Source organism: Jaculus jaculus, chromosome 6 (assembly GCF_020740685.1).
Source record: "Jaculus jaculus isolate mJacJac1 chromosome 6, mJacJac1.mat.Y.cur, whole genome shotgun sequence".
NCBI lineage: Eukaryota > Metazoa > Chordata > Mammalia > Rodentia > Dipodidae > Jaculus > Jaculus jaculus.
Window position 1 is genome coordinate 1,739,571 of NC_059107.1, and position 121,896 is coordinate 1,861,466.

The window sequence follows — 121,896 nt, forward strand, 5'->3', positions numbered from 1 at the left end:
AGACAACAAAAGCAAACACACCTACTAAAGGCATTTCAGTTGGATTTTTCTGATTTCTAGTTCAAAAAATGTTCTTTCTTTCTTTCTTTTCTTTTCTTTTTTTTTTTTTTTTGGTTTTTTGAGGAAGGGTCTTTGCTGTAGCCCAGGCTGACCGGAATTCACTATGTGATCTCAGGCTGGTCTTGAACTCACAGTGATCCTTCTACCTCTGCCTCCCAAGTGCACCACCACACCTGGTCAAAAGCTTCTTTTGACATGAATAATTTCACTCTACAGAATGCAAGGCCTATCTAGCCATGTCACTGATTCGAACTTCAGACAAGAATAATATCAAAGAGGGCTGGGGGAGATGGCTCAGCAGTTAAAGGTGCTTACTTGAAAAGCCTTCTAACCCTGCCTTGATTCCCCAGCACCCACGTAAAACCAGATGCAAAGTGGCACATGTGTCTGCAATCCCAGCATGCCTGTGACACAGGGAGCTGCCGTCAGGGGAGTCTGCCGCCCACAGCTCAGCCCGCCTGGGCTTCCTTCACTGTCCAGCACTTCATCTGCAGCAACAAGAGACCCTGTCTCAAAGAAGGTGGTGTCCAGACATTTTGAAGTTGTCCTCTTGACCTTCAGGTGCACACCGGGGCACAAGCGTGTGTGCACACACACAAATAAATAAATAAAACTTAATTTTTTTAAAAGAATAAAATAACATATATATTGAGCATCAACTCTTGCCGGGAGTGAGAGTACTGTAGTTGAATTTCATGTTTCAAAACAGCTGGTAGATAATCTTGGCTACTTGGGGAGGCTAAGGCAGGAGAAACGCATCACCATTTTTCTAGAATATTTTTTTCTCAAGCCTATAAATGTCCTTGAGCCCATTTTTAAGCAAATGTGATTGTAAACATGGTGACTGGAGGTGACCCACAGGCTCTTGGGATCAAGAACCACATGATTGCGAGAAGGAAGACCCAAGGGACAAGATGTGCTGGGGACCTCTGCTTGCTGCAAGAGCTGAACAGTACAGAGCTAGAGCCATCTAAGAAGGGCTGTTCTATGGGTGCAACGTCTACATGGGTAGAGGCCACAGAACAAGGAACCCAAAGGTAGCAGTCACGTGTGCCCATGAGTCCATCCAGATTTGGATAGATGGAGAAACAGAGACCCAGAGAGGGATGGGACCTCCCCAAGACCACAGAGTTGGGGCTCCCAGGAGCTGGCTGGCTGGGCTGTTCCTGAGATATTCACTCATCAAATATCCAGAGGAGGCTGGAGAGATGGCTTAGCAGTTAAGGTGCATGCCTGTGAAGCCCAAGGACCCTGGTTTGATTCTTCAGGTCCCACGTAAGCCAGATGCACATGGTGGTGCATGCATCTGGAGTTTGTTTGCAGTGGCTAGAGGCCCTGGCACATCCATTCGCACTCTGTCTTTCTCTCCCTCTGTGTCTAATAAATAATAAATAAATAAATAACAAAAATCTTAAAAAAAAAATCCAGAGGGTCCGTGTGGCGCTCACAGTCATGAGGTGATCACAGAGGTGCCTGTCCTCCTGCAGTTCATGGTTACAGTAGTGGTGCAGGCTACAGATTCTAGAATTTTCAGGCAGGGTCAAAATTTGGGGAGCCCTTACTTGCAGGCAAGCGCCTTAACTGCTGAGCCATCCCTCTAGCCCTCTTGTTGAAGTTAAGTACATCCTAAGCTACAAGGCAAGGACAGATGTATAGTCCACACTGATATGCATATGTCTTAGACACTCAGTCCATATGGCACACAGATGCATGCGTGTAAACATGTGTATATACATGAATGTGTACATACACAAACATACACACACATGACCACTTTACATTCTCCCCCCAAAAGCAAGCAGCAGTCTTGCCATCACTGGAAGTGACATTCACACATTCTCCTGAAGAAACAATTCATACCTGGTATCTGACCCATGACCCAGGGCGCCCCATACCCCCCTCAGCCCTCTTTCCCAAGTCAGCGCTCTGGCCCCTCCCCCTGCTCATGGCAGCCTCCCAGGGCCCTGACTCACCCTGCCTCAGCTCGGAGCACAGGCCCTGGTTTGCACAAGTCGAAGCACAGCCTGAGCCGGGGATGGGGGGATGCTGGTGGGGCGAGGGGAGGTCATGCTCAGGTAAGGCCAGCTCAGGAGGAAGTCCAGACATGAGCTAGTCCCGAGATCAAGGGCTGTGTACTCAGAAGCTCCCTGGAGAGCCAGCAGCCCCCCCGGGCTGTAACTAGGAGCCCCTCACACTAGAGCTACTGGGCCCCACTCTGGGCTTCCTCCACCTCCCAAGTTGTCCTTAGGGGGCGAAGAATCCATGATCCCCAATGTCTGAGAACCCTACATCTCGATTTCCAGCACAATGGCTTCCAGCCAGCTTCCTTCTGCCAAGGGTCTTTCCTCCAAGGGCAGCTACACACCCCCAAGGGGGCCAAGGTGCTGCTTGCTGGGGAGGCAGGAGGACTGGGAGGAAGAGTGGACTGGCGGGGGTGCTGTGGAGGCCTCGGCCTCGGCTAACCCTCCTTCCGGGAAAGGCTCAGGAGGCCCCCGAGGTGAGTGGGCTGGAGCCAAGGCCCCTGTTGCCCCCTTGCTTTCCTGCCCGGCGGTATTTGGGTACATCCACCTGGCATCAGCCCTAGGAGCTCCGCGAGGCCACCACCTGGCTTTCTGCGATTGAAGGAGCGTGGAGCTGCATGTCAGACAAGCTGGGTTCTGGCCAAACACTCCTGGAGAGGGATGCGGGCTCCGAGGTTAGCCACCTGAGTCTCAAAACTCTGGAACTTTCCAGCTATATCCTCTGAGCTGACTCATGAGACTGGTCATCCTCTTCCCCTCGCCCTCGGGTGGAGCAGAAAAGGTTCCTCACAGTGGCTGCGGCCTAACTGGCCCGGTGGCGAGTGAACCCCCTTCCTTTCTCCCCATCCTGTAGAACAAGGGGCCACACCCTGGAGTCAGTAGGGCCTGCGGTTGGCAGATGGAAGGGCCTGCAGAGAAGGAGGCTTGAAGACAGTCACACGCGCTCCGGCTCAGAGCCTTCACGCGCTGGTCCCTTTGTCGGGACACTTGTCCTCCACTGTCACTAGCTAAGAGCCACTGCGGCTTCACACCCTGAATCAAATATCACTTCCTTAGGAAGCTCAGCTGCACCCAGTTATGGGCCCCAACTGTGTCTTGCATCTACCCCCATCTGTAATGGCACCTCTAGGTGTGTGACCATGGGAGGACACGTCCTCCTAGAGGCCTTTCTTTCAGCCCAGTCCAATGGTACTGCCCGCCTTTCCCATGCACCCCCCAAAAACGCTGCTTTTCTTTTATCTTTTCTTTCTTTTCTTCTTTTTCTTTTTTTTTTTTTTTTTGGTTTTTCGAGGTAGGGTCTCATTCTAGCTCAGGCTGACCTGGAATTCACTATGTAGTTTCAGGGTGGCCTCGAACTCATAACAATCCTCCTACCTATGCCTCCCAAGTGCTGGGATTAAAGGCGTGCGCCACCACGCCTGCCTGCATTTCTCATTGTTAAAAACCTGGTCAACTTCAACATCCAGGGACAGATGAAGTGTCGCCTTCTCCTGGAGGAACCAGAAAAATATGGGTGTCCCTGCTCTCTCTCTCTCTCTCTCTCACACACACACACACACACATGCCAGTGCCTATGATAGTGCCTGAAGGATGTAAAATTGTTAATTATCATTGTTGAATGAATGAGTGAGTGAGTGATTCCACTCTTTGAGTTGAATCTTGAGGTAACTAGGACCACGTCTTCAATGAATGAACAAGTGAATAAATGAATGAATGACTCTGTGGCAGTGTGGCCACTTACCCCAGGAATTCTGGGGTGCAGAGGATTGGTGGGGTGAGAACCCTGACTTGATGCCATTTCTGTAAAGGAACTCATGGTGTTTCCAGCAAGGGAAGGCTAAGCTGTGTCCTCTCTTGGGCAGCAAAGTAACCCTAACCCTGGCCTTCGCTGGGCCTCCCCTTCTTATCCTCCAGCCAAGCATTGTGGGTGAGTTCCCCCCAACACACACTGTCCCTGGCTCTGAGATCTTGTGACCAAAGCTAAAGTTTCCCTTTTGCTCCTCATCCCAGGACTGTGACCAAACAGGCTCCTGTCTGTGGAGCCAGGGCTTGTTCTTCCCGTGTCCTTGGCATTGCTGGGCTCTGCTGAATGTCACTGTGCCTGTGGGGTTACCTGCCCCACCAGCCTTCTATCCTCTGGGCTCCAGGCACACCCTGGGGCTGGGCCAGGACAGCTGGTGCAGCAGGTGGGGGCAGGTGGGGGCTGGCATGTCACGTGCACAGCCTGGTGATGCCTGGTTCTGTGGCCCAGGTTTTGATCCTGTAGGTTTCCCTTTGGAAGGAGTCTGATCTGGTGCGTGTTCCATCCTAGCTAGAGGCATTTAGCCTACTTAATTTATGTTAATGAATGTGAGTTTTTCTAGCCACCAAACTCAGGTGGTAACAGTTAGTTATTGATTCATTGGTTCAATTCTCTCATTAACTCACCCATATTGAATATTAAATAAGCATTCAATGCCCACACATGCCCACACACACATAAGGGCTTCAGTGGTTGACAAGCCAACATGGTCCCTGCCCTCATGACACAATGTGACAGAAGTTTTGGCACACCCAATACCATCGCCTCTTACCACCTGGGGCTGCTGAGTGTTAGAAATATGGCTCGTGGGACAAAGGACTAAATTTTAAATTTCACTTGATGTTTTTCTTTTTTTTTTTTAAAGTTTTTTGGTTCATTTTTTATTTATTTATTTGAGAGCGACAGACACAGAGAGAAAGACAGGTAGAGGGAGAGAGAGAGAATGGGCGCGCCAGGGCTTCCAGCCACTGCAAACGAACTCCAGACGCGTGCGCCCCCTTGTGCATCTGGCTAACGTGGGACCTGGGGCACCGAGCCTCAAACCGGGGTCCTTAGGCTTCACAGGCAAGCGCTTAACTGCTAAGCCATCTCTCCAGCCCGATGTTTTTCTTTTCTGAGGCAGGGATTCCCTATAGCCCTGGCTGACCTGGTGTCTCTGAGGAATGACTAAGGAAGTATTTCTCTGGCCTCTCCACATGCCCCAAACACACATGCATGCACACCACACACACGTGCAAAAGCAAACAAGTAAATAACAAAATAAAATTGAATCATGGAGAGGGTGGCATGGCTCCATAGTCAAAGTAGAACCATTGACTGGAATAGTTGGAATGGGTAAAAGTTAGGGTATTTGAATTGTATCTTACAGAACATACCGTGCTTAGGAAGGCAGGGCTCTGGTGTCCCAGGGCTTCAGTGAGGCCCAGTGGAACCTTGAGCAGGTTCATTGACCTTGCTAAGGATCAGCATGCTAGTTTAAAAATGGGGCTCACCCTGTAGAGGATCCTATCAGGATAAAACCAGAAAAGCTATGTAAGGGGCCCGGGGCATGGTCCATGTCCCTCCGGCACCAGTCATTTTGGTCACTGGATGGGTCTTCATGTCTGTTTGAAGGACCTAGAAATGGAATAAAATGAGGTGTCAGCTCCGTAGCTTGTCCCTCTGTTTCTCATTTCCCAAAAGCGAGCAAGTTTCTTTAGTGGCCAGCATCACCCACAGATGTCAGGCTATTGCCACCACAACATACGCTCCCTGCCGAGAGAGAGAAAGAAAGAGAGAGAGAGAGAGAGAGAGAGAGAGGCAGAGCTTGAAGTTATTCTGGTTGTCTGCTCCTGTGGGGTCCCAACACATCTTAGGAGTCAGCTTTCACAGGAAATTAAAATCACAATAGTGGCTAGGTGTGGTGGCACACATCTTTAATCCCAGCATTTAGGAGGATAACAGTGGGTTGGAGGCCACTCTGAGACTACATAGTGAATTCCAGGTCAGCCTGGGCTACAGTGAAACCCTACGTCAAAAAAGGGGGGGTGCTGGAGGGATGGCTTAGTAGTTAAGCACTTGCCTGTGAAGCCTACGGACCCAGATTCGAGGCTCAATTCCCCAGGACACACGTAAGCCAGATGCACAAGGTGGCATATGCATCTGGAGTTCATTTGCAGTGGCTGGAGACCCTGGTGCGCCCATTCTCTCTCTCTGCCTCTTTTTTTCTCTATCTGTCTCTCTCAAATAAATAAATAAAAATTATCAAAAAGGGATGGAGGGATGACTTAGTAGTTAAGGCATTTGCCTGCAAAGCCAAAGGACCCAGGTTCAATTCCCCAGGACCCACATTTGCCAGATGCACAAGGGAACACACGCATCTGGAGTTTGTTTGCAGTGGCTGGAGACCCGGGCACACCCATTCTCTCTCTCTCTCTCTCTCTTTCATCCTCTTTCTCTGGCAAATAAATATAAAAATAAAATATTTAAAAAAATAAAAAAATTGAAAAAAGCCCCACAACAGTGATGAGAATCACCAGCAACGATTCTGTCCTGCTGAGCATTTCTGCTTGTGGTAACTGGCACTGACAAAAATACCCAAAGCCAGTGTTGCAAAGCCATAGAGCCCTCAAGAGTCTGTGTTGAACACAGAACACTTCCTTCTCTCTGTCTCTGTCTCTCTCTCAGGGAGCTCAGGCTGGCGTTGAATTTGCAGTGTAGCTGAGGGTGACTGACATTAAATCTCTGATCTTCCTGTCCGTACCTCCTGAGCATTGGGATCTCAGGTGTTCACCACCTTGCCTGGCTTATGTGGTGATGGGGATGGAACCCAGGGCCTCACGTGTGCAGGGCAAGCACTATTCCAACTGAGCTATAGCCCAGCCTACGTCTGTGCTCTTCCCTGAACAATGGTTAAAAGTGATGGCTTAGTGCTCGCTTCAGCAGCACATATACTAAAATTGGAACGATACAGAGAAGATTAGCATGGCCTCTGAGCAAGGATGACACGCAAATTCGTGAAGCGTTCCATATTTTTAGTAAGTTAAAAAGGAGACATAAAGGGAAGAGAAAGGAAGGGAGGAGGGTACTTATAGGTTGATATTGTATATATGTAAGTACAATGATTGAGATGGGGAGGTAATATGATGGAGAATGGAATTTCAAAGGGAAAAGTGTGTGGGGGGGGAGGGAGGGAATTACCATGGGATATTTTTTATAATCACGGAAAATGCTAATAAAACTTTAAAAAAAAGAATAAAGTTAAACCTGGTCACTGTTGAAACAATATATATATTTACAGGAATGCCCCCCACCAAAAAAAGTGATGGCTTAGTGGTTAAGGGATTTGCCTGCAAAGCCTGAAGACCCAGGTTTGATTCCCCAGTACCCTTCTAAGCCAGATGCACATGGTGGCACAGGTGCCTGGAGTTTGTTTGCAGTGGCTAGAGGCCCTGATGTGCCCATTCTTTCTGTCCCATAAAAAAGTGAAAGGCTGGGCATGGTGGCGCATGCCTTCTATCCCAGCACTCAGGAGGCAAAGGTAGGAGTATCACCATGAGTTTGAGGCCACCCTGGACTCCATAGTGAGCCTGGCTAGAGTGAGACCCTACTCTGAAAAACAAACAAACAAACAACAACAACAACAAAAATGAAGATTCCGAGCCTAGCTGCAGGCATTTTGTATCCCAGCTTTGATGGTTTTGGACAAGTCTTTAGCCGCCCCCCTCTGTGAAGCGGAGACACTGTGTGGAAGATGATGGCATACAGCTCTTCGGGTGTGTTAAGTATGTTCCAGGGTGATCCCCGAGAACGATGTGGGGGGCTCCATTTTATTGTTATCTCCACCACACATATCACTTCCTTGTCAGGAGACCCAGAGAGGGAGACAGAGCCAAGTGGAGTCCTTGGGGGTAAACACAGGGCGTCGGTGCCAGCCGTCCCACCCACGGAATCTAGGTCTCCCAGGAGGCGTTGCTTCACTGCACTGCTTTCAGCACGTTCTCTCTCAGCCTTTGCACGGAGAGGGATGGGCAGTTGCCCACAGTCACCCAGTCACCCAGGGCCAGAGATAGAACCCGAAACTCGGACTCCCTGATGCCCCCTGACCTGGTTGTTTTGGCCACAGTTGGGGTCCTGAGGTGTCCCTGCTGTCTCAGGAGACGGCATGGCTGCCAGAACTCCCAGGTGGCACATCCCCCCCTTCAGTCTCAGGATAATCCTGTAATGAATTAAGTGGAGCAATTATGGAGGGTTAGAGGAGGCTGTGCTGCTTGTCAGTAACCAGCCGGCACCGGGCAAAGTCACTTGTTTTCAGCGGCCTGCTGACAGAGAGCACCTGCCACGTCTAAGTCCTCAAGCCTCTGGCCCCACCAGGCTTGGGGCTAAGCGTGAGATCCACCTGCCCCCCCCCCCCCCCCGGAGCTTCCCTTTGCTACAGCAGGGTCGTGAAGCTGCACTCTAGCGCAGCAGGGGCCCCTGCAAGCAAAATTCGCTCTGTAATTCCTTGTTCAGAGAGTAGTGAGGGGCTGGGTCTTGGGGGTAGCCCAGTGCCAGCCACATCCTTGACTGAATTGTCCCTCTCGGATCTGATCTCCTTCAGTGTTGAGCTCTTTTCTTTCTTTCTTTCTTTCTTTTAAAATATACTTTATTTATTTATTTGAGAGGGGGGAGGGAAGGAGAGAGAGAGAGAGAATGGGTGCACCAGGGTCTCTAGCCACTGCAAAGGAACGCCAGATGCATGGGTCCCCTTGTGCAACATTTGGCTTATGTGGGTCCTGGAGAATTGAACCAGGATCCTTTGGCCTTGCAGCCAAATGCCTTAACCACTAAACCCATTCTTTCCTTTTTTTTTTTTTTTTTTAAGAAACAGTTTTAAACAGGGCGAATTTTTATTTATTTATTTATTTGAGAGGGGGAGAGGCAGATAGAGAGAATGGATGTTCAGGGCCTCTAGCCACTGCAAATGAACTCCAGACGAATGTGCCACATTGTGCATCTATCTTACGTGGGTACCGGGGAATTGAATCTGGGTCCTTGGGCTTCACAGGCAAGCACCTTAACTGCTAAGCCATCTCTCCAGCTCTCCACATCTTATTTTCTCCTGTGATGAGTTTTGAGTTTCCTTGGGGTCTACCACTATCTGCATAGACATGGCTCTCTGGCTAACAGTGAGGGTGGCATTTGTAATTTTTCCAAGACTGCCTGTGCACTGTGCCCTGAGCCCTGGTGGGTGTGATAGAAAAAGCTAAGCACCGGGTTTTCTCTTCTTGTCATTCTGATGAGTCCTGGGTCCCCTGGTATTTGCTGCCACATGTAAAAAGAAGCTTCTCTAACTAAGAGGGAGAGTATATGCTGTACACTTCTTGAAGGTGGAGGACACATCTTAGTTCACAGCCTGGCTTAGCATAGTGCTGAGAACAAGAGGAGGAGTGATGAAGGATGTGGGACAGTGATGAATGGACGGATGAATGAAAGGCTCTTAATTTTCTTCCAAGTCTGGAAGTCTATAAACAGGGAGACAATTAAAAGAGGGGACAGGCATCCAGACCCGTGCCTTCTTCGGCATTTCAGCCTGAGCACCCTCACTGAAAGTTCCAGATTCACTTCCAGATGTGGAGGAACCAGAGTTTAGTGGTTCTTGTTAGCCCCTCACCCACATCTAGCCTTTCATTCAGAAGGCTCTCTGTCACAGCACAGGGAACACTGTGGAGGAAGCCATGCATATGACACCCCATTAGAGGGCCACATACAGGGCAAGTTTTCACATGACCCCAGTGGGAAAATGTGTACAGGTAACAACAGTGTGGTGGTTTGATTCAGGTGTCCCCCATAAACTTAGGTGTTCTGAATGCTAGGTTGTCAGTTGATGGAGATTTGGGAATTAACACCTCCTGGAGGCAGTGTATTGTTGGGGGTGAGCTTATGGGTGTTAGAGCCAGTGTTCAGCACACTCTCCTGTTCCTGTTGTCCACCTTATGTGGGCCAGGGGATGATGTCCACCCTCTGCTCATGTCATTGTTTCCCCTGCCGTCATGGAGCTTTCCCTTGAGCCTGTAAGCCAAAATAAACATTTTCTTTCCCCGCAAGCTGCTCTTGGTTGGGTGATTTCTACCAGCAATGTGAACTGGACTGCAACAAACAGCAACCTAGCTCCTTAAATAAGTGTTTGTCACAGGCCTTTGATCATAGCAACAAGATAAGTAGAATGAGTGAGTGCCTTCTGGGTGTAGGCGTGTGGTGTTTGTATGTGTGGTGTATTCATGCATGTGATGTAATGCACAATGGGTGATCCATGCACGTGAACATGGACAGATGTGTGTACATGTGTGCACACATGTGTGGAGGCCAGAGGGGGATCTTGAGTCTCTTCCTCTAACGTCCCTTTACCTTATTTCTTGGAGACAGAGTCACTCAGTGCACCCAGAGCTCCTTGTTTCTCCATTAGACTGGTTGCCCAGCAAGATATAGCAATCCTCCTGCCCCCTGTTCCCCTCAGGGCACAGGTTACAGGCATGGGCAGCCATGCTCAGCCGTTTACACGGGTGCTGGAGACTAACTCAGTTTACCCCATGGAGCCGTCTCCCCGTAGCAGGCCTGTGTGGACATGCAAAGATGATGCCTGGGAGCAGCCTGGGCTAGGAACAGCTGCTCTGAGAGCTGTGGGCTGGCTGCGGGCAGTTCTCAGCTTTGCTCCACAAGGAAGACCCTGCAGCTCCCAGCTTAGGCACCTGAGTGGGTCTCAGCTTGGCCTCCACCCAGGCAGGAGCCAGGAAGGTGTAGTACCAAGAGCCACTTATCTCACCATGTGTTCTAGAAGAATCCTCACCACAGCCTGCTGAAAGCCTAGGGCTTAGCTCAAAATCCCTGGGAATTTGGGCAGCTTGTGTCTAGGAGCTGCTGTGGCATTTGCTGTGGGGTTGGGTGCCTAGGGCCATGGAGAGGTCATTTGGGATCTGTCCATGCCTCTAGGCAGGAGACATCAGCTGAGCCTATGCATGCAGCAGGAGAACTACGTTCAAATCTCAACCCTACCAGAGATCACCAGTGAATGCGAATGAGAAACAATGGTCTCAAAAATGAACAGATGTGTACTGAACAATCCCAGTATGCAAAGAATGGAGCCAGTGGGCCTCTCTCTGGGGACAGCAAAGCACTCTGATTTAGGGACAGGGCAGGGACTCCAGCAACTGCTTCATCAGTAGACATCTGGGTGACTGTGGTGTTGATCCTGAAGAGGGAAGCCAAGGTGCATTTCCCTGCCAGAGGTGTTAATGCATCCTGACATCCAAGGGGCAGTGTGTTGTGGATGTTGAGGCAAAAGTGGTATGAGAGGTACTCACCTCAACTTTAGTACCAGTCTGTAGAAACTCCACTTTATTTTTAAAAATTTACTTATTAGAGAGAGAGAGAATGGGCACAGCAGAGCCTCTTGCTGCTGCAAATAAACTCAAGATTCATGCACCACTTTGAGCATCTGGCTTTATGTGGGTACTGGGGAATCGAATCTGGGGCCCGTAGACTATACAAGCAAGGCCTTTAACCACTAAGCCTTCTCCCCAGCCCCCCATTTCTTGACTGTTCGTTAGCTGATGGAGTGGGGCCTGTTGTTGTGTGATCTAGGCTGCAGGTCCTGTGCCTCAGTTCTCTATCAGCTCATTTTCTACAGCAGTTCTGAGTTTGCACTGGTTAGCTTTGCATTGCTGTGCCTGAAATGTCTGACCAAAACAACTTAAGGGAGGAAAGGTTGTGGCTCAAGCTCTCAGAAGGTTCCGGTTCACGTGGCTGAGCAGGAGTGGTGAGGTTCACAGTGGTGGAGAGTGTGGTGAGGGCTTCTCACAGCGTGGGGCCCAGGAAGCAGAGAACAGTTGCAACAAGGGCCCAGGCATAACCTTCCCCTAGTGACCTACTTCTGGCAGCTGGGCTCTCCATTCTAAAGGTTCCACAGTCTCCCAATACAGAACCACCAGCTTGGGATCAAGCACTCAAAACCTAAGTCTGTAGGGGACATTTCAGGTTCAAACGGTTATACTACCTTCTTTTATTGGGAAAAACACCTGACCAAAAGCAGCTGATGGGAGGAATTAGTTTTTGTTGTTGTTCATTTTTATTTATTTATTTGAGAGCGACAGAGAGAGAAAGAGGCAGACAGACAGATAGAGAAAATGGGCTCACCAGAGCCTCCAGCCAATACAAATGAACTCCAGATGCATGCACCCCCTTGTGCATCTGGCTAACGTGGGTCCTGGGGAATCGAGCCTCAAACCAGGTTCTTAGGCTTCACAGGCAAGTGCTTAACCACTAAGCCATCTCTCCAGCCCGCAATTTTTTTTTTAATTTTGGTTTACAGTCTCAAGGGGCAGCTTCATGATGGTAGGAGATAGCATGGCATGAGCAGAGGCTGGAAATCACCTTGCAGCAGCAGGAGAGTGAGCTGAGCTAACACTGGCAAGCTAGGGGTTTATAAACCTCAAGGTCTGCTCCCAGTGATGCCCCCTCCAGCAAGGCTCCACCTCCCAGGCTGTCAGCTACTGGGAACCAAGTGCCCAAGACACATGAGTTTGCAGGGGGACTTCTGAGTTAAACTACCTCACTAACCGTAACAGGATCTCTGCATCATCCCAGTTATGTGTGTGTGTGGCACTGAGAGGCATATTGGTCTCCACAGTCCTCTGACAGCCACTGGCCTCGTGCTATTTCAGTGATTCTCATGACTGCCTAGGGCAATAGGCTCAATTGACAGTCCCTGCTCTTCCTTAGACCCACACGATGACCAGGAAAGTAAGACTCAGAAAGCGCAAGGGCACCAGTTCAAACTTCGCCATCTGCCCTAAATCTGGTGATCCTGGACTAGGATTGTCTGTCTGTCTGCCTTTCTGAGCATCCATCCATCAACCATATATTCATCGTGTCCATCTGGCCATGTGTCAATCTATCCACATGTCCATCCACCCATGTGCCCATCCATTTACACATGTGTTCATCCTTTCAACGTGTCCACTGCCCATGCACTCATCCATCCAGACACCCATCTATCCACGTGCCCACCCATCTATATATTGCTAAAATACTTCCTTACCTGCTTATTCCTATCTAACCTCTATTTTAACTGTTTATTGACAACCTCCATCCATACAGACAATATATTGTGATCATAATCCCCTCCCACTACCCTTCCTTTTCCACTTCCCAAATTCCCCTCCATGGAATCCCTTCTTAAAAAAAAAAAAAAAACTTTAAACAGGGCTGGAGAGATGACTTAGTGGTTGAGGTACTTGCCTGCAAAACCAAAAAACCAAAGGACCCAGGTTCAATTGCCCCAGGACCCATGTAAAGCCAGATGCACAAGGGGGCACATGTGTCTGGAGTTTGTTTGCAGTGGGTAGAGGCCCTGGCATTCCCATTCTTTTTCTCTCTCTCTCCCTCTTTCTCTCTCTGTCTGTCACTCTTAAATAATAAATAAAAATAAACAACAAAAATATATTTTTTAAAGTTTTAAAATATTTTTAAATTTTATTTATTTGAGAGAGATTGAGAATGGGCATGCCAGGGACTCTAGCCACTGCAAATGAACTTCAGACACATGCATCACCTTGTGCATCTGGCTAATGTGGATCCTGGGGAACCGAGACTCGAACCAGGGTCCTTGGGCTTCACAGACAAGCACTTAACTGCTAAGCCATCTCTCCAGCCCTAAAAACTTTAAAAAATATTGTTTGTATTTATTTCCAAGAAGAGAGAGAGAGAAAGATGGAGAGAGAGGGAGCATGGGCATGCCAGGGCTTCTAGCTGCTACAAACGAACTCCAGATGCATGTGCCACTTTATGCATCTGGCTTTATGGGGGTACTGGGGAATCAAACCCAGGTTGTTAGATTTGTAGGCACACTCCTTAGCTACATCTCTCCAGCCCCAACTCCCTTCTTTCCAACAAGTCTGTTCTATTTTGATATTATTATTCTTCCCTACTATGTAGACCTTGTGTAGACAATGACAGCTACTGTGAGGTCATGAATACCGAGGCCACTTTGTGTCAGGATGATAGTATTTTAAGCAGCCCTCGCCATCCTTTCTATTCCATCTCTTCTTCTGCAATGGTCCATGAGCTTTGGAGGGTGTGATAGAGATGTCTCCCTTAATGCTGAACATCCCACTGTCACTTCTCAGCACTTTGATGAGTTTTGGTCTCCCCAGTGGTCACCACCATCTGAAAAGAGAAGATTCTCTAATCAAAAGTGAGAGGAGCATTAATACATGGACATAACATAAGTATTTAGAGGGCAGTTTGGTGGGAGAAATATATCCATTTAGTCAGACAACCATGGTGGTTTTCTCCCCTAGGGCTCATGACCTCCCCAGCGATAGGCTTTTCATTAGGTTTTCAGTACCAGGCAGAAATTCCCTCTCATGGAGCGAACCTCAAGTACAAAGGGAGAGCAGGTGGTTTCCCCCGTAACAGACACGTCACCATTTCACATTTGACCTGCTGGCCAGCCGCTAAGAACTTCTGGTTAAGAACATTGATGACTTTTCTTTCCCAACAGGCTACATAGCTCTTTCCAGCATTGTGGCAGGTAATTAACAGGGAGGAGGTTTGCCAACTCAGCTCCAGCTTGATTTCTCAGTTTTCTGCAGCCCAAGTATGTGGTATGTTAAGCAATAGCATCGTACCATTTAGTCCTGGTGGGCAACCAAGAGCCTTGGCAATGGCCTATAATGATTTTCTTTTGGGGGGGGCGGGGAACAGGGGCCTCCATGACCAACATCTCACTGGAAGGTATTCCCTCCCTGCCCCTGAATTTTTCTTGTAACAATCTATGGCTTCTGTGTACAACATCATCCACTACCACAGGGTATTTCTGCCCAGACTCTCTCATTTTAAGCATATATATTATTTAGCTAGCAAAGAAGGTTTCCATATGGCTTGTTCACAACATCTTTAATTTTTGATTAACCTTCTTCCAACCCCCTCCTCTCCTCCATGAACCTGTATTTAATATTCTGTATTTAATACCCATTGTCATAACTTGGGCTTGGTTTCTATAAAAAGCTGTCGACTCAATTTGGCCTGCATTAGTTCAGAGCCTGTCTGTCATTTGCCACATGTTCTCTCTCCTTATGTCTCCTGCTTCTTCTACCCTGATGACCCCAGCCTCCCTGGACCCTTCTCCTTCAACCTGTCTGCAGGACCCTTAGCCATGAGACCATAGTCTGTATTTGTGGTGCCCTCACCTGCCTTCTTCCCTGTTCACCTTGCTAGAAGGTGAACTTCTTGTCTTACCTATCAGTTGGTTCCCATCCTTCTGGCAAAACTCCAGAGAAACTCAACTGAAAAGGAGCAAAAGTAGGTGTGGTGGCTCACCTTCTAACCCAGAACTCAGGAGGCTGAGGTAGGATCCTTGTGAGTTCAAGACCAGAGTGGACTAAACAGTCCCTATGGGCTCAGTGAGACCCTGCCTGGTGTGGTGGGGGACAGAAGCTTGTTCTGGCTCCTGGTTTCAGAGGTTTGGTGCATGCTCAGGGGCTCCGTTGTTCTGTGGCATGTGAGGAGGCAGAATCCACTGTGTGCAGCGCATGGTGAACAGAAGCTGCTCACGCTCATGGTGGCAGGGAACAAGGAGAGACCAAGCAAGGAGAGAGGGGCCCAACTCTTCATCCAGGGGAAGAGCCCAAAGACCTAAACTCCTCCCCAGCCTCACCTCCCAATGACCTAAGCTCCTCCCCCAGCCTCACCTCCCAATGACCTAAGCTCCTCCCCCAGCCCCACCTCCCAATGACCTAAACTCCTCCCCAGCCTCACCTCCCAATGACCTAAACTCCTCCCCCAGCCTCACCTCCCAATGACCTAAACTCCTCCCCAGCCTCACCTCCCAATGACCTAAACTCCTCCCCCAGCCTCACCTCCCAATGACCTAAACTCCTCCCCCAGCCTCACCTCCCAATGACCTAAACTCCTCCCCCAGCCTCACCTCCCAATGACCTAAGCTCCTCCCCCAGCCTCACCTCCCAATGACCTAAACTCCTCCCCCAGCCTCACCTCCCAATGACCTAAACTCCTCCCCCAGCCTCACCTCCCAATGACCTAACCTCCTCCCCCAGCCTCACCTCCCAAAGGTCCCATCACCTCCCAGTAGAGCTACAGACTTTACCACAAGACCCTGGAAGCCATTTATTAAAACATATTTTATTTTTATTTATTTATTTGAGAAAGGGAAAAAGGGAAGGAGAGAGAGAGAGAGAGAGAGAGAGAGAGAGAGAGAGAGGGAGGGAGGGAGAGAGGGGGGTGCACCAGGGCTTCCAGCAACTGCAAATGAACTCCAGATGCATGCACCACTTTGTTCATCTGGCTTATGTTGGTACTGGGGAAATCCAACTGAGTTCCTTTGAATTTGCAGGCAAGCACCTTAACCACTAAGCTATCTCTCCAGCCCCTTGGAAGCCATTTTTAACCCAGACCATCACATCACAGACTCCAGGGAAATGTTTACTGGCTTTTCAAGTGGACCCTCAATCAGTGTTTGCAACCCAACGTCAGGGCCCATGTCTTTCCCAGGGATTCAGTCTCCTCAGTTTCCCACACTGCACACTGTAAGCGTTATGTCCACACTGGCTTGAATCCACCATCCTCAGGAGCTGGAAGAGATATGACAGCCTCATTCATTTAACGATCCCTGCATGGACATGCTTGCTGGCTAGAAGTTCTTAATACATGTGGAGGTTGGAGAGCAGAGTCTTCTTTCACAGCTGGGGGAAGAGAAGCCCAGAGAAGGTCAGTGTGGTGGTTTGGTTCAGGTGTCCCCCATAATCTTAGGTGTTCTGATTGCTAGGTTCCCAGCTGATCGAGATTTGGGAATTAACGCCCCCTGGAGGCAGTGTATTGTTGGGGGTGGGCTTATGGGTGTTATAGCCAGCTTCCTCTTTCCAGTATTTGGCATACTCTCTTGTTACTGTTGTCCACTTTATGTTGGCCAGGAGGTGATGTCCACCCTCTGCTCATGCCATTATTTCCCCCTGCCATCATGGAGCTTTCCCTTGAGTCTGTAAGCCAAAATAACCCCTCCCCCCCCACAAGCTGCTCTTGATCAGGTGTTTTTTGCCAGCAATGCAAACCTGACTGCAACAGTCAGGGACTCGCTAGATGTCCCATAGCTGTGGCACCGTCTTGTCAAAAGGAAAGAGGGAGCCGGGTGTGGTGCCACACGCCTTTAATTCCAGCACTCGGGAGGTTGAGGTAGGAGGATTGCTGTGAGTTCAAGGCCACCCTGAGACTACCGAGTGAATTCCAGGCCAGCCTGAGCTAGACTGAAACCCTACCTCAAAAAACAAACAAACAACAACAACAAAAAAAAAAAAAAAAAGAGGGGAGGTGGAGAGATGGATCAATGATTAAAGACATTTATTTACAAAGCCTGATGGCCTAGGTTTGATTCTCCAGCACCCACATAAAGCCAGATGCATACAAAGTGGCGCAGGTATCTGGGGTTTGTGTTTGTAGTGGCAGGAGGTCTTGGTGCGCCCAAGTGTGCACTCTCTCTCTCTCTCTCATAAATAAAAAAACAAGCAAACAAGTAGACAAATCTAAAGAGAACATCACCATGGACCCACATAATTCCCAAGTTCCTTACGCAGCCAGATGCTATGTACTTGACAGACCTCAGGAGGAGCTGTTAGGAAACTGAGTCAATCGGAGTCACCTTCCAGGTTTCATACAGCGTATGAGTCGGCCCTTCTTGCGTGGATCACATTAGGGGCACCAAAGACTGGCAAGGGAGGAGAGGGCTCTTAGGGAAGCGGGGACCCCCAGCTGGGCCCCACAGAACCTCATCCTCGATAGCTGGAATCTGAACAGTGGAGTCCATGTTTAAGGACCCAGGACACTCCAATTAGGCCAAACCCTTTGTCCCACCTGGGGAGCATTTCCTGACCCTGCCCATGCCCCGAAACCAGACCCTCCTAAGATGTCAGCAGTTAAGCAGCCTGAAGTTTCTCCAACTTGAGTGTGTCCCACAATGACCAGAGGTGCCCAAAGACAGAGCATGTGGGCAGGGAGGGGGAGTCTAGGAAAAGCTCCTAAGATACACCATAGAGCATATAGTTGTGGAATGACGTAAGAGATACTGGCATTGGGCTACAGAGACGCTCTAGCAGTTAAGACACTTGCCTGGGAAACCCAAGGACCCAAAACCCTCGTAATTCAGATAGATGCACATGGTAGTGCACGCTTCTGGAATTTGTTTGCAGTGGCTCAAGGCCCAGGCTGCCCTATCTCTCTCTCTCTCTCTTCTCAAATAAATAATAAAATATTGTTTAAAAAGAGATACTAACATCCCAGACCACACTCACCAAGCCAACCTCTTGATCCTATGTGTTCCCTACTGGTGTGTTTATGTTTGACTGTGTCTAGAAAAGTCATGCACGAAGATTATATTAGTTATCTCTGAAATGGTACTGCGGCAGCATAGAGGCCTTTAGTCTTAAGCACATGTTCTGATCTTACGAGGACACGTGCCCTGTATCATCTATACATAAAACATTTAGAATTCTCCAAGTGTTTTCATCTACTTTGGCTGTCTGGAGACCTGAGACCCTGCGTTTTGACCCAGTTTCTCTGTGCTTCTGTGGAGACGACCCGTGGACTGCATTGTGAGAAGAGCTGCTCTATCCCGACCCCTCACTGTACAGAACAGTGAGCTGAGGGTCAGAGTGGATAAGGACCTTGACTCGGACCACACCGCTGGGCAGTGAGCGGGCCTGAGCCGGGACAGCACCCCAGGGCGTTCGGCTCTAAGACGCTGTCCTCTCTTGTAGCCAGCGAGAAGAGAGGGGAACTCTCTCGCTGGAAGGAGATGGAGAGTGGAGTAGACAGAAGCCTGGATGCAATGGAGGGGCCGGGGCTCTGCCCACCACCGCATTCAACCCTGTGCTCCAGAGGAGGGGTCAGGGGACGGCAAGGGGAGGAGGACAGAGACCAAGGCGGGAGGTGACTCCTTTGCTTCCCTTGCTCCTCCCAGTTCTCAGAGTTCCTTCCTGGGATTCACCACCTTTGTGTGGTTCTTGGGTTTCCAGCTGGGGTGGTAGCTGGATGAAACTGGCACAGCCTTGTGGCCAGGTGACCTTATACCATTCCCCTCTCCCCCATTCACTCATCTTCCTCAGACACCGTGGCTCCTGGCCCTGACTTAGCATCCTCCCGGAAGTTCACTTAAAATGTCTGAAATGCACAATCCAGGCTAGGGATGCAGCTCAGCTGGCAGAGTGCCCGACTGAGCTCTATTCTCACAACCACATAAACCAGGTGGCATGCAATCCTAGCATTTGGGAGGTAGTGGCAGGAAGATTAGAAGTTAGGGCATCCTTGACTACATAGTGAGTTTGAGGCCAGCCTGAGATAAGACCCTGCTCACGAAACAAACGCACAAGTGGAATCCCAGCCTGGGGTTGTGCGTGTATGTCGAATCCACACTGTGCACGTTCTCCCTCCCACCTCGGCTACGTGCCCACCATGGACGAAAACCCCATAAACTCTCAAGGCAGAAAGCCTCTGAGCTACTGAGTCTTTTCCCCCCTGAGCCTAAGGCTGTTCTGGGAGCAAAGCTTGGAGTGCTGGGCAGTGGTGCCTGATCCCCAGGCGGCCAGCCTCTGCCCCCTCCCCTTGCCTTAGCCTGTTCTTCGTGGGGTTCCTCTTGGGGACGGCCTCGTCCTAGCCAGGCCGATGTCTGGAATGTGGCTTGAGAGAGACAGGCAGGTAGGGCTGCCTGAACTGCTTCTGGAATTCAGGGAGCAGAGAACAGCCTTCTACCCTTTGTCTTGCTGGTCTTGGGGTTCCCAGAAGGACCCAGGCATCCAAAGAAGTGATGGAGGGCTGCAGGCTCCAAAAAAGGCTAGGAAGGCCTCAACATTTTTTTTCCTTAGACTCCTGCTCCCCTCTTGTACATACTGATAGGTTGACACTCCCAAGGCCATCTCGCATCTTAAATGGGTACCAGCCACTGTTCGTTAACAACAGCCAACCACAGTGTATTAGCACTGGGCAAAGAGCCATGGGAATCCACATAGGCTGAACACCACATGGATCTGAATCCAAAGCCATCTTTTGTTTTGTTTTGCTGTTTGTTTGGTTTTGCCTCGGGCATGATGCTTGGCACAGTGTAGACTTGCCACTTTATTTAATCCTCATGACAACTCTTGCAAGATAAGAGCTGTAGTTATAGCTACATTTGACAGATAAGGAAACTGTGGCTCAGAGACAGGACCTTGTCCAAGACCACACAACTGTAAGATGGCATAGCTGGCTATGACCCAGGTCTGTCCAATTTCAAGTCTTAACTTCCCCATGGACAAAACTCACCTAGCTACAGCCTGCTTTGAATCCTGAGATCCAAACCCAGTGTGCTACCGGTGGGCCAAGAGGTCCCAAGCCACTCTTGGAGAGAGGTGTTGGGGACCAGAGCTGGTCCTGAGCGAGCAGCCAGATAGGAACCTGTGGAGGAAAGGGGATGACGGGCAAAGCAAAGACTTGTCACGGGCAGTTGTAGAGGAAGGAGCGAGACTAGAGCTGGGAGAAGTGGGCAGGTCTGATTTGCAGGATGGGCATCCAGGGTGAAGGGAAATGTGGAGCCATTAACAAAAAGGTAGAGATTTGCTAGACAGAGCGAACGTCTAGCTAGGGTGGAGCCATCTTAAACCATGCGGGCCATGGGCTGGGGAGCTGGCTCAGTGGGTAAAGTGCTTCCCACACAAGCACAGGTACCTGAGTTTGGATCCTCAGCACCCATGTAAAAACGCTGGGTATGGGGTGTGCCTGTGATCCCGGGGCTGGGGAGGCAGACATAGGCATATCTGGGGACTAGCTGCGTAGCAAAATGGTGAGCTCCAGGTTCAGTGAGAACCTGTCTTGATAAGAATGTGATGGAGGGGGCTGGAGAGATGGCTTAGCGGTTAAGCGCTTGCCTGTGAAGCCTAAGGACCCCAGTTCGAGGCTTGATTCCCCAGGACCCACATTAGCCAGATGCACAAGGGGGCACATGCATCTGGAGTTCGTTTGCAGTGGCTGGAAGCCCTGGCGTGCCCATTCTCTCTTTCTCTATCTGCCTCTTTCTCTCTCTCTGTGTCACTGTCAAATAAATAAAAAATTAAAAAAAAAGAATGTGATGGAGGGCTGAAGAGATGGCTCATTGTTTAAGACACTTGCTTTGAAGCCTAAGGACCAGGTAAGCCAGACACACAAGGTGATGCAAGTGTGCAAGGTCGCACATGTGCACAAGGTGGTGCATGTGGCTGGAGTTCAATTGCAGTGGCTGGAGGCCCTGACATGCCAATTCTCACCCTCATTCTCTCTCTCTGATAAAAATAAATAAATAAAAATAAAACTCACAGTATTGGCCTAGCATGGTGGCATGCATATCTTTAATCCCAGCACTTGGGAGGCAGAGGTAGGAGGATCACTGTGAGTTCGAGGCCACCCTGAGACTGCATAGTGAATTCCAGGTCAGCCTGAGCTAGCGTGAGACTCTACCTTGAAAAACAACATAAAGAAAGAAAAGACTGTAATGGAAAGTAACAGATGAAGACACCTGATGTTGACTTCTGGCCTCCATATGCATGCACATACATGACCATGCACCCACATACGTGTCTACTATGCATACAAGCACACACACATAGAAAAACAAAGAAAACCATGTAGGTGGTAGAGCTAGGGACGTAGCTCAGTAGGCAAGCTCTTGCACGTGCAAGACCCGGGGGTTCAATCTCCAGTACTGCAATTTTTTTAAATCAAAAATATTTATTTATTTATTAGAGAGAGAGAGAGAGAGAGAGAGAGAGAGAGAGAGAATGAGTGTACCAGGGCCACTGCAAACCAACTCCAGAAGCATGCACCACTGTGTGCATTTGGCTTACGTAGGTTGTACGGAATTGAACCTGGGTCCTTCAGCTTCGCAGGCAAGTGCCTTAACTGCTAAGCCATCTCTCCAGGGCTGAAAAAGCAAACTTAAATGCTCACATGCATACGATACATGCATAAGAATGTAGATGGCATGCCTGTGAAGCCAAACCATGTGATTTGGTTAAAGCTGAATGCAAGGGTGGTGGCTAGGGTATGGGACTTGAGAACTAGATGATGCTGAAACCCTAGCTCCATTGTTGAAGGCTGTGCTGATCTGAGAGGAGCTGCTTAGACCTCCTCAGAGCTCAGGTCCTTCCTCTGCAAAATGAGAAATGTATTAACAGCATCACATTGGAGGAGCAATTTCATGAGATGGTTCTTCCTTCTTCTTTTCCTCCTCCTCTTCCTTTCTTCCTTTCTTTCTCTCTCTCCCTTCCTTCCTTTCCCCCTCCCTTATTCCCTCCCTTCTTCCCTCTCTCCCTTCCTCCCTTTCTTCCTTCCGTTTGTTTTCTTTCTTCTTTCTCTCAAAATATTTTTATTTATGTATTTGCAAAGAAAGAGAGAGAGAGAAAGAGAGAATTGCATGCCTCAGCCACTGAAATCAAACTCCAGATGCTTGTGCCACCTAGTGGGCATGTGCAATCTTGCACTGGCCTCACCTTTGTGCGTCTGGCTTACATAGGATCTGGAGAGTCAAACATGGGTCCTTAGGCTTTGCAGGCAATCGCCTTAACTGCTATGCCATCTCTTCATCCCATCTTCCTTCCTTTTTTTTTTTTTTTTTGAGACAGGATCCCATGTATTCCAGGCTGTCCCCCAACTCAACATGTAGCTAGGATGTCTTTGAACTCGTGATGCCCCTGTACGGAGATCATAGATGTGCCATCACAACCAGTTTATTAGTTCTGGGGACAGAACCCAGGGTTTCATGAATGCTAGGCAAGAACTCTGCCAACAGCTCCATCGTCAGCCCCGGCTTCTTAGTTCTTAACAGATGATGAGAACGATTAGCTACTATTATGGCAGGTCTCCTCAATGTTGGCATTGCTAGGCAGTGGGGAGAAATGTAAGATGATGCTTGGGGTATAGTTTGTGATTATAGAAAAGGAACATAGGACCCCCCCAAGGGAGGACAGGTGTGGGTGGGGAGAACCCTTGGAGGTTCCGTTTTACTTCCCAGGCTTAGGCAGGGTGACCTGAGCCAGGCCAGGGTCGGTGCCAGCCTGGCTCCAGCAATGCTGAGCCGCAGGGCCCCACCTGCTGAAGGCCAAGGACAGGATTGGTGGCTGATGAGCTCATACCCACAGGCCTGGCCAACGAGGCCGGACGTTACTCTCAGCAGGTACTTGTCAGCAGTGCCGGCTGGGAGCGAGGATGAGCTGGTGCCCAGATGCCCATGGCCAGCAGGTCTGCTGAGTGTTTGATTACATTCCCAAGCACCGCATGCCACGCCAGGGCTGGCAGTTCCCACTCCTGCTGGGGCCCATCTGTCCACCACTGAGCTGGCCTCCCAGGCCCAGTCCCCGCAGCCCACCTGCCTTCCACCTTCTGCTTCTCCCTGTCAGCTGTGGCCAGGTGGTTTCATCCCTCCATGACTTCATCCTTCTTAAAGGTGTCATGTCCTTTTAACAGTCACGTCCTTTCTGGTCTGCGGGTGCACACCCCTGCGGGGTCTTTGTGCCATGCCACTCTCCCAGTGCCACCCTCTGCTCACTATGCCAGAGGAATCCCAGCCCTACAGGCGGCAGTTTCATTGAATGGCTTGTTTCTGTGTGACCAGTCTGTCAAACAACTTTCCCCAGGGTCCTGAATCTTCTGAGTCTACACTTCCAAGGAAGGTCCCACTCATATGTCCCCTGCCGGGGGTATAAATGCAGTTCCCTCACCTCAGTCACCAGCCATCTCAGGTATCTTGGGACTGTCTCCATTACTGAAGGTCCCACATCTTGGAAAAGTCCTCAGTCCCAAGCCAGCAGGGACAGTTGGTCAGCCAACACAGTCTATTGGTGTCACGCCGCTTCCAGCTTGTCCCGGAGTGAACCGGAGCCTATAATCTGCCCCGGAAGGAGTCAAAAGGCTTCAGGATGTTAGAAGTTTAAATAACATTGTGCTTTCAGACTTCATGGACACCCTGGAATTTGTATCAGCATTCACGTGGGGAATGTGGCCATATTATGGTAGAAGGGACAACCTGGGAGGGAAGGAAAGAGAGAGAGAGAGAGAGGGAAAGAGAGGGAACTCCCCTGGTCTACAGGGGGCAAAATGACTTTCCTGAGGCAGTTGTGTGCAGGGACAGCTCTTTTTGAGGTCCATCTTGAGAAGCCACTGTAAAGACATCAGAACATCAGCACCAGATATTGAAGGTGGGCATGTGTGGCGCCGCTTCATTGGCTAAGGGATGCAGAGCTCCAGCGAGGGGACCCAGAACCAAATGCAGCTCTGCTCAGTGCCACTGCAGGTGTGGCCCTGTACTGGGCAGCAAATACCCCTAGAACCTGTGGTTATATTGTACTGAAGCCTGGGCACCAGGATTTCTATAAGTTTTCTTGGTGGCATCAGTGTGTGGCCTTGATTGCAAATTGTTTTTAGATATCCATCCATTCCCCAAGGAACTCAAGATACATTGGGGCAGGAGTGCAAGTCAAGAAAGTGTGCACAACTCAAGGGGCCATGGAGGATGAGGGGAGGAGGCAGAGACTCAGGAAGTACTCCCCCATGTCTTAGGGGAATAGACTTAGGCAGACTGAGGCTTGAATGTTAACTTCGCCCAAACAGTGACATTGGTCAAGTAGTTAAAACGTCTGTGAGGCCAGGGGTATGGCTCAGTGGGAAGAGCACTTGCTATGTATGCATGAGGACCTAAATTTGATCTCCAGTATCCATATAAAAAGCCTGTAGAGGCTAGAGAGATGGCTTAGTGGTTAAGGCACATGCCTGTGAAGCCTAAGGACCCAGGTTCGATTCTCCAGGCCCCACATAAGCCAGATGCACATGCATCTAGAGTTTGTTTGCAGTGGCTAGGGGCCCTGGCACGCCAATTCTCACTCTCTCTCTCTCCCTCTCTCTGTAATAAATGAATAAATAAATAAATAAAATGTTTTTATAAAAGCCTGTAGCCCCCGTGCTTGGGAAGGGACAGAGACCTGCAGCTCACTGGGGCTCCCGGGTCAGCCAGTCCAACCATAACACGGTAAAACTCCAGGCTCGCTGAGAGACTGTCTCAAGGAAATCAAGTGGAAGCATGCCTGTAGTCTCATCTGGCCTCCATACACGTGCACACATGCACACACTCTCCACGTGCACACAAGTGCTTACATCTGCACAGACATGTGCACACACTCTCCACATGCACACAGGGTGCTTACATCTGCACAGACACATGCACACACTCTCCATGTGCACACAGGGTGCTTACATCTGCACAGACACATGCACACACTCTTCATGTGCATACAGGGTGCTTACATCTGTACAGACACGTGCACCATCTCTCCACGTGTGCACAGGGTGCTTACATCTGCACAGACATGTGCACACACTATCTATGTGTGCATAGGGTGCTTACATCTGCACATACACATGCATACACTATAGATATACACACACCACACACAATCTGTACTCGTACCAAAAAGAAGGACAAAAAACCTCTGGGCTTCAACCTCTTTATCTGAAACATAGAGAAGGAAATTAGCCCAGGCCAGCAGAGTATTGTTCAGAGAAACGAGATAGCCCGTGCAGCGTTGGGCATGTGTTTTCAAGATTCACTATGTGATCATTGTCACTCCTTCTGACCTGGGCGGGGGGAATTCACAGAGCAGAGTGACATGTGAGCTGTGCCAGGATGGGCACAGGTGGTTTCAGGAGAAAGAGAGGCAAGTTTAGGTGTCCATAAAGCTTTGATTCGAGGCGCAGGAAGGAATCCCATTCCCTCAGTGCCTGTGAGCCTGGAAGCTAGACCCTCGGGGGCAAGGTGCAGAGGGAACAAGGAGACAGACCAGGTCGAGGTGAGAAGTGTGACAGCAAAGCCAACAGAAGAAGGTTCTGAGGAAGATCCCCGCCCGCCTCTCTCCTCCCCCCAGCCGCCGCAGACCACCCGTGTCATCACCCAGGCTGGAGCCTAGCCAGGGTCTGGTGAGGGCAACAGGAGGACAGTTGCCACTTTGCACACAACTGGTCAAAGGACTCTTGGGGTCACCCTGCACTCTCCTTCTGGTCAATGGATAAACATATCAGACCTGGAGACTGGGCAACAGTCAGCCAAGCGGGTGACTGCCTAGGGTGGCCTGGCTGTGGTGAGCATGCCGCTAAGCCTGGGGTCCATGCAGGGCCGGCACAGTCTAGACGAGACCTCAGGGACTTCTCCTGGGGTGGAGGTGTTCCTGTGGATGAAGTGGACAGTGACACAGCACTTGATGACTGTGGTCACCCTTATACTGGGGGTCCACCCCTGAAGCTGTGGCCCAAGGTGGCGGCAGCTCCTAGATTGATCCTTACTCAGAGCAGAGTGGGGAGACAAAGCAACAACCTCACTAATCCCATATGAATAACAAGACTAGAACTTGGCCTGGAGAGATTGCTCAGAGGTTAGGGTACTTACCTGCCGAACCTAACAACCCAGGTTTGATTCCCCAGTGTCCATGTAAAGCCAGATGCACAAAGTGGCGCATGCCTCTACAGTTTGTTTGCAGTGGCTGGAGGCCCTGGAGTGCCCATTCTCTGTCTGTCCCTCTGCTTGTAAATAAATAAATAAAAATGAAATTTAGAAAACTATACCTTTGGTGGTTTGCCTTATTGTTAGGGTAAACTGTGGAATTCTTTATTTTATTTTATTTATTTGAGAGCAACACAGAGAGAGAGAACACCAGGGCCTCCAGCTAAGCCAACTCTCCAGCCCATGGAATTCTTTTTTTGTTTTGGTTTTTCAAGGTAGGGTCTCACTCTGGCCCAGTCTGATCTGGAATTCACTATATAGTCTCAGGGTGGCCTCGAACTCTCAGCAATCCTCCTACCTCTGCCTCCTGAGTGTTGGGATTAATGGCATGCGCTACCATGCTGGGCCTATGGAATTGTTTTTAAATTGAGTTTTTTAGTTAGTATATAAAATAATGGATTTCATTAGGACATTTTCATATAAAGATGTACTTTTTCTATTCACCCCACACTTCTCCTTCCTACTTGGTCTCCTTCCTACCCAAGTAAGTCTCCCGTCTGCTTTCATACCATATACATGTATACGTTCAGATGTTGCATTTGAGAGAAAGATATATTTGTTTTCTCCATTAGTTTCTCTTCTTCCTTCTTCCATTAATCTCCTTTCTCACCCTTAAGCATTTCTGCTTTCATGACACAGATGATGGATGGATGGATAGATAGATAGATAGATAGATAGATAGATAGATAGATAGATAGATAGATAGATAGACAATTTAAAATCTAGATTCTGTATGTGACAGCAAAGATGTAATCCTGGTCTTTCTGAGTCTGGTTTACCTTGTTTAACCAGATGGCCTCTAGTTGTATCTATTTTCCTGCAAATAACATGATTTCATTTCTTCCTTATGACTAAATAAAACTGCACTGTGTAGAAATAAACACTATGTCTTCTTTAGCCGTTCTTCTGGTGTTGGGCACCAAGGCTGGTTCCATACTTGGCTATCATGCAGAGAACTGCAATAAGCAGGGATGTTCAGGTATCTCTGCCGTATTCCAGCCTAGACTTGTGGGCAACCAAGTCCTAGTCCACAGGGCCAGGCCTCAGCTTCTGCCACTGCGGGGGAAGCGAGCAAACCTGTGCCTAGTGCTCCGAGCGCAGCTGGGACCCCGCTTAACAAATGAGGGCACACTTAGGCTGGGGATGCAGCTCAGTGACAGAGGGCTTGCCTAGCAAATGAGAGACTCTGAGTTCAATCTCTGGCATTGGAAAAACAAACAAACACAATGAAAACACATGAAGAAAGCTGCTGCCTGCCTGTGGCCTCCTGGCAGTTGGGGATAATGAGCTCCAAGCTCATTCTCAGCTATGTGGTAAGTTCCAGGTCAGCCTGGGCTACATGAGACCCTTTATAAAAACAGGGAGGATGGAGGGAATTACCATGGGATGTTGTTTACAATTATGGAAGTTGTCAATAAAAACAAAAAACAAGAGACCTAGCAAAGTGCAGTCATTTGTCCTGGTAGTAATACTGAGCTGGGGAAGGGTTCTTGCCCACTAGTCAGGCTCGGTACATGGCGGTAGGTGGGATTGCTGGGGAGGTGATGAGCTGGCTGTAATCCGATACCCAAGAAAGCTCCGGCTTTTGCTAAGGATGCTTCAAGACCTGGGAGACATGGGGCTGTCAGCATAGCTGAAGTGTTGTTTGCCGCTCTGTGGGTGGCAGGAACTCTTTCCCACCCCTCTGTGTCCCCAAGGTCCCTCACTGTGCCTGGAAAAGGGGAGGTGTGGCATCTCCCAAAGAGAGGCTGTAGTTCGGTCAGCAGGGTAACTCCTGCCTCACTCGGCTTCCCTTCCCTCTGAACAAGGCGCACACTGGAGTCATCTGCTGAGCCAGGATCATGGTAGCCAAGCGCTCTCACGAGCAGCTTAGGAATCTCACAGCTTCCCGCAGCAAGGACTCCTGCCACCACCTCTTTGTAGATGGAGGATGGAGTCATTTAACCTAATAACAATTGCAATCACCTCCAAGAGCAACCTCTCAGCACTCGGCTTTGTATCAACCTGTATCTCTTTTCTTTCTCCTCCTCCTCCTCCTCCTTCTTCCTTTTGAGACAGGATCTCACTTTGTAGCCAAGGCTGCCCAGTCCTCTCTCGGACTCCCAAGTGTTGGGATTACAGGCTCTACTCCTCCTCGTATCTCATTTAATCAACGTAACCACAGTGTGAGGCAGGAACTATGATTAGCCCCTTTCTTTTCTAAAAACAGCTTGTTTATTTATCTTTATGTGTGTGTCAGAGATAGAGTAAGAGGGAGAGAAAAAGGCAGATAGAGGGAGGGAGAGAGAGAATGGGCGCACCAGGGCCTCCAGCCACTGCAAACGAACTCCAGACACGTGCACCCCCTTGTGCATCTGGCTAATGTGCGTCCTGGGGAATCAAAACCTGGGTCCTTTGGCTTTGCAAACAAGCACCTTAACCACTAAGCTATCTCTCCAGCCCAGCTCCTTTTCAAAAGAAGGAAACTGAGGCTCTGGTTTCATGACTCCCTCAGGCCAGGGGGCTGACAGGTTGGGTGGTGCACGTTGGAGGCGTGTGCGAGTCTGTGCCCGTGTGGAGTGTGACTGTGGCCGTCAGTCCCTGATCTGGAGTGGCGAAAAGGAGAGGGCAGGAGAATGACCCTCAAGCCCAGCCAAGCCATCTTTTCCAGTTCCTTGGTGGTCTCAGGGTGACCTTGGGCAATGCTACCTGCCTAAGGCCTCAGTTCCTCATTCTGTGAAACCAAGAAGGCAGGTGGAGAGGGACCCACTTTCTCAGCTTTCCGCAGCCATCATCTTCCCTGACTTGGTTCCCCATGGCGAGTTCTGGGCCGCAAACCAGTTGGCTTCTGCGCTCTCTCTCCCTGCGGTGAGGCAGAGCTGGCAGGAGCCAATGATCCGCCTCAACTCTCCCACCTCCGCTCCCTCCTCCTCCGGGCCTGGACACACCTACTCCAACTTTCTCAGCAGCCTCTGGGCTGGGGCAGCGCTGAGCGCTCTCCTACTGCACCTCTGCCCCCTTCCTCCCAAGCCTTCGTTCTGCCTGTTTCGGGGGGAACAGGGCCCTCCTGGCCCAGCACCTGCTCCTCCTGAGCACCCTCCCCACCTGAAGGGCGCAGGTAAGCATTTGTGAGGGACTGGGAGGTTCTGGGCTGGGGATTGCAAAGGGAATCTGCTTTTCTTGTACCTGAACCTGGAGCAGTGTGGCTGTGCGTGGGAGCTCCTGGAAGGAGGAGAAGAAACTGGGAGCTGCTGGGACAGGATGGAGGGGTTCAGCAGAATGCTGGCGCCAGTCCCCTAAAGTGCACCCGTGGCTATGATGTGGCCAGCCTGCACCTTGGCCCTGAGCAGTGGGACCCTCAGTGGACAAGATGAAGAGACTGATCTTGAAGGGGAGGAAGGTCATATTTGCACGTGCCGGGGAGTTTGGACTTGTGTCTCTTGGGGACTCCAGTCCCCTGTTTGGGATTCTTGAACACGAGGCTACCTGGTGTGGGGCAGGGGGTAGAAGGGAGATGTCTGTCATAGTTTTAGAAGCGTGCCAGGGCAAGAGACTAGCTTCTCACGTGTCCAGGGGACGGAGGGGCCCCATGGCCAACAAAATCACCTGGTGAGGAGGAGGAGGCAGGGGTGGGGAGGGGGTTAGATAAACCGACCAGTCATGCTTCACCTGCAGTTCTTTGGAGGCACCCAACGGGACCGACCCTCAGCCTCCCCAACGGTGCAGTGGGGGTGCGCGTTGTGACTCAGGGCTGGGAAAGGCTGTGATCTGAGAGACTCTGGAGGCAGCTCTGACTCAGGGGTGGGTGTCCGGGAAAAGCTCTGGGGAAGCCGAAACTGAGGCTAGGGAGCTGGGGTGGAACACTGAGCAGAGCCACTGGGCCACGGTTCAGCCTTCCGCAGTCCCCGACTTCAGTAGTGCCTGTTTGCCCCACTGTGATGAGCCATGGGGTTTTGCTGAGGTTGCCAAGAGCTTTGGAGGCCACCTGTGCCCCAGCACGTTCTGAAGCCAATGACTGGGCTCAAGGCAGCGGAGGGAGGTGGAGACACGAACTCAGGCTGTGAGCACCTCTGGCCTTTCAGCTTCCTTTGCCAGATGAGGAGCTGAGTCTGGACTGGTTCACAGACCCTCAGTACGTGACGTCACCAATAGTCATCACTGAAGGCTTCCTGTGTTCTAGGGTCCGTGCTGAGCATGCATGCATGGTCCTTTGAGTGTCCATAGCCTGGCAGTGTGGGGTGCGAAAAGAGAATGCATTAGTCATGTTTCTGTGATTCAATGCTGTGTGGCCGAGGGCAGGATCATGCGTCTCTGGGCAGACTTCTCCACATATCAAGGCAAGGCGGTAGAGGATTACTAAGATTCCTTCTCAGTGGATCCAGCCCCATAATCCTGTTTGGTAGACATGACGGGAAGGCTTGTCGCCATTTGCAGAGGAGGTGTCTGAGGGATTAGTGTCTCGTGTCACCATAAGAGGCAGGTGTAAATCTTCCCCCAGGACTCTGGAGCACCTCCACAGCTTCTTGAAAGAAGTGGCTGAATCTGTAGTCAACTAAAACGGGGACTTCCTCTAACATAGCTCCCCATGCCTCAGTTTCCTTAGCTGTGAAATGGGGCGATCAGGAGCTAGAATGAGCTGGAATGAATCACATTGTCTGGAGCACCTGGGATTCCATGACTCCATGACTCTCGGTGATTAGTTCTTAAGGGAACCACAAGCAGAGGGATGTGGGCATTCTCTGCCCATTATGATGGGCCAGGCTCGTCCGCACCAGTGCTGTGGAGTGGGGCTAACTCACCTTGGCCTCAGGCTCTCGGTGTCAGCGGCCAGTGGAAGATGCAGAGCCTTGGAGTAAGTAGCATGTGCCAGGGACAGGGATGACCTTGGGTGGGCATGACCCCTGGAAGCTCCATGGTTCCCGGGCCTCCCAGTGCCAGCCTTGCTAGTATAAGATCTGGGCACTTTGCTGCTCTACCTCAGTGTGAACACTTAGTGGACTGGGCAGTTGGAAGGTGGCTTTGCTAAGAAAGGTATGAGCCCCAACTGACATGTTATTAGCTGTGTTCCCCAGCCTCAGCTGTTTTTTATAAAGAATTCTTTTAACCTATTTATTTGCAAGCAGAGAGAGAGATAGAAGACAGACAGATAGAATGGGCATGCCTGCAGGGTCTCCAACCCCTGCAGACGAACTCCAGATGCGTGTGCCACTTTACGTATTTGCCTTTACATAGAAGTGGGAATTCAAACATGGGTGGTTAGGCTATGCAAGCAAGCATCACAACTGTTGAGTCATCTCTCTAGCCCCTTCTTTTTTTTTAAATATTTTTATTTATTTATTTATTTACTTACTTACTTACTTATTTATTTATTTAACAGAGAAAGAGGGAGAGAGAGAGAATGGGCATGCCAGGGCCACCATCCACCGCAAATGAACTCCAGACACATGTGCCCCCTTGTGCATCTGGCTAACGTGGGTCTTTGGTTTTGCAGGTAAACACCTTAACTGCTAAGCCATCCCTCCAGCCCTTTAAAAAAAAAACCTCATATTTTATTTATTTATCTATTTGAGGGAGAGAGAGACAGAGAGAATGTGTGTGCCAGGGCCTCAAGCCACTACAAAGGAACTCCAGATGCATGCACCACCTTATGCATCTCAGCCTCAACTTTTCTAAAAGGCTGAGTCTCTTTATGCTAAAGCCAGGGATCATCATTCTTTTCTCAGAGAGTGGGTGTAAGGAGTCAATGAGATCATGCATCCAAGGCCGGGCACGTGACAGACAGAGCCTCCTTCTCCAGCAAGGGCGCCTCTCCCCTCCTGCACAGTGCCATCTCACAGCATTTGGTGTGTCCCTCCCTGCCTAAGATGAAGGTCCACCATAGCGAGGGTCCTTGTTCCCTGTGCATATCTTCCGTGTCTCTGATGACGGGATGCCAGCTGTGCGACTGTCTCGCTCGGGGCTCTGGTGCCTGTCCTCAGTAGACCCTGTTTGTGTGTGTGTGTGTGTGTGTGTGCTGAGTGAGCAAGTGACTTTCATTACATTACATGTATTATTATTGTATTACTGTTTTTACATGTGTATGTGGTATTCATGTATGTATATACGTGTGTTTGCATGTGTGTGGACATGTGTGTGTATAGGTACCTGTGCTCATGTGTATGTGCTGGCAGAGGTCTATGTTGGGGGAATACTTTGAGATAAGGTCTCTCACTGAACCTAGAGTTGATCTATTAGGCTAGACCAGCAAACCACTGAGCCCTAACAATCCTCCTATCTCTACCTCCTCAGTGCTGGGGTTCCAGGCATGCACTGCCACACTCAGCATTTCACATGGTTGTCGGGGATCTGAACTCAAGACCTCACACTCACTCTCACGCAGCAAGCATGTTGTTAAACAATCTCGCCAGCCCTCCAAGTGACTCTGCAGAGAGCAGAAGCTACGTGAGCTCCATGCTGGTTACAAATGGCAGTGGACATCAGCCCCAAGCGCACCCTAGACACCTGGGAGGGCTTTAGTGATAGCCAATCAGACAGAAGGCAACACCCAGGCTCACCCGGGGCAGCCTGGAACCAGGTAAGGCTCACCCATGGAGTTGGCACACATGAGCAGGACCACATGTTTGCTTTCCTGTCTCCATCACCCATGAGGGGGCTGTTTCTATTTAGGAGTCAGTCAGTCTTGGAGGATAGTGGATCACCCCCAAACCCCCTAAGGCATTCCGGGATGGGCAGTGAGGTTGATCCCTACCTAGACTGTAAGCTGCCCTTTAGGGGCCCTTTCCGCACACCACGCACATGCGCATTTGTGCACACAGGCACACACAGATGCTGTTCCTTGGCTCCGCAGCTCTCGTCTCTCAGTCAGCAGACATGTGTGAATGCTCTACTGGAAGCACCCTCTGGAGTCCCTGTTGAAGAACTTCCTGTCCCATTTTACAGGTGACATCATAGGTTCTGAGCAATTAGCCTCAAGTCATGTAGCCAGTTTGGGATGGGTCCTGGGTGGGTGTGCACTCAACAGCACTCCTTTAAAAAAAATTAATTCTTTTTCATTTATTTGAGAGAGAGAAAGAGAGAGAGAGGAAAGAATGGGTGTGTCAGGGTCCAGCTGCTGCAAACAAACTCCAGACACATGTGTCATCTTGTATATCTGGCTTACGTGGGTCCTGGAGAATTGAACAGGATCCTTTGGCTTTGCAGGCAAGTGCCTTAACCACTAAGCCATCTCTCCAGCCCAACAATGCTCTTTTTGTGAGCAGGAGATGTGAAGGATGAAGAGAGGAGGCTGGCTTCCTGAGCCCTGCTTGTCCCCCAGCTAGACCCTCGTACCAGCCTGTCCTCCACGTCCACACAGTCACCCTCCCTATCCTGTCCTGTCATGTTTGCTTTCCGAGTGGAACAGACAGACTCTGAAAGACCAAGGGCTTTCCTCTGACACGTAGCTTCTTTTCTCCTAAGAGCCACTTGTTCACTCGGTACTTAATGAGCCCTTGTGGCTTGTTAGGACCCCACAGAGCCCCAGCTGGTGGAGTCAGGGCCACACAGAGATGCAGGCAGTAAGATGCAGGCAGACTCGGGCTGGCGCGGAAGCAAAGACGCTATCGTACCTCGGTGGTACCTTCAGTGGGGCTTCATGGAGGTGGCTTGGGAAAGAAAAGTGGAGAGGTATCTCAGCAAGGGAGACCAGCGCATGCAGAGTCCCAGCACCATAAAAGGAAGCCCAGGTGCAGGAACCCTCAACTCGGCATCTCCAGGGACCTGCCACAGAGGTGGCACGACTGGCTCATCAGAGACCTAATGGGCCAGGCCAGGAAGCTGACATTTTTTGAGGGGGGGGGTTGCTTGTTTGTTTTGAGGTAGGGTCTCACTCTAGCTCAGACTGACCTGGGATACACTACTATGTAGTCTCAGGGTGGCCTTGAACTCACGGCGATCCTCCTACCTCTGCCTCCCAAGTGCTCCCAAGGGCTTAAAGGCACGTGTTACCATGCCCAGGTCTTCTTTGGTATTTTTGAGACAAAGTCTCAAACTTTCACTAAGGCTGGCCTGGAACTCACTATGTAGACCAGGCTGGGCTTGAACTTGCAGCAATCCTCCTGTCTCAACTTATTGAATGCTATATTATAGGCATAAGGCACAAGACTTGCCTTTTTTTCTTCTTTTTTTCTCCCAGACAGGGTCTTACTATTAGCCCAGGCTGCCTTCAAACTCCTGATCCTTCCACCTCCGTCTTCTGAGTGCTGGCATTACAGACTTGAGCCATCATCACTAGAGCACAGCCATCCTAAAAATATGTAATTTATATCCTTTTACTAATGGGAAATTATTCACATACACAAAAGTAAGCTTAACAGTATAAAAGGCCTCATCGTCTGCCTTTGGCACCTGTGTTTTCTCTATGCCTCCATCAATCTTACCCTCCCAGATTTTTGAAACAAATCCATCTAGATGATTTCATCTGCAACTCTCTCCATAGACCTCCTTAAAACATTAGGACTTTGTCCTGGAGGGATGGCTTAGCAGTTAAGGCACTTGCCTGCAAAGGTTAACAACCAGAGTTCAATTCTCCAGTACCCACGTAAAGCCTCATCCACAAAGTGGTACCTGCATGTGGAGTTTATTTGTAGTAGCTAGACGCTCTGGTATGCCCATTCCCTTTCTCTGCCTCTCTCTTCTCTCTCTCTCTATGTATGTGTGTGTGTTTGCAAATAAAGAAAGAAAAATATTTTTAAAACATCAGGACTTCATATACACAGGGCATGACTTATATGCTGCACACATAATGAAGGGGCAGGGAAGGAGCTTGGGTGCCAGTCTTGTTAGGTGTGTCTAGCTGAGACTGTAGGATGAGTTTAAGACGGGCTCAGGTTCTAAGGTTAAGATGTCTTGTCTCCCCTTGGCTGGTCCCAGGGACTGGTAGCCCACCACTGCCCATGGGTTAACTCTAAATTCATCTCTACACAGTATGAGTACAGAGAGCTCAGGCATTTCTCTACCCCTGAGCCTGCAGAGGACACACATCTCTTCCTTTGCACTCCTGACACCACCATGGCCCCTGCAAGGCCCTGGGGTGGGGGTAGGGTGGCTGGAGCACACTGGGACCCTTCTCCGTTGGGAGTAGGAACTCCAGCGGCAGATCCCCGGGCCTGGGCTCCCGCGCCCGTAGCAGCCAGTCGGGCCAAGCCGAGCAGGATCGTACATGCCTGTATGGGGTGACGCCAGTCTGTGTGCCCATGTGCCCTGCATCAGAGCTACTGTCTGCCTGTTCCGTCCTCTCCCCATGAGCCCCAAGAACATGTGAGGCCTAAAGTTCCACGGTGTTCACTCTGCGCTCCTGGGAGGCCAGCGGGAGTGGGGAGCAGGGACTGTATGTGAAGTCAGCCCGGGACCATGTCCTGAGACCAGTGCTTTTGCTTCTGTGGAGGGTCGCATACACCATGGTAAAACCACTCAGTGTAGTCAGCTCCTGCTAAGAGCTCATCAAACACTAATGACTGCAAGCAGTTAGGAACTCTTTCTTAAAAGATATTTTTATTTATCTACTTGAGGCAGAGAAAGAGCCACACAAAGAGAGAAAGAGAGAAAGTGTGTGTGTGTGTGTGTGTGTGTGTGTGTGTGTGTGTGTGTGTGTGTATGAGTGTGCCAAGGTCCCCTGCCACTATAAAAGAACTCCAGATGCATGCACCACTTTGTACATCTGGCTTTAGGTGGGTAGTGGGGAATCAGAGCTGGACCGTCAGGGTTTATAAGCAAGTGCCTTTAATCGATGAGCTATCCCCTCAGTCCTCTTTTTAAAAACTATGTGTGCATGCACATGCGTGCATGTGCTTGTGTAGGCTAGAGGGCAGTCTCAGGTTTCATCCTCAGAAATAATGCTATACGCACATTTTTAAATATATTTTTGTATTTTACTTTTATTTATTTATTTGTGATATATATATGTATACATACATACATACATACCACTATATATGTATAGAGAATGGGCACACCAGGGCCTCTAGCTACTGCAAACAAACTCCAGACACATGTACCTCCTTGTGCATCTGGCTTTATTTGAGTACTGGGAAATTGAACTTGGGTCCTTTGGTTTTGCGGGCAAGCACCTTAACCACTAAGCCATCTCTCTAGCCTGTGTCCACCTATTTTTTTAAAAAATATTTTATTTTTTTAGTTATTTGCTTATTTGACAGAGAAAGAGATAGAGGAATAGAGAGAGAGAGAGAATGGGCATGCTAGGGCCTCCAGACACTGCAGACGAACTCCAGACGTGTGTGCCCCCTTGTGCATCTGGCTAATGTGGGTCCTGGGGAATCAAACCTGGGTCCTTTGGCTTTGCAGGCAAATGCCTTAACTGCTAAGCCATCTCTCCAGCCCTTTTTGTTTTGTTTTGTTTTTGTTTTTGTTTTTGTTTTTTTCCGAAGTAGAGTCTTACTATAGCACTACTGACCTGGAATTCACTATGTAGTCTTAGGGTGGCTTCGAACTCACAGTGATTCTCCTACCTCTGCCTCCCAAGTGCTGGGATTAAAGGCATGTTTGTAACAAACAGAACGTATTTAGAATTAGTTCTGTGAAGGCATCCAGGGGACTGGAGACATGGCTCAGTCAATAACTTCACAAGCATGAGGCCCTGAATTCCATCCCCAGAAGCCACGCAAGTGCCCGGGTGGTGACGCATGCCTACAGACTGAGCCCTGGGGAAGCCAGGCTGGCAGGACCATCGGAGCTTGAGGGTTCGGTCAGTCTAGCCTCAGTGGTGGGCTGCGGGGGAGAATCCTGAGGGCAATCACCCAAGTCCATCGTGATCCACCATCTGGGTTTGGGGAGAGGGACGGAATGCTCTGGTGACGCCAAGGAATGAGTCCAGGGACGGTCTCCCCTCCCCCACTCTCATGAGGAGCCAAACCTTCTCATGGAAGGCTCGCTCTCTCTTGAGGGGACCCACGTGAAGACACCCTACCTGTCTCTCACGAGGAGAGCCTATGGTGAGCAGACCCCCTTCTCTCTCACACAGAGACTCATGCCCTAAAACGCTCACCACTTACATGTGAAAGAGGTCTCTAGGGCACAGGTGACATACTTGGCCAAAACCACACAGAGAATGGGTGACCTCCGATCCCAGGCTCCCAAGATCCAGTCAGGGATGTAGCCTCTGTGCCAGGCCATGTTGTACAGTCTATCGCCAGGAACATCCCTTAAAGCCGTTGGGAGGGTCATTTAACACGTGGTAGAGATGCCTTTGTGTGTGGAGGCCGGGGAGCTGCACGTGTGGGAGGCGTAAGGCTCCAGAACTGTTTGCAGCTCATGAACAGAGCCAGTGGTACTGTCCACATTGCTGTCTCCCTCCCATGATGGGGCAGCTCTTGACCTTCTGGAATGATCCACCCGAGTGGCTCCTGAGATCACTAACAAGACCACAGGAACAGATCTAAAGCCGTGCTCCAACACCGACAGTCTGGTGGGATCGGTTCTGAAAGCCAAGTTCACACTGGATTCAGTACTGGTGTGAAGCTTTGGGTCTGAGTCTAGACTGGGCCACCTGCTACTGTCTGATCTAAGATAAGTCTTCTGATCCCCTCTCTGGGCCTCAGCTTCCCCAACTGTAAAACCGAGGTACTCCTTGCTACAAGATATACCAGCAAGTCGCACTTTAGAACAACTTTAGACAGAAAAATGCTACATGAAGCAGGACTCCTGGGGGAAGTGGGATCACCATTGTGTCCACTGTTCTTGAGTGATGGAGGTCGGCACTGGTTTCCATCCTGGTGTTGCCTGGCATGGCCCCATGCCTCTTGGCTTTGGAGAACTATCTCCTTCCTGGTTCCTGGGGCAGGATGAATCCAAGATCCCAAAGCCATGAAGCTCCACTCGATCTGCAACGTCCTTCTACTCAAGGTTCTTTTCAAGTCTTTTTCTAGTGTTTTTAAAACTTGTGGGAGCCTGGACAAATGGCTAAGTGGTTAAGGAGAACTGAACCTGGGTCTGTAGGCTTCATAGGCAAGAGCCTTAACCACTAAGCTATCTCTCCAGCCCCGGAGAGAAGGAGAGAAAGAGAGAGAGGCAGATAGAGAGAGAATTGGGCACGTCAGGGTCCCTAGCTGCTGTGAATGAACTCCAGACACATGCGCCACCTTGTGCATCTGGCTTATATGAGTCCTGGGGAGTTGAACCTGGGTCCTTTAGCTTTGCAGGTAAACGCCTTAACTGCTCAGCCATCTCTCCAGCACATAAAATAACCTTTAGTTATTTATTTGTTTTTCAAGGTATGGTCTCACTCTAGGCCAGGCTGATCTGGAATTCACTCTGTAGTCCTAGGCTAGCCTCAAACTCACAGTGATCCTCCAACGTATGCCTCCCAAGTGCTGGGATTAAGGGCATGCACCACCACACCCAGTTATTTAAAAAAAAAAAAACAAACTTTAATGAGATATAATGTTCATTTAGTAAAGTTCACAAATTACAAATATCCAGCCACAAGAACTTTCCAGAAGCCAACCAGCACCTGGAAATTGAACTCACTGACTGCCATTTCAGAAATCCATTGTCTACCCCCATGTCCCTGAGGTTAACTTTATTCTGGTCTAATTCCCACACTCGTCTTGCCCATTTTTAATTTTATTTACCTGGCCCTAGGACAGTATGTACACGTATACACTTGGCACATGCATGTGCACACACACGTGGTTTCTTTCACTTCATGAGTGGGATTTGTCTGTACAGTTGCCTACAGCAGCAGTTCATTTTTCTTGCTGCATAGTGCTCTGTGACATAACCATACCCCCCTGACATGTGCATTTGGGTCTTGGTGGACCTTTGGGTTGTGGTTTTCTAAAATAAAATAAAATAAAAATAAACATGTTTGTTTATTTTTATTTATTCATTTGAGAGTGACAGAGAGAGAAAAAGAGAGAGAGAGAGAGAGAGAGAAAATGGGCACATCAGGGCCCCCAGCCACTACAAACAAACTCCTAACGCATGCGCCCCCTTGTGCATCTGGCTTATGTGGACCCTGGGGAATGGAGCCTCGAACTGGGGTCCTTAGGCTTCACAGGCAAGGGCTTAACCACTAAGCCATCTCTCCAGCCCCAGGTTGTGTTTAATGGTAATGAACTGTGCCGTTCTGAGCCCTCTTGTGCAGAGTCTCCAGGTGAACTCTTGCCCACACTTCTGTTGGCCCATGAGGTGTCTGGTTGGGGGCAGAAACCTTCTGATTTTCAGGTTCAGTTCTACTTATTGAAAGTGAAGGATGGTTCCCAGAATGGTTCTAACTCTCTGCCTGGATGGAGGGCGGGGGGAGATGGGCCCTGCTTCAGGCTTTGGGCCGAAAAGCAGTTTCCGTAGGTCTGAGGCACAGATGGACATGACAGGTGCAGACCATGCAGGTGAATGTCACATGTGGGAGGCAGGCCTTCTGCTCTTCCTCACCCAACTGTCCTTCTGGCTTTCCTTAGCCATGCTTTGTGCCTGCTTTTCTTGAAGGCCCATTCCCACTAGGAGCAGTCAGTAGACTACCTCAGGGTAAGACTGACCTCACCTGAGTCCCCAGGGCCCTACACAGACATTTGACTATCAGGACAAAAGCTTCATGACAACCTCCAGTCTTTCCCAAACATCCCTACCCCCCTTTCACCCTACTGGGGAGAAGACAGGGCCCCATGGGTGGGTGGGAAGAGGTTGGACTCTGAACTGAGGCATAGTAGAGTGGAAGATCTTAACGAAAGAGGTGGGCCTGGGGAGATGGCTCATTGGAGCCGAGTTTGGATTCCCAGCACTCACTTCAAAACCTAGCAGGATGTGGGCTTGTTGTCCCAGCGCTGGAGAGACAGAACAGGCAGTTCCTGGGGGTCACTGGCTAGCTGGTCAGATGAATCTGTGAGTGCTAAGTTCAGCACGAGAACTTTCTTAAAGAATAAGGTGAAAAGCACATGATAGACACATGCTACCACACACCTACGAAGGCAAAGACCCTGAGGACACTCAGCACCTACCAAAGCAGAGATACCAAGGCTTCCAAGAGCTCATCACTGAAGTAGATTTAAAACACACCCACCACGGCTCAGGGAATTTTGCGGAAGAGGGGGCGGAAAGATTGGAAGAGCCACAGGTTGAGACATCATGCCCAGAGGCACTCCCTCCCCCCAAAGTAACTGAGTGCTGTTCCTGCAGTGCATAACCCACAGCCCCATGGGGAATACCTGCAACCCCACTGCGAAGGGTCCCCAATGGAATGGCGGCAGGGAAAAGAGGGGACCACCACATGATGTATCCATACAAAACATGTTGTTAATAAAAAATATTGCAAAAAAGAAGCTTAATACAACCACTCTCAGGTATAAAATTCTGGCCCACATAGTTGAAACTATAAAGGGTTAGTATGCCACCCCAAGATATGCTACTGTAGCGCAAGGCTTATCTTGATCTGAACCTGGGAGAGAGAGAGAAGACAAAAAATATTTTCTGTCCTCCCTCCTTCCATCCCAAAGTAGGGCAAAGATTTCCCTTTGTAAAAATAATAAAAACTTCTGTTGATAACACAAACGACACAAAAGAAGAAAACACAAAAGAGGTGGCCATCTTATTTAGCACATCTCAGCGCCAGCCACACCAAAACCACCTAAGGAACTTGTCAAACACCTATTTCCAAGCCCCACCCCTAAGGATTCCATGTTGATAGATTAGGGCGAGGCTCGGAGTCTTTGCCTCCACCACCATCACCTTGGGAGATTACCAGTGGTGGGAATCCCTGGTGAACTCAACAGCCTGGTTGGTAGAGGACAGACTGAGCCCATTGTCTGCCACGGCTAGGCAGAGCCCACACTTCCCGTGGGTGAGAGGGACGAGGGGTCTTTGAGTCCAGGGAGCCGAGGGGTGTGACCTGAGCCCAGCATCCTCAGGTCAACGGAGGACGCTCCCATGTCACCTCTCATCCTTCTGGAGCCGCTGGCCATGCAGCTGCCTGTCTTTCCCCACAGCTAGAGGGCCGCTCTCTACCTGCTGTGACCTGCCCGCCTGCCTAGCTTTGTCCTAGGCTGCCCTGCCAGGTCAGATAGAACAAATGGAAGGATGGCCAGGCTGGAGGGAATGGACCTGGAGGGAAGGCTAGAAACAGAGACCTGGCTGAGAAATTTGCTTGCTGGTGTGACTGGCCCCATGGACTTCGGATCCCTGGCTTGTGGGGAGGGATCCTATACCCCTCCCTTCTTCTTTGCTCTTTCCAACCCACCACTGTGACCTGGGGGAGCTGTTAGACACTGTTGTCCTGGCTGATGTGTGAGCTACAAGGGCAGGTCACCTGTCTGGGCCTCAGTGAGGTCTTCTACAGAACATCTCAGGCTTGCTGGGGAAGAAGCCAGGGCAAATGATTGCCACAGCTCTAGAGTGTAGTAAAGGTTCAATGAATGTCAGCTGTGGCCAGGTGCTGCCTCGGGGTCCCCACTCTCACTGTTCGCTCAAGGCGTGGCCGTTGATGGCTCAGTGGAAGATCAATCAGTTCAGTGAGGCAGAAGACAAGGGCTGTCACCCAGTTCCTGGGATGGGACGTGAAATGAAGGGCTCTGCTCCAGGACCATATCATTGGGATCATAGAAGAGACCTCACTGAGCTGACATCAGGTCCATCCTGCTTTGGTCCTCACCACAGCTTGATGCATACGATCCTTGGTTGAACGAAAAGAAGGAGGCTCAAGCAGGTTCCCAGATTCACTCAAGAACACACCAACTAGCTGTGGGCCCAAGTTAGGACTCAAAGGCAGGCCACCAAGCTCCAGAGCCTGCGTGTGTGACCACCATGGCCCGCAGCCCTGACCGTGGTCCTGTCTGAGGTAGAGTCAGGACCTGGCTGGGGAGTGGCCGTGCACCACTGGTGGGCAGGCAGGAGAGCCAGTCCCAGTAGCTTCGAGGCCAAGGAAGAAAGGTGAGCAAACAGTCCCATGGTCATGGGCTAGATGGCTCCGAGGCAGGCTGTGTGCTGTGTCCCAGATAGACAGAGGAGTTCTGTTGAGTGAGACCGTTTTACAGATGACCAGCGTGGGTGATGGAGGGCGCCTGCATGCCTGTGTAGAACACACAGCAGGGGGAGGTCCACCAGCAGGCACCATCTAGGTGGCCAGGACCTTGTTGCTTCTGTCCCCTCCTGCTTCTCCTTCCTCGCCCTTCCTTCCCCCTTCCTTACTTCCTTTACTCCTTCCTTTTCCTTCTTCCCTTACTTTCCAGAGCTGAGGGTAGAATCCAGGGCCTCTCACAAGCCGGGCAATGCTTTGCCAGTGAGCTACAGCCCAGCCCTTGCCTAGGGCCTCCTGTTGCCTTTCCTCTTGGGTCCCCTCTAGAGCCCTGGGAGAGTCGCCTCTGGCCTCATGACTTGCTGTCTGCATGGCCACTTCGGCTTTGCAGTGTGGGAGCAGAGGAATGCAGAGGACCAGGCCGCAGCGCAGGCACAGAAGTCTTGCGTTCCACACATTGTTCAAGCATATACTGTAACTGCTCACCTGGCCCCGTGCCAGATACCTTCCGTGCATGAGCCCCTCAGTCCCCAGGAGATAAACACTGCTGGTCCCACTTTCCCTGTGGGGGAAATGGACACCTATGCATGCTCATCAAAGCCCTGCCATGCAGGCAGAGACAGGAGGGAGGGGGCAGGTCTGACCCTCAGGCTGGGTTTTTACCTTGTACCCCCTTTCTGGCCTCCTGTGTTCTAAAGGGTCCCAGCTTGGGAGCAGAGCAGGGGGTGTAGGGAGCAGCTTGCCCAGGGCAGAAGACGCAGGATGGGTTCTCTTACCAACTCACAAGACGCTTGGGATAATACCTCCCTCTCCCCGCCTTTGCAAAAGGAAGATTGGATGCACGAGGATTTCCCAACTGACCGAAGGGGGCCTGGCAATTTCACCACAGCAAAGAGAGCAGCGAGTGGGGTGGGGTCAGGGCTCCCCACTCCCACTCCCACACCCACACAGGAAGTAGTGATCCTTCTGCCTCTGCCCTCCTCAGTGCTGGGGTTACAGGTGTGTGCGGCCAGGCCTGGCTTGGGTGTGGGTGCTGAGAACCAAACTCAGGCCCTCAGGCATGTGCAGCAAGGGCTCTGACCCACTGAGCATCTCCCCAAGCCCTTGAAATTGTCTCTCTTGTCACCAACATTACCTGCCTCCTTCCAGCAAGCTCTTGGTACTTCTTCCATTTTGCGTTCTACATCTGTGATCAGCTTTTCTAGTCTCTCCATGTAAGTGAGACTGGGCTATCATGGTCTCTCTGTGCCTGACCTAATTCACTTAGTACAACACCCTCCAGTTTCGTCCATATTGTCAGAAATGATGGGATTTTCTTTTCTTTTTCAATTAAGTTTATTCCCAAGGAGGGAGAAAGAGAGAGAGAATGGGTGCATGTCGGGACTTCTAGCCACCTCAGATGCATACACCCCTTTGTGCTTCTGGCTTTATGTGGGTACTGGGGAATTAAACCCGGGTCATTAGGTTTTGCAGGCAAGCACCTTAACCACCAAGCAATCTCTCCAACCCTTTCCTTTTTCTAAGGCTGAGTAGTATTGCATGGTGTATATGGGCCACATTTTCTTTCCCCGAGCATCAGTTGATGATGGTTGGCACTTCTTGGCCGTCGTGGGCAGTGTTGCGATGCGGACGGGAGACCAGATGCCTCTTGACCCTCTGACTTCAGTTCCTTCCGATCAATGCCCAGAAGCGGGATTTCCGGACCCTATAATAGCTCTCTTGAGTCTTTTATTTTTAGTTAATTATTTATTTATTTAAGGCAGAGAAAGAGAGAGTGTGTGAGAATGGCCACACCAGGGCCTCTAGCCACTGCAAATGAACTCCAGATGCGTGCACCACCATGTGCAATCTGGCTTATATAGGACCTGGAGAATTGAACCTGGGTCCTTAGGCCTTGCAGGCAAGCGTCTTAACCACTAAGCCATTTCTCCAGCCTTCTACTTGAGTCTTTTGAGGAAAGTACCCCTGTTTTCCATCATGGCTGGACTAGTTTGCATTGCCTCCAGCTGTGCAAAGGTTCCATCTTCCCCACACCCTCAACAGCACTTGTTTTCTTTTGTCTTTCCAATGACGGCTATCTTAACAGATACCTGATTGTGGTTTTAAGAATCTTTCTTTTAAAGTATTATACTAAGTCAGGTAACCCAGGCCCAGAAAGCCAAGCGCCACATGTTCTCTCTCATATGTGGATCCTAGCTACAGATGACTGGGCTTCTGCGTGAGAATGAAAATACTTAGTAGCAGAGGCCAGTAAGTTGAAAAGGAGACATAAAGGGTGGAGAAAGGAAGGGAGGAGGATACTTAATAGGTTGATATTGTATATATGTAATTACAATGATTGTAATGGGGAGGTAATATGATGGAGAATGGAATTTCAAACGGGAAAGTGTGGGGGTGGGGAGGGAGGGAATTACCATGGGATATATTTTATAATCATGAAAAATGTTAATAAAAATTAAAAAAAAAAAAAAAGAATCTTTCTTTTAGCTGGGCATGGTGGCACATGCCTTTAATCCCAGCACTCAGAAGGCAGAGGCAGGAGGATCGTTGTGAGTTCAAGGCCACCCTGAGACTACATAGTGAATTCCAGGTCAGCCTGGGCCAGAGTGAGACCCTACCTCAAAAAAACAAAAAAAGAATCTTTCTTTTATAGATGAGGAAAAACACACTTAGAGATTGTTATTGAAGACCACCTCAGGTAAGAGTAGAGGTGTGTGGGTCTGAAATCTTGCCCTTTTGTGGAGAGAGTGCCATTGGATCAAAAAGACCAAGAGCCCAGACTACTAAACACTCACTCTAGAAGGTCCATTTGATATGGGCGTGATGGCCTTTGCATTGTAAAACTATAATTTATTTATTTGAGAGAGAAAGAAAGAAAGAGGCAGAGAGAGAGAGAGAGAATGGGTGCGCTAGGGCCTTCAGCTGCTGCAAACTGCAGACACGTGTGCCACCTTGACAATCTGGCTTATGTGGATCCTGGAGAATTGAATCTTGGTCCTTTGGCTTTACAGGCAAGCGCCTTAACCGCTAAGCCATCTCTCCAGTCCTGGCCTTTGCCTTTCATTCTTCACTCTCTCTCCCTCTCCTTCTCTCCTGTTCTAAAGGAATGGTTATTGTTGGATTGAGATGGGACCTCATGTAGCCCAGACTGGCACCTTGCTACATAGCTGAGAATGACCTTGAATTCCTAACCCTCCTCCTCCAGCCTCCCTAGTGCTGGGATTGTAAGTGTGCGCCACCATGACTGGCCTGTGTTTTCTTTCTGAAAGAAGCCTCCCATCTCTTGGACAGTCTACATCATGATTGCAGGGGGTGGCCACCTCCATTCTAAGAGCCACCCCCCCACACACACACTCAAACCCTCGGGACAGCACATACCTCATGTCTGTCATTCTAACCCTTTCCTGGCTTGACCCTACCCCATTGAGGGGAAAGAGTCAAGTTGTCTGCACATGCCACCCTGCACAGCTGAGGTCACACTTAAGCTGTCTTCTTTCTGGGAGTCCAAACCCAGACCCCAGGGAAAGCACCTCTTCCTAAAGCTTCTGCTGCACTCATCCCAGTCAGTGCTCTGCAGAGTTGTGGTCAATTTTGAAAGTTTTAAATAAATATATATAAAAATATAAATATATAATTTTTATACACACACACACACATATATATATATGTACACATACATACATATACATATTTTGGGTTTTAGAGGTAGGGTCTCACTCTAGCCCAGGTTGACCTGGAATTCACTCTGTATCCTCAGGGTGACCTCAAACTCATAGCAATCCTCCTACCTCTGCCTCCTAAGTGCTGGGATTAAAGGTGTGCGCCACCACACCCAGCTTTCATTATTTATTTGAGAAAGAGAGAGGGAGAAGTAAGGGTGTGCCCCAGGGCCTCTTGCCATTTAAAATGATCTGTGAATGCATGTACCATTTTGTGCATCTGGCTTTATGTGGGTACTGGAGAATCAGCCTGGGCTGGATGGCTTTGCAAGCAAGCACCTTTAACCACTGAGCCATCCCACCCCTGTGGTCAGTTTTGACTTCACATAGCGCTGCAATCAGGAGCGAGTTGGAGGTTCCCTTCCCTGCCTGCAAGCTCTCTGGCCCTGGGCTTTCCTTTAGCTCAGGAATTTTTAGGTCTAAGCATGAAGCCTGGAGGTCCATATGTTCCTCCCCAAGAGGAAGAGGCCTCAGGCATTCTTTCTTCCTCCGTGTGTTTCCACCACCACGTGGCTCATGGACGGTATGTGTGGTCCTCCTGAGCTCTGATGTCTGCTCAAGTAGGAGAGAGAAAAGGGGACACAACACATTTCTCTTTTACTAGCAATCTGGTCTTGGGGGCAAGTGTCTGCAGGGTCCTACGAGGACAGCCAAAGCATAACGCCGGATGACTAGTGCCACGTGGAATTCCAAGGCTATGTCTTCCAGCTCAGGGTAGAGAAGCTGGGGCCTAGGTTTGGAGGGAAGAGTTTTCCACTGTTTTTATGGTAACCACTAACCATCAACCACAAAACAGCATATTAAAAAACATCAAATAGGACTGGAGAGATGGCTTAGTGGTTAAAGTGCTTGACTGCAAAGCCTAAGGATCCAGGTTCGATTTCCCAGTACCCACATAAACCGGATGCTCATGTTGACGGTGCAAGAGTCTGGAGTCCATTTGCAGTGGCTAGAGGTCCTGGTGCACCCATTCTCTCTCTTCATCCCTCTATCTCTCATAAATAAATTTTAAAAATTCTAAAAAATCTGCTTTGGATTGCCATGTTGGATGGATAGTTTCTGATGTCATTAATATGAATTCTCATAAGGAAAGGGACCCTACATGCCAGCTGTCTTCTCCGGTGTCCTGGGTAAGGGCTTCCTTTTGAGACACCTTTTCTTCCAGATGTGGGCATGGTGGGCCTGGCTCCCCTGAGACAGCTTCTTGGTCCCACTGCCAACTCTGTGATATCACTGGTCTCTTTGAGGCATCGTCACCTGCTCCTTCCTTCCCTGTGCTTTCTCCCACCGTCTTATTTGTCTTTCCGCATCCCTGGGAAATGGGCCGAAGAAGCTGTCATTATCTGTGGTTTACAGACCAAAGTCCAGCACAGGTCCTGTGTCCTCCCAAGGTCATCACTTGACCCATCAGTGGTTCAAGGCAGCAGCTCTCTTACCCATGTCCAGTGTGGACCTATGGTGTATTCCACAAGTTCTCAATCACAGTCACCTACAAACTGACAGATAGATTGAGCCTTCCTCTGGGTTTTGTGGATTCCAAATCCCACTGGCTATGTGACAGAGCTGGAGTTCTGGCCCAGCCGGTGGCACGGTGAGCATCTACCGGGGAGAAGTCGCTCTCTCGGCCTGGCGTTAGGTTATTCTTCCCAGAAGTAGTCCTGTCTCTTCCCACAAACCTTCAGTGTTCTCCTACTTCCAAGGGGAAACAGCCTTCCTGGTTAGCACGTACCTTCGATGTCACTAATCTTTCACTTACAGTTTATTTATTTGTTTTGCTTTTTTGTTTTTTTTCGAGGTAGGGTCTCACTTTAGCCCAGGATGACCTGGAATTCACTATGTAGTCTCAGGGTGGCCTCGAACTCATGGTGATCCTCCTACCTCTGCCTCCCGAGTGCTGGGACTAAAGGCGTGCACCACCATGCCCGGCCTTACAGTTTTGACTCTGGTTCAAGGCCATACTCCCTACTCATCTGACCCTACCTGCTACAGTTACCTTTTGTGACAAACAGAATATATTTAGAATTAGTTCTATGAAGGCATCCAGGGGACTGGAGACATGGCTCAGTCAGTAACTTCACAAGCATGAGGCCCTGAATTCTATCCCCAGAAGCCATGCAAGTGCCCGGGTGGTGACGCATGCCTACAGACTGAGCCCTGGGGAAGCCAGGCTGGCAGGACCGTCGGAGCTTGAGGGTTCGGTCAGTTTAGCCTCAGTGGTGGGCTCCGGGGGAGAATCCTGAGGGCAATCACCCAAGTCCATCGTGATCCACCATCTGGGTTTGGGGAGAGGGACGGAATGCTCTGGTGACACCAAGGAACGAGTCCAGGGATGGTCTCCCCTCCCCCACTCTCATGAGAAGCCAAACCTTCTCATGGAAGGCTTGCTCTCTCTTGAGGGGACCCACGTGAAGACACCCTACCTGTCTCTCATGAGGAGAGTCTATGGTGAGCAGACCCCCTTCTCTCTCACACAGAGACTCATGCCCTCATGAGGAGACACTCGCTCATGAAAGGCCTTCCAAGGCTTAAAGGGCCCTCAGTGGAATAGGGGCAGGGGAGAGGGGACCTCAGAGTATAACCAGTGGGTTAGGGTTGATCAAATGGCAATATGTTAAAATCCTCAATCTAAATGATCAATATCCCACTTTATATGCAGATAGAGCTACTGTTGATAATTTCAATCTATGTATAATTGTTTTAAAATACTTTGACATCTTAAATCAAAAACAAGCAAAAAAATAAAGTCAGTGCATCAGTTTGACCGCCTGAGCATCTAAGCAGCAGGTCTGGGAAGGACGGCGTGTGTCACTGGTCAGCCCTTGCTATGGCTGGAGGACCGTGGTGCACCGTGAAAACCCAGCCTCCCCACCCTGAGAACCGCAGGAAAAGGCAGGCGTTGTGTCTGGGAGCTGCGGCAGGGGCTGACCATGTCTGCGATGACGTGTTGAGAAGGTGTGGGTATGGGCCCAGGGCGGGGGGCTTCTGTGCTGGGGTATTTCCGGAAGGGATAGAAGGGGCAGGATGAGGAGGGATTTCACTGTTGAAACAAAGCTTGGTATTTTGAGCCAATCTGGCAGCAGCTTCTTGAGTGGAGGTTTGGTTTGGCTCTGAATCCCTTCAGCTCGGCATTAGTCAGAGAGTCACAGACGCCCAGAGTGTGAAGTGACATGCTACACACGGTCCATTGCAAACGTGGGTCACAGAGCGTGAAGATCATAGCACATCCTATCAGATGTGTTCAGACCTTTTATGACACGATCCCGAATGCTAGGCCAGCAGAGCCAGGCTGGGGGATCTGGAATGGTTCCCCAAAATCCCCTAGCCTACTGTTCAGCCCTGCCCTCCCTTGGGGGAAAGGAACAAAGATGAGGTGGGGCCCACACACCAACCTGGCTTCTAACACTGTAGTCTGTTTAGAGATGGTGTGATCACGTGCAGTTCCTTCAGGTTTTATCCCACTAGTGGGATTTGTCATTCTCACCACAGTGACCCTAAAACGCTCACCACTTACATGTGAACGAGGTCTCTAGGGCACAGGTGACATACTTGGCCAAAACCACACAGAGAATGGGTGACCTCCGATCCCAGGCTCCCAAGATCCAGTCAGGGATGTAGCCTCCGTGCCAGGCCATGTTGTACAGTCCATGTCTATCGCCAGGGACATCCCTTAAAGCCGTTGGGAGGGTCATTTAACACGTGGTAGAGATGCCTTTGTGTGTGGAGGCCGGGGAGCTGCACGTGTGGGAGGCGTAAGGCTCCAGAACGGTTTGCAGCTCACGAACAGAGCCAGCGGTGCTGTCCACACTGCTGTCTCCCTCCCATGATGGGGCAGCTCTTGACCTGCTGGAATGATCCACCCGAGTGGCTCCTGAGATCACTAACAAGACAATAGGAACAGATCTAAAGCCGTGCTCCAACACCGACAGTCTGGTGGGATGGGTTCTGAAGGCCAGAAGCAGAAGTTCTGAGAAGCTGGGGCTCGGGTGAGCGGAACCACAGCCTCCTAAAGTCTTCTGACAGCAGGCCTGGGGATGTGGCTCAGCGGTAGAGTGCTTGGTATTTTGAGCCAATCTGGTATAATATTTACTTTCTGGTGTATTAGTTACTTTGTCCTTGCTGTGACCACATACAAGAAGCAATGGAAGGGAGGGAAGGGGAGAGAGAAGGAAGGAAGAGAGGAAGGAGGGACAAAAGGAAGGAAGGAAGAAGGGAGGGAAGGAGAGAAAGAATGAAGAAAGGAGGGAAGAGAGGAAGGAGGGAGAGAAGGAAGGAGGAAGGGAGGGAAGGAGAGAGGGAAGGAAGGAAGCATGGATTTATCTGGGCTCATAGATTAAGGTTACAGTCTATCACGGCATTGGAGCTCAGAGCAGCTGGTCACATTGCATCTGCAGGCAGGCAGTGGAGAGCATAGAAGGCTGGTGTTCAGCCAGCCCCTCCTTTTACTCAGTCCAACATCCCAGCCCACGAACAGTGCTGCCCACGCTCAAGGTGTGTCTTCCTACCTCAATTAACCTAATCATGATGATTCTTCAGACATGCCCAGAGGCTAACCTAATCTAGCTAATTGCCCCCAGGCATGCCCAGAGACTAGTTTCCTAGAATCACCTAGGTCCTGTCAAGTTGAAAATCAATATCAACCACCACATGTATGAAGCCCCGAGTTCAAGGCCCAACACTGCATAAACCAGGCATGGTGGCTCATGGCTATAATCCCAACACTCAGGAAGTAGAGATAGGATGATCAGGAGTTCAAGGTCATCCTAGGCTTCAGAGTGAGATGGAGATCAGCCTGAGCTACAAGAGATCCTGTCTCAAAACAAAAAGAAAAAAGAAAAAAGAAAGGCCTATGGCCTCATGTTGCAGAAGATGAGCGAGTTCAGGAGTAGTGGGGAAGGCCGTGACATGGTATCTGAAAGTCTTCCTTCTCCACGGGCCCACCATTAATAATATGAGCCAGTGCTGCAAAGTGACAGCGCTGGGTCATATTGACAACTAGGTCCCACACCTATGTGCTGCCACTGACTTTATTCTCCAAGTGAGCTTAGAAAGTGGGAGACCTGGGGCTGAAGAGGTGGCTTAGTGGTTAGGGCACTTGCCTGTGAAGCCTAAGGATACAGGTTCAATTCCCCAGTACCCATATAAGTGTGCTGCACAGGGTAGTGCATGCTTCTAGAGTTCGTTTGCAGTGGCTATAGGCCCTTGCTTGCCCATTCTCTCTTTCTCAAATAATAAATAAATTTTAAAAAATTAATAAAGAGGGCCGGAGAGATGACTTAGTGGTTAAGCACTTGCCTGTGAAGCCTAAGGACCCCGGTTTGAGGCTCAATTCCCCAGGACCCACGTTAGCCAGATGCACAAGGGGTGCACGCGTCTGGAGTTCGTTTGCAGTGGCTGGAGGCCCTGGCGTGCCCATTCTCTCTCTCTCTCTATCTGCCTCTTTCTCTGTCTGTCACTCTCAAAAAAATGAAAATGAACAAAAATTTTTTAAAAATTAATAAAGAGAAAGTGGGAGATCGGAGGATCAGAGGAGGTAAGGCATTAATTGGAGAACACAGCCACCTTCAGCCTCAAACATCTGTGGAGTGGGGAGTGAAACCGAGACAGTGGATTTATACACAGATGCTAGGAGTCTTACTCATGTGAAGAATGTGAGGAGTGTCCCCACATGATGGCCCAAAGTCATCTCCCGAGGTTGCATGTGTCCCCTTCCTGCAGCAGCGCAGTCACCCACGCACAGCCTTTCCTCCAGGCCTGGGGACCAGGAGCGCCAGGCCCCACCCCGGACAAGTGCTCGCTCGCAGCTTCCCAGAGCTGGCCAAGCAAGCCAAGACTCGAGCAGAGCCTGGCTTCCTGCTCCACTGGGGCGCAGGCTGGGCCCTCTCCAGAGATTTCCACAGGCCCTGTCCTCACCCCAGCCCAGGCTTTGATCCTCCTTGGCATTGAGAAGCAAAAGTAACCAATACTTCGCACCGTCCACATGCCAGGCACTGTGGACAGAATCCTCCAGCATACTTTGTCTTCATAAAACCCTATGAGAGCCATGCTCCAGCACCCCCATCTTACAGATGAAGAAACTGAGGCTCTCAGAGATTAAGGAACAGACCCAAGGCAATAGCCAGGTATGGAACCGAAACCAAGACACTAAGGAACAAAAGCATCTCTTTCTGGTGGTCTAGTCAGGAGGGAAGTTCCTGGCTGTCAGCCTCACCCTGTGACGTTGGGTAAGTCCCTTTCTTCTCTTGGGATTTTATTTTCCTGCTTCTAAAGGAGGAGATGAGTTCCAAAGATGCATTCTGTCAAGGTTTTCCATAAGTTCACAACATTCCTTTTTTTCCCATTTTTATTTATTTATTTGAGAGAAAAAGAGAGAGTGAGCACGGATGCACCAGGGCCTCTTGACACTGCAAAGGAAATCCAGAAACCTGTGACACTTAGTGCGCCTGGCTTTCCGTGGGCACCGGGGAACGGAATCCCACCTGCAGGCTTTTCAAGCAAGCACCTTTAGCGGCTGAACCATCTCCCCAGCGCAGGACTGTTTTCACTTCATGTTGACCGAGGCCCATATATAACTACTACTGATCCAGACACTGAAAATTCTGCCAAATTAAGATGTCCAGTGTCATGTGGAGAAGCAGTCACTAAATACATAAGACTATATCTGGCGGGGTGATAAGAACCCGGAAGAAAGGGGGTGGGGTGATGAAGTGGGTGGAGTTGGGAAAGCAAAGCTTCTACATCTTAAGTAGAGGAAGACTTCAATTGTACAAAGGCCCCAGGCAGGTGCTTGGGGTGTTGTTTGCACAGTAGAAAGCGGTGAGAACTGCAACACAGTACACCACCATGGGAAGGTATAGCTGGAGACCTAGGCAGGCCTTTGATGGTTTGGGGCCTTTGGGGCCCCAACCATAAGATTAGATCATAATCTAAGTGCTGTGGGAAGGTGTTGGAAAAAAATCTTAACTGATGGGAAGATACGGTGTATACTTTGACAAGATGTCTCACGTCGTACTCTTGGGTGTCAGAGGCCCACAGGATGGTGCAGGGAAGCCCTGGGGCCTATGCACCGGCAAGCTTGTTCACCCGCTGGGACCAAGTTCCCTGGAAACTGTGGCGCAGAGACGGCGCCTTCGCTCCGAGTCTACTTGTCAGGACCACGGACCCTACACCTTGCACGTGGGTACAAACATGCAACCACCACCCGAGGGTGAATCTCCCTGCATCGCACCCCCGCCCCCAGCCCTCCGCCACTGAGACCCCGGTGGCTGCTCCTTCCCTGTAGCGCATCGCATCTTGTCAGGGCCTGCCCGCCACCGGTGCTGACCTGGGGAACAGGAAGCTTGCCTCGCACGCCAGGACAAGCGGAGCTGCCAGGGCGCGCTGCGGGCACCCGCCTCCCAGAGCTACCCAACCATCAGGGACCCTGGTAAGGACTCCTTCTCCCTGGGGCTTCCAGCCAGAGAAGTCACGCTGTCCTGGAGGGGATCGGGGCCTGAGGTCCCCTCTTGTTTACAGGGGCTGGTCAGGAGAGGGTGATCATGGCTCCTGCCTTGGGTTAGCATCCCGTGCACTATAAGGGGCATTAAGGTAAGAACAGGGACCAGGAGCACTCAGTAGGGATCTGCTGCTGGCTTTTTAACCTTCAAGTGTGGGCATCGGCTTCTTTCGGTCCCTTCCTTGTGGAAGTGCCTGGGCTCAGGGTGACCCCCCGCCCCACAATGTCTCAAGGGGCAAATGGTGGTAGTGAACTGGGAGAGTGGGACAGTCAGCCTCTCTCTGTGCTAGGCTGGGCTGGTCTCCTATCCTGGAATGCTACCCTCAGGATCTCAGGGAACCCCATGCCCATTCACTCTGGCTGCCAGCCCCTCCTTGCCCCGTGCCCTGGAAGTTTAACGCTCTGGAGCCTTTGCGGAGCAAGGGAACTGGAAGAACGAGTCTGGCCGGTCTCACCCAGGAATGCTCCACATGTGGCTGGCAGCCAGGCTGCTTCTGGGTCTGGGGCTTCCAGGGGCAGGGAGGGCTCTGACCCTGGCACCTAGCCTCACCCTGGAACCCCAAACTTTGCCTTTGCCCTTGGCCCTTTAACATAGGCTACATGAAGGATGGACTTGAAGGGACACAGCCCAGGGGAGGTAACAGAGGATCCAAACAGCTAATTCCCAGAGATCCGTTCTTACCCGGCCACACACTGTGTGACCTGGGACAAATCTGGGGCTCTTTGCCCGTCAGTATGTGAGGATGCCAACAGAGATCTATCACACGTAAGGTCCAACACGGCGGTGACATTCTTGTGGTCTGGCAGTGACCTGTCTGGAATCAGGTAGGGTAGGACAGTGCTCATAGCCTGGGGCAGGGGAAGCTGCCCCACCCTAACCTGTGACTCTAAGAGCTCCTCCTGATAGGTGGGGATACTCCTTCCCCTCATTTTCTCGTTATCACTAATAGCTAATACTGTTAAAACTTTCTATGTTCTGGCCTGGAGAGATGGCTTAGCAGTTAAGGGTCTGGAGTTTATTTGCAGTGGCTGGAGGTCCTGGTGCACATATTCTCTCTCTTCCTCTCTCTCTCTTTCAAATAAATAACCAAAAATAAAGTTTTAAAAAAAAACCTTTTTATGTTCTGGGCACTGTGCCTGATCCTTCACCTCTATTATTCCCCTTAAATTTGTGTGTGTGTGTGTGTGTTCACATGCATGCATGTGAAGGCCAGAACGGGTGTCTTCTTTGATCACAATCCACTTTATTTCCTGATACAGGGTCTCTCCCTCGAGCCTGGAGCTAGCCGATTTGGGGAGCCTAGCTAGCCTTTCACCCTGGGGATCCTGTTTCTCCCTCCCAAGTGCTGAGATCGCGGGCACGCTGCCACTACCGCCTAGCGTTGATGCAGGTCTTGGGGATCCAAAGTCGGGGCCTCACACTTGCATGGCAAGTGCTCTATCCATCAAGCCGTCTCCCCAGCCCCTCCCCCCTTTGATTTTCACAATAGGTCTTGTGTGTATATACATGCGCTTGTGCATGCAAGTAGGTGTGCACGTGTGCGCTCGTGTGTGGAGGCCAGAGGACAACCACAGGTGTCATTCCTAGGGTGCTGTCCATGAGGGTTTAAACTCACCCAACAGGTGAGACTGGCTGGCTAGCAAGCTCAGGGGTCCACCTGACTCCACCTCCTCAGTGCCGGCCGCTCGGGCACGCACGACCACATCTGGCTTTGTTGGTGGTGTTTTATATGGGTCCTGAGAACAGAACTCAGGCTTGAATGGCAAGTGCCTTATCTCCTAGGCCATCTCCTCAGCTCCCCATTTTCACAGCACTTCTATGAGATAGACAATATTCTTATCCCTCTGTTATGGAAGAAATCAAGGTTCATGGAGAACTTGCTTACAGTCACTGTGTCAAAGGAGAGCCAGGACTGAGAGCCAGGTAGCCTTGTGCCACGCCTGGGGCTTTGGTGAGATGCAGCTTGATTTGATTGGAGTTCAGGCCTTCTGGAGGGGCCCTACAGGAAGAGACTGTTAAGCGGGGGTGCCTGGCTAAGAGTTAGGATCATTTTACCTTCACAAGGTAGCCACAGAAGTTTCTAGAAAGAGGAGTGATTGAGTGATCACGATTTTGGGTTGAACCTGCTGGGTGCCCTTGAGCGAATACTGCAGGTTGTCAGTGATCTGGTCACAGGTGAGACTCAGGCCATGTCCACAGTGATGGGTGGGATGTCAGGTCTAGACAAGTCTTTCAATTTTCATCCACTGTGGCTGTACTGAGGAGCCAGACATGTCTCCACGGTGGGATCCACCTGTGCATTGTAGGGTGCATAGGAGCCCTGCCTCGCTGCTCAGTGTGTTGCCAGCAGCACCTTCCCCTCAAGTGAGATAGCCCAAAATAGCTTCAGACACTGGACATTGTCTCCCCGCACTGTGTCCCCTACAAACCACAGTGGGAGGAGCCATTTCTTTCCTAACTTGTGTCTTTTCCTTCTCGCTCCCCGGCAGGAGTTTTCCACCATGAGCTTTGCCCTGCTGGGTCTAAGCATCCTGTTGGTCCACTGTGCGTCCTGTGAGGAGTCTCAAGAAAGCACCATCTCCCCCTTAGCTTGGCGCTTCACACACCCTCTGTACAATGTGACCATCTACGAGAACTCTGCTCCCAAGACCTACGTGGAGAGCCCCGTGAAGATGGGCGTGCACCTGGCGGACCCCCAGTGGGCAGTGAGGTACCGCATCATCTCAGGAGATGTGGCCGGTGTCTTTAAGACCGAGGAATACGTGGTGGGCAACTTCTGCTTCCTGAGGATAAGGACCAAGAACAGCAACACAGCCCTCCTGAACAGGGAGGTGCGAGACAGCTACACACTGGTTGTCCAAGCCACAGACAAGAGCCTGGAGTTTGAAGCTCTGACCCACGTGGTAGTGCACATCCTCGACCAGAACGACCTAAAACCGCTCTTCTCCCCGCCTTCATACAGAGTGACCATCTCTGAGGACATGCCCCCAAAGAGCCCCATCTGCAGAGTGACCGCCACCGACGCGGACCTGGGCCAGAACGCCGAGTTCTATTACGCCCTTCACACCAGGTCAGAGGTGTTTGCCGTCCATCCCACCAGCGGGGTGGTCACCATAGCCAGGAAGTTGAATGTCACCCGGCGAGGGAAGTATGAGCTCCAAGTGTTGGCCGTGGACCGCATGAGGAAGATCTCCGAGGGCAACGGGTTTGGAAATTTGGCAGCGCTGGTCGTTCATGTGGAGCCTGCTCTCAAGAAGCCCCCTGCTATTGTCTCGGTGGTCGTGACGCCACCAAATGTCGATGATGGCGCCACCCATGCCATCATCACGGTGGATACAAATGGCTCAGGAGCCGAGGTGGATTCACTGGAGGTGGTTGGCGGCGACCCTGGAAAATGCTTCAAAGCCATCAAATCCTATGCCCGGAGCAACGAGTTCAGTCTGGTGGCAGTCAAGGATATTAACTGGGCGGAACATCTCCATGGCTTCAACCTCAGCCTCCAGGCCCGCAGTGGGAACAGACCTTCCTCCCACTCCCATATCAGGGCCTTCCACCTCCCACCCTCCACGCTGGCCTCCATCAGGTTTGAAAAGGCTGTTTACCGAGTGCAGCTCAGCGAGTTCTCCCCTCCTGGAAGTCGTGTGGCCCTGGTGAAGGTCACCCCGATCCTCCCCACCCTACGCTACGCTCTGAAGCCATCTTCTGAGAGCACGAGCTTCAAGCTGAATGTCCGCACAGGACTGATCACCACAACGAAGGTCATGGACTTCCACGACAGAGCCCAGTACCAGCTCCACATCCGAACCTCCCTGGGCTCAGCCTCCACCACAGTTGTAGTTGACATCGTGGACTGTAACAATCACGCCCCTGTCTTCAACAGGTCTTCCTATGATGGGACCTTGGATGAGAACATTCCTCCAGGCACCAGCGTCCTGATGGTGACAGCCACAGACCGGGATCATGGGGACAATGGACATGTCACCTATTCCATTGCTGGCCCCCAAACTGTGCCCTTCTCCATCGATCCTTACCTGGGGGTCATCTTCACCACCAAAGTCATGGACTATGAGCTCATGAAAAGAATTTATATTTTCCGGGTACGGGCATCAGACTGGGGATCCCCTTTCCGCCAAGAGAAGGAAGTGTCCGTCTCACTGAGACTTAAGAACCTAAATGACAACCAGCCTATGTTTGAGGAGGTCAACTGCACAGTCTCTCTTAGCCAAGATGCACCAGTCGGGAAATCAATAATGACCTTGTCAGCCATAGACGTGGATGAACTTCAGAACCTGAAATATGAGATCATGTCTGGCAATGAACAGGAGTATTTTGATTTAAACCATTTCTCTGGGGTGATATCCCTCAAGCGCTCTCTCTTGAATCTCACCATAGGTCGACCCACAAGCTATTCCCTGAAAATCACAGCCTTGGATGGCAAGCACTATGCCTCGCCCACAACACTGAATGTCACTGTCGTGAAGGACGCTCGTTCTCAGGTCCCTGTGAAGTGTGATAAAACAGGGGTGTTAACCCATTTCACAAAGACCATTCTCCACTCTGTTGGGCTTCAGGACCAGGAGCCCAGTGAAGATGAATTGACTTCCCTCAGTAGCTATCAGATCAATCACCACACACCCCAGTTTGAGGGCCATTTTCCCCAGTCTATTGATGTTCTGGAACAGATTCCCATCAACACCCCCTTGGCCCGCCTGGCAGCCACGGACCCTGACACTGGCTTTCATGGCAAACTGGTCTATGTGATTTCAGATGGCAATGAGGAGGGTTGCTTTGACATTGAGTTGGAGACGGGGCTGCTCACGGTAGCAGCGGCCTTGGACTATGAAACGACCAATTTCTACGTCCTCAATGTGACAGTATATGACCTGGGCACTCCTCAGAAATCCTCTTGGAAGCTGCTGACAGTGAGTGTGAAAGACTGGAATGACAATGCACCCAGGTTTCCTGCAGGTGGGTACCAGCTCACCATCTCAGAGGACACAGATGTTGGAACCACAATCGCAAAGCTGCAAACGAAAGATGCGGACTCGGAGGACAATGGGAGGGTCCGCTACACCCTGCTGAGCCCCACGGAGAAGTTCTCCCTCCACCCCCTTACTGGGGAGTTGGTTGTCACAGGACACTTGGACCGGGAATTGGAGCCTCAGTATATACTGAAGGTTGAGGCTAGGGATCAACCCAGGAAGGGTCACCAGCTCTTCTCTGTCACAGACTTGATGATCACGTTGGAAGATGTCAATGATAATTCTCCCCGGTGCATCACAGGACACAGCAGCCTGAAGGTCCCTGAGGACCTGCCCCCAGGAACTATCTTGACATTTCTGGATGCCTCTGATCCTGACCTGGGCCCTGCGGGTGAAGTGAGATATGTCCTGGTAGATGACGTCCATGGAACCTTCCAGGTGGACCCGATGACTGGGGCACTGAGTCTGGAGAAAGAGCTGGACTTCGAGAGGCGGACTGGATATAACCTGAGCCTGTGGGCCAGTGACAGTGGGTGGCCCCTCACCCGCAGGACCCTCTGCCACGTGGAGGTGTTGGTCCTGGATGTCAACGAGAACCTCCACCGTCCCCGTTTTGCCTCCTTTGTACACCAGGGCCAGGTGCGGGAGAACAGTCCCCTGGGAACTCCAGTGCTGCTGGTCACTGCCCAGGATGATGATGGTGGCTTGGACGGGGAGCTCCGGTACTCCCTGCGGGCTGGCACTGGTCTTGAAGCCTTCAGTATCAATCAAGACACAGGTACAGGGGGCGAGGGCCATGTGGGGGAGGGGGTGCCAGGGCCCAGGGATGGGGGGATGAAGGGAGAACAAGGACCATGCTGAAAGAAATCAGGCTGAGGCAGCGAAGAAAGGCAGCGAGTAAGGATCCCCCTTCCTGTGCCTTTAAAAAAAAAAAATCTTTACTGGATATTTTACTTCAGATTTTTTTTTTTACATATGCACACACATATACATGTATGTATTATATATATTTGTGCATAAGATAACACATATATTTTCCACTTATAAAGGTAACGTATGATGGTTATAGATTTTTTTGGTAATTATATAGAAGAAATAGATGTCCTTCTGTGTCCCATCTTCCCAACTAAGATGTTTATTAACAATTTGGCCTATAGTCCTCTAAGTTTTTCAGTTTGTATCTGATGGTTTCTTCCCCCCTTCTCTCTCTTTTATCCTTCCTTCTTCTACCTTTTTCTTTTTATTTATTTGCAAGGAGAAAGGAGGAGAGAGAGAGAGGGAAGGAGAGAGGGAAGAATATGGACATGCCAGGGCCTCTTTCCACTGCAAATGAATGCCAGACACATGTGCCACTTTGTCACTTTGTGCATCTGGCTTTACATAGGTACTGGGGAATTGAACCTGGGATGTTAAAATACCTTAACTGCTGAACCATTGAACCATCTCTTCAGCCCCTTTATTCTCTCTCTCTCTCTCTTACTCGTTGAGGACTAAACCCCAGAGTCTTAGGCATGCCTAGCAGGTACTCTACCAATGAGCTCTATTCCCAGCCCACAAATGTCTACTTTCAATGACAGCATATTGTATTGTTACTTTTCTTGTAATTGTGACAAAGTTGCCTGACAAAAATAACTTAAGGGGACTGGAGAAATGGCTTAATAGTTAAGGCATTTGTCTGTGAAGCATAGGGATCCAGGTTTGATTCCCCAGTACCCACGTAAGTCGGATGCACATGCTGGTGAATGAATCTGGAGTACATGGGCAGTCGCTGGAGGCCCTGGTGCACCCATTCTCTCTCTATCTGCCTCTTTCTCTCTCTCTCAAATGAATAAAAACAAAATATTTTATAAAAACGACTCAAGGAAGGAAAGGCTCATTTTGGCTCATGTTTTGAAGGGATGCAGTCCATTATGGTGGAGAAGGCGCGGTGACAGGACCATGCGGAAGCTGGTCTCATTGTGTCCAAAGTCAGGAAGCAGAGGGATGACTGACTGCCGGTGCTCCGCCTGCTATCTCTTTACTTGGTCCCGGGTCACTGCCCAGGTGTTCAGTGCTGCTCACCTTCAGGATGGGTCTTCCATACTTGGTTAAGCCTCTCTGGAGACACCCACAAACTTCCCACAGGCATGTCTCCTGGTGATTCTATATCCATCCCCAGTTGACATCCATTAGCCAGCATGTACACATGTCTAAACCACTCTTTTAAGCTTTGTATAAAACCAGTTTAGTTCAGCGAATGCACACAGAGAAGGCACTGCTAAGACGGGCCTTGGGGCGAACCAAAGAGAATAAGGGTGGGGTGCTGCCTTCGGGGCATTTAACTCTGGTGGGTGATTTGTTTCCAAAGGGCGGGGCGATGTGATGGGACGAGCATTCAACTTGCTGCACTCCAGATGCAGCTCTTTCTCCTGCTTGCTACATACACACGTACTTGGCCAACTCATGGTCCCCCTCTGGGACTCAGTTTACCATCTGTCACTGCTGTTCTGTTCTGATCATGAGCCCAAAACCCAGACATCTGAATGTGACCCATGAGTCCTCAGGGAGTAAGTTTCTTGTGCCCACCATTGAACTCTCAAGCTGTAGAAGGAAGCTGGCCCTGATAGGCAAGTTGTCGTGTGAATGAACTAAAGAATGAAGCTAAGCCCATTAAACCATGGAGACGAAGGAGGAGGGAGTAGCTAGTTATTTCTCAGATCTCTAAACCTTAAGGTGTTGAGCTACCAGGATCAAAAGAGTGAAGGAAGCAGTTTAAGAACATCCACAGGAAATCCCTTTTACAGAATAGGATAATGGAGCTTGCTTGAAGCAGTCAGGAGAAAGCAGGTCAAGTGCCACTTTCTTCTATGAACCCTATACATTCCTGCACACCAGAGACCAGGGCCTGTGGTAGTCAAGAAAGGCTCTAAGAGGACCTCTATTATGGAAATAATTCCCCAGTGTCCAGTGCAGCACCCATTACACCATACAGGCATCCCTGCCTTCTTTTCCTGAAATGTCTGTTAGCATCCTTTCACAGTACAGATCAGGGCATGTTGGGTGGTGTGGCAGACAGATTCAGGTTCGCTGAGATGAACTTCCAGACCAGGCACAGTTATGGAGGAAGGGATATTTATTGAAGCTTACAGATCCAGGGGAAGTCCCATAATGGCAGAAGAAGCTGGCCTGCCTTCACAGGTCCAAGCAGAGAGAAAGAAGTACAAGCCTAAAGGTCAAAAGCCACAGCACACTTCAGGAACTCCAGCTAGGCACACTTTGCATATCTTTAGATTGAAATCGGAAACCCACCACCACACCTCAAGATCACCCAGTGACACTGCCTTCAGCCAGGTAGCCAGCAAATGCAAACTACAAGCAATAAAGAACTGAATATATTGGGGGCCATCTATTCAAACCACATAAATAAATAAATAAATAAATAAATAAATAAATAAATAAATAAATAAATAAGTAAATATATATATGAAGCCACTTTGAGCTCTGAGTATTTTGTGTTTGGTCACTCACTGTCCCCAGGATTAATTGAGACTCTGGCGCCTTTAGACCGAGAATTCGTTCATGACTACTGGTTAACGGTAATGGCTGTGGACAAGGGCTCTGTGCCCCTCTCTTCTGTCACTGAAGTCTACATCGAGGTTACAGATGTCAACGACAATGCACCGCGGATGTCTAGACCCGTGTTCTACCCCTCCATCCAGGAGGATGCACCCTTGGGTACCTCTGTGCTTCAGCTGGATGCCTGGGACCCTGACTCCAGCTCCCAAGGGAAGCTGACCTTCAACATCACCGGTGGAAACCACATGGGGTTCTTCGTCATCCACTCTTCCACAGGTGAGGGCCAGGGCTCGAGATCTATGAAGGTAGTTCTCAGGGTGGTCCTTGAGTCTCCTCAGCCAATTTGTACAAAATGCAGACTCTCAGGCCCTGCCCTGGAAGGATTGAATCAGGGTGCTGAGGAAAGGGCTGGGAAATCTGTGTTTTAACAAAACAAGCGTAGGAATCTGCTAAAGTTTGAGACATTTTCATTTTTGACAATTTTATACATATGCATGATGTATTTTGGTCATATTTACCCCATTACCTTCTGTTATCTTCATCTCACACCTACTGAACCATTTCTTCCTCCCAGCCAATCCCACGTTCATACCTTTTGTTTCTTTTTTTTTTTTTTTTTTGAAGTGAGTTAAATTAGGGTTGCTTGCATGAGCGTGGCTGGGGAGACGTGACTCCCCTCCCCCAGCAACCATCACCTGTCCTTAGCTCCTTTGGGAAAGGTGAGGAGGTTTCATGAGCCCCTCACTCATTCATGATGGAATATTCATCAACTCCATCTTGTGCAGGAAACCACAGCTACCGTGAGTTTGTGAGTGTAATGGGCATATCATATCCAAAACATCCCATAGCACCCTTCCCCAGTCTCCAGTTCTTACATTCCTTCTCTTCCTCTTCCTCTTCTGTGAGGTTCCCCAAGCCTTGGAGGCGAGGATGGTGTCCTGTTTAGGGCTGAGCACACAGCAATCGCTTGTTCTCAGCACTTCCACCAGTTATGCACAAGACACTTTCAACCATGTCTGACTCCACAGAAAAATGAACAGAACCTAGAGTCAACTTCCTACCTTGGGGTCCAGCAGACCAGGGTCACTGAGAGATCAAGCAGGGACTATTTCAGACCTGCAGATAGTTCCAAACTGAACTCTTCCCTGAGTCACAAGACATAAGTGAGAGCCAACCTTATCCTTCATTCTGGAATAATTTCAAACCTGCCCACAGGACAGTGGCTATGAGATCCAGCTATGTTGAGTCAGTCTTCTCACTAGCATCTGTCTTTGGCCAAAGGACAAGTGAGGACCAGGGTGGTGGAAGGTTCAGAGAAACCCAGAAGTGACCAGGTCACAGCAGTGAGCCAATAGAGCTCCTAGATCTGGGTGCTTTGTTTAATTAACACTAATTAAATACCAGCTTCCCAAAATGCAATCAGCATTTAAAAATCAGCAGATTCAGCCAGGTGTGGTGGCACACGCCTTTAATCCCAGCACTCAGGAGGCAGAGGTAGGAGGATCGCTGTGAGCTGGAGGCTACCCTGAGACTACATAGAGAATTCCAGGTCAGCCTGGGCTAGAACGAGACCCTACCTCAAAAAAAAGGATCAGCAATTCAAGGGCATGGGCAATGGCTTAGCTGGTAAAGCTACTGTGAGTGTGTGAGAACCTGAGTTTTTGTTTTTTTTTAATTTTAATTTTGCTGGATTGTTAGTCTAGCTAAATTGGCAAGTTCCAGGTTCAAATGAGAGACATTGTCTCAATAAAAAAGATGAGGAATGGGCTGGAGAGATGGCTTAGTGGTTAAGCACTTTCCTGTGAACCCTAAGGACCCAGTTCAAGGCTTGATTCCCCAGGACCCAAGTTAGCCAGATGCACAAGGGGGGAGCACATGCATCTGGAGTTAGATTGCAATGGCTGGAGGCCCTGGTATACCCATTCTCTCTCTCTCTCTACCTCTTTCTCCCTCTGTTGCTCTCAAGAATATTAAAAAAAAAAAAAAAAAAAAAAGATGAGGAACAATCAAGGAAGACCCTGAAGGCATGCTTTGGCTCCATATGCATGTGCAAGTGCACCCTGCTCCACAGGTATGCACACATGCATACAATATACACATACATGCGGGCAAAAAAGACTAAAAGGCTGGGTTTGGTGGCACATGCCCTTGACCCCAGCACTGAGGAGGCTGAGGCAGGATTGCTGTGACTTCAAGATCAGCCTGGACCAGAGTGAGACCCTACCTCAAAAAAACGAAAAGAGGCCGGGTGTGGTGGCGCATGCCTTTAATCCCAGCACTTGGGAGGCAGAGGTAGGAGGATCCTGTGTGTTCGAGGCCACCCTGAGACTCCATAGTGAATTCCAGGTCAGCTTGGGCTACAGTAAGACCCTACCTTGAAAAACCAAAATCAAAATAAAATAAAACTTTTAAAACATAAGAAAAACAAAGTGGGAAAACAATGAGCAAATTCTACAAAACACTCCACATTTCTGATTCTCTTTAAAATGGGACAATCTAGCCATGTTGCCTCCATATTCCCACAGGGCCACCACATAGCAGAAGCTGGCAGCAGACACATGCTCTCTGGTCCCCACAGCTGCCACCATGTCCTTCTTTAGCTGCTTTTCCCACTCATGCCAACAGCTTGGCTCACATTGGCAGTGGAGTTTGAGAGCTGCTTCCCAGTAATGTGGATGCTTCTCTAAGGCCACGTCTTCCCTTGAGGCAGGAACGCAGCCATCTTGGAAAGAAGGCTGGTGTTTTCTCCACAAATCCCAACATGCTACCCCATCATGCTCTTGCTCCAGAAGGACAGATCCTGGAGAGCAGAGAACGCTACGGGCTTCCCGTGGTCCTTAAGACCAAAGGGACCTGGGGTACAGCGGAAAGCCTGGGAGCCCCGGGGCAGACAGTGAGTGTGGAGTGCGCATCTACGACACCAGTGACATTTGTCGGGAGACTTTCTTTTTCTTTTTTTGCAAGGGCAAGGAGCTTTATTTCGGGCTTCAGCTCGGTCTCTTGACTTCACCAATGTGTGGATCTGTACAAGAGCCCCGAGTAGTGGGAGGGTAGGGTTTTGATAGGGATCTGAACATAGAAGAAGGGGATGGATACATGCTTGGTTGATTTAAACAGTGTACTTTTCTGGTTGGCTTGGGATTTTGGTGGGCAAAGTTGGAGGGCTGGGGCTAGGGGTATTGAACTTATCTATGACTACAGGAATGTATGGTGTAATCAGTTTCCAGTAAGTGTTAAACCCACACTTACTGGAAGATAAAAACTTAGACCTTGCCGGGAAACAGAAACTTAGGCCTACTGAGGACTCTGAAGCCTGTCATGGCGTCCATCTGGTTCCTGAGTCCTTCATTCCCCCCTCTCTTTGTACCATGAGGAGCCAGTCTTGGACCCCAATTGAGTTAGTGAGTGGCGTCTAATGGTATATATGGTAATCTTAAAACCATAAGCCGTACTGTATTAATGCATTCCCTAACAAAAGCAACTAATCTATTAATAATGCAAGGTCCTATTGTGATTAGCAACAAAAATAAAAGTAATGGCCCTGCTAAAGCAGACAGCAGAGTTGTTAACCATGGGGACTGACTAAACCATGACTCAACCATCCTCTATCAGCTTCTCTTTCTTTTCCAAATTCTCTCATACCTTCACCATTGAGTCTGTAATTATACCTGAATGGTTGATATAAAAACAACATTCTTCCCTTAAGGCCACACATAGTCCCCCTTGCTGGAGGAATAATAAGTCCAATCCCTATCTATTCTGTAATACAACTTCAGCTAAGGAATCTACATTTTTCTCTAAGTGAGTAACGGACGTTTCCAGCCTCTGAATGTCTAAGTCTATACTTGATGTTTCCCTTGAAGGGCGATGCTGCAATGCCTGCTCTTACCCCTGCCAGGCCTGTGTTGGGAAATGTTGTCACCAACCGGACAGTAACTAAGGCACTGGGATCATACCAAGTAACATGCAGTCTTATTCCCCAGATCTTCCCATTATCCCAGGACACCTGTCTCCCTTTTTCTGCAAACTTGAGAGAAACGAAATTACAGGTCTCATTTCCTTTCAAGGGAGGGAGGTAACATGGTCCATTTTGGTCCCTGGTCTGGTTCAGTGTCATGGAGATAAGGTCCCCTTAGTAGGCGGGTCCCAATATACCTTTCCAGTAGACACACATTGCCAGCCAGCACAGTAGAAGGCTTCAGGTCCCCCACAGCCCCCTTGGATTCTTGCTTTCTCCTAGTGCCCGGGGCATACATAGAAATTAGAAATTTCCTGATTCGCCACAGAGTCCCATGAGTTACCCACTAGTTGATGGAGGTCAAAGATCAAATCAGGAAACCAGGTTCCCCCTGGGGCAAGATGTGATTTGGAGTAAGCAATTTCCCCTGTGGCAGTGTTGGTTATTATCCAGGTCAGATTATAAACTTGGTAGGGAGTAGCTGCCACAATATGCACAATTAGGAGCGCAGTCAGGATCAGGAGCGTTTGAGTTGAAGCTTGATGGGGTGCTGCGTTTCCATTGTGGCAGATAGTCCTCAGGTTCAGCCAATGGATCTGCCAGTCAGATGTGGGCGGGTGTGATGAACCCAAATGGCAATTCCGTCCATTTTCACTGCGGTAGGTGTGGTCAGGATGAAGAGGTAGGGTCCCTTCCAGCGAGGTTCCAGTGTCTCGTGGTACCCAGTCTCGGGAGACTTTCTTGTTTCCCTTTGACTTGGGGGGGTGCATCCTCCCCCCCAGGCAGGAGAGTTCCCCTTGAAAAACAGGTCTAAGCTGGTTCTTCCCCTTCTGCACCCCCCAGGCTTCCCTGCCCCCACTTTCAGAAGCAAGAAGGCATCCCTCACCTCGGGCATTAACTTCTCAACTTCTTCCAAATCTCCTTTCTGCTTACTGTCAACATTCCCTGACAGCACGCCTGGCAAGGCGCCCTTGCAGACAGAGATGGGCTCTGCTTTTCTGCACCCAGGGAGAAGAAATCCCTGTAGCCATGATTCTTTTCTTTTCTTTTCTTTTCTTTTTTTTAATGTTTTATTTATTTGTTTATGTTTTTGTTTTTTGAGGTAAGGTCTTACTCTGGTCCAGGCTGACCTGGAATTCACTATGGAGTCTCAGGGTGGCCTCGAACTCACAGGATCCTCCTACCTCTGCCTCCCAAGTGCTGGGATTAAAGGCGTGCACCACCACCAAGCCCGGCGTAGCCATGAATTTATTACATACAAGGATACATAAGAGACCACCTTCCTCTTCCTCATGACCACCTTTGCAGCTGTCCTGGCAAGGGGAGTCTAGAAGGTTCTGCTGTGCCCTTGACTGGATTTGCACCACATCCTTCCTCTCTGGCTGCCTTTGTCTATGGAGCTCCCTGATGTGACTGTCCCCACGAGGGGTCTCCTCTCTTTTTTGTCCGGGTGATCTCTCCTTCAGAGCTAAGCCCAACTGTTCGTATTGATGTTTCTCCTGCATTTGTAAGACTAGCCAGCCAGTGCCGCACAGTGAGACCTTGTTCAGGGGGGCAAGTGGAGACCAACCTGTCACCCTTTCCAACATGTCACCCTCCCTAGCCTTTGCAGTCTTCCTGGTGACTCCAAACCCTGAGCCCTTCTTCACCCAGTCCCTCAGCTTAAGAAGACCTGGGTGGGTGATCAAGGAGGAGTCTTCATTTCTACTTGTCTGTCTTGAGCCTTGTCTGATCCTTCCCATGGCTGCTGTGGTTAGGGAAGACAGGGCTGGGTGGGCTCAGGCTCCACTGCACAGTCTCCAACCAGTTCCTAACAAATACTGTGTTATACAATATTTTGTCAGTCCCACAGGCTCTGCCCAGCGCAAGACCTCTTCCCCTCACCGAGCCCTGCATGGACCTCCATTCTCCTCACTGAACTTCCCCTTCCGCCCTTATTCCCATGCTCACCACCATTTTCTCACCTCAACAGGCTCAAGACACACACTGAATGTTTTCAGATGCCCTTTGACCCTCACCAGCAGTCCTGTTCTCAGCCTTGCCCTCTCAGGCTGAGGGTTAGGGGTGGCCTTCAGAGCCCCCACTTTTTTTTCAAAGTAGGGTCTCACTCTAGCTCAAGCTGACCTGGAATTTACTATGTAGTCTCAAGTTGGCCTTGAAATCATGGCAATCCTCCTACCTCTGCTTCCCAAGTGCTGGGACTAAAGGCGTGCGCTACCACACCTGGTGGAACCCCCACGTTTTAAAAAATTTATTTTTATTTATTTGAGACAGAGAGGGAGGGAGGATGGGAGGGAAGGAGAAAGAGAATGGGCACACTAGGGCCTCCAGCCACTGTACCCTCCAAGTGCATGCATCACCTTTTGCATCTGGCTTACATGGGGCCTGGAGAATGGAACCTGGGTCCTTAGGCTTTGCAGACAAGTGCCTTAACTGTTAAGCCATCTCTCCAATCCAGAACCCCCACTCTTGAGATCCCTGAGTCTTGCAGGCATGGGTACCTGCCCTCCCTTGGTGCGTCCCCCAAGAGCCACTGTGGCTCAGAAAATCAAAGCTTGGTTTATAGATGGCCAAGTCCAACTTCCTCCATTTCCAGGGCATCTGAGGGTCCTTTTTTTTTTTAATTGTTTTATTTTTATTTATTTTAGAGGGACAAACAGGGAGAGAGATAGAGAAAATGGGCACAGCAGGGCCTCCAGCCACTGCAAACAAACTCCAGAAGCATGTACCACTTTGTGCATCTGGCTTACATAGGTACTAAGGAATCAAGCCTCGAACTGGGGTCCCTAGGCTTCACAGGCAAACCCTTAACCACTAAGCCATCTCTCCAACCCCTGAGTGTCCTTTTTAGACTCACCGGTGCCAGCCAGGCATGGGGAGACATAGTCCAAGTGCCCAGGCGAATGACAATATCAATAGCAAAGGAGCCAAAGCTCAATCTGTGATCCCCCCAGAACTGAAGGTAATGACCGCACTCTCGCTGCAGCACCCAGGAAACAGCCTTCTCACTCAACAGTGCATTGTGCTCGGCACTTCCACACCTGTCAAGTTCCGATGAAGTGGCTGCACACCCTTCCTCTCGTGTACAATTCACGTGTCTTATCAGGACCGTGTGCCTTCTGCTCCCTTGCGTGGTTGTGTCTGATCACAGTATAGGAGCTCCTGTAATGAATGTCCGCACACGCTTGCCCTCCACGACCTGTGCACTTCTCTCCTTAACATCAAGTCCTTGAAGTGGGATGAGAGCTCAGAATGGAAGTCAGAGGGACCTTGGAGGTCACCCAATCAATGTTTCTTTTCACAGAGGGCTGAGGAGAGGTAGGCAGGGGCCTTCCGGAGTCACGGCAGACACAGAGGGCATAAGGGGGACCCTGAGGAACCCAAAGTCAGGACTGAGAGCTGACAGTGACAAAGGACAAAGGGAGAGACCAAGGCCAGGCAGCCACATCCTTGTTAGTATAGGAGCTCCTCGAGGCAGCCCAGTCCTGCCCTAATAGTTGGGTGACTCGGTTGTCGAGACTTGTGCAGATGTGGAAGATGGAAACCCAATCTGGGTTGACTGGGTTCGACAAGACGCTGTCTTCTTACCTTGCTGGGAGCTCCAGACACACATGAAACAAGGCACACATGAAACAAGTACAGTGTGCCCGGGGACAAGGCCGTCTCTGTCCTGGCCCGTCCTGGTCTCCTTTGCTTTGTGGAGGTGCAATCTCGGGAGCCTTGCGCCGTCGCTCTCAGGATTGGCTCGTCTTTCAGCGTGCCCAGCAGAAAGAGAACTCACTGCACTTCTGCAGTTTCAGAATTGACCTCATGAGGCCAATCGGCCACTTGTCCATTACCGAGCCAGAATGAGGGATGGGTAGAAGACATACTCCGTATCATATCGTCACCTAGCAGTGCACACAGCAGCCTCGTGTGCCAGCACACCCATCGGCTAGGTCCTCTGGACGGCCATTCTGATGGTGCAGGCGTATGGCTGTGCAGGTATCTGTGAGCGTATCTGATTGTGTGGGCATCTGGATGTGGTGGCATATGACTGGGCAGGCATCTGTGCAGACATCTGATTCTGAGGACATATGGCTGTACAGCCATCTGGTGGGTGGGCATCTGGCTGTGCATGCATCTGATCATGTGGCATCTGATTTATGGATGTCTGACTGTGCGGGCACCTGACTGTGACAGTCTCTGTACAGGTGTCTGGTTCAGTGGGCATCTAATGGGTAGACATATGATTGAGACGGCATCTACTCAGGAGGAGATCTCTGGTTATGCAGGCATTTGACCCCAGTCAAGCTGCTGGATTTTGGACCTGTCACCTCTACCTCATGGTGACAGTGGACACACATGGGGATTTTAGCACTACTTTCTTGCAGTTGCCCTCTCCTGTGTTCTTGCCATCCTATCTCCTTCAGGGTTCCATGTGCCCTTGACCTCCTTGTTCTCCAAAGACCAGGAAAGCTTTCATCTGAGAGCCCCTGCCCCCGGAACCTAGTCCTGGGAGCCCTTGGCTCACGTCTCTCCCCTTCCACCCTACCTAGGTCTGCTATCCACTGCCCGGCAGCTTGACCGAGAGACCAAGGATGAGCATGTCCTGGAGGTAAGTCATGGGGGAAACAGGAGGAGGCTGGACTTGAGGTCATGTCTCTGGCCAGGAAGGCCCTGGTGCCAGCACTGTGGCTCTGGGAGGAGGGCTGGCTTGGGCTGAGCCTTGCAGTGGTTAGTAGTGAAGGTCCTCGGGTCTTCGCTGGCTCTGCAGTATGCAGGAAGGAAAGAATCTGAAGCCCAGTCCAGTGTGGATACAGGCATGGATTGATTAGTCCTGCCTGAAGCAAGTCACAGGAAGGAGGGGCAGTATCCATCTGCTGTGTGCTTGTTGGGCCTGGTTTCTAGTCCCCCCCCTCCCCCGCCAGGCTCTGGGAGATGAGATCACCTAAGATCCCTCCCCAGAGGAGCAGCAAAACCAGGATAAATGACTTCTAGATCTGTGGTTCTTCAAGGACATCTTTGACTTACACATCCAGCTAGTTTCCCTGTTGAGCTCTTTATAACCCATGAACAGACAAGTCTTCAGTCTCAAAGGCACCAGGAAGAGGGGTGCACGCTCCTCAGCAGCCTGGAGAGCTGCTGTTCTCTGCTGCGGGCTCTGAATTTCTCTTTTCCATTGTAAGTATTAGGTTTCATTGGACCCAACGGCTTAGGCATGTAATCCCAGCTACTTGGGAGGCCGAAGCAAAAGGGTCGCAAGTCCAAAGGCAGCCTGGGCTACAGAGTAAATTCAGGCCATCCTGGGCAATCTTAGTGAGACTCTGTCTCAAAATAAGAAACTACAAAAGGGCTAGGGGTGTGGCTCAGTGGTGCTTACAGAGCTTCATGAGGCCCTGGGTTTAAATCCCAGTACAAAGAAAAAGAAGAGAAAGATCACTATGAGTTCGAGGCCACTCTGAGACTACATAATGAATTCAAGGTCAGCCTGGGCTAGAAGGAGACCCTAACTCAAAAAAAAAAAAAAAAAGAAAGAAAGAAAGAAAGAAAGAAAGAAAAAGAAAGGAAGGGAGGGAAGGAGGAGGAAAAGCAATAGATTTTTATCAGTAAGAGATAGCTAAGTGGTCTTCTAGGGTTCATAGGGTCTGAATCATTCATTCATTGTTCGTAGTTCAGGGACACATCTTTATTTTTAAATTCTAAAATGATTTTTTTGTGTACATACAGGTTGGGATCAAACCAGGGCCTCACATAATGTTTAGCAAATGCCCTAACCCTGAACCACATCTCCAGGCCCTGAAATCCTTTAAAACTCTTGACTCATGAAAGGAAACGTGCTATCTTATACTTTCTCATGTAGGCATTTGGAGCTATGGATGCATTGGCCAATTGGCCCCTACACAGCATAGCTCTTGATTCTGAAGTTGGATTTTTTTTCATGGGTGAGTGTGCACGTCTGATCCAAAAGGCCTCGCCCATTCCTGCGTAAACATCCTTTAACCTTGAGCAGCTTGAGGGAAGCAGAGGACAGAACTTCTGAGATTTGCAAGCAAGTGAAATGAGAATAGTCTCTGAGAAGTGGCTCGTGGTCTTCTTAGGCGAAGGACACCAGCTTTGGTCTGATGACACTGGTCTTAACATTTTCCAGTTCTCTCTGGTTCCCACCTCTGTTCTCGATGGCTTTCCCGTGGGTGAGGTTATGAGCGAATTCCAAGTGGGTGAGGTTATGTAACAGCAGCGGCAGCATTTTCCTAACGCACACTCGCAGAGGTTTCTGGGCTGGCGGAAGCTGTGGCAGGACTGGCACGTGGAAGGACTTGGGCACTGCTTTGTACCTGGGCACTCGGGTGTTCACGGTCCGTTCTGTCTCCAGGTCACTGTGCTGGACAATGGGGAGCCCGCCCTAAAGTCCACCTCCAGGGTGGTGGTGTGCATCCTGGACGTGAATGACCACCCGCCTGCGTTCTCCCACAAGCTCTTCAAAGTGCGCCTCCCCGAACGCCTGAGCGCTGTGTCTGCTGGGCCTGTGTACAGGCTGGTGGCTTCAGACCCAGATGCTGGTCTCAACGGCAGCGTCACGTACAGCATCGAGGAGAGTGATGAGGAGGGCTTCCGCATAGACCCTGCCACGGGCGTCGTGTCGTCCAGCAGCACGTTTGCAGCAGGAGAGTACAACATCCTCACGGTGAGCGTCCGCGGCACGGGCCGCCCAGCTGCAGGGCAGAGCGGCTGGAGACTGTCTGGTTTGGTTGTGCGTGTGCGCGCGCGCGCGTGTGTGTGTGTGTGTGTGTGTGTGTGTGTGTGTTCACCTTACAAAGAATTCACCGGTCTGGAGATTCAAGGGCATGGTGCCGGCATCGGCTTGCATATAGTGAACACAGAAGTGGGTTCAGAAGAGCTTATTTGGTAACACAGGGAGCAAGAGGCAGAGGAGGGGCTGATGCCACTCCCGAGGGGCCCACCTCACTCCTCCAGACCAGCATTAGTCCACTCCTGAGGATGGAACCCCTAATGACCCAGTCAACTTCCATTAAACCCATCTCTTTTTATAAAAAAAAAATAATTATTTAGTTATTTAAAGAGAAAAGAGCACGTGCACGAGAGAGAGAGAGAGAGAGAGAGAGAGTGGGAGAGTGTCAGATGCATGTGCCCCTTTGTGCATCTGGCTTTATGCAGGTACTGAGGCATCAAACCCAGGCCATCAGGCTTTGCACGCAAGTGCCTTTAACCACTGAGACATCACTCCAGTCCTACACCCCATGAAGCCGCTCCACCACCTCAATCTCACCTCACGAGTGGCCCAGCTGCCAGCACATGAATCTTTGAGGGATGCACCCATATGATAGCTGAATGGGAGTGGGTGAGGCTGCAAGGCTGGAGGGTATCTCTAGGAAGAATGATCCCACTGGCTATTTTCTGTGGGGACAAGGAGGAGAGAGACAGTTGAAGGCATGATGGATGTGCCACACCCCTTTCTGGCCTTCTCCCAGAGGAACAAAGATCCCCCACTATCACCTGAGGGTTAGAATTCTGAGCCTTTGGCTGGAGAAATGGCTTAGCAGTTAAGGTGCTTGCCTGCAAAGCCTAAGGACCCAGGTTTGATTCTCCAGGTCCCACATAAGCCAGATGCACATGGCGGCACATGTATTTGGAGTTCATTTGCAATGGCTAGAGGCTCATTTCCCTCTCTCTCTCTCTCTCTGTCTCCCTCCCTCCCCCTCTCTATCCCCCCTTCCTCTCTAATAAATAAATAAATAAATAATTTTTTAAAAAAAGTATTCTGAGCCTTTCTCGTTGAGGCCAGTAAAGACCCTGGAATCCTCTATTCTTACAGATGAGGGTTTGGTGAGATGAATCAGGTGCTGGAATCAACATATACCTTTTTTGACTCAAGCACTGCTGTGTTGCTCCCATATGGCCTCATACAAGTCACTCATGTCTTCTGAACCTGTGTAAACTGAGGCTAAGTTCACTTTCCGTGCAAGAAGCCAATGTATCAAACGTCTAGAGCATGCGTTCTTCTACCAGACAGCCTAAACCGAAGCCGGGCCTTGCTGCTGGCCAGGCTTGGCTCATCATCTCAGAGACAGCTTCACCCTACAGAGCCCCAGTTTTCTCCTTTGAAAGGGAGGTAAGCGACACTGGCGCCTCTCCTGGACATCGTACACAGCACTCAGAGCAGGGCCTGACACAGCTCCGTAAACTGCCACTCATTCTGCTTATGCCAGTTGGCAATGATAAAGGGTCTTGGCACATCAAATCCAGCAGAGGAGCAAGTACCCAGCAAGCCTTCACTAGCTTTTCTCATCGTTGTGACCAAGTACCTGACAGAAACAACTTATGAGAGGAAAGACTGGTTTTGGCTCACAGTTTTGGAGGGCCCGGCCCATGGCTGCTTGGCTGCATCCACTTGAGGGAAACATCATGCCAGTGGGAACATGCGGCTGAGGAGCGGTCTCCACTTCATGGCTGATCAGGAAGCCAAGAAAGGGGAATACAAGCAGTGGCCAGGGCAGGGTACGGGCTCCAGGGACATGCCCTTAGTGATTTATTTCCTCCAACTCCTATCCACCTCTTATCTTCCACCACCTCCCATGATACATCATATGGCAAACCTATAGTTCATATTAGCTCACAGCCCTCCAGAGCTTATCTCCAGAACAGCTATCACACCAAGAGTGTGCCTTACTGGTCTCCTAGGCCTGTCTTTCTTTCTCTCTCTCTTTCTTTCTTTCTTTCTTTCTTTCTTTCTTTCTTTCTTTCTTTCTTTCTTTCTTTTTTCCAAGGTAGGGTCTCAGTCTTGTCCAGGCTGATCTGGAATTCACTATGTAGTTGCAGGATGGCCTCGAACTCATGGCGATCCTCCTACCTCTGCCTCCCAAGTGCTGGGACTAAAGGTGTGCACCACCACGCCCGGTTCTCGTAGGAGTTTCTTAATCCAGTTAAATCAACAATATTAACCATCAGTTTTCTTAGTTTCCTCCCCAACCACTAACCCAGAAGTTCTAGAGCACGGGTGAGATGTTTTACCTCCAACAAGCAGCACAGCTCCCACTTACAGTTGGCTGCACGGGCAAGCGAGTGAAGGAAGACCAGCTCAGCGGTGGGTGGGGTTCAGCTGCCTTGTTGGTCTCCTTCCAGATCAAAGCCACAGACAGCGGGCAGCCAGCGCTCTCCTCCAGCGTCCGGCTGCACATTGAATGGATCCCTCAGCCTCGACCATCCTCCATCCCGCTGGCCTTTGATGAGCCTTACTGCAGCTTTACAGTCATGGAGACGGACCCCGTGAACCACATGGTGGGGGTGATTGGTGTAGAGGGTCGGCCTGGCCTCTTCTGGTTCCACATCTCAGGTGAGGACCAAGGAGGACCCAGCCCTCCATTTTGATAGCACTGACAATGCAGTTGTTTACTCCTGCCGAGACCGTGCTTTGCTATAGCCCTTCTATAGGCCTTAAATGGTGATCCCCTCTTCCCTGGTGCTCTGAGGCAATGGTAGCAGGGATGACACCTTTGCCAGGATTCTTTTAATGATAGCCAAGATCTCCAGAGATCTAAGATGGAAGACCTACAAGATCAACCTAGAGCTGACTATAGACGGAACCAGAGGCTAACCTGGGGCCACGCTCCCTGTGGTTACCTCATGTTCAGTCCATGTGTGTGTACGTGTGCGTGCATGCACAGGGCCTTATGCATGCTAAGCCCATGCTGAGTCACTGATCCATGCCTGAGCTCCAGGCTCACTGTCCCTCAAAGAGGCGCCTGGCTTCAGGCTCTGGTGGGAAGCTCCAACATTCCTTTCTGTTTCCAGATCAGATCAGTTGTTGTCTTTTAAATATCTGAGGGTCATAGAGTCTTTTGGGACTTTGAAAAATGTTTAGGTCCTCTTCCCAGAAAATCACATAGACACATAGTTACACTTCCAAATGTAATTTTGTGTATAAATCTAGATGTTTTATAGATCTGAAATATTTCCAGGGATTTTAGGTTAAAAAGTCTCTTGGAGTTTGGCCACCAACAAGAAAGGACCATGCATCCTACTCCAGAGTTCTGTATCCTGGGTCAGAGGCAGGGCAGGATATGTGCTGCTCCTAAGACCTGGAACCTCTTAGGCTTACTTCCACCTGTCATTCTCTACTCTCTTAGTAGTGTAAATTGTTATTTATTTATTTATTCATTCATTTGTTTATGTGTGGAGAGAGAGAGCGGAAGGGAAAGAAAGAGAGAGACTATGGGGGCACTGAGGCCTTTGGCCACTGCAAACAAATTTCAGACATTTTGTGTATCTGGCTTTACATGGGTACTGAAGGATTGAACCTGGACTGGCAGGCTTTTGCAAGCAAGTACCTTTAACTGCTGATCCATATCCCCAATCCAGTTTTTTTTAAAGAAGCTACATGTAATTAATGCATGCATTCTTTTTTAAACATTCTCTTCTTTCTTTTAAAATATTTTATTTTTATGTATTTATTTGTGAGAGAGAGAGAGAGATAATGGGCATGCCAGGGTCTCCAGCCACTCTAGATGCATGCATCTCCTTGTGCATCTGGCTTACGTGGGTCCTGGGGAATCAAATCTGGGTCCTTTGGCTTTGCAGGCCACTGCCTTAACTTAACTAAGCCATCTCTCCAGCCCTAACACATGCATTCTAAAGAAAGTTTAGAAAACACAAGTGAGTACAGAAAAGAAAAGAAAAGTTATAGTAACTTCCAACAATCAGAAGATAACCCACTGCTATACTTTTTGTGTTTTTTATGCATTCACACATGCACATGGGGCTATAGTAAAATATTGCTTGTGGCATATATTTCCATGACACTAAACATGCCTTCTGCTCAGCATGCTTGTAAATAGCTTCATGCATTTCTACAGTATGGGTTTTTATTTTTCTCCCAGTGGATTCCTTATTATTGAACAGAGCTAGTTCCATTTTCTTCAGTGGCTAGCACGGAGCTAGGTACTGTGAATAGTCTAATATGAGGCTATTGAAATAGTGATTCACTGTTCTTGCATTTCCCAATCCCTGTGTTACTTTTGTGGTACTGTGACACATCCAAGACAGAAACAGCTTAAAGGAGGAAGGATTTATTTTGTCTCAAAGTTTCAGAGGCTTCCTGTCCATGGTAGCTTGGGTCCATGAACTTGGGCAGAACATCATGGTCACAGGAATATGTGGTAGAGAACTGTTCACTTTATGACCAACCAAGAAGTAGAGAGCAAGACAGGAAGTGGTCAGGAAATCCATGAAGGATCTGTCCCCACTTTCTCCAAGGATGCTCCCACCTCTTAAGTTTTTACACCTCTCAAAATAGCGCCACCGTATGTGGACCAGGCATTCAACTCATGAGGCTGTGGGGGACATTACATATCAAACCATAATTATGGCAAACTTTGGTCTTCCCACAGGAGTCTTGTTTTGTTTTGTTTTTCAAGGTAAGGTTTTTCTGTAGCCCAGGCTGACCTGGGATTCACTATGTATTCTCAGGCTGGCCTAAAACTCACAGTGATCCTCCTGCTTCTGCCTCCCAAGTGCTGGGTTTAAAGGCATGCACACTGTGCCCAACCCCACAGGAGTCTTTAGCCCTGACACACTTGCTTTTTCTCGGTCATCATTTGATAATAATTTGACAGGAGACAAACATATGCCAAGAAGATAAATTCCTGCCCATCACCAGACAGCTGCCATTCCTACACAGTTTTAGAATCTCTGTTTCAGCTTCTTCCTTAAACACCCATAGCCCTGCCAGCCAGGTTAGCCAAGGTCGCCACCTACCATGTGCTCTACGTCTGTGGCCAAGTTGAGGTTGGACTCCAGCTGCCCACGTCTCTGAAGCTGTGTGTGCTCTTTCCCCTCTCCAGGTGGGGACAAGGACATGGACTTTGACATCGAGAGGACTACAGGCGGCATCATCATCGCCAGACCTCTTGATATGAGGAGAAAGTCAAGCTACAACTTGACTGTGGAGGTGACAGATGGGTTCCACACTATTACCACCCAGGTAAGAGGACTCATTTGGCAACCCTGGCTCAAGAGGAGATGGGAGATGTCCTTGGATGGAATGAAGCTAATGAAGGTTTTCTGGGGTGTGGAGTACCTCAAAGAATACTGAATTTGGGATCAGAGTTCCATGCTCCAGGCTTCCACCACACTCTATTTCCATGATCATGGAGGAATCATTTGTCCCACTCTGAATCTTTGCATAATGAGATGATTTGTCCAGATAAACATATTTTAAAGTATTTTATTTATTTATTTATTTATTTATTTATTTATTTATTTATTTATGAGAGACAGAGGAAGAGGCATATAGAAAGAGAAAAAGAAGCCGGGCGTGGTGGCGCACGCCTTTAATCCCAGCACTCGGGAGGCAGAGGTAGGAGGATCACCGTGAGTTCAAGGCCACCCTGAGACTACAGAGTTAATTCCAGGTCAGCCTGGACCAGAGTGAGACCCTACCTCAAAAAAAAAAAAAAAAGAAAGAAAGAAAGAGAAAAAGAATGTGGGCACCAGGGCTCCCAGCCACTGCAAATGAACTCCAGACACATATGCCATCTTGCTCATCTGGCTTCTGTGCATCCTGGAGAATCAAACCTGGGTCCTTAGGCTTCACAGGTAATCTCCTTAACCTCTAAACCATCTCTCCAGCCCCAAATAAACATTTTAATTGAGAACAGGATGCCATAGGGTCTATTGTGGATATGAGGCCATGATGCCTTCAGGTTCTACTCTGGCCGTGTAGAACAAAGACACATCATATATTGAGATTTTACACAATATATCACTTGAAGAAATGGCCTTTCAATAAAATGGTTTATATTTTGGGGGCTGGAGAGATGGCTAAGTGGTTAAGGTGCTTGCCTGCAAAGCCTAACAACCCAGGTTTGATTCCCCAGAACCCACATAAAGCCAGACACACAAAGCGGCTCATGCATCTGGAGTTTGTTTACAGTGCTGAAGGCCCTGGCGCGCCCATACTCACACACTCTCTCCCCCTCCCTTTCTCTCTCTCTTAGTAATTTTTTAGGGTTTTTTTTTTTATTGTTGAGATAGGGTCTCAGTTGCTAGCCTAAGCTAGCTTTGAAGCCCTAGCCCTCCTGTTTCAGCCTCCTGAGTGTCAGGATTACAGATGCGTACTACGATGCCCAGGTTAAAACTTTGGCTTTTGAAAACTACTAGACATGGGGCTGGAGAGATGAGATGGTTCATTGGGTGAAGTACTTGCTATGCTGGCACAAGGGTGTGAGCTGGATCCCAGCCCCGTGTACAAGCATGCAGCTGAAATGCCACAAGTGGGGAGATGGAAAAGGAGGACAGCCAGGGCTTGCTGGCCAGCTAGTCTAGCTGAACTGGTGAGCTATGGGTGTAGGGAGAGATCCTTCTGCACAAAACAAAGTGGAGAGTGATTGAGGAAGATACCCAGTGTCTACCTCTGGCCTCCACAGGCATGTACACACATGTGTGCCTCCACATGCACACACACCCCTCACAGATACACACATTCTCACACACACGTACACATGCAGAAGAAAAGAAAGAAAGAGAGAGAGAGAGAGAAAGAAAACCTCTAGATAGGATGGTAACTGGAAGCCCTGTGATGGTGAACACTTGTCATGCATTCAGCTAATGTTACTTAGTAGAGTGGCAGGCTCGTGCCACACTCTGTGCTGGCATGGATGGGACGGTGGAGTCCACATGGCTCACGGTCTAACCCTTACTCTCGGGCTTCCATAGGTCTATGTCTACATGATTGCCAACATCAACCATCATCGACCTCAGTTCTTGGAGGCTCACTATGAGGTCAGTGTCCCTCAGGACACACTGCCTGGGGTGGAGCTCCTCCGAGTCCAGGCTACAGATCAGGACAAGGGCAAGGGCCTCATCTATACCATCCATGGCAGCCAAGACCCTGGGAGTGCAGATCTCTTCCAGCTGGACCCGAGCAGTGGTGTCCTGGTAACAGTGGGGAAGCTGGACCTGGGCTCAGGGCCTTCCGAGCACACGCTGACGGTCATGGTGAGTATGCAGGGTGGGGGTAGGTTGGGGATGGGCTTGCATGCAGGGGTGGATGTGCCAAGAGGTGTTCTGGTCCCTGAGGAGTGAGGTGTGTCGATGTCTGTAACAGTAACGCCTGGGGTAGAGTTGCCATGTTTTTACGGCTGGCTGAGGGGCCTTCCCGGAGGGGTGTGTGGACCGAAGAAGACGTAGGCAGGACAGCTGGCAAGGGAACGCCTGCCAATGTCAGCTTTCTCTGTGCCATCCCAAATAGCTGGCATGCATACTTCCCCACTGTGAGTTCATGGCTACGAAATGGACTCACGTACTGGAGGGACCCCGAGACTCTCCTACCTACAGCCACGTCTAGGGACGGACAAGCAAGCCTGAGCGGAGGGCTCACTATCTGAGACATGTGCTGTGTGGTTTTCTCTTGTCATTTTGCATGCAAAGGTGTGTGAGGTGTGCATGTGTGCACATCGTGTGTGGGTGGGTGCACGTGTATGCATGTGTGCACATGCACACATATGGAGGCCAAAGGTCAATGTTATTCTCTTTCCAAGTTTCTTTCCACTTTAATTTTTTTAAAAATATTTTTATTTATTTGTGAGCAGAGAGAGAAATAACATGCCAACATCTCTGACCACTGCAAACAAACTCCAGATGCATGCACCACTTTGTGCAGCTGACTGGACATGGGTGCAGGGGAATCGAACCTTTGCTGGCAGGCTTTGCAAGCAAATGCATTTAACCACTGAGCCATCTCCCTCGTCCTTCGACATTATTTTTTTGATGTGAGCCCCAAGGATCCTTCTGTCTCTGCTTCCCCAATGCTGGGATTACAAGCCCACGCCACCACACTTGGCTGTTATGTGGGTGCTGGGGATGGGATACAGGGCTCCGTGCACTGTACCTGCCGATCTATCCCCCAGCCCAGTGTGCCTGCCTTGGGAAGACCTTGGAAGGGACAAGCACCTTAAATTTTGCAAGGAATATATGTGCACCACTATGCCATCAATGCCATACGAAGGCTCCTTAACTTTTGCAACCTTCATGCCTTACTTGCCCTAATGCTGACCCCACCCATTTCTCTTCTCTGTACTTGAGACCCACCGAGGAAGAGAGATTTGCTTACTGTCACAGAAATATCTATGACAAAGCCCAGTCAGAATCAGAAGCTGGGCTTGCCTCGGAGGTCAGGTTCCTATGTGCTAATTTGGCACTCTCTGGGTACGTTAATAATCATATCGAAGCCTTTGAGAAGATCTGCAGCAAAGAAAACTGTTCAACGTCACTGCTTTTTGTTTGTTTTTTTGAGGTAGGGTTTCACACTAGCCCAGGCTGACCTGGAACTCACCATGAAGTCTCAGGGTGTTCCTCCTGCCTCTGCCTCCCAAGTGCTGGTTTTAAAGGTGTGCCCAGCCATTTAGTGCTCTTAAATGTACTTGACCATAGGGCTTGTTAAAATGTCAACATCTTGAAGAATTAGTAATCTTTGAAAATGACTGAAAAATACTGCTTCTCGTCTTATTTCTGCCTTGCTCCTAAAGTGCAATCTCTCATTAAAGTAGCTAAGACAAAGCATCAGTAGTTGAGGATTTTATATAAGAAGAAAAAAGAGCATAGACAGGAGCCTGGTTTAAAGAAATTCAGAGAGATTAGGTAGAGTTTTTTGGGGGGGGTAAGTTGGTAGTTTTTATTGGTATCTATTTCATTGACTTTAACCTGACCATGACTCTTCCCATTCCATCTTTTGGCATGTATGTGGTATGTCTATGGTGTGTGCACATGTGTGTAAATGTTTGGGTGTCCCATGGCACACATGTGGATGTCAGAGGAGGAGAACACTGGTCTTCATCTATCATTCTCCTGCCTTGTTCCTTGGGACAGAGTATCTTACTGAACCTGCTCCCCCTATTCTTTTTGGTTAGACTGGCAGACCAGAGAAGCCCAGTGATCCTCCTGACTCTTTTACCCTTAGTGGTGGAGTTATAGGTGTGCATGGCCATGCCTGGCTTTTCATGTGGGTGCTGGGGATGGAGCTCAGTTCCACATGCTGGCGCAGCAGATGTTCTTACCTGCTGAGTCATCCCACACTATTACCCTTCCCCTTCCCCATTTTCTGCTCACCCTGTTAACCCCTGGCACCCACAGGTCCGAGACCAAGAGATGCCCATCAAGAGGAACTTCGTGTGGGTGACTGTTCGTGTGGAAGATGGAAACCTCCACCCACCCCGCTTCACTCAGGCCCATTACGAAACAAGTGTTCCCAACACCATTGCCCCTGGCACAGAGCTGCTGCAGGTCCGAGCTGCGGATGCTGACCGGGGAGCCAATGCTGAGGTGCGCTACTCTCTCCTGAAAGGTGCGTGGTCTGGCCACGAAGTCAAGGGGCGGGGCAGGGGCTTTGGGAATAAAGGAGCCTATTAGAGGCACATATGTGTACATCCATCAAGTAACAAGCTCTCTATGCTTTGGTAGATGACAGTTCTAGAATGTTCTATTGAGCTATAATGACCTGAGTTAATGCATTTCCAAAGATGGCAATAACAATAGCCAAGGGACTATTTGAGTTATAGGAGAATTGGCATGTAATATGACAAAACCCACCAGTGGCTCTACACAGAAAAGACGCTTACAGAGCCCATGCAGTATGTTACAGTGTAATAATTCCACGTAAATACTTTATTATGTGTGTGACAGAATTTTAGGAGTAACTCTTATTTTCTAGTTGTAAGGATTCAAAGAGAAAACATATACAAGTTGCACATCGTGAATACAAATGTTAGGAGCTATCACCATCATTGACATAACAATCACAAGTAGTTACTGTGACAAAAGCAACAATACCCAGTATCCAGTGAATTATTAGTAGTCATTTGTGATGACCAGAATACATAATTCATGACACTCTACAATAATTAATATCCTTCATGGTAGAATTTCTCAGAGCTAGACTCTGTGCAAGGATATCCACAGACATAGCTTGCTGTCTGCCTCACAGAGCAGTGTTCACTGGCTGCATCTATCTGACAGAGCTCTGTTTGTCCTGAGGAAGTATATAAATGGCAATACATCTGTCACTTATTTTTTCATCCATGAAGTATAATCGCATCTTTTATCTCATTTAATGTTATTGGTGACCCTATGATGAAGTTAGTAGTTTTATTTTGTAGATGATTAATTTTAAAATACCTTCCAATTATACAAGTCACTCATGTTCATTCTGAAATATAAGATAACAAATATATAAGGAATATAAGCTGGGTATGATGGCTCACGCCTTTAATCCCAGCAGCACCCAGGAGGCTGAGGTAGGAGGATCACTGTGAGTTCAAGGTCACCCTATACTACAGAGTGAGTTCAAGGCCAGCCTGGGCTAGAATGAGACTCTACCTTTAAAAAGAAGGAGGAGAAGAAGGAAAAGGAGGAGGAGGAGAAAATGTGCAGCCTTAAGTACCGTCATCCAGAGATAACAACCTAGTATAATTTTATCCCATCTTTCCTGAGCATCCTCTGGTAGCGCCAAAATTATGATAAATACATGTTTGTATCCTGACTTTTTCCTCTCAGCAGAATAAGAAACAGTTAAAACTATATTTAACTAATTGGCTTAGCTACTTAAAAAAAAAAAAAAAGACAAGGTCTGCCAGGCGTGGTGGCCCACACCTTTAATCCCAGCACTCGGAAAGCAAAGGTAGAAGGATCACCATGAGTTCGAGGGCACCCTGAGACTACATAGAGAATTCCAGGTCAGCCTGGGCTAAAGTGAGACCCTACCTCGAGAAACAAAACAAAACAAAACAAAAGACAAGGTCACATGTGTCCTAGGCTAGCCTGGAACTCACTGTGTGGTTGAGGGTGAGCTTCTGATCCTCCTATGTCTACTTCTCAAGTGCTAAGGTTAGAGGCATGGGCCACTACACCTGGCTAACTTAGCTTTCATTCACAGGACCACCTAAGTCTGGTGTTTCCTCATGGAGCCTGTTCCACCTAGTCAGGCCCTTGGGGAAAGACACAAGAGTGGAGAGATGCAAGCTCTGTGCCAAGGATCAGTAGTTTGCCTTGCCACTGCAATCCTAAAATGTACATGATGTGATAGAGGTGTGAGAATGATGACCAGGGTCACTGCCCTACATGTGAGACCTGTGCTTCTGGGGGTGATCAAACCTAGCAAAGTACAAATCTGTCTTGACTTCAAAGATTTACTGATGACAATCTGGGCTTGTGGCTTAAGCTGTGTCCCAGAAATTTTGTGGTCACCAAAACTTGCATTAAAAAGCACCTGCTAGGTTAGCATGTTTGGAATGACACAGCATGTGTCTGCTATATCTACAATACCATCTGAAGTCCAAGTTGGACAGGTCACTGATCGTACCCTGTCCTGGTTTGGTACAGTGGCCTCTTTATTGGTATCTCTTGAGGACATGCTATACTTCAGTGCATCGTATCTTCTGTTTTAGGGAACAGTGAAGGTTTCTTCAACATCGATGACCTCCTCGGCATCATCAGTGTAGCACAGAAACTCGACCGAGTCCATCACACGAGACACACACTGACCGTGAAGGCAGAAGATCAAGGCTTCCCACAGAGGCATGACCTGGCTATGGTGATCATTCATGTCCACCCCTCAGACAGCAGTGCCCCCATCTTTTCGAAAGATGAATACTTCATAGAGATCCCCGAATCTATTCCCGTTGGCTCCCCGATCCTGCTCATCTCTGCCACAAGTGCGTCTGATGTTACCTATGAGCTAAGAGAGGGGAACAAGGATGGAGTGTTCTTTATGAACTCGTACTCCGGCCTCATCTCCACCCAGAAGAACTTAGACCATGAGAAAATCTCATCATACCAGCTGAAAATCCGAGGCAGCAACATGGCCGGTGCCTTCACGGATGTCATGGTGCTCATTTATATAATTGATGCAAATGACAATGCTCCCATGTTCTTAAAGTCAGCCTTTTTGGGCCACATTAGTGAAGCAGCCCCATTGTACAGCATGATCCTGGATGGGGACAACAACCCCTTTGTGATCCGTGCCTCTGACAGGGACAGGGAGGAGAATTCCTTGTTGGTCTATAAAATTTTGGAGCCTGAAGCTTTAAAGTTTTTCAAAATTGACCCCAGCATGGGGACGCTAACCATTGTCTCAGAGGTGGACTATGAGACCACGCCCTCTTTCCAGTTCAGTGTCTACGTCCATGACCAAGGGAACCCCATCTTATTTGCACCCAGGCCTGCCAAGGTCATTGTCCATGTCCGGGATGTGAATGACTCTCCTCCCAGGTTCTCAGATCAGATCTATGAAGTAGCCATTGTGGGGCATGTCCACCCAGGCATGGAGCTCCTGGTGGTTCGGGCCCATGACGAGGATTCGGAAGTCACCTACAGCATCAAGATGGGCAATGCTGACGATGCTGTCGCCATCCACCCCTCCACCGGCCGCATATCTGTGCTGAATCCTGCCATCCTGGGACCCTCTCGGAAGCTCACCGTCAGAGCTTCTGATGGCCTATATCAAGACACCGCGCTGGTCAAAATTTCTCTGACCCAAGTCCTCGATGAAAGCTTACAGTTTGATCAAGAGGTCTACCAGGCAAGGGTGAGGGAGAACGTGCATCATAGCGAGACACTGGCAATCCTTGGTGTCCAGGGCAACCGTCTGAATGACACCCTGTCCTACTTCCTCCTCAACGGCACTGACTTCTTCCACATGGTCAGGTCAGCAGGTGTGCTGCAAACCACAGGAGTGGCACTTGACCGGGAGCAGCAGCCTGTTCACGAGGTGGCAGTGGAAGTGAGGGACAACCGGGTCCCTCAGCGGGTGGCCCAGGCTCTGGTGAGGGTCTCTGTGGAGGATGTCAATGACAGCCCTCCGGAGTTTAAGCATTTGCCATATCACACGGTCATTCAAGATGGCACTGAGCCGGGGGACGTCCTCTTTCAGGTGTCCGCCACTGACAAGGACTTGGGGACCAATGGGACAGTCACATATGCCTTTGCAGAAGATTATGCCTATTTCCGAATTGACCCCTATGTTGGAGATATAACACTCAAGAAACCCTTTGATTATCAAGCTTTAAATAAGTATCGCCTTAAAGTCATTGCTAAGGATGGAGGGACCCCAACCCTCCAGACTGAGGAAGAGGTGCTTGTCACCGTCAGAAATAAGTCCAACCCATTGTTTCAGAGTCCTTACTACAAAGTCAGAGTACCTGAAAATATCACACTCTACACCCCGATTCTCCACACTCAGGCCCGCAGTCCCGAGGGACTGAGGCTCATCTACAACATTGTGGAGGAAGAACCTTTGATGCTGTTCACCACGGACTTTAAGACTGGCGTCCTCACAGTGACAGGCCCGTTGGACTATGAGTCCAAGAGCAAACATGTGTTCACGGTGAGGGCCACAGACACGGCTCTGGGGTCGTCTTCTGAAGCCACCGTGGAAGTCGTGGTGGTGGACATTAACGATAACCCCCCTACGTTTTCTCAGTTGGTATACACCACAACGGTCCCAGAGGGCTTGCCTGCTCGGACCCCTGTGATCCAACTGTTGGCTTCAGACCAAGACTCAGGGCAGAACTGTGACGTCTCCTATCAGATTGTGGAGGATGGCTCAAACATTTCCAAATTCTTCCAGATCAATGGGAGCACAGGGGAGATGTTCACAGTCCAAGAGCTGGATTACGAAGCCCAACAACACTTCCATGTGAAGGTCAGGGCCATGGATAGAGGAGATCCCCCACTGACTGGTGAGACCCTTGTGGTTGTTAACGTTTCGGACATTAATGATAATCCCCCAGAGTTCAGAGAACCTCAGTATGAAGCCAAGGTCAGTGAGCTAGCAACCTGTGGACACCTGGTGCTTAAAGTCCAAGCTCTTGACCCCGACGTTGGCGATACGTCTCGCCTGGAATACCTGATTCTTTCTGGCAACCAGGACCGGCATTTCTCCATCAACAGCTCATCGGGAATCATTTCTATGTTCAATCTTTGCAAAAAGCAGCTAGACTCTTCGTACAACCTAAGGGTAGGGGCATCTGATGGGGTCTTCCGCACCACTGTGCCTGTGTATATCAACACTACAAATGCCAACAAGTATAGCCCTGAGTTCCAGCAGCACATTTACGAGGCTGAATTGGCAGAGAACGCGAAGGCAGGGACAAAGGTGATCGAGTTGCTAGCCATAGACAAGGACAGTGGTCCCTACGGCACGGTGGATTATACCATCATCAACAAGCTGGCAGGTGAAAAGTTCTCCATAAACCCCAGGGGTCAGATCACCACTCTTCAGAAACTGGATCGGGAAAATTCAACAGAAAGAGTCATTGCTATTAAGGTCATGGCAAGGGATGGAGGGGGGAAAGTCGCCTTCTGCACCGTGAAGATCATCCTCACAGATGAAAACGACAATGCCCCGCAGTTCAAAGCGTCTGGGTACACCGTGTCCATCCCGTCGAATGTCAGCAAAGACTCCCCTGTCATCCAGGTGCTGGCTTACGATGCGGACGAAGGTCAGAATGCAGATGTCACCTATTCAGTGGACTCATCAGAGGACCTGGCTGAAGAGATCATTGAGGTCAACCCGACCACTGGAGTGGTCAAGGTAAAGGAGAGCCTGGTGGGACTGGAAAACAGGGCAGTTGCCTTCAACATTAAAGCCCAGGACGGGGGTCCTCCTCACTGGGACTCTCTGGTGCCTGTACGACTGCAGGTGGTTCCTAATGAGGTACCCTTGCCCAAGTTTTCTGAGCCTCTGTACACCTTCTCTGTATCCGAAGACCTTCCAGAAGGGTCTGAAATTGGCTCTGTGAAGGCAGTGGCAGCCCAAGACCCAGTCATCTATAGTCTGGTTGAGGGCACCACACCAGAGAGCAACAGGGACGGTGTCTTCTCCTTGGATCAAGACACAGGGGTCCTGAAGGTAAGAAAGACCATGGACCACGAGTCCACCAAATGGTACCAGATTGACCTGATGGCTCACTGCCCCCATGAAGACACTGACTTGGTGTCCTTGGTGTCTGTCAACATCCAAGTGGAAGACATCAATGACAACAGGCCTGTATTTGAGGCTGACCCATATAAGGCTTTCCTCACTGAGAACATGCCAGGGGGGACCACAGTCATCCAGGTGACTGCCAATGACCAGGACACAGGGAGTGATGGGCAGGTGAGTTACAGGCTGTCCATGGAACCCGGTAGCAATATCCAGGAGCTCTTTGCGATCGACAGTGAGAGTGGCTGGATCACCACGCTCCAGGAACTTGACTGTGAGACCCACCAGACCTATCGTTTCTATGTGGTGGCCTATGACCATGGACAAACCATACAGCTATCTTCTCAGGCCTTGGTTGAGGTCTCCATCACCGATGAGAATGATAATGCCCCTCGATTTGCTTCAGAAGACTACAGAGGCTCTGTGGTGGAGAATGGTGAGCCTGGGGAACTGGTGGCCACCCTGAAGACCCTGGATGCTGACGTTGCTGAGCAGAATAGGCAGGTCACCTGCTACATCACAGGTAAGGCTGCTCTCATGGATTGGAAGCACTGGATTTAGAAAAAAGCCCAGGGACTGGGGAGCTAGTCCAGTTAGTAAAGTGCTTGTGGTGACCTAAGTTTGAGCCCCAGAACCCATATAAAAATATTGGGCATGGTGACCTCTGCAGTGGGGAGGCAGAGACAGGTGGATACCTGGGACCACTGGCCAGCTAGTCTAAGCCGATTGGTGATCTCCAAGCCAATGAGAGACCCTGTCTCAGCAAAAAATAGAGGAACAATATTTGAGGTTTTCCTCTGGCCTGTACACACACACACACACACACACACACACACACACACCTCTGTACACACACAAACATGCACATACACACACATTTAAAAAGTGGAAGAAGGGGCGCTATAAGTCATGGATGTAAGTTCTGGCTCACTTTTTAGCAAATCACTCGCTCCCTAAGAATCCAGTGGCTCCAGGTAGAGACTTGGCATGCCTGTTGATCTATACTTCACAGGGACGTGGCCCCACCTAAAGGAGGAAGACCTATAAATCAATGTGAACTTTGCAAAGAGGGCATCTTGTCATTCTAGGTGTAGTGCATAGGATCAAAGGATCATGCCGTACCTACTGTCACCGTCTACCTTCTTGTGGGATCCTCAGCTGTTGCATGCACTTGTGAGGAGTCTGACAGGTTGACTCTGTATGGAATAGCATCCTGCCCAGGGCAAGTTGTATGTGATAGAAAACGTTTCTCGGTCGGCCACAGTATTGGAGCAACAGCAGCATTTCCTCAGTCAGGAATCCAGTCCAGTCTTCTATTTGCACGCCTGGGAAAACCAAAGCCCAGGCAGGGGAAAAGCCGAACTAAGGCCCTACTCTGAATTTGTCAGCACTGGGATTCAAACTATATCCTACAAGCTGCTTTTCTTAGTAAATGCATGTTGTAGAATGGACTTGCCCACTCTGTATGCAAAGGTGGAACCATGGCCAAGAGAGGGTCTCTCTTCTCAGAGTATAGTTACTTTTCCATTACTGTGAGGTGATACCTGAAAAGAGTAATTTACATGCTTGGAATTTAGCTCATTTGGTAGAGTGCTTGCCTAACATGCAAAAAACAAAACAAAACAAAACAAACAAACAAAAAAAAACCCTAGGTTCCATACCTAACATCCCATAAAACAGGAGTGAGGGTGCACATCTCTAATCCCAGCCCTCAAGGGTTAGTCACAATTAGATCAGAAGTTCAAAGTCATCCTCATCTATAAAACTAGTTTAAGGCCAGCCTAGGATGCCAAAATAAATAAGTAAATAAATAAACCCAGCAACTTAAAGAACAGCTTACTTTTAGAATTTTGTTCATTGTTTTTGTTTTGTCCATAACCTATGGACAATTTACCACAGTCATAATCCCCTCCCACCACCCTTTCTTTCTTTCTTTCTCCCTTCACTCACCCCTGTCACTGAGTCCCTTCTTTCCAGGTAGTCTCTTTAAAGAGCAACCTGTTTGAGCTCGCAGTTTAGGAAGGGATCTGGTCCCTCGTGGTGAGGAGCGCAGCGTGGCAGGCATCTCCACGGCTGCAGGAGCGTGAGGCATCTGGCCACGTTGTGCCCACAGTCAGCAGGCAAAACATGGTGAATGTTGGCGCTCAGCATGCTCTGCCCGTTCTATCCAGCCTGAGGTCCCAGTTCCTTCAGAGTGCATCTTCCCACTTCAGGAACATTCTCACAGATCTAAGCAGAACTGTGTTTCCATGGTGATTCCAAATCCAGCCACCACTCCGGGCACCCTTTCCTCCCTGTCCCAGCGCATGTCATCCTGTGCCCAGGAGTGCGGCCCCTCGGCTAGTTCAGCTGTTGAAGGGAGGAAGCATCAGAGAGTCTGAGGTTCCAACCAAGAGCCCGGAGGCCAGAGTCAGGGCTGTAGGCATCTTAGATCCAGTGGCACAAGACACTTGAAAATACAAGTTGTAAGTTCTCAGACTAGGAGAATAATACATGCCGATATATAATCAACTCTTGGAAGAGCTGAGTCTTGGGTGGGAACCCACCTTCCCCACACCCTTGCCAGCGATGGGGCCAGGAGGACGATAAGCCAGTCAAGCGCTCCTGCTGAGTTCCCATTCATCTGTGCCATAAGTGGCACAGTAAACCTTCAGAGGTGGGCCTGGGAGGTGGCACCATTGGTAAAGTGCTTGCCTCTGCAAGCATGAAGACCTAAATTTGGTCTCCAGAAACTGTTAGAAAAAATCCAGGCACAGTGATGTGTGTTTGTAATCCAGGACTGAGGAGGTAGAGAGATCAATTCCTGCGGGTCCCTGTGGGCCACTGTCACCTGCTCGGCCAGTCCCAGGCCACAGCGACCCTGTCTAAAAGCAAAGGTGAAAGATACCTATGCGTGCGTGCACACACACACACATACATGTACACACACCTGTGCACACACATACATACACATGCACACACACTCACCTGTGGACACACAATACCTCATTTTTTAAAGACTTTTAAAAAAATAGTTTTATTTATTTATTTGAGAGAGGGAAAGAGGTGGAGAGAAAGAGAGAGAATGGGCATTCCAGGACTTCTAGCCACTGCAAACAAACTCCAGACGCATGCACCATCTTGTGCAGCTGGCTTACGTGGGTTCTGGGGAATTGAACCGAGGTCCTTTGGCTTTGCAGGCAAGTGCCTTAACTGCTAAGCCATCTCTCCAGCCCACAATACCTCAATTTTGTCAATGATCCCCCATCCTACCCCTCCACTATGGCAGAGCAATTATTTCTTTTTTCTTATTAAAAAATGTTTTTCTTTTTAATTTGCAAGCAGAGAGAGACAAAGAGGAGAGAGACAGTGAGAGAGAATGGACATGCCAGGGCTTCCAGCCACTGCAAACGAACTCCAGATACGTGTGACACTTTGTGCATCTGGCTTTATGTGGGGGTTGGGGAATGAAACCCAGGTTGTTAGGCTTTGCACACATCTCACCCACTGCTGCATCTCTCCAGCCCTAACTTTGTCTTTGTACTTTACGTAGTTCAGTTTTCAGTATGGTTGCAGAATGGTGCTGCCTTTGCAGCTATCTCATTTGTCAAGTATTTTCGCAGTGCCGTTCACTCCTCCTTCCCCGCAACTTAGTAATCACTACTTCATACCTCTGTGGATTGGCATTTTCTTTTTGTAATTTGTTTTTTTATTAGATATGGACACACTTAGTATGTAAACATCACATGTTGGTGCCATCCTTTCCCTCCTCCCTGCCCCTTTACTGAAGAGGCCTTCCTCACTGGGCATGCAGGGCAGCCCCATGGGGATTGTGGGTCATGCATTGTGGGGGCAGCAGTTATGGGGGAGAGGCAATGCCTCTGTGCATGATGTCCCAACTCGTGGCTCTAACAACCTTTCCGCCCCCTCTTCTGCAATTTCCTGAGCCATGCTAGAAGCATTTTAAGTCTACTTCAGTGATGGGCACTTAGGAGCCTCTGGATCTCTGCTTTGGTAGGTGTTGAGTGTCCTCAGTGTCTATCTCCTTCACCCTTGTGCTGATATCAGATTCACCAAGAAAGCAGCACTCTTGCTCACTTCCCCAATTCCTCTGTGGTTTCAGCTGGGGCCGGGGTGAGTGCACTGGGTCGTTTATCTCCTCAGGTCCTGCTCCCATTCCACACCACTGCACCACGTATACCCGGACGGGGCGCTGGGAAGAGCTCGGAAATGGGAATCTGGCCCACTCACTCCGTGCCCCCCCCCCCCCGAGCAATTATTTTTTAACTTTATTTTATTTATTTGAGAGAGAAAAGAAGAGAATGGGCATGCTGCAAACAAACTCCAGATGCATATGCCACCTAGTACATCAGGCTTACGTGGATCCTGGGGAATCAAACTTGGGTCCCTTGGCTTTGCAGGCAAACAACTTCACCACTCAGACATCTCTCTAGCCTGGCAGAGCAATTCTTTTTTAAAAAAATTTTTTTTTTGTCATTTTTAGTTCTTTATTTGAGAGTGACAGAGAGAGAGGGAGAGAAAGAGACAGAGAGGAAATGGGCGCGCCAGGGCTTCCAACCACTGCAAACAAACTCCAGACACATGCACCCCCTTGTGCATCTGGCTAACGTGGGTCCTGGGGAATTGAGCCTCGAACCAGAGTCCTTTAGGCTTCACAGGCAAGCGCTTAACCGCTAAGCCATCTCTCCAGCCCTTGAGAAATTCTTGATAGAATTGAAATTTGCCTCCCTCTGACTTTCCCCAAAGCCTTCCAGTTCACAAAGTGAAAGCCTTATTCCTGTCAGCCGCATGTTTGGAGTGGCACCTCTTGCAACAATAATCTTCCTAAACAAGGTTTTATATATCGTTGGAAGAGGTTTCCTAAGTCCCCTGAAGTGACTCAGGGTAGAACCGTGGGTGCCTAGTTTAGGGAAGAAAGTTCTGCCTTTCCCAACAGTCCTGAAAGGAAGGTCAGGTGGGCAACCACATAGGATACAAAGCCTGGCTCAGCCTGGCTCTCAGTTTCTGACAGCTGCACCCTCCCTTGCAGAGGGAGACCCCCTGGGCCAGTTTGGCATCGAGCAAGTTGGGGACGAATGGAGGATCTCCTCAAAGAAAACCTTGGACCGTGAGCACACGGCTAAGTACTTACTCAGAATCACAGCGTCTGACGGCAAGTTCCAAGCTTCGGTCCCTGTGGAGGTCTTTGTCCTGGACATCAATGACAACAGCCCACAGTGCTTGCAGGTGAGCCCAGGAAGGGTAGTGTGCGGATGAGAGGACGGGAAGGACCCGTGGTGCATCCCTAAGGCTGGCCATCATTAACCTTGCCTGCCCTGGCATCTTCTCAGGGGACCTCGGGTTAGTTCCCAGAAGCCGAGGCTGTTCCGGACAACCCCTTGCCCTCATCCTCAGCTCTGGGCCAAGCTCTTCAGGAACCACGATCTACATCTGTCTTCCTATACTCCACACAAAGGCAACACCTAACCAGAAGCAATGCAGCCTGCTTGCTCCAAACACAGTCTACCATACACTACTGCATCCCGGCCACAGCTGTCAGTGTGGCTCACTGTGGTCATAACACATACATTCAGACACCTGTCCCCAACACCTCAGGCCCACATACAAAACGTTCCACGTCTGCTTGGATCACACAGCCCAGAGCGCTGCAGATGTTATCCCACAGGTGATTCACTGAACACACGCACCCAGAACAGGTACACCAGGGGACAGGTGCTCCCCTAGGGGCCTCATGTAATCAAGCCCCAACTCTCTTAAGGGAACAACTGTTGCCTGGTGTGTGTGTGTGTGTGTGTGTGTGTGTGTGTGTGTAGAGGAAATGTGTTTTTTGAGAGCATAAACCAGCAGTCACAGAGCTTTGCCCTTATATCTATTTTTTTTCTTTTTCTTTTTAATTGATTTGAGAGACAGAAGGAAAGAGGGAGAGGGAGAGAGAGAATGGTCACACCAGGGCCTCTAGCCACTGCAAACAAAGTCCAGCTGGATGTGCCACCTTACTTGAGTACTAGGGAATTGAACCTGGGCCCTTAGGCTTTGCAGATAAGCGACTCAACCACAAAGCCATCTCTCCAGTCCTTTTCATCTATTTCCTAAACATGGTTCAAACATTTTTAGCTGTTGTAGGATTTTGCAGATAAAAGTTACACTGTCACTGTAATCTTATAACAGTTCAAATTAGCATAATTCATATTTACCCCGAATCCAGCCATTCATTATAGATACATGAATTTATTCTCACACATACAAATAGACACTATGGAGGATCATTTATAAGCCTATTACAAATACCTATGCAGATTGCTCATATACTCCTCAGTGTGTGCTCCCATACCTGCCACATTTGCCCATATGTACAAATGTGTACATGTAATTCACACCATTATAACCTCTGCATCTGCATATATACATTCGTCAACTTATTTTCACACACAAATATAGGCACTACCTTTCTTTCCTCCGTTCCATGCCCCAGTCACATAGAAGCTCAGGAGAAGAGTATCTGTGTTATCAATAAGCATGGGAAATGTCTTTTTGGGGACCACAGATGAGCATGTGTTGGGTGGTTTCAGAAGGGGCAGCTTTTTGGGGAGAAAAGTGGCCACTTCCTCTTTCCTGTTGGGCCATCCTTCGAGCCTCCCTGCTCTCCGTGCTGGGGAAGACAGGGACTGGGCTCAGTGTGGGAAGAGAGGCTGGAGAACCGTCCCTGCTCAGCCTGCCTGTGCACGACCCTCCCACCCAGAGCAGGCTGGCCCACACTGAGGTGGCACAAACCAAGTGCCTCGAAGCTTAGCGCAGAGCCCAAGGGGAAAACACAGTTCTCCGGGACTCCAGCCTGTCCCTTACGGCTAGCTGCACATGCCTTGCAGGGGAAGGAAGGGGCTGAGCCAAACAGTATGGCCAAGGCTATCCAGACACACTTCAGAGGCCAAGGGAATGTGGTGGAGAGTTTAGCCTGGCTTCACCATGGAGGTGGGATGGGGTTTGGTAGAGCTGGCCTGACGCCCTCAACCATATCTATTGTCAAGCCTGCCTCACCACCGAGCCTCAAAGGACCGGTATGGAATAGGCTGCGTGGGTCCTTCTAGCTCTGTGCATGGGCTTCCTTCCAGACAGCGAGACCTCTCATGGACCTCTCACTTGTTCTGTTATTACTCTACTAATCTCCGTTTTTTATACACGTTCATTGCATTCTGCCTCTCTCCATTCCCTCCTCTTCTCTCTGATTCTCCCTCTCCCTCCATCTCTACTCAGTCTCTTTGCTTCTGCCTCCCTGTCTCTTTGCCTTTCTGAATCTCAGCGCAGCTGCCTCAAGCTCCCTTCCTTTGCTTTTCCACCTCTAGCTGCTCTACACTGGCAAGGTCCGTGAAGATGTCCCCCTGGGACATGCCATCTTGAAAGTTTCTGCCACCGACATGGACGCAGACACCAACGCTCAGATCACCTATTCTCTGCATGGTCCTGGAGCTCAGGACTTCAAGCTGGATCCCCATACAGGTGGGTCTCCTGAGCTGCAGGCTGATGCCAAGAACCTGCTTCCTCAAGGCCAAGTGCCCATGCCACGGTGGGCTCTTCATAGAAGGAGGGGATTCACTCACCCATCTTTTTACCCATCAGCAAATATACTGGACTAAACACAGCACTAGAAGCTGGGGCACAATCAATGGGTGGATGAGCCCAGGCCCAGATCTTTATAACTATATCCAGGAAAGACAAGTCACTGAGCAAATGGCATGCAGTGCCCAAGTTAAGAAGGCATGCAGTCTGGGTATGCTGCTGTTCACCTGGAGTCCCATCCCTCTGGAGGCTGAGGCAGGAGAATTGTGAGTTAAAGGCCAGCTTGGGATACATAGTGAGTTCCAGGCCAGACAGTGTGGGACTATATTAAAAAAAAAAAAGAGAGAGCTGGAGGGATGGGTTAGTGGTTAAGTCACTTGTCTGCAAAGCCAAAGGACCAAGGTTCAATTTCCCAGGACCCACGTAAGCCAGATGAACAAGGGGGTACATGCATCTGGAGTTCGTTTGTGGTGGCTGGACACGCTGACACACCCATACTCTCTCTCCCCCTCCCTCCCTCCCTCTTTCTCTGTCAAATAAATAAATAAAATATTTTTAAAATGATGGAAAGAAATGCCAAAATATTTGACAGAAGAAATTGGCTTAGACCTGGGAGCCAGGATCCCTAACATTTCTCTGAGGAAACAGCATTTATGGGAGACTTGGGAACACACAGGTGTTAGGCAGGCACAGGGGAAAGGCATTCCATGTGGAAGGAGCCCGTCCTCACAGACCTCGTTTAGGGAAGGTCTCTTATCTGAGTATGTGCCTGGCTGATACCCAGAGACTGACTGGTGCACAGAGGGGGCGGGGGGGGGGAAGATGACACTCTTGAGGACAGTGAGCCAAATGCCCTGTCAGAGCCACTGAAGGACTTAGGCCGCTGAGTGTCCTGGTTAAGTGCTATCTCAAGATATGCATGTTGCAAACTGGTGCTACAGGCTCCTAGGGCTTCAGTAGGTAACGCCAGCAATACAATGTAGCATATGTAAGGCTGGCCAAGTAGGGCTGAGGAAAAACACAGGCTGGGTGTGGTTGCCACTGTCTCTACTACTGGCGGAGGTGGGAAGCAAAGGGCCCTGCAGGTGCGGGAGGAATGCCCAGGCTGAGGCCAGGCTGTGGGGATCTAGTGGAGGGCCTGGGTAGAGAGAGCAGCTCCCCCCACCCGCCACAGTGGAACCCCTATCCTGTTACTACAGGAAGCAAATGGCAGTGGCAGGTCATAAGGAGCAGATGCACACCCCTGGCTTGAATCCACTGCTCAAAGGATGACAAGGAGATTCCTGAGCAGGGAGGGTGTCCAATAAGAGCAGAGTCCCGGGAAACTGGAGGAGCAGGAGGCCACATCGCCCTTCCTGACCCCAGCACAGCGTGCTGAGCAACTCGGGCAGCGCGCCTCAGCGCTCCTGTTTGTGCAGCTGCAGGAACGACAGTGAGGCTCCAGAGGAAAACTAAGTGGGCGGCTTTGCAGAACACTTGCTCGGTGCGCAAAGTTCAGAAACACTGCACACAGGCCCCCCTGGCAGAAGCCGTGAGTCTGCACGGGAAACCTCTCTGCCACGCCGTCCCGGTGCCCCTTCTACCCACCTGTTCTAACACGTCCGCAGTCGTCCCATGAAAACAGAACGCTGCCACGCCAATTTCTGTTCTTTGCTTAGCAGCAGCTTGCAGATATTTTCACGGCTGGTACATAAGCCAACCAGAACTCATTCTGGTTGCACGTTACTGGATGGCTTGGTCATAATATATGGACCATTTCCTCCTTGGAAGACAAATGGAGTGATTTCAATATTGCAGCTATAAAGATAAACACTGCACAGGGCATACTTATATGTGTAATTTTTAATCTTTGGGTTAATTATTCTATGGGAAATATATGTATTTCTGCAAGTGAAATGATGGTTTTATAGTTAGAACATTTTCTGTGTTGCCAACTGACTAATAAGCCTTTAAAAAGAGTGTAAATGTTTGGATTGCATTGATGGCCATCTTAGATCGGTGATGATGTAGGTGGAGGGTGTGCAGGAGACTCAGAAAGGCAAGTGGGTGCCGGGGGGTGAAGGCTGGGCTCCTTCCCTGACCGCAGGTACACACTACTGGTCCCCCTTCTGCCACAGCAAACACCGGCTAGGATAGTTGCCCGTAAGTATTTAGAGGGCACACGATGTCTCCCAGGAAGCTCAACTCCCGTCATTTCTCTGGACAGGGGAGCTGACCACCCTCACAGCTCTGGACCGCGAGAGGAAGGATATGTACAGTCTTGTTGCCAAAGCCACAGATGGAGGGGGCCGGTCATGCCAGGCAGATGTGGCCCTCCACGTGGAAGATGTGAATGACAACGCCCCGAGGTTCTTCCCCAGCCACTGCGCAGTGGCTGTCTTTGACAACACCACAGTGAAGACGCCCGTGGCTGTGGTCTTTGCCCGGGACCCTGACCAGGGTGAGTCGATGAAGGATCGGTGGCCACTTATATTTTTGTGTCCTTGGTTCCATCCAGGGTGAGGCACTGGCTCTTTATGTCTCTGGGCAGGGACTGAACTTGTTGGGCATGTGGATGCTTGAGAGTGGAAAATGTCTGTCCACAGTGACACGCCTCGGGCTATGAGACAAGTGGAGTTAGCAGTGCAGGCACAAAGCATTTCACCTTCATTGTTGCTCCCCTGCCACTTAGACCTGGAGAACCTTCCCTGTTGCCATTGAACTTCAAGTTTTTCTCAAGGCCATTTCAAATACAGTTAACCAGAAATACACTGATCAAAATGATTCAATACTGATTAACTTACACAAGGAAGGAATCTGAAGCACTAAGACCATTAAGCTTATTAAATTCCTTCATCATTTTTTCTTTACTTATTTGCAAGGAGGGAGAGAGAAGGCACTCATGGGATAGTCTCACCCACGTTCAGAGTGGGTCTTCTCACCTCAATGAACCCAGCTTAAAATTTCTCTCATAACCATGCCTTGATGTTTGTTCCTGAGTTTAGACCCTCTCACGTTGCTACATTAGCTATCACAGTGGCAAGGTTGCATGGTAGAGGCAGGTCCTTCCACGGTTCCACCAAAGCAGGCTGTATTCCCACATGCATGTGGCCTGGGACCCTTGGGCTCAGGGGCAATCCTCCTCCACCTAGTGAGGATCTCCCGGCTGGTCATATATGAGGGATCCTATACAAGCAGATTGCTCCAACTGCTTCATGATCAAAGAAAAGCATCAAAGGATAGGGAGGTGGCTCAGCAAAAAACAAAACAAAACAACAAAAAAAACCCACAAATGTTTACCACACAAGCCTCAGTACGTGAGTTGGGACTGTACGTAAGAGCAGAAAGCTGTGATGGGCTTCTGTAAGCCCAGCACATCTCTGGCAAGATGGAAGGCAGAGGGAGAGACAGAAGAGATGCTTGCAAGCCTGAAGGCCATCTCTCCTGGTAAATGCAACAGAGCGCAGGGAACAAGAGACTCTGCCTCAAATGAGGTAGAAGGTGAGGGCTAACCCGAAAGTGATCCTCTGATCCCCATGCGGGTGTCATGGCGTGTGCTTGCCAACACTCCTACACGTTACAAACATACCAAAAGAAAAAGACCAGGTCTGAGCCAAAGTTGGAGAGGCGCTTATGATTTACTGAGAACTTTCCATGGGTAAGTTAGTTTGTTCTCTCTCTCTCTCCCTCTCTCTGTGTGTGTATGTGTGTGTGTGCACATGTGTGTATTTGTATGTGGTAAGTGTATGTATGTTCATGTGGATGTGGGCATGGGTGTGTCTATGTGTGTTTGGAGGCCAGAGGTCAATGTACCAGGTCTTCCTTAATTGTGCTAAACCTTTTTTTTTTTTTTTTTTTGAGACTGGGTCTCACACTGGCCTGGAGCTTGTCAATTAGGCCAGTGAACCCCAGGGATCTCCTTGTCTCCACCTCCCTATCGCTACGGTTAGAAGCAAGCGCCACCATACTCAGCTTTTATATGGCTTCTGGGGATAAATCTCAGGTCCTCGTGTTTGCATGGCAAGCACCTTACCCACCAAGCCATTTCCTCAGCCCACGCTATTCTCGACATAACTATAGATTCATAGGAAGTTGCCAACGAGTTTGCAAACTGAATAACTTACCTTCCCACCAAGAACCTTTCTGTGAGGTCTTGGACCAGCTCAGCAACACAACAGCCTCTGCTACAATGGCCCTGAGAACATCAGGTTTTTAAGAGGAGCCTCTCTGGGGCCTTCCTGTGGGGCACCCTCACTAGGAACCCCACCCTCCATCTTCCTACAGGAGCCAACGCCCAAGTGGTCTACTCCCTGACCGATTCTGTGGATGGCCAGTTCTCCATCGATACCACGTCGGGGGTGATTCGGCTGGAAAAGCCCCTGCAGGCCAGGCCCCAGGCCGCCCTGGAGCTCACAGTCCGTGCCTCTGACCTGGGCACCCCCATGCCCCTGTCCACCCTGAGCACAGTCACCGTCTCAGTGGTGGGCCTGGAGGACTACTTGCCGGTCTTCCTGGACACGGAACACACAGTGCAAGTGCGGGAGGACGCCCCGCCGGGCGCCGAGGTGCTGCGCCTGGCCGCCCTGACCCGCCCCGGGGCCGAGAAGACCGGCTACCGCGTCGCAGGCGGGAATGAGCGGGGCAAGTTTCGCCTGGATGCACTCACAGGTGAGATGGGCAAGAGGCAGCCTGGCCCTCCGCCGGAGGCCCTGGGGTACGCTGAAGCCTCGCTTGTGGGGTGCATCTGCTCTGCACAGCCCCTCCCACAGCCCACACCCTTTGACCTGTTCTCTTTGGTCTCTACTGATCTCTTATTCCTTGTGTGGCCAGCTTACACATCAGCCTCACTATTTCTCCCATGCCCACCCCTGGACTCTGTCCAGGACCCTTGGTGATTCACGCTTCCCAGCCCTTGGCTTCCCGGTCTCCAGGCCCAGCTCCAGCAGGCTGAAGACACCTTTACGCATCCCAGGAATGCTGTCTGCCCCACAGTCATCTTCCATGGCCCAAACACCATGCATCTCTGAATTTTCCATAATGATTATGAGGAGATATGGTACTAGAAAACCCTTTCTCTCCTCCTAACTGTGAAGCCCAAGTCAAACTCACAGAAACTTGTGGAAGAGCCGGATGCTGCATCTCGTGCAGAGTCCTCTCTGTGGATGCTGATGGTGCTCCATCTCCTGAAATGGCCACTCTGTCATTGAGCAGTGTGTTTTGAAATTGGTTTTTATTCATTTTATTTATTTACAAGCAGACAGCAACAGATAGATAGATAGATAGATAGATAGATAGATAGATAGATAGATAGATAGATGATAGATAGATAGATAGATAGATAGATAGATAGATAGATAGATAGATAGATACATACATACATACATACATACATAGATACATAGATAGATAGATGATAGAGAGAGAGAGAGAGACAGAGACAGAGACAGAGATAGAGATAGAGATAGAGAGAGACAGAAAGAGAATGGGCATGCCAGGGCCTCTAGCCATTGCAAATGAACTCCAGACACACTTGCTGCTTTGTGCATCTGGCTAAGTACTAAGGAAATGCACTCAGGGCCTTAACCACTGAGCTGTCTCTCCAGCCCTGTTTTGAAATTCTTACAGAGATTTTAGACATAGAAGAAATAGAACAGCAGCCAGGGGTGGTGGTGCATGCCTTTAATCCCAGCACTTGGGAGGCAGAGGTAGAAGGATTGCCGTGAAATTGAGGCCACCCTGAAACGACATAGTGAATTCCAGGTCAGCCTGGCCTAGAGTGAGCCTCTACCTAGGGAAAGAAAAGAAAAGAAAAGAAAAGAAATAGAATAGCAAGGTGCCCCAGGTTCCCCCTGCCAGCATCTGTAACCATGGATACAAGTCAGTCTGATTCTATCTTTGTTCTGCAGCCACACCCACCCACCACTGTTTTGTTTTTTGTTTTTGTTTTTTCATTTCCAGAAGTTAGTTTATATTCTGAAGGTTTTTTCTTAGTTTGGTTTTTCAAGGTAGGGTCTTGCTCTAGTCCAGGCTGACATGGATGTCACCATGTAGTCTCTCAGAGTAGTCCCTAATTGCTTTCTCACTCCCATCACCTCTTGTCTCTTCAGGAATCCTCTATGTCAACGGGAGCCTGGACTTTGAGACAAGTCCCAAGTACTTCCTGTCCATTGAATGCAGTCGGAAGGGGTCCTCCACCCTCAGTGACATGACCACCATTGTGGTCAATGTCACCGACGTCAATGAACACCGCCCCAGATTCTCCCAGGATCTGTACCACGTGAGGGTCTTAGAGAACACCATTGTGGGTGACGTCATCTTAACAGTAAGAACCCCAGTTTTGTACTTCATGGAGTGCTGGCTGTGGGGTAGCTCTCCTCTCATGGGTCCCTGTTGCAGTCAGGTTAGTATTACTGGTGGAAATCACCCAACCAAGAGCATCTTGTGGGAAAAAAAAAAGTTTTATTTTGGCTTACAGACTTGAGAGGAAGCTCCACAATGGCAGGGGAAAACGATGGCACGAGCAGAGGGTGGACACCACCCCCTGGCCAACATAAGGTGGACAATAGCAACAGGAGAGTGTGCCAAACACTGGCAAGGGGACACTGGCTATAAGACCCATTAAGCCTGCCCCTAGCAATAACACTACCTCCAGGAGGTGTTAATTCCCAAATCTCCATCAGCTGGGAACCTAGCATTCAGAACACCTGAGTTTATGGGGGACACCTGAATCAAACCACCCCAGTCCCTAATCATCCTGAGCATGGGATGGTTTATCAAGTAAGTCAGTGCACTGGACTTGACTCTGACTTGTGACTACTCAGCCAAACCACGTCTCATGACAGGAGGTGTCAGAGTCACTTGGTGAGGTGGGATTGGGACAGAGTGGGCACAAGACGGGGAGGCTTCAGGGAGAACAGAAGAGGCTGGCCCTAGATGTATGCCCAAAGCCCAAGAAGGGCCTGTCACAGTGAGTGACATGGAGCAACAGTTGGTAGGAGATTGAGGGATATAAAATAATGCCTCTTTGCATTTAAATATGAAGTTATGTCCTCCTTCCATGGAGCATGCCTGTGCTCATGGTTCTCCACGCCGCTCTCCATCCACATTCCCTCCTTTCCTTCTGTCTCTAACATGTATCCTGTGCTCCATACTCACAGCAAGACATGTCTTCCTACACATGCCACTTTGCCCATACCGTTCCCTTTGTCTCGAATATTCCCTCCACGAACCATAGCTCTCCTTATCCTTCAAGGCTTCTTGCACCCTTTTCTGACCTCCCTGGACGCACTGCGCCGCTCTAGTCCATGCCCGCATGAGGCCTTTCGTGCTTGGTACCAAGCTAGAATCACCCATAAAACGATATTGCCATTTCTGCAGATATATATATATATATATATATATATATACACACACACACATGCATTTTAGTAGCCTTCACTTCCTGGCCTCCAGGGACCATCGCAGGCTCCCTGTCACTATGAGTGAATGGGTGAAGAAGTGAGTGCATGGCTGGCTTGCTGTGGTCACAAGAGACTTCGCTGGTGCACAGGCTGTCAGCTTGGTAGCAGTGGTTGGAGCAGGAATCAATCTCATTCCAGGGGGGACCAGGATCTCTTTCTGGTCACTTGTGCCCACACTCACAGTCACTGCCTCCCAATGTAGGTGTCAGCAAATGACGAGGACGGACCCCTAAACAGTGCCATCACCTACAGCCTGGTAGGAGGGAACCAGCTTGGACACTTCACCATCCACCCCGAGAAGGGGGAACTGCAGGTGGCTGTAGCCCTGGACTGGGAACAGGTGAGCCACACGCGAGGGGAGCAGGGGAGCAGTCCTGTGGCAGGAATAGGGACTCGGGAGCCCTTTTCCTCCCTGGAAGAGCTAGTCTGGTTTCTCGGAGGTGGCCAGGGGTCAGTGACCACTACCATGGACTGGTCACTTGCTGGTTGTCACACACTTCCCCAGTCATGTGGACCTCGTGGTAATCATAGGCAGTACATCCTGACATAACCCTCACATAGACTCAGTCCCTTCCCACGGCCTCATAGCTGGTATCAGTTACTTTCTTCTTGCTGCAAACAAATCTTTTTGGGGGGGTTTACAAGGTTGGGTCTCACACTAGCTGAGGCTGACCTGGAATTCAATTTCACTATGTAGTCTCACGGCCTCCTGAGGGCTGGGATTAAAGCCGAGCGCCACTACGCCAGGCTTGTAAATAAATACCTAATCAGAAGCAATTTAAGGAAGGAAACACTTCATTATTTGTTGTTGTTGTCTGGTATTTCAAGATAGGGTTTCACTCTAGCCCACGCTGACCTGGAATCCATTATGTAGTCTCAGGCTGGCTTCTCACTCATGGTGATCTCAGCCCCTACCTCTGCCTTCCAAATGCTGAGATTAAAGGCGTCCACCACCTCCACCACACCGGCAGGAGTTTAATCTTACAGTTCTGGGGGGCACGCCAGTCTGGCTCATAGAGCAGGGGTCAGACAGGAAGCAGCAGTGAAAGGAAATGAGGCCCAGGTATCAAACATCAAGGCCCACCCCCCAGTGACCCACTTCCTCCAGCAAGGCTCTGCCTCCTGAAGTCTCCACAGCCTTCCCAAACAGTGCCACCAGCTGGGGACCAAGTGTTCAAACTCATGAGCCTGTGGGGACCTTTCACATTCAAACCACAAGGGGCCTGGAACTCGTCCTCTCTGTGTTTTGACTCCAGAGCCTGAGCCAGTGGGCAAGTGGGGCTGTGCAGTGAGTCAAGTGGCAGACTTGAGGGGCCTTGTCACTAACTCCCCACTGGGCTTCTTGCAACAGACACCCAGCTATTCCCTGAGGCTTCGAGCCACCGACAGCGGGCAGCCCCCGCTGTATGAGGACGCAGAAGTGGACGTCCAAGTGATTGATGTTAATGACAACCCACCCAGGTTCTTCCAGCTCAACTACAGCACCACTGTCCAGGTAAGGGCACCTGGGCCTGCCCACTGAAAGCACCACCATCTGGGGAAGGACACCCTGGGCCTGCTGACCACTGTCTCTGAAGATAGCACAGGCAGCTAAAGGAAGCTGTGGCTGATGAGATGAAAAATAACCAGGAGCCGGGCGTGGTGGAGCACGCCTTTAATCCCAGCACTTGTGAGGAGGTGGTAGGAGGATTGCTGTGAGTTTGAGGCCACGCTGAGGCTACAGAGAGAGTTGCAGGACAGCCTGGGCTAAAGTGAGACCCCACCTTGAACAAACAAACAAAAATAATTAGGCCCTATGTCAGGCACCACCATGTCCACGATCCCATTTGGGGATCACAGTAGCCATGTGGAGTAGGTGGCACCTGAAGTGGATGTCATGGGAGAAGAAAGACAAAATGTAGCGTGCTGGGTCTCATATGTGGAGTTTAAGCTTGGGCATATACATACATGTGCACACATACCTGTGCACATCTGTATAAGTGCATATCAATATGACATAAAAGCAGAAGGGAGACTGGAGAGGAGGAGGAGGACCAGAGAGAGGAGGGGAAGGAGGGACATGAAGGACAGTGGGGGAGGTGAATCTGAGTAAGGCACAATGACTTATATGTGACAAGGCTGTGATGAAATCTATTATTTTGTACACTAGAAAAAAATCATAATAAAGGTTGATGTATGGAAATATGCCATAGCCACAGCGTGGTGAAGTTTCACTCACACTCAGGAGGTTTTCCAGCTTCTAAGCTCTCTCTACCACACGGTTTACAAGTGAGGTTTGAAGAGGACCCTCGGGCTCCACGGTGGATTACTTGTCAAGGACGTCAGTGATGAGGGAGCTGAGGAAGTAAGAGAGCCAGGCTCTGTGTCCTAAAAGGCATTAGCTAGGTGTTTTCTACTCTGTGTATACTGTGAACACGTGCCAGAACACTTTAGCTACAAATGTCAAATACTGAGTGAACACTTACTCTGTAACAAGGACGCATGATTTCACAAAAGGCCAGGTTGAGTGGGAAGAGATTCCAGCCCAGACTTGGAAAATGGTACCATGGCTTTGAGTTAGCTTCTTTGAGATTCCTTCACTGTCTCCCTCCTTATTGCAAAATGTTTGCCGAGGTCTCATCACCCTCCCAACGCAAATAGAAGGGGACGTCACACTGATGTCCCACACTGTCAAACAAAGGCAGCAGCGATGCTTAGGGAATCCGATGTTCTCAAATTCCTAATCATCTTGGAACTGGCTCATTAGTCCTCTAGTCAAGAGACCATCTGAGAATGCTCTGTTCTGCAGGTCTAAGAACCCTTCTGGCCCAGTGTTGCACCTGGGGATGCCAACAGTTGACCAAAAAGCCAGCAGCTTAAGTAGACTGAGTGAGGCTCAGCTCACAGGCCCAGCAATTACTGGTGCCCCCCCCCCAGGCGAGGGTTGGTTACTCACGCCGCTCTTTGGTTTCCTGTTGCACTCTGTCTCAGGAGAATTCTCCTGCTGGCATCAAAGTTCTGCAGCTGATCCTGAGTGACCCTGACTCCCCCGAGAACGGCCCCCCATACTCCTTCCGGATTACCAAGGGGAATACTGGCTCTACATTTCGGGTGACTCCAGATGGATGGCTGGTGACAGCTGCAGGCCTGAGTAGGAGGGTCCAGGAGTGGTACCAGTTGCAGATCGAGGTGAGGACTGTGTATTTCCCTGGTGGGGGGGTGGCCATGGGGACAGGTCCCCAGCACCTACTTAAAGCTGGACACAAACTGGCCTACACATCCCTAATCCCAACATCACTACAGCAAGGGGAGGCCAAATCAGGGAATCCCAAAGCTCACGGACTGGACAGTCTGGCCTTCCCAGTGTCAAGCAAGGTAGACAGAGAGGACCAATGCCCAGAGGCGTCTTCTGACCTCCGCATGCACATCGTAGCATGCGTGTACCCATACACACACCTACACATAGAAACACACGCTAATAGTAATAATAAAGCCATGAGCATGAGTGTGGTTTCCTAGGGCAAAAAGAGAGAAGAGTGCTGAAGAGATGGCTTCATTTGCCTGTGAAGCCTAAGGACTCATGTTAGGCTCTCCAGATCCCACATAAGCCAGACGCACAGGGTGATGCAAGCACACAAGGTCACACATGTGCACAAGATGGCATGCAAGATGGCGCATGTGTTTGGAGTCTGTTTGCAGTAGCTGGAGGCCCTGGCATGCCAATTGTCCCCCCCCCCATAAAAAATACAAAAAAGGATGGAGAGACTAGCCAATAGCTTCACGCTCCATGTCCTCGGGCCAGGGCCCAGACGCTCTGGGGAGCCATCAACATCACCCCCTGCTGTGTCACCCTGTGTTTCCACTGCCAGAGTCTGAGCCTGGCCACAAGTGGTCAGGTCTGCTCGGATCTTGCCTGCTCTGTGACCACGGGCAAGTTACCTACCTCCTTTGACCTTCCATCCATCTTTTGTGAAATGGGATTACTGGCCCCTGTTGCATATGAAAGATAAGCCATGTCACATATTTAAAAGCATTTGAAAGTGATTGCTCTTGGGGTTGAGAGAGATGGTTCAGTGGGTAAAGTACCTGCCAGAGTTCTATCCTCCAGCGCCCTTGTCAAAGCCAAACGCGGGGATGTGCGCCTACAGTCTCAGAAGTGGGGAGACAGGCGGGACGATGCCTAGGATCTGCAGCCCGGCTAGTGTAGTGCAATCCATGAGTTCTAGGTTCAGCAAAAGACTTTATCTCAAAAACTAAGGTAAGGTGGTGAATGACTGACCGACGAACACACACACACACACAGCTGCTCCTGCCTGCACAAAGCTCATGGTAGCTAGCTATTAGTAACGGTGTCTCTGATTGTCACAGTGAATGCACGCTGTCTGCTGCAGTGCCTAGCAGTGAGGATTGCTGTTGTTATGGTTACTGCGGGATGTTGGGCAGCACTTCCAGTATTATTTCTTATGCACCCGACATGTACTGTTATTGAGAGGATGTAACAGAGACCACGGAGACCAGAGCTGAGAGGAGGAAAAGCGAGTCGCTACGGAGAAGGAAGCATGCACCATCTGCCTAAGCTGGGCAGGACGTCTCAGGGGTACATATGTGGGGAGGCACAACAGGCAGATTCCCCCTTTTTGTGTGGTGCCGGGACCTCACTCATGCTAGGCAAATGCTCTACCACTGAACTGCACCCCAGCCCAGAAGACGCATTTTGGACTTGGGTTCTTTCCCCTCTTTAATGAAGTCACCTGTGCTTAAACTCTTCAAGGGCGTTCCCTGGCTCTGCCACGGGGGCCGGGCTTGTGTTCCTTACCCACTGGGGAGGCTTCCCTGCTTCCCCCTTCAGCTCAGGACCAGCCTCAGTTGGGCATGGAGGAACAGCGGTTCTGGGGGGTGATGATGATGGCGTATGTCCTGTCCTCAGGTGTCAGACAGCGGCCTCCCTCCCCTGTCGTCTTCCACATCGGTCAGAGTCCACGTCACAGAGCAGAGCCACTACCCGCCCTCGGCGCTGCCCCTGGAGATCTTCATCGCTGTTGGGGAGGAGGAGTTCCAGGGGGGCATGGTGGGTAAAATCCACGCCACAGACCGAGACCCACAGGACACGCTGACCTACAGCCTGGAGGGGGAGGGCAGCCTGGGCAGGCACTTCTCAGTGGGCACGCTGGATGGCAAGATTATTGCTGCCCAGGGACTGCCTCGTGGTCGCTACTCATTCAACGTCACAGTCAGCGATGGTACCTTCACTGCCACCACTGGGGTCCACGTCCACGTGTGGCATGCGGGCCAGGAGGCTCTGCAGCAAGCCGTGTGGCTGGGCTTACACCAGGTCACCCCTGAGGAGCTGGTGAGTGACCACTGGCGCAACCTTCAGAGGTTCCTCAGCAACACGCTGGACATCAGGCGGGCCAACATCCACTTGGCCAGCCTCCAGCCTGCAGAGGCCACAGCTGGTGTGGACGTGCTTCTGGTCATTGAGGGGCATTCTGGAACCATCTACAACCAACAGGAGCTGACCTCCAACATCGCTCGCTCAGCCAAGGAGATGGAACACTCGGTGGGGATTCAGATGAGGTCAGCTCTCCCCGTGGTGCCCTGCCAGGGGCCAAGCTGCCAGGGTCAAACCTGCCAAGAGACAGTGTACCTGGAGCCCAAGGTCGGAGCCACATACAGCACAGCCAGGCTCAGCATCCTGACACCCCGGCACCGCCTGGGAAAGAACTGCTCCTGCAACGGTAAGGACGCTCTGCTGGGCCCTGCCTGCCTGAGCATAGATGCCCAGGGAGGGGGTTTGAGGGATAGTTCTGGAAGAGCTGTAATTCAGCAAAAAGCCACAGACCACCATCACACAGGGAGTGGCTCCACAAAGTCTAGTCATGGGTTAATACCCAAGTTCTGGCCACTTTCATTGGAATACAATACAGTAGGCAGGTTGATATCATAGCTAAGAACACAGACTGGGGCCTCAGACAGCCAGGGTTCTAAGTACCCTTCCTTTCCAGCCAGGTAATTTAGGAGGGTTCCTTAACCTCCCTGTGTATGTGCGCCGGGCTGTTGTCGAGATTGGGTTTGAAATAGCAGGTGTTCACTAAGAGGAGCCTGTCAGAGAAAGTGTTAAGACACAAGATGCCACTGCTGTTAGTACCACGGCCTGCTGGTATCAACTCAGCATAGGTTCAAACCCAAGCACTGTTATTCACAGACATGGTGCCCTAGGGTGGATTATCCAAGTGCTCAGAGCGCCTTTTGCTCATCTATAAAATAGACAAATTACTGAACCTGTCTCCTATAGCTGCTCTGGGGGAATCACTTGCATGGTAGATTGAACAGCCCCTGACCCATGGCTGGCCCATAGCCCAGGATCAATAGTGACTGTCCCTCACGTGGGAGCAGTTGGTGCTATACGGAACCCCCTGTGTGCCAGGCTCTGTGATGTGGGTCGCCAGTCCCATCTGTGCTTGGGACTGGTGTTGGGGCACTGTATTGCTCTGTGTGAGGCCGTACAACCTCCAAGGAAGACCAGGCTATTCACTGCACCTGTGTGTCCTACTCTGGGCCTAAACTTATCTCTAAGCTACCCCAGGAACTCAGTTTCCTTCAGGACTCACCCAGCTCCCCTGGCACAGATACCCTTGGCCCAGGCCAGCTTAGTGTTGGCTAAAGGAATGTGACATCACTCTCAGATTGTTGTTGCCCTCTTTCTGACCTGATCAATCTCCTAGGAACCCACTCAGCCTGCACTAGGGAAGATGGTTGCTTGGATTGGGGGACTGTGTCCAGGGATCACTGCAGCTGGGCTGATGGAAGGGACATCTCTCTGGGACTCTGACCCCAGGACCTGCTGTGGGGAAAGCTGTGGTGGCTGGAGGATCTCTGGACCACTTGGCAGCTGACAGCAGAGGTTCTAAAACCCAGCAGTGTGCCAGACCACCTGCGGAGGGTGTTTAAAGATGCCTGCTGTGGGCTGTGTCTCTAGAGTTTTCACTTACAATGTCTTGGGTGAGTCCTGCATTTGGCATCTCATTTGAAGCAGGTGTCCAGGAACTGTACTTTGGGGAACTCATCCCTACCTAGGCTTGCTGATCAGCAGTCACTGGGGAAGACTTCTGCTCTTGTTTTAAACATTTCAGTGAAATAAGAAAATTGATTCCTGTGTCATAAGCGTATACCTCAGTGCATTTTCCAGGACCCAATATACCAGAGTAGCCAGCAGTTGATCAAGGCTCAGAGTATGAACAGCTTCCCAGGAGCCTCCCTTCCAATCCCATAAGCCCTGGGAAGGCTTTTACAACCCATTTTTCTAGTGTCACCCAGGGCGCTTAAGTCAGACTCTTCTATGAGAATGCCTAGAATGCTGAGGTTTGAATCAGTCTCAACCAGGTTTGGAGACTTTTGGTCTGAATCGATGCACTAATACAGTTGAAGGGCCAGGGCTGGGGAGTGTTGGACTTCCGGTGTGACGGAAGCTCTGGGTCTTAGGACTCCTTGTGTTCCTCAGAACGGCCTCCTCCCTAGACCCATTCCTCCCAGCCAAGTACTAACCAGGCCCAACCCAGCTCAGCCTCCAGGTCAGATGCGGCCAAGCACGTGCAGTGTGGGAGACTCCTCCTCCTTCTCGTTTTTTCTCCTTTATTCCCTCCCCTCACAATTCCTCTTCCCTGGGTATCTGGAAACTGCCCAGTTTGATCATTGTCCTGACCATGATAGGCTTATTTATCCTGGGGCTTAGGGGTTCCATGGCTGAACTCACATCTAGTGGGCAGTGCTTATCTGACACTTCACGCCCCAAAGCAAGTTCTTTTGAATACTGTTCCCAAAAGGTTCCACCTCAGACTGCCCTGCGGCCAGACGAGCCAGGGAAACCCACAGTGGTGAAATCTCAGTCTCCACACAGCTGGTGCCTGAGCAATGGCCGAGAAGATGCTAAGAGGATGCAGGGTTTATAATGGCTGAGGGGGATGAAGGATGGAGGGTTTTACTGAGGTTTGAACCACTGCATTTGAGCATTGCATTATATTCGCTGAGATGAACTTCCAGACCAGGCACGGTTATGGAGGAAAGGTTTATTGAAGCTCACAGATCCTGGGGAAGCTCCATAATGGTGGAAGGAGCCGGCCTGTCTTCACAGGGGGAAAAGAACAAGGCAAAAAGCCAAAAGCCACACAGCACAGCACACTTCAGGAACTCCAGCTAGGCATGCTTTGTATATGTTTAGATGGAAATCTCAAACCCACCACCACACAGTGACACCGCCTCCATCCAGGTGGCTGCAGATGCACACTACAAGCTAATAAAACACCGAATATACTGGGTGCCATCTATTCAAACTGCCACAGCATCTATGACAAGCTCCTTTATCACCGAGTGGCTCTTGACCTGTGACCTCTCTGCAACCTCTGTCAGGAAGTTCCTGCGTAAAGTGGTCATGGCCCTGGGGACCCACGGAGAATGCAAACCTCTAGAGGGCCTGAAGTTCTGCTAGATGAGTAATCCTCATTAGTTCCACAGCCTTCCTTGGATGATAGCAGAAATAACATGAGAGACATAGGATGTGAAAAACCACGCGCACACACAATTAAGCCTTTGATCCCAGCACTCATGAGGCAGAGGTAGGAGGATCGCGGTGAATCGTAGTGAATTCCAGGCCAGCTTGTGCTAGAGTGAGACCCTACCTCGAAAAACAAAAAAAAAAAAGGAAGAAAGAAAACCCACATTGGTTTCTGCTCATGGGCGAAGCTCATTGCTCCTCACCCTTAGGCTGGAACCTGAGGCCGTGGTCCTTGTTGCCAGAGGAGATGTGCATGATGACAGCCTGGTTGCCATGTGGCTCTAGAAGAACTATTGCTAACCCCCAACTTGCTTGGGATCATGGATCACATGTGAGCCACCCAAGGGACAAATGAGACAGTCTGTCCAGGGGTTCTGTATTAGCTGGTTCCTTGTTGTTTGACCTGACACGAAGAAGCTTAAGGAAGGATGGTTTTCCTTGGGCTCACAGGTTAAGGTTACAGTCCATCACAGCAGGGGAGGCAAGGCGCTGGAGCTCGGAGCAGCTGGTCACATTGCACTAGTAGGCCAGAAGTAGGGAGCGATGGATTCTGGCGGTCAGCCAGCCTCCTTTTTACTCAGTCCAACATCCCAGCCCATGGCATGGTGCTGCCCTCGGTTAAGGTGGGTCTTCCCACCTCCATTAACCTAATCAAGGTAATCCCTAACCTAATCTAGATGTCCCTCCTCACAGGCATGGCCAGAGGCTCCTTTCCTGGAGTCTGGGCCCTGTCAAGCTGACCGTCAGCATACGCCGTCACAGACTGAGAACTCATTTCATCTGCAGGGACCGCTGTGAGGTTTGGTGGTCAGAGCTATGTGCGCTACACGTCCCCAGAGGCTCGGAGCTGGCAGGTCCATTTCTACCTGAAAACACTGCAGTCACAGGCGCTTCTCCTGTTCGCCAATGAAACGGCATCGGTTGCACTGAAGGTAAGGGACCCCATTTGTGAGCGGCTTCCGTGGGCCTCCCAGGCCGGGGAGATGGAGTTGCTATGGTGATGCCAATCAAGCCAGTATTGTAGTGATTCCAAGGCTGGCTTGGGCTCCATGAGACCTTACCTCAAAACATCAAAAGAAACAAAATATAAACCATAGCCTTGTAACTGGAAGCCTGTTCGTAACGAGGACCTCTAGGCTTTACTGATGGCTGTCTGTCTGTCTTTGCAGCTAGCCAGTGGTGTGCCTCAGCTGGAGTACCGCTGTGCAGATGGTTTCTATGGAAACCTTTCCTCCCGGCAGCCCGTGAATGACCGAGAGTGGCACTCCATCCTGCTGGAGGAGACGGAGACTTTCATCCGCCTGTGGGTCGACGGCACAGGCAGCTCCTCCCTCGTCGTCCCCGAACACTGCCGCCACCCACCGAGTCCTGAGAGACGCCTCTTGCTGGGCGGCCTCGTCCCATCCCGCCCTGCCTCAAATGTCTCCCTGGGCTTCGAAGGCTGCCTGGACGCTGTTGTGGTCAACGGAGAGAAGCTGGAGCTGCTGGGCCAACAGGGGAAGAAGGCAGTGGGCTTGCTGGAGAGACAGGCCCTTGGTCAGTGCTGCTGGCCCAGCGCCGGCTGTAGCCGTAACCCGTGTCTCAATGGCGGGAGTTGTTCACAGGTCCCCGGGGCAGGTAAGGCCCGGGAGAGTGACCCCAAAGCTTACCCCAGAATAGTCTTCAAAGCCCCCTGTTGTGATCCAGATATTGTATACCACTGTATAGTTGACATGGCAGGTTCCTTTACCACAGTTCCATGTGACAAGGAGAGAAAAGAGATGCTTTCTAGCTCAGGAGATCTCTGGGATGTAAGGGACGCATTGCACAGCAAGGGAAAGCAACCCTCCCAAAGTCACCTGGTTTGCAAGTGGGAGGTACAGATGCTGGTTGTTGCCGCCCGTATCCTGATGGCAAACAGCCCTCTCGTCCCCGAGTCAACTGAGTCCTGCTAGGTCTGTGCTGGGCGAAGCCAGGAATCTCCTTCCTTCCTCAGGCCTTGGCTGTTGACCTTAGGCATAACCCATGACCCTCGCCATCTCCTACACACCACACCCGCTCCCCCTCCACCCAAAATGGAATGGGGTTTGGATCCCACCCCGTGTAGGGGGGGTGCACATGTGCACATGTGCATGCATGTGGCTGTGTGTGTGTGTGAACTCACATGCATGCGGAGGTCAGAGGACAGCTTTCAACTTCCAGGAGTCCATCCTCACTCTTCCCCTCAATGGAAACAGGGTTTTCTTTCTCTGGGTCTCACTCTGTTCTTTTCTGCACTCGGTGGTGAGTTTCCAAGAAATTCTCCTATCTCTGCCTCCCATCTTGTAGTCGGCACGCTGGGATGACAGATGCCCTCCACAGCTACCAAGTGGCAGTGCTGTTTATTTTTTTTTTAATTTCTATTTATTTATTTGAGAGGAAGACAGAGAGAATGGGCACACCAGGGCTTTTAGCCACTGCAAACAAACTCCCCATGTATGTGCTGCTTTGTGCCTCTAGTGCTTACATGGGCACAGGGAAACTGAGCCGGGGCCAGCAAGCTTGCATGCCTGTGCTTTTAGCCACTCAGCCATCTCTTGAGCTTGCTACCAGCTTTCTATGCGGGGTCCGGGGAGGACAGAGCTCAGCCTTGAGCAGTGACTGCCTTACCCACTGAGCCACTTCCCAGTGCCTGGTAGCTTTCATTCATGGAAATCATATGTAGTGCTTTACCCTTTTCCTCAGCAGCATACATTTTTAATCTTTAAAAATATTTTTAGGGCTGGAGAGATGGCTTAGCAGTTAAGGTGCCTTCCTGCAAAGCCAAAGGACCCAGGTTCAATTCCCTAGGATCCTCATAAGCCAGATATACAAAGAGGCGCATGCATCTGGCGTTCATATGCTGTAGCTGGAGGCCCTGCCGTGCCTATTCTCTCTTTGTCTGTCTTTTCTCTCTCTCTATATCTCTCTCTGCTTGCAAATAAATAAAATAAAGTAAAATTAAATTTAAAATATTTTATTTAGTTATTTGCAAGCAGAAAGAGGAGAGAAGGAGAAGGCATGCCAGAGCCTCCAGCCAACCTCCAGACACATGCGCCACTTTGTGCATCAGGCTTTACATGGGTCCTGGGGAATCAAACCCGAGTTGTTGGGCTTTGCAGGCAAGCACCTTAGCTGCTGAGCCATCTCTCCAAGCCCCCACCCTCAGCACACTTTTAAGACCTGTCTATGCTGCATGATGCTATCCCCTGTCTTGATAGTCACCTGGCTATTTGTATCACCATTTCTACCCACCAAGCTTCCAAGGGGGCCGTGCTGTCTCACTAGCTCAAGTCCCTCTCACCTCTTACCTTTCTCCTGCACTAGTGTCCTCTCCAGCCTCTCTCTCAACACCCCACCTTCCAGCAGGAGCCAGAGGGAGCCTCCAGACACACTGAGCCGGCACGTCACTCCACTGAGAGCAGCACCCCCCCGCCCCCCACACTCACACCCTGTCAGGCAAGATCTGTCCCCATTCTTCACCGGATTGTCCCACCTTGCTGTGGTTTAAGTTTCATGAATACGACCCCCCTTTTTTCCCCGGAATCTTTGCTCGCACTCGTCTCCTTGGCCTGAAAACACTTTCCTTTTTGCCCTTCTGTCTTCTTTCCTGGCAAATGTCTACTCATTTCACAGGTCTCAACAGAAACCTTCCCCTTAGGGGCCTAGACTAAGCCAGCACCTGCCAACATCTCCCTTCAAAACTGACTAAGGTACTGATTTGTACAGATAACTGTCTGGGTTGAAATCCCGGTATTGCCATTTAATTAACTGTGTGATTTTTTTTTCTGCCTCTAAAAAAATATTTATTTGCAAGCAGAGAGAGAAAGAGTGAAGAGAGAGAGAATGGGCACATCAGGGCCTCTAGCCTCTGCAAACAAACTACAGATGCATGTGCCACTTTGTGCAGCTGACTTTATGTGGGTCCTGGGAAATCAAACCTGGGTCCTTTGGCTTTGCAGTCAAGTGCGTCAACCACTAAGACATCTCTCCAGCCCTTTTTCTGCCTTTTTAAGATGTCATCACATGTAGCCCAGGCTAGCTTCAAACTCCAACTCCTGATCCTCCTGCCTCTACCTCCCAAATGCTGTGATTACAGGTGTGTACTGTCACACTCAGTGGGATCTCAGGGCCCTCCTGAGGATGGGGGAAGCAAATACACACACTGTCTTAGAACAGTGACTAGCTCTAAGTGTCCATTATCATTGTTGCTCTGTTTCTTCCTCCTCTTTTGGTGACTGTTTTCTATCCTCAAAGTCATCTGTGGACCTGATCAAATGCTCCTGCTCCACAGGACTCAGTGCCCAGTGAGGGGCTTGGCACAGCGCTCAGAGAATGAAAGGCTCATGAAGATGAAGTCACAGGTCTGTGGACTGGCCAGTCCCCTGGCGGGTAGCTGGTCACTCACTCTCTCACCTTCTCTCTCTCCCAGGCTACGTGTGCAGGTGTCCCCCGCTGTTCTCCGGGAGGCACTGTGAACAACAAGGAAGGGCGAACTGTACTTCGCTACCCTGCCTGGATGGTGGGGCTTGCACTTCCTCCCCTGACGGAGCTTCCTGTAACTGCCCTCACCCTTACACAGGTGACAGGTAAGCCCGGGACACAGTAAGCTCAGGAGAGGCCACATGTCCTGATTCCTTACCCAGGACCATTAGGAAATGACCTTTTCACTCTGACCTTTACAGAGGTTTAGGGGCTGGGTACTCGAGACACCGAGCTTCTAGGCCTTTCCCTCCCTTGTTTGAGTCAGGGTCTCTCGTGCTTGTGGTTCACTGTTGAGTGCTCCACGGTCACTGTCCTTAGCTTCTGGGTGGTTCTTCTGCCACCACGGCCCTTCTTGCGGCAGGTGCACTTGGATTACAGACACTAGAACCACCACGTCCAGCCGTACGTGGATTCTGGGGGTGCAAACTTGGGTTCTCACACTTATTCAAGAAGCACTTTCTTAGCCAAGCATGATGGTGCGTGCCTTTAATCCCAGCACTTGGAAGGCAGAGGTAGGAGGATTGCTGTGAGTTCAAGGCTACCCTGAGACTACATAGTGAATTCCAGGTCAGCCTGAGCCAGAGTGAGACCCTACCTCGAAAATCAACAACAACAATCACAAAAAAAAAAGAATCACTTTCTTCACTGAGCATCTCCCAAGCTGTTCACATTGTAAAAGAGGGACTGGGGAACATAGCATGTCACCCCAGAGGACAAGCTGTTGACTGATGGTATTCTGGACTCAAGTTCGGTGAGGGGAACCTTCCCCAAATTCCTAAAAGTGGACTGAGAAGGCTACAGAAGTTCTGGGAGCCTTACACAATGCAAGGCAAGCTGGACATGAGCTGGGTGGCCAATGTCTTTCTCCAAGAGCCACACTATGCCAAGTAGGTGTGCCTTGTGTGCAGGGCATGATGGGATCCTGTGACCTGCTAAAAAGCTGCAAGCGACATCATCTATTAAAGCAAGGTTGCAGGCCTGGGCCACTGCTGAGCTGGATGTGTGGGAGACTGACATTCCTGCTAGGGGACAGCTGGATATGTCCGTTGCCTCTACCGCTGTAGCAGCTCACCTCGTTGGTGGAGAGAACACCCAGTGCCCAGACATCGCTGAGGAAAACAGTGGACATGCCAGCTCCCAAGTCACAGAGGAAGCAGAGGCCATCTTTGATGAGGGGAAGATAGAAAGTTCTGGTGTTAAACCAGGCATGGTGGCAAACGCCTTAAATCCCAGCACTTTGGAGGCAGAGGTAGGAGGATCGCCATGAGTTCGAGGCCAGCTTGAGACTACATAGTGAATTCCAGGTTATCCTGGGCTAGAGTGAGACCATACCTCAAAAAACCAAAAAAGAAAGTTCGGATGTTGATGGGTTTGAAAATTCCATTTTACTTTGGGTGGAAAACGGTAGGCTTGAGGGTGAGGGTCTCTGTCCCATAGACCTTTGTTAGAGGGACTATCAAAAGTCCCCTGACTAAGGATGGGGACAGACTCCGTAATTAAAGTACTTGCCTCACAAGCATGAGGACCTGAGCTCAAGCCCCGGTACCCACATAACCCTGCCAGGCATGGTGGTGTGTGCCTGTAACCCCAGTGCTAAGGAAGATCTCTGGGGCTCACTGGCCAGTCAGTCTAGCCTAATTATTAGTGAGTCTGAGACCAATGATAGACCCCTGACTCAAAACAAAAGAAAAGGTAGGTGGAGGGCTGGGGAGATGGCTCAGTGGTTAAAGGCGCTTGCTTGCAAAGACTGCAAGTCTGGGTTCAATTCCCAAGCCACCCACATAATCCAGATGCAACAAAGTGGTGCAAGCATCTGGCATTCATTTGCAGGGGCAAGAAGCCCTGGTATGCCCATACACACATGCAACATACAACTAAATAGTTTTTTGTTTGTTTTTGTTTGTTTTTTGAGGTAGGGTCTCACTCTAGCTCAGGCTGACCTCTCAGGGTGCTCTCAAACTCACGGTGATCCTCCTACCTCTGCCTCCCGATTAAAGGTGTGTGCCACCATGCCTGGCTGTTTTGTTGTTGTTGTTGTTGCTGCTGTTGTTCATTTTTATTTATTTATTTGAGAGTGACAGAGAGAGAAAGAGGCAGACAGAGAGAGAGAGAGAGAGAGAGAATGGGCGCTCCAGGGCCTCTAGCCACAGCAGACGAACTCCAAATGCATGCACCCCTTGTGCATCTGGCTAACGTGGGTCCTGGGGAATCGAGCCTTGAACCAGGGTCTTTAGGCTTCACAGGCAAGCGCTTAACCACTAAGCCATCTCTCCAGCCCTCTGCTTTTTTCTTTTTAAAGGTGAATGATGTTCCTGAGCAGTGACACCTCAGGTTGTTGTCTGTCTGGCCTTCCCATGCACACGTGTACACACACACACACACACACACACGTGCTTGTGTATGTGCGCCCTCATACACACAAACACACGTGCCACAGATGAAGTTCTCTGATTACTTCTCCATCTCTGTAGGTGTGAAATGGAGGCAAGAGGTTGCTCTGAAGGACACTGCCTCATCACCCCCGAGATCACCAGGGGGGACTGGGGTCAGCAGGAGTTACTGATCATTGCGGTGGCCACACTGCTGGTCACTGTGGCCACCGTGGGGCTCCTCTTCTACTGCCGCCGCTGCGAGTCTCACAAGCCGGTGGCCATGGAGGACCCAGACCTCCTGGCCAGGAGTGTGGGGGTGGACACCCAAGCCATGCCCCCCATCGAGCTCGATCCCCTGAGTGCCAGCTCCTGCAACAACCTGAACCAGTCAGAGCCCAGCAAGACCTCAGTGCCCAATGACCTCGTCACCTTTGGACCCAGCTCCAAGCAGCGGCCGATGGTGTGCAGCGTGCCTCCCAGGCTGCCCCCAGTGGCAGTCTCCTCCCATGCCGACCACGAGTCAGTCATCAAGAGAACGTGGTCAGGCGAGGATCTGGGTCAGTATGACCAGAGACCCTGCATGTCCGCAGTGGATGAGAGGGCATGGGAGACCTGAACACTCCCCTGAGACATGAGCATTCTTAGCCACCATGCGGTCCAGTCCCTGGGGATGGGGTATGAAGGGGCATATTCAAGGTCACAGTCCACAGTCGGTGACTTGGTGTAGCTCAATCCACTTTGCTCTAAATTCTAAGCCTTGGCATGGGGTTGAGAGTCACGCCAGGAACTTGGTTAGTCTTGGGTAGCCTTCATGGGGAGGAATGACTGGTTGGTTGCCCAGTCTGCAGGTGCAGCAGCCTGTGCCAGCTTGGCAGGCCTGGAGGGGGACTAAAGCCCCTCTGGTCTCTGCCTCAGGAAGAGGTGAATTTGTGAAGCACTTTATTTTTTTCTGGCATATTCACCAATAGTCACAACAGGTATCTTCACAATGAGTCACGAGGGGCCCATAAAGATGAAGTGACTTGATGGCACCCAACCCCTCAGTGACAAAGACAGGCGTGGGGCCAAGTACTCCTTCCAAGCCACCTCTCATTCCATCACTCCTTGTGACAGATACCACCTTATCCAGGCCACACCGTGTGTCTATTTTCTTTTGTTCAGAGCTTAAACTCTCCAGTGGGTCATGGGATGGAGGTGCCATGTCCAGCAGTGGGGTGGCACGGAGCTACCCATACTTCTCCCTGGTCCTCTCTTCTCATCTATCCAGGGCTGTGGCAGAGATCTGCAAGATGAGTTGGCTCCGCATTATAAGCCTCTAGCCTCCACTTTGTCCCCCCTGATTTCTAGATCCACCTAAGCCGTGACAGATAAGGGCACAGAGATGGGCCACGTGTCCACTGGCTCCTTGGTCCACTAGGTTGTAGATTCTAGCTGCAGGGCTGGCTGGAGAACTGTCACCAGAAAAATGCAGAGCTCACCCTGTCTTGCTGTTCCCTTTCAGTGTACCCAGGCAGAGCTGCCGTCTGGCCCCCGACTTACTCCAGGAAGGAGCACTGGGAATACCTGCCCCCCACTGAAGTGACCCAGGGGCCTCTGCAGAGCTCCCCTCGCCGCCACGCAGGCACTGCCGCGATGCCAGACCCCACCGGCCTCTACGGGGGCTTCCCCTTCCCCCTGGAGCTGGAGAACAAGCGGGCCCCCCTCCCGCCCCGTTACAGCAACCAGAACCTGGAAGACCTGATGCCCCCCCGGCCCCCCAGCCCCGGGGAGCGCCTGCTGGCCCCCTGTCTCAACGAATACACGGCCATCAGCTACTACCACTCGCAGTTCCGCCAGGGCGGGGGCGGGCCCTGCCTGGCCGAGGGGGGCTACAAGGGGGTGAGCATGCGCCTCAGCCGGGCTGGACCCTCCTATGCTGACTGCGAGGGGGACAGTGGGCCTGCTGGAGGCCGGGGCCAGCCACGGGCGCCCCCTAACTATGAAGGCTCGGACATGGTGGAGAGTGACTACGGGAGCTGTGAGGAAGTCATGTTCTAGCTTCCTGCTCCAGGGGCGCTGTCTTCCAGGCTCGCCGGGGAGACTTGAGTGTGGCTGCGAGGAGGGAAGTCCCCGTCCCCAGGCCAGGTGGCTGTCCCTTCAAATGTGCTCTTCCAGTCCCCCGATGGACCCTGAGGGTGGAGGGAAGCTGAGGGTCGAGCTGCAAAGACAGTATTAGGGTCCCGGGACAGAGGGGATGCCCAGGGAGGTTAGCCGGGAAACCAGGCAGGCGGTTTCCGGTATCTAGCACCAGGAAGGCAGGCCCCCCAACCGCTGGCTCAGCCTAGCCGGGCCACGTTCTTACAGCCGCCCACAGCTCTGTTTTGGGGGAGCACTTAGGCTCATGCCTAGCAGACGGACCACAACACTGCTACATAGGTGTGGCCCGGGGGCTTCCGACCCTGGAGGGCCATGGGAGGCTGAGAGGTGACAGATACAAAACCACCTGAGTATTCTAGCAGCCCAGCTGCACAGGAATTTGTTCCACCTCTAAAAAAGAATGAAAACTCACATGACTTTTTACCAGGCCAGGGCCAGGGCCTGCCAGGATCCTGTGCGGCTTTTGCACCTTTTGTACTGAACACTGTGTTTTTCATTCTGAATTTCCCAGGTGCTTTTAGCCAAAAGCAGGAAATAAAAAAGATCCATTTTAAAATTCTTAGGCACTTTTCAACCTTTCTGGGTGTGTTTTCCCAAAAGGACTTTTCTTCTCTAGACACAAGGAACTCAGACTTTCCATTCAGGCCCAGGTGGAGGCAGAGAGGTGACCAGCGGAAGGTCCAAGCCAGATAGCTTCCTGGCCCTTCATCGCAGATACCCACCAATCAAGTGTTACCCACACTGACTCAGCCCTGTGCACGGAGGGTCAACATGGGCATGCATCTACACACGTGGGCGCCCCATGAACAATGCATGCATACACACGTGTAGAGCAGATGTCGCTGGGAGTGGCAGCGACTGGAGGTCAGTGAGGCCTGTGGTGGCCTCACTACTCTGGCCCCTGCCAATCCCTCTATGGTCCCCTGTCTTTTCTCAAGAGGAGATGCAACTTCAACCCTCACCCACCGGGCAGCTCTTGGCAGCCATGTGGGTGAGGGTACATTCGTGTGAGTGTTTTACAGCTGCGACTGTGGGCGTGAGTCACAAGATGAGTGATTTTGTTGGCCACTTGAATTTTTTTTTTTAAACAATAAAGTTCTTTTTTTACTGTTATTTTTGGTGTCACTTAGTCTGCTTCAGGCTGGTCAGGGGAACAATGTAAGCCCAAGCCCATGGAATTCAAAGGCTGAAAGGGCTCATCGCCTTGGCACAGCTGTTAAACAAGACCCCTAAGCCACACACAGACATAGGAGGAGCCCTAGGTGA

The 121,896-nt window shown here is 50.2% G+C and overlaps 1 protein-coding gene and 1 non-coding gene across 2 annotated transcripts; both read left to right on the plus strand.

Annotated features, from left to right (window-relative positions):
* Positions 1-6,791: 6,791 nt before the first annotated feature.
* On the plus strand, positions 6,792-6,898 carry LOC123461799. The gene has a single exon (XR_006637864.1). It is a non-coding gene; the product is annotated as a U6 spliceosomal RNA (small nuclear RNA).
* A 22,547-nt stretch (positions 6,899-29,445) lies between these two features.
* On the plus strand, positions 29,446-121,667 carry Fat2 (FAT atypical cadherin 2). Its single transcript, XM_004666597.2, has 24 exons — positions 29,446-29,555; positions 56,139-59,409; positions 62,148-62,462; positions 70,683-70,741; positions 72,500-72,811; positions 75,268-75,478; positions 77,985-78,124; positions 79,858-80,139; positions 82,273-82,483; positions 84,582-88,640; positions 93,147-93,343; positions 95,458-95,611; positions 97,878-98,111; positions 99,935-100,318; positions 101,758-101,972; positions 103,313-103,450; positions 104,462-104,605; positions 106,081-106,278; positions 108,017-108,827; positions 112,427-112,572; positions 112,810-113,257; positions 116,070-116,226; positions 118,594-119,051; positions 119,996-121,667. Exons 2-24 carry the CDS (start codon positions 56,151-56,153, stop codon positions 120,529-120,531), a joined length of 13,068 nt encoding a protein of 4,355 aa, XP_004666654.2. The 5' UTR covers positions 29,446-29,555; positions 56,139-56,150; the 3' UTR covers positions 120,532-121,667.
* The last annotated feature ends 229 nt before the right edge of the window (positions 121,668-121,896 follow it).

Coding starts and splice junctions, on each gene's coding strand:
- Fat2 (XM_004666597.2), top strand. CDS start 56,151: ATGAGCTTTGCCCTGCTGGGTCTAAGCATCCTGTTGGTCCACTGTGCG. Junction 93,344..95,457: donor ACAGCCCACAGTGCTTGCAG/GTGAGCCCAGGA, acceptor TTCCACCTCTAG/CTGCTCTACACTGGCAAGGT. Junction 106,279..108,016: donor GGTACCAGTTGCAGATCGAG/GTGAGGACTGTG, acceptor TCCTGTCCTCAG/GTGTCAGACAGCGGCCTCCC.